General features: G+C 50.1%; 2 protein-coding genes across 6 annotated transcripts; both read left to right on the top strand.

Annotated features, from left to right (window-relative positions):
* The first annotated feature begins 59,575 nt into the window (after positions 1 to 59,575).
* Positions 59,576 to 65,038, top strand: Arsi (arylsulfatase family member I). The gene is made up of 2 exons (XM_041641460.1): positions 59,576 to 59,886; positions 63,554 to 65,038. The coding sequence occupies exons 1-2, from the start codon at positions 59,576 to 59,578 to the stop codon at positions 64,956 to 64,958; spliced, it is 1,716 nt and encodes a 571-aa protein (XP_041497394.1). The 3' UTR covers positions 64,959 to 65,038.
* Positions 65,039 to 72,542: 7,504 nt separating this feature from the next.
* Camk2a (calcium/calmodulin dependent protein kinase II alpha) lies at positions 72,543 to 136,078 on the top strand. 5 transcript variants are annotated; one of them, XM_041641374.1, is made up of 19 exons: positions 72,559 to 72,880; positions 87,990 to 88,084; positions 94,911 to 94,970; positions 99,831 to 99,885; positions 100,663 to 100,728; positions 100,834 to 100,906; positions 103,766 to 103,868; positions 105,503 to 105,586; positions 105,689 to 105,783; positions 106,501 to 106,623; positions 106,953 to 107,036; positions 108,399 to 108,441; positions 111,968 to 112,008; positions 117,474 to 117,506; positions 118,454 to 118,502; positions 125,723 to 125,798; positions 128,303 to 128,397; positions 132,497 to 132,725; positions 132,974 to 136,078. In XM_041641374.1, the coding sequence occupies exons 1-19, from the start codon at positions 72,819 to 72,821 to the stop codon at positions 132,975 to 132,977; spliced, it is 1,470 nt and encodes a 489-aa protein (XP_041497308.1). In that variant the 5' UTR covers positions 72,559 to 72,818; the 3' UTR covers positions 132,978 to 136,078. The 5 variants fall into 5 exon arrangements, with proteins under 5 accessions (XP_041497306.1, XP_041497307.1, XP_041497310.1 ...); XM_041641372.1 differs by having other exon boundaries at positions 72,543 to 72,880; positions 105,503 to 105,783; XM_041641375.1 differs by lacking the exon at positions 117,474 to 117,506 and having other exon boundaries at positions 72,565 to 72,880.
* Positions 136,079 to 138,751: the final 2,673 nt, after the last annotated feature.

The raw sequence follows: 138,751 nt of genomic DNA, 5'->3' as shown, positions 1-138,751 counted from the left end.
ATCTTTTCTTTTTTCCTTTCTTTCTTTCTTTCTTTCTTTCCTTCCTTCTTCCTTCCTTTCTTTCTTTCTTTCTTTCCTTCCTCCTTCCTTTCTTTCTTTCTTTCTTTCTTTCTTTCTTTCTTTTTAGACAGGGCTTCTCTATAGCTTTTTGGAGCATGTCCTGGAACTCTTTCTGTTGACCACGCTGGCCTTGAACTCACAGAGATCCTCCTGCCTCTGCTTTCCGAGTGCTGGGATTAAAGGCATGTGCCACTGCCTCTTGGCATACCTGTGACATCTTTATTCATCTTCGAATTACCTGATCACTGGCTCCAGCTTCCAGTTTACTAATTCATTTCACATAGTGTTTAGACCCATGAAGCCGGCATCAGCTGTCATTAGTGTGTTGAATCACTAAGTAAATCCTTACCTGACCCCCATATGCTAGGCTAGGAGCCAGCTATGCTGGGGATATGTAAAGAGAAACAAAACAAGGAGTTGACCTCAAAGATCACCCAGTCGGAAGATACAGTGAATCACAGACAATTACAGTTCCTATGTCTGGTGCATCTTGTGGAGAGAAGGCTGAGCCCATGGAAGCTTGGAGGAGGGGCACCTAACTCCAAAGAGACTATGAGTTTAGACTCAAACTTTTGTTGTTGTGGGTTTTGTTGTTGTTTTGTTTTTTTGAAACAGGGTTTCTCTCCAGCTTTAGAGCATGTCCTGGAACTTGCTCTATAGACAGGCTGGCTTTGAACTCACAGAAATCCACCGGCCTCTCTGCCTGCCTAGTGCTGGGATTAAAGGAGAGTGCCACCACTACCCAGCGACAGCAGAAACTTTTGCACACTGAGGAGAGGATAAACTAGAGTTACTGCCTGAATCAGAATGTGGGAATCCACCTTTGGTGTTTGGTAAGGGAACCCCAAGCAGAGCTCTGTACTGCGAGGGTCCAGAACACCAGAGGATGGAGAAGCAGGCTTATAGTGCCATTCTCCCCGCAGAGTTCTGACATACTCCAAGGAGAATATAAAACCAGGTGTGGTGCCCATGCCTTTAATCCTAGTGCTCGGGAGGCAGAGACAGGCGGATCTCTGTGTGTTTGAGGCCAGCCTGGTCTACAAAGTGAGTTCCAGAATGTCTCCAAAGCTACAGAGAAACCCTGTCTTGAAAAACCAAAAACCAAACCAAAACAAAACAAAACAAAAAACTCTCCAAAACAAAAAAACGAAAACATAAACAAAAAACAGGTGCTAGTAGGTGAACCATGCCTTTAATCTTAGCATTCGGGAGGCAGATCTCTGAGTTTGAGGCCAGCCTGGTCTACACAGCCAGTTCCAGGACAGCCAGGGTTACATGGAGATTCCTTGTCTCAAACAAATAAACAAAGAGCCCCAATGTGGGCTACTGTATTTGATGAGGGGACATTGACAAGGAGAGAATAGGAGTGTCTTGGGCACAGTTGAGACAGCCGTTTTTAATTTTATGGACGGGCTGGACATCTGCTGATAGATTTTACTCTAGGAATGTTGTATGTGTAGACATCCATTTCTACCCAAATTTAGGACCCACATAAGCATGTAGGATGATTAATCTTCAGTGGTGACTGGATTTTAGAATCGCCTAAGAGATACTCCCATGGGCGTGTCTGGTAAGGCATGTCTGGGTAGGGCAGCCAGCCTGGAAGCCTAACAAAGGCCTGCCTGCATTTTCTTTCTCTGCTTCCTGGCCTGCTGACTTGTAGCTGAAGTTCCTGCTGCCTTACCATTTCCTGCCGCGATGGGCGGAGTCCTGTGAACTGTGAGCCAGACTAAAGCTTTCCGATTTAAGTTGCTTCTTGCCAGAGATTTGGTCATAGGAACAAGAAAAGCGACAAAGGTGCATTCTAGGGAGAAACACAGAGGACCAGGTGACCCGAGTGAATGCTGTGCGTGAGGAAGCAGACTAATCTATTCAGACACTGAGCAAATGTTTATTGAAAACCTGCTATTGGAGACCAAATGGTCTGTACTCCTGCAGAGCTTGCAAGGCGAGCGAGGCAGACACATGCTAAACAAGTAGCCATAACATACACTGAAGAGCAGGATAGCCTTTTCTTGGGGAAATGGTATAGTATTTGAAAGCCACACTGAAGTCACCCTATCTAGGTTTAAATTTTGGCTTCTTAATTAAGTGATCTTTGCCAGTTCTATAACTTCTCTGTACCACCAAGAAGTGGAGACAATTACCCTATCTGTCTCATGAGGGGGGATAGAGTTCTAAGGAGAAATGTTTAGAAAGCCCCTTAATGATAGAATGGAGTACCTCAGCAATTACTGTAAAATAACAAGAAGGAGAGACACCTCTCTTCTTAGGGGAGGTAGAAAGATTCCCAGAGAAAGTGATTGTCATGAATATTTCAGTGCTGGTGTGTGGGTTCATGCGGGTCTGAGAAATGAAGACTCAGAGACACTTTGAATGAACGTATGAACGTAGCCTCTGCGGCTGCAGGGGGCTCAGTCTCGGTGAACTGAAGCACCTTGCCTTCACCTCCCAGCATCTTTATTTTTGCTCATATTTACACTTTAGCTAGAAGATTTCCGTATCTCAAAACAAACTGATAGAAGTTTCCGACAATACAATACTAGGTGTAAATACCTGATTTGTGAGGTACCACAGTTTTCCAGGTTTCCCCTGAACCAAGTTTTGCATAGACTTTGTATTCATGGGAATCTCCCAGTCAAGATTCACATAGGACAACAAAAGTAACTCAAAAGAAGGCCTAGGGGCTGTGTGAAAACTCCGGAGCCAGGCCAGGTATAACCTAGCTGGGTTTCATGACTAGTGAGGGTTACTTGCTATCCTTTTGGCACCAGGCCATTGGGATATTCTGCAACAGATACCCTTTTTTTTCTATACAAAATTTAATTTTTTCAAAGGTTATGCAGCCTCACAATATATACAGCTTTTTTTTCTCTCTATCTGACTTATAATCTTACATAAGTAGGCCAAAACAAGTAAGGCAAGACCATGAGCAAGAGCAACACCTACTACAATAAGAATTCTATTAAAATTATTCATAGGGTTGAATGAAGCTATGGTATCTGCAAGACTTTCCATAATATCCATTTCCATCATATCAGGTAACTTTTTTAAAGAGAAAGAAGGCAAGAAAGAAGGTGGTACCAGAGGTGGTTTTGAGGCGTGTCCACAGGTTGGAGCTGTTCAAAAGACAAGCCTGCTGAAGCTGAAGAAACAAGCCACAGGGTGGGCTCCTGGGAGGGAGCTGAGCGAGGAGTTTCAGCGTTGTTTGGTGGGGAGTGCTCTAAGATGCCAGAGGAGATGGACCTGAATCCCGCTTGGTGAGAGGACCATCATGGAAGATTGACTCAGGAGTGCTGCATGCAGAGCAGGGAGGACGGTGGAGCTGCTTGGCTCTTGGGAAGTTTCGTGTGGAGTGGAGAAAAGAAGTGTGTGTGTGTGTGTGTGTGTGTGTGTGATTTGAGGAGGTGTGTTTTGAGTCGGGAGAGACCTAAGTTGGTTTAAAAACTGATGCAGACTCGGGAGAGAGCTGTGGGGTGCATTTTTAGGTGGAAAAGCTGGGGAAGGAACTGGGAAGTGATGTTCAAGGGCAGGTGGGAGGGAGGGATGGGGTGTGGGTGGAGGGCTGGTCTGAGAGAGGGGGAGGGAGGACGTCAATAGAGCCCCAAAGCCGGAGCCTGGATAGAATGGGCGCACACATGTGGATGTAGGTTTGGCAGTGGGATGCTATGGGAGCTTTCATCTTGAACTTCTATTTTTCTCTTCAAAGTGGGAGGCGAGGTCTGCTGAGAGTGAAGAAGAGGGGGTGAGGAGTTGGAAGGAGGGAGAACAACCATTCAGAGCGTCAAGAAACTTGCCCACAAGATCCTTGCTAGCCTGCTGGATCTGATGACCCAATAGGGCCCGAGAGTGGCCAGTGTGCTGTGTCCTAGCCTGTCTTGCTGAATGATGTCTGTGGCCAGGGCTCACCTGCCCAGATGCAGGCAAGGAAAGCACTCAGAGAGTTTTTCCAGGGCCGGGGTTTTGACAAATGGCCAGGAGACAAAAGCACGTGGGAGGGTCTAAGGTGTTCCCAAAAGACCATAGTGCCCTACCCCTAGAGCCCAGGAACTAAGCCAACAGGGGAAGGATGTGAAGGGATTCAGCCTTAAGTTTGGAGAACTAGAGACCAGGATCTAAGAAAGCTGGCAGTGGATGAATGACAAGCCTGGGATTCTGCTTGCTTGCTTAGCTGGTTGTGTGATGGGCATGAAGAACGAACAGATAAGATCCAAAGACCTGTACTATTTCTTACTACCCTCTCATCCCATGTTTCTCCTCCTCCAGGATATTCTCACCCCAAATGATAAAGAAAAGGTGATGAGCAGTTCCCCTATGTATGATGTGAATATCATTGGTTAATAAAGGGACTGCTGGGCCTATAGCAGAGCTGTAGGAGAACAGAGCTGGGGGAGGGGACTAAACTGAATGCTGGGAGAAAGAAGGGCGGAGTCAAGGAGAAGCTATGTAGCCCTGCTGGACACGGACACACCAGAACTTTACCCAGTAAGCCACAGTCTCGTGGCAATACACAGATTACTAGAAATGTTTTTTTTTTTTTTTTTTTTTCGAGATAGGGTTTCTCTGTGGCTTTGGAGCCTGTCCTGGAACTAGCTCTTGTAGACCAGGCTGGTCTCGAACTCACAGAGATCCGCCTGCCTCTGCCTCCCGAGTGCTGGGATTAAAGGCGTGCGCCACCATCGCCCGGCTAGAAATGGTTTAAATTAAGATATAAGAGTTATCCAATAAGAAGCTAGAGCTATGGGGCCAAGCAGTGGTTTAAATAATATAGTTTCTGTGTTATTATTTTGGGTCTGAGCTACTGAGCTGGCAGGAACCAACAAGCGGCCTCCCTCCAACAAAACACCGTTGAAAGGGCCTTGTGATGTTGTGTGGCTGTGCACAGTAGGCTCTGGTCAGTAGTGGTGAGAGCCTTGAGAAGAGGTCAGGATGCCTTCCACCAGCAGGAGTGTGAGCAGAGAAGGAGCTGGGCGTGTATCCCCAACTGACCCTGGAAGGAATGGAGAGCTAGTATTAAATTAAAAAACCAAACCTACCCTAAACCAGAGTGCTCTAATACCTCAATCTGGCGGCAGGTTGTTTTGTTTTGTCCCTAATAAAATTCATCGTCAGATGCCTCTTTGGTGGACAATTTCTTTATTTCCTGGGTTTTCTAAATCATATCCTTCAGTGAATCGCCTGAGGACCCATGCACAAAATTAAGACCCATAATATATACCATGGCAACAGTTAAGGCGGAAGCAAACAGCGACGCACATTAGAAACATTAGCCTTGGAGCATTTCTCTACCAGTTAGGAAACGTTGACTTTGTTCATGGAAGAAGCTAGAAGCTTCCAGAGCACTCAACTTTATATCCTTGGGCAAAGCAGCCTGCCTTAGTCACTTCAGGTTCTAGGCAGGTCAGGAAAAGAAGGGAAAAACCAGGCTGGTGGGATGGCTCAGTGGGTAAGAGAACTCCCTGCTCTTACAAAGGACCAGTGTTTGGGTCATAGCACCTACATCAGGTGGCTCATAACTGCCTGTCAATTCAGCTCCAGGGAATCCAATAGCCTCTTCTGGCCTCCTTGGGCACCTCTGCTTATGGGCACATACCCACATACATAATACGTCATTTAAAATAATAGTAATCATTTCATTTATAATTAATCAATTTGAGACAAGGTCTCACTGTGCAGCACTGGCTATCCTGGAACTCACTATGCATACCAGGCTGACCTCAAGCTCACAGTGATCTGCCTGACTCTGCATCCAAGTGCTGGGATTAAAGGAGTGCACCCCTCTGCTCAGCATAACACTACGTTTTAAGATGAAAGTTCGTTCAGCAGGTGGGTCTTTCTACATTTTTCCTAGCAGAAATGGTTCTGCTGCTCAGGGGATAGGTAGCAGGACCAGGGACCACTGAAAAGCTTTTATGAGCCAGTTCTGCCATATGGCCTTGGGCCAGTGTCTCCTGTCCTCTCTGCTCCGGGAGCCGCCCGTCTGGGAAGGTTGCTTCTGTCATTACGCCCACTCAAAAGATAGCCCCGTTTCTCTCCGCCTCAAGTCGCTTTGGCTGTAGTTTTCCAAGTTCCTTCTCTCACAGGGCGATTTCTGTTTGTTGTTCTTCAACCAAAAGTTTTTGAAGGTCATTAAGTTGTTACTAAAGTAGCAGGTTAAGCAACTCCAAGATGTAATAGACAGTTAACTCCTCTCTCAACACCCCCACCCTCGGGAGCTGCCTTCCAGCTATAGCCCTTCCAGCCCAGCACACCTCTGCCCTGTTCCCACAAACAGCCTCCCTCTGGCTTGAGTACTGTTCTTTCTCACCTACTCCCTCCTTTCCTTTCTTTATTCCTTAGGGTGTTCGCAGTATACACAGAACCCTGTGACCCTGTCTTTTGCTTACCAGTAACATGTTAGCTCCATTTCTCCTGACACTGAGGTCTGCCTAGGCTCAGCAGTGGACTCAAAGTGGGCTTATTTTTGTGACGCAGATGCACTGAGCCGGAGTTAGCCCTCCAGGCCGATAAGCATGCATCAGTTCAGCACCGCAGAAAACATCTGAGCTAGTTACTGGCCCTGCTAGTGGATGAGGAAAGAGATGCTTTGAGAGGTGGAGGCCTGGGCCACCGCTGCTGGTATATGGCAGGATTTGGGCAGCTACCAGCTGCCATGGCCTCTTAACCTGACTCAGGCTGGACCATAGGCATAGATGACGGAAGTAGGACATAAGCCATATGATTAGCCTAAAAACCAAGTGCAAGAAATACATACTTATGGACTGGTCTTTCTTTCTTTCTTTCTTTCTTTCTTTCTTCTTTCTTCTTTCTTTCTTTCTTTTTCTTTTTTTTTTTTCTGAGACAAGGTATCTCCATGTAGCTCTGGCTGTCCTGGAACTCATTCTGTATACCAGGCTGGCCTTGAACTTATAGTGATCCACCTGCCTCTGCCTCCCGAATGCTGAGATTAAAAACATGCACCACCACTGCCAGGCTTGGACTGAAGTTTTAATTCTACAAGATGTAATCAGTGGGCAACAGGCAGATACACATTCTATTTTAACAGGTAGAGCCAATTTAATTGCCCAAAGCAAGTTCTCCTCAGCATAATTTCTTGCTTTTTTTCCTTTTTCTTTTGGTGTGTGTGTGTGTGTGTGTGTGTGTGTGTGGTTTTTCTTTTGAAGATCATCAGAAAGGGTCCATGGAGAGCACCTAAGCTAGCTCCATCCTTTCATGGCTAAGGAACCTAGGGGCAGGAAGTGAGTGGGTAAGGTCCTTTGCAGGTAAGGAGCAGAAGCAAACCAGTTGGCCTATCCCCCGGGGCTGCTGTCCTCTGTTTTTTATTCTTGGTGCTTTTCCTCCTCTTCCATTCCCTCCTCCACATAAGTGACCTCACAGCGTATCTTTGCTTATCAGACTTCCCTAGTGGACCCATTGACCACAGGCTCAGGACCCAGCTGCTGTTTCTTTTTAGAGATAGGGTCTCATGTAGCCCAAACTTGATGCATAGCCAGGGATAATCTTGGGCTTCTGATTTTCCTGCCTCTACCTCCTAAGTGCTAGGATTAGAGACACGTGCTAATTTAGTGTTTGTGTGTGTGTGTGTGTGTGTTGAAAGAGAGAGAGAGAGAGAGAGAGAGAGAAAGAAAGAGAGCCTCATATGCGTGTCAGAGGATAACTACTTTCTCATTGATACTCTTCCTCCACCATGTAGGTTCTGGTACTAAATTCAGGGTCCTCAAGCTTGGCAGTAAATGCCCTTACCTGCTGAGCTATCTTGTCAGCCCCAAATCCCAGCTGCTGCTGCTGTTGCTGTTGCTGCTGCTTCTTCTCTTCCTTCCCCTCTCCTCCTTCCTTCCCTCTGCTACCTCCTCCCCTTTTTCATCTTCCCTCCTCCCCCTTCTCTTCCTCCTCCTTCTGATTTTCGGTTATGTGCTTGTGTGTGTGTGTGTGTGTGTGTATGTGTGGTCTGTTTGTTCACATGGGTGCAATGCCCAAGAAGGCCAGAAGAGGGAGTCAGATCCTCTAGACCTGGAGTTACAGGCAGTTGGAGCTGATGATGTGGGTGCAGGGAGCTAAACTCAGGGCATCTGTAAGAGCAATACATGCTCTTAACCACCGAGTCTCTCCAGCTGGGTCCCAGCTTCTTAACAGTCACTCTCTGTGTTCCTGCCTGAGCCAGAACCCAAATCCTGAGAACATGGGAAGGTGTTGTTCTCAGAACATCTCACTCCCTTCACCCCATTTGGGTAGAATTGCCATTTTCCTTTCTGAAGCTGCACTGTTTCTTCTTTCTGCTTCGAAGCCAAATGTAAATGTCACTTCTTCCACAGTGTTTTCTCTGAGGCCCCAAGCTTCCCACCGTGGCCAGTCATCTCTGCTTGGTCTGGAGAGGAGGCCCCTACCTCCGGGCTCTCCTTTCCAGACACGTGCTACCAAAGGACTAGCCAGGAGGGGGCAGTACACAACCAAAGAAAGGTCTTTGAAAGGTCAAGGTCACTAGGGTCTGCCTAGTCAACTGTCTGCTGGGGAGGGCGGTGGGCACACGGGGTTCTGCCCCAAGGCCAAGACCTCTGGTGAGCTGGGTCTCCTCCCTTGGATCTTGATTTGTTTGCGTCTCTGTGCAGTGGCTGGGTTGGGCTAGTTCAGTGTTTCAGTGTAACTTCAGGAGAGAAATAGATGGACATATTTAAATGGAAGTCATTATGTATTTATTTTAATGCGTATTAGACAAAAAAGAACCAGCACATCAAACCTGTTATTTTGCAGATATTATTGCTTAGGAAAGTGCTAAATAGACATTCAAGTAAAAAAAAAATCCAGTGATTCAATGTAAAAGAAAGTACCAATTAAATAATAGTGCACACAGAAAGCCAGCAGTGAATGGCTGTGATCATCATGGGTCTACCTTCAGCTTCTCGATGCTGTGATCCTCTGCAGGGACTGATCTGCAGGGATGTCTGTCTTTGGTGGGGGTGGAACGGGGGAAGGAGTTGCCTGAGGAGCTAGGGATGGTGTAGAAGGGCAGGAGCTTAGCAGCTGTACCTGCTGTGTCCCCCCCCCCAGACCCTCCTCCACCTGTGTGTGGAGGGGTGAATGCTCGCTCCCCTCCGCCTCCTTTCTCGGCTTCCCTGCGGTTACCAGGGAGTGGGAGGCTCAAAGGGGCTGCATTCTGGAAGCTCATCTGCTCCCTCATTCTCACTCAGCACCCTGCTTGGCATAAGCTATTCAGGGCGATGATTAGCAGAGCTGCGGAGAAGCACTGAGGCTGAGGGAAGGGAAGAGGTAGACAGTGTTTTCCTGAATGCATGCACACCCAACCTGGAACGACTGTCCAATGATTCCCAAGCTTGGCTGTTGGGTGGAATCTCCAAGCTACCCAGTGGAGATGCAGTTTCAAAGTCCCACCGTGGCGGTTCTGATCCCGGGTCCCCTGCATCTGCATTTTTAGCAGCTCCCTAGGCAATTTGGAGGCTTCTGGGTTTGGAACCACTACGATCATCAGCATATCTCCTTCGTGCACGAGAGGAGGATCAGAGAGGTTGTGCCACTGATCGAACTCAGCAAGTCAGGAGCAGTTACCCAGACACAGGGCTATCCACTGGCACATGGAGTTTATTTCCATTTTCCTGGCATCTGGCCTGGTCAGGGACTTTCTCAGCCGCCTGCTGAAGAGGCCAGAGGGGTAGTGAGAAATGGTGATGGGGAAAGGTGTTTGTGGGGGTGCCAGCAGAGGTGGTAACTAAGAGGTATAGCTTTTTCATAGTGGCTGCCAGGCTACCAAAGGCAAGAGTCAGTGTATCAGTGTGTGTATACCACTCAGGACTGGGTTTCACTTGGGATTTTTACAGTGCAGAATTCAGACTAATAAGTAGGTGGCAAATTCTAGGAGGAACTAACTCTCTCCCTTCCTTTCTCACTCTTTTGTTTGTTTGTTTGTTTGTTTGAGACAGGGTCTCACTATGTAGCTCTGGTAGTCCTGGAACTCACTGTGTAGACCAGGCTGGCCTGATCCACCCGCCTCTGCCTCCTGAGTGCTGGGATAAAAGGTGTGAGCCACCACTGTCAGCGCTAGGGAACTTTCTAACAATGATCAGCAGCCCAGAAGACAGTTAAGCCAGGACAACTGACCTGCTCCCTACCACATATTAAATCATGAGATGTTTGACATATTTTGAACCAAACAATAGTAACAAGGAGGCCGCTGATGGATCCCCATGGCCCAGACTATGAAGAAAGATGTTAAAGGTAACGAGGACCTTCTTGCTGATTTCCTTCTCTGTTGCCCAGAGAGGAGCACGGACTCCTTTCTCTGAGGGTGAGGAACCATTCCTATGGGTGGACTCACACTTCTGTGGCTCATGGGTGTGTTCATGAAACAGAGACAGCGTTGCTTTCAGATTCTTTTCTGCTTCTTTGTACACGACATAATGCATAATGAGCCTTCTCATTTTCACCCCATGTTATGTTTGGAATTCATCTGTGATGATGCACAGAGCTCCAGCAAATAATTTATTCCCAGTATCCAGTTGATTGTGTGCGAGCCACAGTTTATTAATCCATCCTCTTGTGGGTGAGCATTGAAGCCGTTTTTAATTCCCCACAAAAAGAACCACCCCATTGTGACTACTCCCTACGTATGTCCTGCATGGGCCCGGAGAGGACTCACGTGAATGTCTTGGGTTCATCCATGTGGCCCAGCTGCTTCTGCTGGCGTGTGACAGGTTTCAAACTGTTTGGCACCCTGATGAGTCAAGTGATTGTGCTTCTTGCGGGTTTTATTTTTTTGAAGCAGGGTTTCAGGCTGGCCTTTGAAATCCCTACTTGCTCCTCCAAAGTGCTGAGATGACAGATGTGGCTCTCATTCACTCACTCATTCATTCATTCATTCATTCAAGTTTTTGTTGTTGTTTGAGACAGAATTTCTCGATGTAACAACACTGGCTGTCCTAGAACTCACTCCATAGACCAAGTTGGCCTCAAACTCATAGAGATCCACCCTCCTCTGCCTTTCAAGTGCTGGGATTAAAGTACCTGTTTGTCTGTCTTTCTTATCAGTCGTTTTGACTAGTAGGAGATCTTATCTTGGGTTCTGTTGCCAGGGTATTCTGCCAGTTTGTGTCTTGACTTTTCTCTTTTTCTTTCCTTTTAAAAATAAAGACAGCCGGGCGGTGGTGGCGCATGCCTTTAATCCCAGCACTCGGGAGGCAGAGGCAGGTGGATCTCTGTGAGTTCAAGGCCAGCCTGATCTACAGTGGGCATTTCAGGATAACCATGGCTGTGTCTCACAATAAATAAATAAGGAGAGAAAAAAAGAGGGGGGGGCGGAGAGAAGGAGAAGGGGGAGGGGGAGAGAGAGAGAGAGAAGGGAAAATGAAGTCTTATGTATTCCAGTCTGGTCTTGAACTTCTAATTATAAGACTGTATCCACCTGTATCCACACACCTCTTTCTTTCTTTCTTTCTTTCTTCCTTCCTTCCTTCTTTCTTTCCTTTCTTTTTTCCCTTTTTCTTTTGGTTTTTCAAGACACAGTTTCTCTGTGCAGCCCTGGCTGTTCTAAAACTTGCTTTGTAGGCCAGACTGTCCTCAAACTCAGAGATCCTGTCTGCCTCTCCCTCCTGAGTGCTGGAATTAAAGGGGTGTGCCTCCAATGCCCAGATACTGCTTGTTTTTGTACACAAAGCATTAGTGTCTTCATATATATATATATATTATATGGGTGTTTTGTCTGCATGTATATCTGTACACCACATATATACCTGGTACCTCAGAGGCCAGAAGAGGGTGTCAGATCTCCTGGAACTGGAGTTATAGATTGTTGTGAATTGCTATGTGACTTCTGGGAATTGAACCTAGGTCCTCTGCGAGAGCAGCCAGTGTTCTTAACTACTGAACCATCTCTTCAGCCCCACGAATGTCCTCTGTTGTGGTGTGAGACATTGTGATCCTCACGAAGTTGGGGCCATCTGACCGTGTGGTATAGTCAGGAGTGAAGCTGAGTTACAGGCAAGTGAGCTTGGGTGAGCTGCTTTTCCTCTGGGCTTTAGCTTCCTGACTAATGAACCAGGGACAGGAACAGCCCCCAGCTCCCAAGGATGCTAAGAGGCTGTAAAGGGGAGGTCGAGGGAGCACTGACACCTCCACAGAAAGCAGGGTTCACACAAAGCCTTGAGAGGGGTTGCTGCCTGAGAGACACCCATGGCAACATCGTCATCTTGATTTGCCCTGATGGGTTCAAGGGTCTCTTCTGAACTCAACTTAGGAGACACAGACCCATTTGGACAGGCAATGGTGACCTCTCTGGAAAGCAAGATAGGAGGAAGGTGCGTTCATGACCTCTACATAACCCACTTGCTCAAGCTCCTTAGTCACCTGTGGTGGCATGCTTGAGAGAGTATCAGGTGGCTCCAAGGAAAATATCTGGGGAAAGAAAAGGGCACATATCTGGTCACTTCCATCCTATCCATGCTAGCCCTCACACACCCTTGTCACTTCTGAGCACAGCACACACTGTATTGGGGCAGGAACAAGCTGGGGATAGGGTAGACAGAAGGCTCTAGGGTCAGCAGCCTTGTGGACAGTGTTGCAGAACCTATGGTCAATAGGTTTCCTGGACCCAAATTAGACTGCTGCCACCACCTCTGGGTGGTCAGCCTACTCAAAGGGAGGAGAATGCCGTACTTGATTACCGTTAGCGAGGAAAGTTGTTTCGAGTGGGATCTATGCACAAACTCATCACAGAGATGAGTGACCTCCTGTCTCTCACGTCGTCCCCTAGCCTCCCAGCAGGAAAGCCAGGCTGCCAGAGACTGTAAATCTGAGCTACATAGCATCTGTGGGGTGTGTTATAGATTCACAGTAAACCTTGCTTATTTTTACCCTCTTGTCTTTTCTCTTCTGAATTTAGTAACTGGAATACAATAGGCATCCGAAAATGAAGCACGGATGAGTGGGATGGGTGGTGGATGGGACCCCTGATGTCCCTTCAGGTTTAAGCTCTTATACCCGGCATTTCTAGACTCATCCCTGCCCTCCAGAGTATCTTTCTCTCTCAGCATATCACTAGAGATGGATAAATCTAGGCCTTCTTGACCCTGGCGTGGTGCCATAATGGGGAAACTAAAAGAACCAGGCAGCTGAACAGCCTAATTGTCATTTCCACCAGCGATGGTTACCAGGGAAACTTGAAAACTGTTAGATTGAGGAGGGGCCTCTGGGCAATGTGAAGCTGCAAGACAGAATCTCAGAATGGGGAGGGGGAGCTTCCCACAATTAAAGCTTCAAGACTTTAATTTTTAAATTTCCTTCAGTGATAATCTGAAACAATTAGGTATTATTTTTGGATCATTTTGACAATCTACCTTATATATAAAACATCTCTTGGTCATGTGATGTGGAAATCATGTTGCTGTTTGTATTACAATCATATTAGCACCAGAGTCTGCAATGGATAGATTTCCCCTCCCACAGTAAACTGAGATTTTGATGCTAATCAAATTGAGCAACTTTGTGTGCATGTGAGACTGTGTGAGTGTGTGCATGTGTGTGTACGTGTGTGTGTATATGAGTGTATGTATGAGTATATGTGTTTGAGTGTATGTGTGTATGTGAGTATATATGAGTTTGTGTGTGCGTGTGCATGTGTGTGTGTAGAGTGTATGTGCATATGTGTATGCACCTCTGCTAATGTGTGCAGGAGTCAGAGATTATCATTCTTTACCTTACTTTTTTGAGGGAGTGTCTCTCCCTGAACCTGGGGCTGCCTCTTTGTTTTGTTTTTGTCCCAGATAGGTTTGTAGGCAGGAAGCTCCACTGAGACAGAACATGCCAGGTTTGTTCCCTGGGTGCTGGAGTCCAAGCTCAGGATGACTTATAACACACCACAGGGCTACCTCTCTAGCCACGTTCTTATTTTTTTCTAATTTTATTTATTTATTATTTTATATGCATTGGTGTTTTGCAATGAGTGCCAGGTCTCCTAGAACTGAATTATAGACAGTTGTGAGCTGTCATATGGGTGCTGGGAACTGAACCCAGGTCCTCTGGCAGAGCAGCCAGTGCTCTTAACCACTGAGCCATCTCTCCAGTCCCATTCTTCTTTCTTTTACTGGATACATAACAATGTACAGTTATGCATACTAGTGGGTGTTATGTTACATTGAATAGGTATTCAGATTTGGGTTCAAGATCTTTAAGATTTCTGAACATACTCTGAAAGAATTCTTCAAAGAGAGTTTTTCAAAGGCTCCTGTACATTATTCAAGTTGAGAAATCTCAGAGAGGACAAGAGGCCCCCATGTGAGGGCAGGGGCCTCCATTATAGTTGCTGGGTGGCATATACCTTTCACCCCAGCCCTTGGGAGGCAGAGGTAGGCAGATTTCTGTGAGTTTTAGGATAGCCTGGTCCACATAGTGAGACCCTGTGTGGTGTTTTGAATAAGAATGGCCCCTGTAGGCTCATATATTTGAATGCATAGTAACCAGGGAATGGAAGTGTTTGAAAGGATTAGAAGGCTAGGGCGGTGGTGGCACACGCCTTTAATCCCAGCACTCGGTAGGCAGAGGCAGGCGGATCTCTGTGAGTTCGAGGCCAGCCTGGTCTACAAGAGCTTAATAAATAAATAAATTAAAAAAAAAAGAGCTAGTTCAAGGACAGGAACCAAAAGCTACAGAGAAACCTTGTCTCAAAAAAATCCAAAAAAAAAAAAAAAAGGATTAGAAGGATTAGGAGATGTGGGCTTGTTGGAGGAAGTTTGTCATTTGTGGATGGGCTTTGAGGTTTTTAAAACCCATGCCAGGCCCAGGCTTTCTCTCTGCCTGTGGATCAGGATGTAGCTTTCAGCTACTTCTCCAGCACCGTGAGTGCTGCTATGCTCCACATCATATTAACTGGCAAACCTCTGAAACTGCAAGCAAGTCCCCAAATAGATGTTTTCTTTTATAAGAGTTGCCTTGGTCATGGTGTCTCTTCACCACAATAGAACAGTGACTTAGACACCCTGTTTCAGCAAAACAAAACAACACAAACAAACAAGAACAAAAACTAGCCAAACAAAAATCCCCAGGGCTCCAGTTGCCTTCAGTCTAGGATACCATGAGTGTAAAATGGGACTGTGTGTGTGAAAGTTCTCTTTATCTGCACGGTCAGCTCCATTTTCCAAATGCGGATAAGGAGCCTTGAGGAGGGGAACTGATGTCTCCACCGCCAGCACCCAGGCTTCTTGTCCTCCGTTGCCAGGGGCAGTGGGTCACTAGCAGTAATGCTGGATTCTATTTCTGGAAAATTAAGAATAACAACCCAGGAAGAGCCTGTCAGCATTTGGGCAAACATATTACATTTTTATTTGTTAAAGAGATTAAATTAGCAAAACCAAACAAATAAATGAGCACCCTGCATTCCCCACGGCCATACCTCTCTTCTTGAGCAAAAATAAATTCGTTCTCAGGTGAAGGGTCAAGGAAGAGGCACACAGTGTCAAGACACCCAAGTCCTTCAGGGCTGAGTACCTGGGCTACATTTTGATATGTGGAAATGCCACTTTATTGCCGCGTACAGTCACTTGGAATGTGGCTTCATGGCGGGGTCACCTAGGGTATGGTGAGGGCTCCAGAAAGCAGGGGCCGTGTCTGGTCACTGCCAATTCTCACAAACTCATCTCTGGCTTTGCAAATACATCTGAACAAAGAACAAAAGGGCAAATTAATGAAGTCACACTCTTTGCATTTAAATATTTAGAATAGTGAAGACATTCAAGAGTCCAAGGCAGGAGAGTTTGAGGCCAGCGACATCTATATAGTAAGTCCTAGATTATCCTGGATAATAATAGCACGACCCTGTTACAAAACAACAAACAGATCGGAGGGATATCTCAAAGAAGGTGCATTTCTCACATCCAGGTTTATGTCAGGGAACAAGGGAACTCCAAAGTGATTCCTGGTCCAGATTTCAGGGATCAGGGAGTGGCCACCTGGAAGCCACAGATGGCCTCAAGAGACCGGTGGCCTGATTTGTTAGATCTTCCATAGGTCAGACTCTGTGCTACTTGCTGGGGGGTACCAAGCAAAAACAGTCCTGATCCCCAAGAACTCACAGTAGTGGAGGACTTAGGCTCTAGAGTCACCAGATCCAGTGCCAGCTCCAAACAACATGTGACCTTGGGTGTGTCCTGTCTTCTCTTTGAAGTAACACCAGGAGTAGTTAACTGCTAACCCAAGTGAGAAACAAGATATAACCCTAAGGCACAAAGCACCAGCCCAGAGAGCCCGGGACTGGGCCCCCTGAAAGATAGACTGCACACTTCCATCTGCCCTGAATCCCCAAAGGGGCACACGTAAGCTGGCTACAGGAAACAGCTGGGGCCCATGCCTCCCATCGGAAGAAGCCAGGTTATTTATAATGGTTTAGCTATTGCGGTTGTTGGAGTTGCTCCCGTGAAAAACACTGAGGCTATGACTAACCTTGTGCACTCCTCTTGTGCATGTGAGTCAGGGTTCCTCCAGGGTGAACACAATAATAAACAGCAGGAAGTAAGGGATCCAGGGAACCAGGTAATAGCTATAGCCTGTGTGTGTGGACTTGCACACCTGTGCACACATGCTTTCTGTGGTCATGTTAATCTTATAGAGAATCAAGGGGACCTTGGGAGGATCCCCAGAGAAGCAGGTGAATGAAGGAGACTGAAGGTAACAGTTCTTTGGCAAGTGACAAAGAAGGATTTTGAAGTAGACACTTTAATGTTATTAAAATCATGAGCACTAACGAGACGGGATGCATGGATATTATCTGGGAATGGAGTTACTATGTGTTAGGAAAAGACCACCAATCTACAAGATAATAGTGGATTGTTTTCCAAGTTACTTGCTCCTTTCCATATTCCTCCCAGCTCTGGATAAGCATCTGCTGAGCTACAAACCCTGCCAGCACTTGGTATTATCTGGTTCCCCACTTTCTTGCCAACCCAGTGGGTGTAAAATGATATTTCATAATTATCTTAATCTTCACCTCCCTGAATCTTAATAGGATTGAACATCTTGAGCCAGACTTGCTAGCACAGGCTCCTGGAACCCTAACATTTGGAAGGTGGAGGCAGGAAGAGTAACAGTTCAAGGCCAGCTTGTGCTACGTTAAGGGGGAGACAAGAAGTCTGGAGAGATGGATGACTCAGTGGTTCAGAGCAATCGCTGCTCTTGCAGAGGACCCAGGTTTGGTTCCCAGCACCCACACTGCAGCTCACAGTCATCTATATTGTAATTTCAGTTCGAGGGGATCTGACAACCTCTTCTGCATTCCAAGGGCATTGCATGTATGCATGCACATACATATATGTTGGGTACTGCACATAGGTTGTACACATACCTGCCAGCAAAGCACTTGTCTTAGTTCGTTTTTTTTTTTTTTTAAATTGCTTTGAAGAGGCATCATGACCACAACAACTCTTATAGAGAAACATTTTATTGTGTGTGGGGGGCTCACTTACAGTTTCAGAGGTTTAGTCCATTATCATTATGACAGGGGCACGTGGTGGCATGCAGACAGCTATGGTGCTGCAGCTGAGAATGCTACATCTTGCTCAGAGGCAACAGGAAGTCAACTGACTGTCACACTTAAAGAAGCTTGAGTGAAAGATCTCAAAGCCCTGCCTCCACACTTCCCCTGACAAGGCCACACCTCCTGATAGGGCCACTCCTTCTGGGGGCCATTTGCTTTCAAACCACCACAGCTCTCCTGTACATACAATAAAAATAAAATACTGAAAAAGTTCAAGTCAGATGGGCAGTGGTGGCGCACATCTTTAATCCCAGCACTCGGAAGGCAGAGGGAGCTGAATCGCCAAGTCTGAGGCCAGCCTGGTCTACAGAGTGAGTTCCAGGACAGCCAGGGTTACACAGAGAAAGCTTGTCACAAAACAGAACAACCCAAATCTACAGAAGCTCAAGTCTCTCGCTCTGCAGAATAGTCTGCTGCGTGCTGTAGACCTGTAGTGCCACAGAACAAGAGGTGAGGAGCAAAGAAACAAGGTTTTAGTCACAGCAGAGTCAGACCTCACTCTGGCCTTACTCAAGCAGGTATCTTTTTAAAGCTTCAGTCTACCATTGAGGATCTAAGTTGAGTGCAGTGTTAATCCGTTCATTGGAGGGTGTCTAAGGCATCGTCTGAAATAACGGGAGTCAAGAATAAAGACATTTATTTTTTTTAAAGACATTTTTATCTGGGTATGAAGACTCACACCTGTAAACCAGGGTTCAGGAGGCTGTGGCAAGAGGATTGTCATGTATTTGAGGTCAGCCTTGGCAACACAGTGGGACCCAGGATACCCAAGGCTACAGAGTGGGACCCTGTCTCAAGTAAATAAAAAAAAATAAGTTAAACAAATGAATGGGGCTGAAGAGATGGTTTAGTGGGTAAAGGGCCTGCTGGGCAACCATGAAATCTAAGTTAGTATCCTAGGTATTCATGTAAAAGCTAGGCATTGTGGTGTAGACTTATAACCCCAACACTGAGGACAGGGCAGAGATAGATCCTCGGAGCTCGCTGGTCAGCCATTGTAACCAAAACAGTGAACTCTAGATTCAGTGACAGACCCTGCTTCAAAGAATAAGGTGGAGAGTAATGGATAAAGAGAACAGATGTCAGCCGGGCGGTGGTGGTGCATGCCTTTAATCCCAGCACTCGGGAGGCAGAGGCAGGCAGATCTCTGTGAGTTCGAGACCAGCCTGGTCTACAAGAGCTAGTTCCAGGACAGGCTCCAAAACCACAGAGAAACCCTGTCTCGAAAAACCAAAAAAAAAAAAAAAAAAGAGAATAGATGTCAATTTTTGGCTTCTACATGTACACTCAAGTGAGTACACATACACGCATATGCGCACAGCATATATATATATATATATATATATATATATATATATATATATATATCACATACACATAAACGAATAAAAAGATAGGTAGGACCAGTGAACTAGATGGCTTATTGGGTGAAGGCACTTGCCACCATGTCTAATGACTTGAATTGAGGACCCACGTGGTAGATGAATAGAATTGATTCCTGTAAGCTGTCCTCTGGCAGGCAAGCTATGACATGAGTGTGCCTTCCCCCTACATACAAACCATAAATAAATGTAAAAAATAAATAAACAGGGAACTGAGAGATGGTTCATCAACTATCAGTACCTGTTATGCTTACAGAAGACCAGGGTTTGGTTATCCTAGCACCTACAAGGTGGCTCACAACCATCTGAAACTCTAGTTCTAGGGGATCTGATTTCTTTTGACCTCTGAGGGCATCATTTCCTCACATGGTACGCATGCATACGTGCAAGCAGACACACTTAGGACATATAAAACAAATCTTTAAAAAATTAAACAAACAAAGACCATTAAAGAAGGCTCTGGTGAGTAGGAACAGCCAGCTGACATCCTGGAGACAGAGAGCATCAGTTCCTAGCTAGGGTGGATGCTTTCTTCCTTCATCATCTCCCATCAGGTACCTCTCCATTCATTAGCTTCTTACTGATGTCTGTATGCCTCAGGCCACCCCAGTAGTTACTAGAAATCCAAATTCATGCCCTTTCAGCTCTCAGGGGAAGATGAGGGGTACTCTAGTTTGGGGCTTTCCCTAGAAGGCCTGTCACTGAGACTGCTGGACCAGCAAGCGACCATGGGCTGGGCTGTCCTGGTCCAACCATAGTGCCTAATGCTGAGGTTCTCAGTTCTTCTCCCTGGACCTCTAGCGTCACATTCTGCTCCTGCTCCAAGGTAAAAGGTCAGCCTGCAGAGGATTTCCCTAAGCGCTATGAGGCATTTGCTACATGATAGCGGTTGAGTAGAATCTTGGGGCAGGTGCTTGTCAGGTCTGGGAGTGTCAGGCACTGGGCCAGGTGTTTTACAAACAGGATCCATTGGCTTCCTGTAGTAGCTGTGAAACCGGAGCTGACCGCTACTCACAGGTAAGGAAATTAAGGCTTTGTGAGCTTAGGTCTGTCATCCAAGATCCCTTAACAGGCAAGTGGCAGATCCTTCTTCAAATCCAGGCAACATGTCTATAGAGCCATGTTTGTTGTCAGCTGCAGGAACACTCCTGGTGATGGTTGAGTCATGGGGTCTGGGAAAAAAGAAAGAAGCAGTCTGACTTCTTTTTCCTTTTCTTTTCTTTCCCCTCTCTCCTTCCCTCCCCCTTCCTTCCTTCCTTCCTTCCTTCTTTCCTTCCTTCCTTTCTTTCTTTTTTTCTTTCTTTTCTTTCTTTGAGACAGGGTCCTTACTTTGTAGTCACGAATGCTTAGAACTCCCCATGTAGACCAGGCTGGCGTTGAACCTGCTTCTACCTTGTACAAGTTAGAATTGAAGGTATGTGTCACCACACCTAGCCAGTCCCACCCCTTGATTCAGATCAGTGCCAATTTGTGTCCTGACAGCTGTTGGAGGGTTAGAATGAAGTGAAAGAATCTCTACCCTTCGGGAAGGAACTTTAGAGGGTAATTCACTGTGGTTTAGTAGGTGATGCATGCCAAGATGGGGCTAGTGAGACTAGGCTTTCTAGAATGTTCTTCGAGAGAAGTCTTAGGGTACCTGGAGACAAGGCAAGGAGCATAAAGCAGAGGCAGCAGTGAGGCAGCACACAAGCCACAGTCACAGGGGATGGAGAGGTCAGAACACAGGCAATGGGACCAGACCTGAGTAGCGTCAGTTACCCAAGTCTTCACATTTAGGTTTCTGGGTGAGTGAGGCAAAAGGGCGTTGTCAAGAAAATAAATGCCAAGAGCTTAGTGGGGTCGTGCACACTTTTAATCCCATCACTTGAGAGACAGAGGTAAGCAATTTCTCTGAGTTCCTGGCCAGCCTGGTCTGCATAGTGAATTCCGGATCAACTAGAACTACCATAGTGGGGACACTGGCCGAAACTGGATGGGAGAAGAGATGGGGCAGGTGTGTGAAAGCAGGGGTTGGTCCTGATGAGCTTGTCTTTGGTCTCTCTGGAATTGGGGGTGTTGCTAAGCCCTGACCTTCTCAACTTCCCTGGAAGGAAGGCATATCTTGCTGCTGCAGCCCCTCCGCCCCAAAATATCCTGGGCAGGATGGAGCAGGATCTGTTTTGTCAACGCAGCTTGCAATAACGACTCTCATCCAGAGAAGCAAGCAGCTGCTTGACTATTAATAGGCAGGGGCCTGAGCTGACGCCTGCTGGGAGGGCTTCCTGCAGCTCTACAAAGGTGAATCTCTCCTTCTGCCTGGCTGAGTCTTACTCCCTGTGGTGGGACAACTGGCCTGATGCTTACTTCACAGAAGGCCAGTAGTCACCTCGGGTTTTTCACAGGACAGCTACATGACTTTGCCCAGCTGGAGTGTTGCTTTCTCCCTGAGCTAAGCGTAGCTGAAAAGGGAAGGGAGCATCTCCCCAGTCCTGGCCAGAGACACAGGCGCTCCTGACCGGAATGGGGATGCCTGGTTGGGGTTACCACAGCTGTGCTGAGTGACAGGTCAGGCATTGCCCTCGCTGGAGATCAGAACTGTTGCAAGGTCTAGGAATGGGATGGCTGGACTTGGTGTACCACGCCTTTAATCCCAGCTCTCAGGGGGCAGAGGCAGGTGGATCTCTGAGTTTGAGGCCAGTCTGGTCTATATAGTGAGTTCCAGGACAGCCAGAACTACATTAAGAGTCCCTGTCTAAAAAACAAACAAACAAAAATAAAAAACAACAAAACAAAACAGAAAAACAACAACAAAACGAGTTGAGGCAGGGATTATTGCGGAAACAGGACAGTCTATCATCGGTAAGACAGAGAAATGGGGCAATCTTGTTCCAGGATAGGGCTGTAGAGAGCCTCTTAGATCAGACCTGAGAGTAAGGTCTAGGGAGGTCCACCGTCTCCTCTTGCCACTGCCATCAGAACAATTGGCCTCCCTGGTCAATCTGATGTCCCCTCTGAAGGAGCCTGTGGAGAGAGGGAGCAAGTTAATGGAAACCCACTGGGTGCCCTGAGCCACATCCAGGCCAACTCCTACTGTGCTGAGAACCCATGGCTCCTGCCCAGGCAGTTTTCAAGATTACAGGCTGGCATTGTTACCTGCTTTCTCAGGTGGTGGCTTTGGATGGTGACCACTTCAAAGAAGCCCCATTTAAAGCAGGGCCTCCCTCAAGTTTCCTAAGGGCCTTGTCCTGGCTAATGAGATCATTTAGAGCCTCCTCGTTAAGTGGGTTTAAATAGAGTTTGCCTGTAAGGCTCGTGGTTGGGCCTTGGCTCTGGCTGCTCTGTAGTTAATGTGTGCTGTGTGCTTTTGTACTACGTGGGCACTCAGAAGGCTGGAGAGCACAGGCTCTGGCTCACACTTCCCAAGGTTCCAGCCCCCAGGTACCCCAGGGTGTGCCTTCACAACTGTTACCTAACTATGCCTCTGTGCCTCAGTTTTCAAACCTGTAAAAGCAGGGTCATTACTGCTGAATCGTGCTGGAGAGCCCGTCCACATCTTCCCGATGTGGTCAGAAAAGTGCTGGAGTGTCCTAGAACACCGCTGTGGTGGCCTGCTCTAGAAGGCTCATAACCACATTTCTGACACCCGTCTCTCAGCGTATGAACTCATCCTCTTGACTACCTTTTTATTTTCCGTTTCCCCAGACAGGGTTTCCCTGGGTAGCCTCTGGCTGTCCTGGAACTCGCTCTGTAGACCAGGCTGGCCTCAGACTCAGAGATCCGCCTACCTCTGCCTCCGTAGTGCTGGAATTAAAGATGTGCGCCACCATGCCCAGCTATGTCCACTTGACTTTCACATGTGCGCCTTACCTGTCTCGGAATGCCTCACCCTGGGCTCTCACCCCTCCTAACCTCTCTTCTCCTTCGGGTCTCAGACACATCCTTCTTGGCGAGCCCTTGCTATGCTTCATTTCAGGTCTGGTCTGTCAGAACAGTAGAACAACGTGACAGTGCCTAGCACACACATGGCAATGCTGGGCCAACTTGTCAGCGTTCTAGGCTAGACTGTAAATCGCATGAGGCCAGGGATTATGTCAGCTTCTCGCTGCATCCCTAATGTTGCTTGGCAAAGTTTCTTTGTAAATCCGGTGGCTGGCTTGCAGTGAATTTAAGGTGGAGGCTGCCTCTGTGTCTCCTTCCGTGTGCTTCTCCTTACAGTCATTCTTTACCACCTCTCTGTCCTTGACACAGAATCCTGTTCTCTCAAACGCTGTCCTAAGGGCAGGGCAGAGGAGACCCCGCTCCAGATGCTCTGAGCTTACCCATGGGGCCTTTCCCTAGGAGAAGATGTAGATTTACAGCTGTCCACATTTGTGAAATATTCTGCAGGTTTCCAGGCCCTGAATGCTTCATGTGTCTCGATGTTGGACTGATGGTGTTAAGTGGGCCTGGTAGGCAGACACATAGGGAGGTCTAGAGGTAACACAGAGCTCCATGATGGGGGGGGGGGTCTTGATGATGTGCAGGCTTCCTGGCCAGCAGGAGTTGAGCCAGACCATTTCCTAGTAGATATATAGGGAAAGGGAAGGAGGAATGAGAGGCAGTGTGGGAAAGTCAACCTGGAAACAGGGCGATTGGGAGAGGATCACCACCATGGAGGCCAGCAGTTCAGGATCAAGGCTGTAAGCAGCATGAACAATCTGCCTACTCTGTGCTACTTGGGGAGGGCCTGGTGGCTCAGAGGGGCCACCTGGGATAAATACATGCCTCTTTCCTGGGAGTGATGGATATATACTCTTCATGTCTGTATCCTCTGGATTGAAGAATGAATCCTAAAGTCTTTCAGCAGTCAGTCCTCAGTGGAGGGTTCCATCCCCTGGGTGCTTTGCAACTGAACGATGCTTTGCTACCGCTAATAAAAATAGATATCATTTGTGGGGCAATTCCATGTACCCGGCACCGTGGTAAACACTTCACATCCATCATTTCAAAGACTGTCAAATCCATGGGAGCAGGAACGGGGCCTGTTCTGTCTCGCTGTTACATCCCTAGGGCCTAACAGAAGGCTGACACCGTAGATACCTAATGCATATTTATTGCCTAAACAAACAATCCTGCCTATTATCCATGTTTTATAGACTAGGAGCTGAGTCTAAGACAGCGAAGTGACTTAGGTTACTAAGCCATTGGGATGGGAAGGCAGGATTTAGACCCAGGCCGGATTCCAAAGCCTATGAATGTAGTTACGTTCCGCTCTGTCTCCATCCTTGCTATTTGGGCTGGTAAGCGGCATTATTGACATCACCTGGGACACACAGGCTCTCCGATCTATTGAATCTGCGTCTACACAGCAAAAAGGTGACTCAGATATACATTAAAGTGTGAGAAGCACTGACTCCTGGGCTATTCCACCTCCACAGGCTCCCAGGGAGTCTGTCCTGGGCAGTCAGGCAGCCTCCATGCCTCAATCAAACTGCACTTGATAGTTGAGGCCTTTGGCCTTTGCCACAGACTGCTGAGTGGAATTGGAGGGCTGGTAGCTTTGACTTCAACCTTTAAAATGATTACACTTAAAGATCAATAGTGTATTTCTCCTTCCTTCCTTCCTTCCTTCCTTCCTTCCTTCCTTCCTTCTTTTTCTTGAGTTTCTCTGTGTAGCCCTCCCTGGCTGTCCTAGAACTCACTTTGTAGACCAGGCTGGCCTCGAACTTAGAGATCCTCCTGCCTCTGCCTCCCAAATGCTGGAATTAAAGGTGTCCACCACCATCGCCCAGTTTATTTTCACCTTTTCAATCATGCATGTCTATCAGGCTTCTGCCACCCACAGGCACACAGTCCTAGGAACTGAAGCAGGGTTTTCTAGCTGGTGGTCTTGTCTCTGAACAGGACCACCTTAGTATGAGATCCTGTGGGGGAGATGTTTTGATTCTCCCTTCTTCTGCATCCAATTACCGAAGGTGTGGGGTTTCAGTCTACACTCTGTTTATTACAGATTATTTAATCCAGTGATTATATTCAGAAACAATTCCCCCGATGACTTAAGAGGCTTTGCCTGTTTGTGTTTTTACAGCTTATGGGTTTTAGTCTTTCAAAACATTGTAAAAACTGCTTATCCAGCAGAAGAAGTCGAGAAAGCGGTTTATTTCACCCAAGTTCCCTTCGGCTTCCTCTGTCCCTGATCAGCTCCCCAGGCTGTTGACCTCATTGTGTCACCGTGGCCACCGCATCTCTAGTCTCTTGCTGGAGAATTCAAGTCCCAGTCTGCTCCAGCTGTGTTGGAGTTCTGCGTATGAGTTTACCTAAGCCAGCTGCCAGCTCCCTTCAGCACACGGAGGTTGTGCATCAGACATGGTCCATTTTGTGTGGAGGGAAGTCAGAAATTTGTGTAGACGCTCATGAGGTCTCTGCTAGCCTCAGTTGCTTCTGCCTCAGAGCTTCCACGGTCGCCCTATCTCTCTTGCCGGATCTGAGTTTACTTGGATTTATGTTGACCGCCAGACAGTGGCCTGTGTTCAAGTCAGGGAGACAACCAGTGGTGCTCACGGCAGACATTCTGCTGTTTGGAGTGTGAGGTCCTTTTACAAATAGCATGGCAAAGAGCTTCTTCGTGCCAACAGACTCCGACGTCACTGTCATTTTGCAGACAGAGCTTGATGCCTGCGCTCTTTTCTAGACCTCTGAAGATGCTCAGGCCCTGCCTGTTTATTCTACGGATCTGCAACTCACGGGTCGGACAAGATCATAAGATAGTAGAAAAGACCCCAGACAACAAGAGAAGATGCGTCCTTGGAGATGGTTGAGTCTCTGCTCTCCCTCTCTGTTTCCTAGGTTTACAGAAGAGACGTGACTGGCCCAAGGAGCTCAAGTCAGCGCTGGAACTGTGCAGCAAGGCTCTGATTCCACGCCTGCCTGCCACAATCCCTCTGTAGCCTCGGCTTTACAGACATTTCGAGAAGTGTTTGCAAAGCCAGAGATCTGGCAGGGCAAACAGCTGAGAAGAAGCAAGGAGGCTTTGGATCTGAAACTTGCTTTATTTACCAAAATAAAATCATAAAACTCTGTCCTCTCTCCTATGGTTATGTTTCTCTGTCTCTGTCTTCTCCCCAGCTCAGTTTTCAACCACGTTGATGTTACAGTTTGAGCCTGAAAAGACAGAGGACTTTTATTCTTGGAGCAGAAGGCTAAAGAGCATTGATTTGATTGCATTTGACCACAATCTCAAACAGTAATATGGGAATTTCTCACCTCGCCGCATGAATTCATTTGCTTACTAAGATATGTTTGTTTTTATAGTATATGTATGGATGTTTTATCTACATGTATGTTTTGTATCACATGCATGGAAGCCAGAAGAGGGCATAGGATCCCCTTGGAACTGAATTACAGGCAGGTGTTGGCCACCATATGGGTGCTAGGAATTGAACCTGGGTCCTCTGGACGAGCCTTCAGTGTTTTTAGCCCCGAGCCAGCCCTCCAGCACACTGGCAGTAATTCAGTGAGCCATGTTTCTGTGTGGGCACTGAGCTGGTCTGAGGAGTGACAGTATGCATAGGGATGAGTCTGTTCTCTGGCTATGCACAGTCTATGAGGCGAAGGCTTCACCTGCCCCAGGTGGTAGAGCCACCTGCCTCTACTCTCCCAGAGGCAAATCTGGCAGGGTCTTCACTGAACCAAAGCAGCCAGCTTGGCGCCCCTCTATATGATCACCTTAGCAGTGGTGGGCATGAGCGCACTCGCGGTTCCCAGTGCCAGCACGGAGAGGAATTTAGAAGTCATGCTATTCAATCGATTTATTCCGTGTGTGCACATATGAAGTATGTAAATGTTTCAAGGCCCAAAGACGCCAAGGGAATGATGCAAAGTATTCAGTGTATCAGGCGCCCAAGTAGGACCTTCATCTGTGTCTCATGATGCCCTTGAGAACTGCATCAGAAAGGGGAGGGGTGGGCAGAATGAAAGATTGGAGGATGGGCGCAGGGGGCAAGGCAGCCCTGGTTTCTATGGCAACAAAGAGAGGCTACCTTGGTGGTGGCTGAGGTTACTGTCATGGAGAGGTCGTGAAGCCAGGTCCTAAAACTGAGCTATGGCCATGCCTGATGCCTGGTCTGATTTCTTGTAGAGAAATGAAAAAGAAATATGGTTGACGAATTTATGGAGTGCTTGTGTGTCTCTCTCAGCCGTCACCAGGCATCCTGCCTTCTGTGGGAAAATGGTTGTACATCCTGCCCTTCCTTACAGAATCACCAGGTTAAATGGTGACTGCTGTTGTAGCAATCACACAGATGCCATCTGAGAAACATGCTAAATAGAGCTAGGCACCAGACTTAGCTCTTGTTGGGGTCACAGCACACAGCACACACCACACAGCACAGTGTATGTCCTTGAAGAGACCTTAAGGAGACTGGGCCACACAGGATTCACTTGCCTGAGGTCATGTAAAGAGCCAGGGCTAGGTGGGATTAGAACCTGGGTCATCCTGCCTAGAAAGCGGGGTCTGTTCTGATACCATCCTCACTCTGGCTCAGCAGCCAGCTCCATAAGGCCATACACACAGTCTGGAATCTCTAACCTTATACGGAGTAAGCGTGTGCTGTTTCCATAACATTCCATATTTGGCTTGGGGGATCAAGGGTCAGCACTCCAGAGCTCTTTCCTCACAGGCAAAAGTGTCAACCACAGGCCCAGTTGTCTCCTAACTTTGTGCTAACACAGGTGCATTCTTCTTGCTGAGTCCCCGGATGTCTTTAGGGCCACTGCAGTCTCAAGAGTCTTGGCCTTGAAGGTTTTTAGCTTCCTAATGCAGAAGGAGATGAGCAAGGAGAACCCCGAGTTAACCCCAAATCAACAGACGGGTTTTGCCATTGTGCAAAGAAGAAGAGGAACCAGCTGCACTCTTAGGAGGATGTTTGAGAGTTCAAGTTCCTTTGCCTAGACAGCTGAGAGGCACTTTTTCCCTGGTGGAGGGATACACTGTGTGGTGAACACAAACTTGAGCATGTTGGAATGGCACTGAGAAACACGAAATCACTTCTTGAGAGAGATGAAAAGTTTAACTCTGTTTTCAGGTCTTTTTTAAAATAATGTTTCCATTTGACTGAATGTGTACAGACATACACACATATATGCACATATATACATACTTTTTTTTAAAAGAGCAAGCCTTGGGCTTGGAGTCTTTGGCAAGCCACAATATCTAGTTAGAATTTAATGGCATTGTTTTATTGTATTTATTTTTACCTTTACCTCTATTTATGGTAGGTGAGACTGGTTTTCCATTTGCAACACTGACATAAAGTTTCCATTTTAAAGACATTTACTTAAGTTAAAAAGCGTCTATTTAAAGAAAAACCCTAAACGAATAATAATACAGGTGCCATGCAAACATACCTACAAGGTACAGAAATGAGCAGAATTTGGGAAACACGGATACAGGCAATAATGGAACAAAAAAGTCATATAGTCTCTGAATCAAAGACCATTGAGTTTTAGAAGCCCAGGATTCTAGAACCCCAGGACACAAAATCTTAGCACCATAAACCCCAAAATAAACCAAATAATATGTGAGATACTATAAAACAGTCTCACACAAAATGCTGGCATGTGGGGGAGAGAACCTTGACGCCATCTGTCAATTCAATGCCCACATCTTGAAGTGGGGAAACTGAGGCCCTAAGAGGCTAAGAATAGAATGAATTAGCACACAGAAAAGGGCCTGTCAAACAAGCCACGTTCTTCCAATACTAGATAATTTGTAAAGCTTCCCCACCCCCCAAATCACAGTTAGAATTGTGACTGAAATGAAACTCCTTGACCTCTATCCTGTCCTTGTAAATTCCTCAGGCTCCCTGAGTGTGACAGTTTTTGAAGCTCTTGTGTCCTTGGCCTGGCCTCTACTAGGACAGGTGCCAATCTGAGGAGGGTTAGCCTGCTGAGTTCCCACCAGAAGTGGCTGCAGAGGGAGGAGAGGCCTTGCCTGGGGGTCCTCAGAGAGTAAACGAGTTTAGTTCACTGGGTTCTTTTGCAGAACCAATGTATGCCAGGAAGTTTCCAGGGGAATCCAGTCTGCGACTTGAACTCGACTTTTTTGGGACCTCAGATTCTCCTGTGCAATTGGTGGACACATAAACAAGTCTTTTTTCTGCCCCGTGGAGCTGCAAGCTGGCTTCCAGGGTCTCTTCTATAAAGGGGGGCGGGGCTTCATTTCACTGGACTCCTGGTCTATGTCAGGACCATGAGGAGGGCAAAGGTTTGAGAACCATCGTTGTAAAGAAAGGAAAACACATCACATCTTGTTGGCAAAGCATCATCTAGCTCCTTCAGGAGTGAATTTCACTTCTCCACAGACCTGGAACATAAGGCTATTCTTGGTCAGCAACACAGGGCCCAGAAAACTGGGTCTTCAGGGTAGGCACCCGGCTGGGCCGTGTGGCTGTTCTGTTTTGGTACTTCTATGTATTCAACTTTTAGAACTGCTGGTCTATCCAGAGGCACAAACAGGGCCCCCTGTGGGGCTCAGGCCTCATGACACTGTAGGGTCAAAGGCAGGCTGGGCCAACAGTTGCCATGGCGCTCACTCTCTGTAGGCTCTTTCTCCCAGTGACCATACTTGGCCCTCATTGAGATCTACAGGAGGCCCAAGGCCCAGGTGTTGCCCCTTCTCACGGTCTGCGTCTTGTCTGCCAGGCCCAAGTTTTCACACTCACTTCTGCCGTGTGTGCACCCTCTCTCTCCCCCACTAGCCATTTCATGTGGCTCTGGGAAGGGAAATACTGCGGGCAGTTGCTTCTCCGTAGCTGCCGAGCTGAGGCTACAGCAGGCCTCTCTCCCTGAGGTTGCCCGCAGCCTGTCTCCACAGCTTCCAAGGGCCCCGGCTGTCTGCAGTGTGGATTCCTGCACAGGTTCCAGGTGGCCTGCCGACATGCTGACCTTTCCCTGCCCACCAGCCCCCAGACAGGCGCCTGGGGAGGAGGGAAGAAAGGACCACTTCTCCTCTACCAGGCCTCTGAAGCATCTCAACCATTCTCTCCGCATTAATCATGGAAAAGACAGCACTCCCTAGCCAGGGAGGGAAAAAGCACCCTTTTCATCTTCCCCGCTACACAGTCCCAAAATACAAGCTCAGCCCCCATCATCTCTGAGCTTACTAGTTATCCCACCATCTCAGACCCTGACAGTCTCTGGTCTTTTGCCTTGTGGGACTAAGGACTAAGTTGATGCCACTTTTCTGAGAAAACGGTCCATGGCCCATCTTGCTCCTTGTACTTCTTGGAGGCCAGTTAATGACTCCCTGGCACAGCACCCAACTTCCCACCCACCCTACCTGGCATCACCCTGGACGAGACTAGAACTGTTAAGTATTTCCTCATTAAAGCCCTGGCAGCTGGACGCAGGCCTGCCAGCCAACACCAATAGTTCCCACCGCCCAGGAATGTTTGGACAGATTTCTGCTGTTACGAGTTATGAAGTTGAAAGATTTTTAGGCAAGGGGACCGTGTTGGTGTTAGGGAACCCATTTCTCCGGGGGCTCGAGTCTGCCTTAAGATCCTGGCAGCAGGAAGTGGAAGGGAAAGGCCCAGAAAGAGAAGCTGGAGGCCAACCAAGAAGCAAAACTAATCAAGTTCAGCCCAGCTGCTTGCTGGGCTGTGTTAGGGGTTGAGCTGCGCGAGGGAGGGGATACTGAGCGGGCAGTCGAGGCCCAGGTGAGAAAACACGAACTTCACAAACAGTAACACCAAATTCGGAGAACCCTTTCAAGTCAAAGGAGCCACTATTTGGTCTCCGTTGTTTTCTGTTTTCCAAGCCGTCAAGCTCAGAGCAAGATCAAGGGCTCCGGAGCAGGCTTGGGGGAACGGAGATTTCGTCTAAATGATGCAAAATGTGACATCTGTGCTTCAGTATGCAGAGGGCCCCTAAGTCGCAGTCGAGTTTAGAGGCATCTGTGTCCAGCAGTACTGAAATTATCAGTCTCTGTGCATATCGATAGGCAAACGGAGGCCCATTCGTTCATTCACTCACGTTCTCGTTCATCAAACAGATGAGCTGTGTGTGAAGTAAGGACCTTCTGGGGAGTCAATGAGGCTCCATTGCACAGCGCTGATGACTACGGGGGGCTGGGGAGTAAGCATGGCAGTAAGTAAAGAGGACCAAGCTGAAGGCAATGGGTTCTGGGCAGGCACTGGCACGGGCTGGTGGGCAGAGATTGTGGCTGCAGAAAGTGTGACGTTTCAGTTGTGACATCTCACAACTCAAGCAGGCAGCCAGTAGAGGGTCCGGGGAAGAAAGTTCTCCGTAAAGTCTCAGCCAGGGCAAAGATCCCACAGGGAGCAAGCTTGCGGACCAGGCAGGGAGACTGGATGGCAGATGGAGTATGAACAAGATGCAGAGACAGGAGCAGGTGAGGCCAGCAGGTAAATCATATCTGGCCGTGGGGATCTATTCTGGGTCAGCTGGGAGCAAGGGAGAGTGTGATGCTGATGTAAGAGGTCCTGAGAGGACCAGATAGGGTTCACTAGAGCATCTCTTCCCACTATACTGAACTGCATCTTTCCTGTCTGTGTGCTTTCACCCCATTTCTGTTATTTGTCAAAATAAAGGAAAGGATGGGGGTGAATAGAGCTACCTACCTCCTTGGCTGTGGAATTAACAGGGTTATAGATTAATTGCAGTGTACAACAGGACTTTACGAGGCTTCACGCCCAGAGAGGGAAGGGCCTGCCCAAGGTCACAGAACACATACTTTCAAGGAGGAACAGGGACCAGTCTCATTTCTCCTCCAGGCTCTTGTCATCTGGCTGGTTCATAATAATAATAATCTGATTGCTTATCACACATGGTGACCTTAACCAAAGCCTGCCTGGAACCCGGAGCAGGGTGAGCAGGAGTACAGAGTAGAGGAGATGATGAACAAAGAACCAAATGGTGTTGATATGGAAGCCAGGAGAATGGCCAGGAGTCCCGGAAGTTGTTCACTATCACACAGGTATCAATGGGTACCTACTTTTATTTTAGAGAAATCTGGACTTGGCTGGGCATAGTGGCCTACGCTGAGGCCTAAGCTGAGGCAGGGAGATTGTTATGAGTTAGAAGACCATCCCGGGCCACAGAGTAAGACTGTCTCGGGGGGGGGGGGGGGTTATCTATATTCAGAACTGTTCTATAGAGAAGTTGAAAACAACCCAACTATGTCTCACCCTCCCAAACTTAGTCATTGATGAGTGTTTGGTGTAGCTTAGTTCTGACAGACCAAAAGTGAGCACAGCGAAGCTTCCACTAAAGCCATTGTTTTAGGTTTGCTTTCTCTCTAAGGAGAAACAGACTCAGACAAAGGAGGAATTGGCCTTGCAGGCTAGCAGCAGGTCTAAGTCCTAAGTAAGTGAAGGAGCAGTTGCACGAGACGCCATGCTTAGAAAGGTTTAAATTTCTTTATAATTTGTGAACAAGAGTGTGCTTTCCTTTTGCACCAACTCTGCGAATTAGGTAACTGGCCTTCCCAGTAGCATGTATGAGGACCCCTATACTGCGAGCTCTTGCATGTGACTTTATCTCTCTGTGCCTCAGTTTCTTGGGCTGTCAGGTGGGATAACTAGAGCATGCTCCTTGCAGGACAAGCAGATGAGATGGGCTTCTCAGGAGCCCTCAGATAAGCATGGGTCCTCTTGGGTCATTGCATCATTTTTTCACCTGCTTGACTTGCTCCTCTCTGACAAGCTCTCCTTCATGCTGGCTAGAAGAGCCCCCAGTGCCAACTTCCCTGTGTACTTTCTCCTGCACCCTAGCACATCTACAAGGCCCTGGTTTCACTTTAGCTTGTGATATGAAGGTTTACTTCTTCCTTCTGTACTGTGACTTCAGTGAGATTTCATAGGCCAGACACTTTTCAAAAAAGGTTTGGCTTTTTTTTTTTTTTTCAAGAGCCAAGAGACTGAGATCGGAATGATCTTTGGGTATAGACATTTTTTAAAAGTTCTTGCAGCAGTGGATGAAGGACCTGCTTCACAATCATGAGTCCCTGAGCTCAGGTCTTTAGCGTTCACAAAGTTGAGTACATCAGTGTGTTGCTGTATGTGAGACACTGGGGAGAGACAAGAGGACCCGTGGGCCTTCCTGACCTGCCAGTATAGCTGAATCAAGGTTTTCCCAGGCCAAGGAGAAACCATGTTTCTTCAAAAAGGTGGGGAATGATTGAGGAAGGAACTCAATGTCAACCTCTGGTCTCAATACTCATGTGCACCCACCCCTACATGCACACAGAGCTATTACAGCTGGACAAGGAGGTGCATGTCTGTCACCCCAGCGCTTGGAAGGCAGATCAGGAGCTCAAAGCTGGCTTGGACTGTATAGCGACTTTGAGGCCAGCTTGGGATACATGAGACCCTACCACAAATATACAGCAATCGCCACCCCTAAACTCAAAATGCTTCTGTTAACTAGGAAGTGATACAGGCTGATAATCTCAACCATTCAGGAGGCCGGGGCAGGAGGATCATCTCCTGTTGTCTGGGTTTGAGTGGCTGGTGCATGCACCACCTAAAGAAACCTTACTCAGCTCCCTGCCCTGGTAGGATTCCCCCCCCCCCCACCCCAGCAACTGTGATTTTCAGGTTATTTTTTTTTAATTTTAATTTTTTTATTTCACCTTGAAAGAAGCATCCACAGGTTCCAAAAACTTATTAATCCTCACAAAACTTCTATGTTCCAACCAACATGTGGCCTGCTTCTCGATGTTTGTAATGCTGCCCTGTCCCTCTCGGAGAACTTCAAAGGCTGTTTCTTTGCTGAAATAAACACGGGATGGATGGAGGAGAGAGCAGTGGGGGCCTGTGGAATGGAAACGAAAATCACGGTTTTCTCCTAAGAGGATCCAGGCCCAGTTGCCGTACAGATGGCTTCTGATCTGAAGCACAAACATTTCAAAGGTTGAGGATAACGACTGGGGTTATATATGGGCGGTGTTGACTGCTCCCTGCACCCCCATGTATTCCAGGGCTGGCGTCTGGATGGCCTTGTGTACAGGTATGTGTTAGTGGGTAGGAAAGACTATGTCTATATGCCTGAGCTGGGCTTAGGGACTGGCTAGGTCCAACCTCCGCTTCCTCACAAAGTAGTTGTGTAGCTCAGGCTCTCTCCCATGCCTCAGTCTCCTTGCCTGTAAATTGGGAGAATAGTTTTGGTGAGGATTAAACCAGTTAACACAGGCTCAGCTGCTCAGAACAGCCGCCGACACATGCGGAAGCCATACAGGTAGCGGCTGCAGTAGTCACTTATAAAAACACACGGACAGCCCCTCACCCCCGTCAAATTCCCTTCCTCAAGGTCTCATCAAACTAGACAAGTTCTACATTCTGGGCCTTCCATTTGGGGAAGCAGATTCACTGGAAAGAAAGGAGGCCCTTGGTCCAGGCAAGGCCCTCAGGGGAGAAGAGCAGATGGGCTTCGTGTGGCCTTCTCCTCAGGACAGAAGATGTGAGTGAAGAGTTACAGCATCTTGGGATTTCTGGTGCTGTGATAAAACACCACGGTCAAATACATCTTGGGGAGAAGAGTGTTTATTTCATTTTTCACTTCCAGGTAACAGTCTGTCACCGGGGGAGATCAGGGTAGGAACTGTAGCAGACAGGAACTGACGCAGAGGCTGTGGAGGAGTGCTGTTTACTGGCTGGCACAGCCTGCTCTCTGATGGCACCCTGGGCCACCAGCCCGGGAGGGGCACCGTCCACAGTGGACTGGGTCCTTCCACGGCGATTAGCTATCAAGAAAATGCACCACAGGCTTGCTACGGGTTAATCTGGCAGGGACATTTTTTCTCAACTGAGATTCCCTTCTTTCATGTGACTCGAGTTTGTGTCAAGTTGACATGAAACTAGCCAGCACTCACAGAAAACTCCACACCTCCCTCCTCCAGTGTGGAGCTCCTGAGTAGTCTCTAATTAGATAAGTATCCCAGGCCTTCATGCATAAAATGGGAAAAAAGGAAGAGTCTTCGGGAAGAATCTGATTTGTACTAAGTAAGAGCTTCCTGAAAATGGCCCCCTTAGACATCCTGCAACACCTCCTGGCAGGGTTATGCCAGAAGCTCAAGCTGAAGGAGAAGGTGGGTGAGGGGAGAGAGAGTGACCAGGGTCAGGAGGGGGTAACTCTGGGTTGTTGAGGGGAAGCTTCAGAGTCTGGGAATAGGGCAGAGCAGAGGTTAGGAGGGACTCCAGAGCAGAGTACATGGTTGGGAGGAAAAGGGAAGGACTCCCCAGGGAAGGGCCAGGCAGCCAGGAATCAGCAGCAAGGCAGGGAAGGGACAACTCCCAGAACAAATCTGTGCAGACATGCGCATTACGCAGACACGAGGTGGTCCTGCTTCCGTTGTTGTGGTCCACTGGCAACCAGCAACGGAGCATTTTGGTGGAAACAGGCAGAGAAGACCAGGTTGAGGAGGCTCAGCCCTACTCCAGAACTGCCCTGGACCTCACCAAAACGACTCAGGACCCTGTGTGGCGCTTTCCAGCTCCTCCCTGCCCTACTTATCTCCTGATCTTCATTTGCTGGCTGCTGACTGCAGAGCAGAGCTGGCTCACTATGTGAGCTGCCTGTTAACTCTGGTCTTCCTCAGGAGATGTAACATCTGGGGAAGAAGCCTGAGGCGTCAGGATCACGTGCACAGCCCCTGGGCACAGCACCGTGCCTCAGTAGAACCTGCTGCAACAACGACTGTACAGATAGATACAAGAAAAAAACAAAACAAAAAAACAAAAAAACAGCCCGCGCCTCAGTGGCGACAGTGAAAGTGAGGGGAAAATAGATGTTTTGGTGACTGCTGGCTCAATTAGTGCATGTTGACACAGTTTCCCTACTCCCTTCTAAAATACGTCAAACACGAAAGCATGGAATCCAAGCATAGTGGTACATGTGTGTAATCTGTGAACTCAGGAGGTAGAGGCAGGAAGATCAGGAGTTCAAGATCTTCCTGGGTGTATAGCAAGTTTGAGGTCAATCTGGACTATATGAGACTCTGTCTCCAAAACAAAAATGAATATAAATAAGCAAGATTTAAAAGGCACACACCAAAACCCAAACCAAACAAAACAGACCAAGTACTTGATCAGTGCCTGTCCTACCTTAGGCCCAGGGGCTGCATCCTGAACAAGGCAGAAACGGCATCTGACTTTATGGGTTTGCATTCTACTGAGGGAGCCTGGAAAAAAGTAAACTATAAATGAATATTTATCATGGCTACTCAGGGGAAAGAAAGCACCAGGGTTGTCTATCTACAAATGGTGTCAGGTGGGTGGAAAGGGATGGCCTTGCTGGGTGCCGAGGACCTGAGTAGGCTGGGAAACACATCCTCTGGACTCTGAGAGCCAAGTTCTTGCTAGAGAACCCAGTGTGTACTTGGGTCAGTTGGGAACCTTGACTAGCGTAGGTCAAGGGTTACCTCGACATGTTCTGAAGGAGCTGGCTGTGGAGAAGTAAGTTGGAAGGACGTGCATCCCAGCCAGGCTCTGCCTTCTATCAGAAGCCCAGAGTCTGGGAAGGGAGGAAATTGCCCAGCTTGTTAAAAGGCAGAGCAGGAGACAGACCCAGGGTCCTGGCACTTGTCCAACTCCCGTCACGAACCCTGTCTAGTCAAAAGTCAAAAACATCCTAAAAGGCAGCCCCTCAGAGAGATTGTGCAGACTAGAGGCCCCTTGCAAGGTAAAGGACAAAACCAAAAGTGGTGGCAGGACAGGTACTGAATATCAGTGATTCAGGGGTGCCAACGACTAACGCACACAGGAGGACCAGGAATGAGGAATGGGAAGTGAGATAGTAGCCTTGAGGTACTACTGCTGTCTGACTCCCTGAGGACATCACTTGCTTTCCTACCAAATCAAGATTGATGAAGACTTAATCAAGCTTGCCATGTGTCAGCCACATAATGAATTAACGTGCTGCTTTGAAGTTTCATCTTTGCAGGAGAGGGAGACAGCTCAGTGGCTAAAATGCTCGCCAAGTAACCGTCAATACCTGAGCTCAGGTCTTCAGCGCCCACCTCAAAGCCATGTGCCCTGTGCATCTGTGACCCCAGTGCTGCTGGTGGGGGCTGGGAGGGGGAGGATGGACAGGTGAACCCCTGGAGTGTTGGCCATCCAACTTAGCTGAACTGATGAACTGCAGGTCCAATGAGACACCCTGTCTCAAAAACAAGGTGGAGCGTGGTTGAGGAAGAGACCTGATATCCACTCAGGCCTCCACACACATTGCACGTACTTTCACGAACAGATGTGCACACGCTCACACACACACACACACACACACACACACACACACACACACGTCAAAGAATAAATCATCCTTGCAACAACCACATGGAGTGGCAACCACTGTGCCACTTCACAGAGGAGGAAACTTAGATTTGGGGCACTAAACAACCTGATTACGGGAGGGGAGAAGAAGAGGCGAGTTTATAGAGAAATTCAGGCCCACCTGGGAGGGCAGAGCGTACAGTCTGCGTGAGTTTAAGTTGTATACCTGTGCAGAGCCAGACCGCATGGGCAGTGGCTAAGCCCATCTCACTCAGAAGCATGAGAAGCATGAGGGATGGGCGGTTGGTCTGCAGGCAAGAGTACCTAACTGGGTCTGGCCTTCCACTGCAAAGCCCCTTCGTGGTCCCTGGCTCACATAGGTCTCCCAGGAATATAGCTGTTACTGTTAAAGTGTGTGTGTGTGCATCCACTCTCTCTCTCTCTCTCTCTCTCTCTCTCTCTCTCTCTCTCTTCTTATTTCATCAGTAGAAAGAGTAAGGCTTAAGAGAAGGAAAGTCCCTATGATCATGGTGGAAGCTGAAGGCTAAGTCCTGGTGGCCTCGTGCCTGGGATGCAGCTTCTCCCCATTTCTGAAGCTTCCATGGAGAAAGTCTGAAGTCAGTGGCCTATGTCTTCTGACTCCTGGTGCTATGGGTTACATTTAGTGTCCCATTGCCAGAATTTCTCCCTGGGGAGATGTAAACATCTACCCCCTTTTCAAAAGTTCCCGACAGGGGCTGGAGTAATGGCTCAGCGGTTAAGAGCACTAACTGCTCTTCCAGAAGACCAGGTTCAATTCCCAGCATCCACATGACAGCTAACGACTGTCTGTAACTCCAAGATCTCACACCCTCACACATACGTGCAGACAAAATACCAATGCAAATAAAATTAAAAAAATAAATTAAAAAAAGATCCCAACAAAAAAAAAAACACGTAAGATTCTACCAAGTTCTCGCTGGGGAACTAAGGAGTTTATTGGGTTTACTCACATGAGTGGGAATTACTTCCCAGAGTATGGGGAACCCCAAAACAGCTGCACTGGAGAGTCTTGACCCAGGATAGACGATAGCTTCCCCATAGCTGGAGTTCCCCAGCCTATATACTTTTAAACCTCCAGATGCCCTATGCATACTTAGGACAGAATTGCATGCAAATGACTAGGAGAAATGGATGAATCTCAGGTGAGGGTACTTCTCTGAGGAAGTGACAGGCCCATCGGTGAGGTTCTCTTGCAAGTACGCACAGCTCCATAGCTGGTCTGACAAAGATGGCGGCTGCTTTGCTTAGAGGACTGCATCCCGTCCGTCTCTCTCCCAAGCATCTCTCATAGCGCCAATTCTAGCAGTGTCTGTAATCCTAAGATTATCTGGAAATGATGGAGTCTGGCCTATGAAATGAAAACACTATTTTATTGGATTGGTGGCTGCAGGGGCTAATCTACCGTAACTAGTGTGACTATGATCTTTACAGAGGAGTAAAGCTGTGATACTAGGTCATGGTCCCACGGGAAGGACAGGGCACAACAGCAGAGGCAGACGGAGGAGAGGCAAAGCCAAGGCCTGGATTCCTCGTTCCTTATTGAGTCCCACTGTGTGCAAGCCTGCAAGCCCCCCCCCCCCCCAGCATGCCCAGTGGGAGGCAGGAGATTAGTGAAGACCATCGATGATAGGTGCGCTGTTGCCCAGAGAGGAAGCAGAAAGCGCTGCTATTGGGGAGGAGAGAGCCATGGAAGGCCTCATGGAAATATGAACAGAGCCCCCAAAGATGGGCAGGGCTTTGCTATGCAAAGATAACGCAGGCAGTTAAATCGATAATATCTCACTGCGAGTTCCTATGTGCCATTTGCTGTAGCCTTGTCATAGCTCCGTGTGCAATAGAATTACACTTCTGCTTCCCTTCTATAGCTGAGGAAACAAGCCCAGAGAGGTTAAGGACTGGCCCCAGAGATCAGGGCTGGCAAGGCTCTCATCCAACACAGGAAATCTTCTCATTATAACCCTGGGTCGGGCAGAGAGGGAAGTGCGTGTGGTTCCTGGCAGGTGGGAGTGAGTGTAGAAGCAGAACCCTAGGGGAGGAGTTATCAAGGGCAATTGGGGGAGGTGGGTAGTTTTCCAAGGCAGTGGGTTTGGGGGAAGGAGACAAAGGAGAAGCCAGCATTCTCCAAGGAGCCGGAAGGCTCTGCTGCAGTCTTGGCTTGGCGGGTGTTTCGTGTTCTAGCACAGTACGGTAATTAAGGCTGTGGGTTGTACTGGGGGGGGGGGAGCTGTATCTTCAGTGTGATTCTGGATGGCATGCTGCATTCAGCAGAAGAGCTTCCATTATGCTGCAGTAAATAAACATCTGAACTTCTTAATGGCCCTAGCATCCAGGCTTATGCCTCTCTGGGGTTACATAACCAGCGCAGCTCAGCTGAGGGCTTTTTCTCCTCTGCATTGGCCTCACTGGGACCCGGTGCCCTGGAAGGAGAGTGCGGGACAATCTCACACTATGAATTACACGTTCTAACCCAGAATCAATGTGCAGTTGAGGAAGGGCTGGACTTCATCATGTGACCTCACCAGTCACGAAAAAAAGCCAGAGATGGTGTCTTTCCAGGAGCCACGGAGGCAAAGAACCGGAAGAGTCCATTGAATAACACTAATGACGCCCATGTGGTCCAGCTACAGTAACAAAGAAGCATACAGTAAAACCTCACCTTACCCCGGCTGATTTGGGGGAGGACTTATTCATTGCCCCTGGACCACCAACACCCCTCTCCTACCCAAGCATGTGTGGATGCAAATGGGGGCTGGAGCTCCACAGGGGACAGTTGCTTTGTGCTTTGAGACAGGGTCTCTCACTGGCCTGGAGGTCACCCTGTGAAGCTAAACCGGCTGTCTGTCTTTCCCCAGTGCTGGGATCACAATCAGATGGAACAAAGCAAACCATCTCCCCACATCCCCTTTGCCTCTTTCTCCACAGTGGTGAAAGAGCAGCTTGCAGCTCAGTTCTCAGGACAGCAGCAGTTGCTAGCCAGTAGTTCCTGGCATAATTAGGTTCTTGTTTTTACTGTCAAACTCCATCTGATAAGGAACTGTGTTTGCAATAATAATAAGTAACTTCTTTTGACCAAGGGGTTGTAACGTAGCCAGGCACAGGGGCAGGTGGATCTCTGAGTTGGAGGCCAGCATGGTCTACAGAGTGAATTCCAGGATAACCAAGGTTACACAGAAAAACCCTGTCTTGAAAACCCCAAAACAAACAAAGAAATAAATAAAAATAAAATGGGCTTTAGTTAGAAGGCCTGGGCTTAAATCCTGAACTCTGACCTTGGGCATAAAATTGAAATTCTTGAATCATCAGTTTTCTATTTGTAAAAATGGCAGTCACCGGAGTAACCGTACCACAGGGTGGTTGGGAAATGCTGCCTGACCTTTTAGCAGATGGCTTGACCCATTAAATTCTCAGGTGGGAGGACCCACCCTTCCCTGGCCTCAGTTTCTCAGTTCCTAGGCAGGGTTCATAGACACAGTAGATTCAGACCCTCAAAGATTGAGACAATTAGACTCCATAGGTAGAAAGGGGGTCCCAGAGAACCTGGGAATTCCTCCCTCCCTTGCCCTGTGCCTCCCTGCAGGTGCTGTGCTTGGCTCTGGCTCGCAGCTGTGTTTGCTCTGTCGAGCAAAAGCCTTAATCATAAACAGGATAAAGGGGGTCACCCACCCCCTTAGCTCCTGAAAGCCTTGTCCTAGAGGTCTAAGCAAGAAAAGGCTCCTTGTGTCTGGGTGGGGTGAGCTATGCATTCCTTAGGTCCATCTGCTTGACAGATTGGTTCCTGGCACGCAGCTCAGGGTCCTTATGAAACAGCAAGGCACAGGGCAGCCTTGGCATGGTCTCTGTTTCTCTAACGCCTTGCTGGGGCTGTGAGGGCTGGGGGACACAGCTGCCTGTACAGGATGCTTAGTCCTGCTTATGGTGTTTAGGAGCTTGCTCTGGCAGCTCTGGCACCTCAAACTACAGAGTTACATTTAGGAAGAAGCATCAAGCGCCTTGCCCTCTTTGACCTTATTCCTATATCATCCTCCCCTCCCACGAGCCTCTGAGCCTCTAGGGCAGTGGTTCTCAACCTTCCTAATGCTGAGACCCTTTAATATAGTCCTTCAAGTTGTGGTGACCCCAAACTGTACATTTATTTTCGTTGCCACTTCATAACTGTAATTTTGCTACTGGTATAAATCGTAATGTAAATATCTGATATTCGACCCCCAAAGGGGTCAAGACCCAGAGGTTGAGAACTGCTCCTCTAGCGGGCTGGTCTACACCCAGCCTCCTCCTGTTTGTCTTCCTGCCTTGCCACTGTTCCATCTGAAACGCTGCTGCCTCTTCCCAAGGCTGGCTACTGTATGTCCACCTTCCCATCTCAGCAGAGCTGCCACCGCCTAGCCTCCTAGTTGTTCCATGTACAGCGGCCGACACAGCATTTTCCACCCTCTCTGACATTTCTTCTTATGATCTCTTGATCTGTCCTCCATTTCCTCCTCTGACAAAGTCCACTCTGATGGTTCAGACCATGTCTGTGGGTGTCTGTTAACATCAGCAATTGTTGAATCCTTGGTTTCTGGAAAGCTCTGTGCTTGTTGGCACGCACTTAATAAACACACATTAAATGAAGGAGCAAATGACCGAACTAAGAGAGCACAAGAAGAGACCCCGGGCAGCGTGTTCTATTATCTTAATCATAACCACCAATCCCCCAACACTTTCTCAGGGCCCTGTGCTGTGCGCAGGGCATATAAAGCTTCCAACTAGCTCTGTGATTCTGAGGAGGTGACCCTGGCCACACTCAGCAAGAGGCAGAGTTGAGGCTGCAAGTCCACCAACCACTTTGTGGCAGCTTGCGCTTTTATTCCCTGCCCCTGACACCCAGAGGTAGGAAACAATTTGTCTAAAGAGGGGTAGTAGGGTACTAGGGAGGCTTTTTACTACCTCACACTGTCCTCTCCAGTCCGTACAGTGGCTAGAAACGTTTGCTTTGTACGCCCTCGCAGAGAGCATGCGAGGTTAACAACAACTGTGCAGACAGTAAAGGTTACTGGGGTCTCTGAGTCATGGAATCCTTAAGACCTTGTAGGTCAGCCCCCAGGCCTTCAGGCCACGACCTGAATCTGCTCATCAGGCTAGGACTTTCATCCCAGCTGGCTGGAGGACACCCCAGGCTTACCAAGACTTACAGGAAGAGCCTGTGGCTGAGCTGTCGGGCTCCAGGCTACCAGGAATGCTGCTGACTCACAGAACAGGACCTCTGTGACTCAGAGGCTGCATAGGCTCAGCCCCCTGGAAGGGGCGTGTGAGGGTCTCAGTCCAGTACTAGACATGCCCAAGGGACTGTACACATAGGCAGTACAGTATTGCTAGCTCAGAGACAGCAGGCACCTTGTCCTCCAGGCCTTCATTTCTCTGTGCACAGAGCACATGCATATTCACAAGGTGAGCCCTGGAGTGCTGGTATCCCTGATGAAGGTAATAGAATTGGTGAGAGACAGGCAAGGCAGGGCCACAAAAACCAGAATCAAGTCTGGACTTTATAGGTGCCACATCTCTGAGCTGACAGCTGCAGATTCTAGCTCCATACCCGACAGCCATTCACCGTGAGACCTTGTGTCTGAGTGGAGCGAGCTATGCACTCCTCGGGTCCGCCTGCTTGACAGATTGGCTCCTAGAGTGTAGCTGGGGGTCCTTATGTAACAGTGAGACAGACACAGGGCAGCCTTGGCGTGGAGCTGTGAGGGCTGGGGGGACACAGTAGCCTGGGCAAGACTGTGATATGATGTCCTCTTTAGCGCACCTACTCCTCACCCCCTTCCTGCATCTATGAAGGCCAGCTCCTAGTGGACAGAATGTCCTGTCACCACTTGGACTCTTAGCACACTGTTCTCTGCCGAGCAGGCCCTGGCCCCCATCCCTGTCTCTGGAGTTCTTCAAGGGCCTGTGCAATGCCACACAGCACTTTTCAAGCCTTTCTGAAGCTTCCGTTCAGCATTCCTCTCCCACAGATATTAAAATGATGGCAAGCATCTACAGCTGATGACATAAGAAACGTCTGAAATACATTGTAAAAAAAAAATCAGGAGACAGAATAAAATGCATTTCTCTCCATATATACCTCTCTATAAGTAGAAACGCACAGGGAACAAAGTCTAGTGGGGTATGTATATATACACGCATGTTAATTATGATAATCTCTGAGTCATGAAAATCATGTTGATCTTTACTTTTTTGAGGTTTTAAAATTTGTGTGCAACAGGAACATTGCTTCTATAAACAAATAATTGAGCTTCTCTTTACTGAAGAATTCTACCTGTCCTTCTCTGACACTGAGATCTGAGCCGGTCTGGTTGCCCCTGAATTTAGTCATATTAAGTCCCTCCTTCTCACTTCACGGCCCTGACTAAACACCAGAGGTCACTGACTTGAAGGACAGATATGTTTTAGCTCAGAGTTTCAAAGGTCTCAGTCCACCATCACCTGACTCTATTGCTCCTGGGCCTCAGTGAGGCAGTCCATCCTGGCAGAGCAGAGCCACCCACTTCCTGGTGGCCAGGAGGAAGGGAGAAAGATGGGTCAGAGAATAAGCCATGTTCTTCAAAGGCAGGTCCCTCAGAGACCCACTTCCTCCCACCAGGCCACACCGCCTCATAGGCCATTCAACATGAACTCAAGGTGCTTTCATGATCCAGACACCCTTCAGTCGCACCCTCAGCTGGAGATCAGGGCTTTATCAAGAACATTTTATACACAAACCATAACGCTAAGTAGGCATCATTATCCAGAGAAGGAAGGAGCTGTGCTCTGAAATGCCTGAGTTAACACTCTTCCTGATGGGATTTTTACAGTTTGGGGGCTGGCAAGATAGCTCAATGGGTAAAGATGATTGTTGCTGCCAAGTCTGACAACCTTAGTTTTAACCCCAGGACCTACAAGGTGGAATGAGAGAACCAAACTCCCGAGACCTCCACATACGCACCACGGCATTTTTACACCTGAACATGAGTACATAATAACTTTTTTTTTTTTTTTGAGACAGGGATTCTCTGTGGAACTTTGGAGCCTGTCCTGAAACTCGCTGGTCTCAAACTCAAAGAGATCCAGCTGCCTCTGCCTCCTAAGTGCTGGGATTAAAGGCGTGCACCACCACTGAGCGGCCACAGTAAAATTTTTAAATGAGTGAATAAATGTTTTAAAAGCTAAAAGCAGAGTTATACATCTTTGGTGCCCAGTAAGGTAGCACCAGTTCTTACAAGTGCATCAGCACCATTTATGAGTGAAATGATCTAAATCTAAATAGCCACAGGTAACCAGACCTACCACGCTGATGGAGGACTGCTAAGCTACCTATACTCTGATAGTTCATGGAGCCATCTTATTTATAGAGCTCATGTTTCAGTCTCTTTGGGCATGTGATTCCCCTGAGCCATCTACTTTCAATGAGACCTGCCATCTCATCTCTAAATCCCACCCCTAGGCTGTGTTCATTGATCAGGATGGACACTTGACTCAAATTTGGCCAATCAGAGTTCCTCTCTGGGGAATTTAAATTTTTTACGTGGCAAAATTGATAGAATCTAAAACTCGACATTCTAAGGCAAATAATTCAAGAGCATTTAGTGTGTTTATAACACATAGCTTTCACATTGACCTAATTCCAAAACCTTTCTGCCATCTCAGAGAGACACCTTGCCTAGCCCTGCTTCCTCCAGCCCTGGGCAATCCCTGATCCACACTCTAGTTCTATGGATTTACAGATCCTGTGTCGTTCACACATTATGTGAACTTTTGTTGTGGTTTCTCTTACTCAGTGTAGTATTTTGGACATTTATCTGTTTTGTAGGTGCAACAAGACTATATCTCTTTTTATAGCCAAGTAATATTTCATTGTATGTATTTACTAATTTGTATATTCACCCACAGAAAGGACATTTGTGCTCTTTTCACCTTTGGGTTATTATAAATAGCTCTGCTATGAATATTCATATAAATGTATCTATTTAAGTCTCTGTTTTCAATTATTTTGGGTGTTTACCCAGGAAGGGTGTTTCAGGGTCTTATGCTTACCTTTGGTAAGTACCTATGCTCACTGTCAATCTGTTAAGCACAGTGGCTGCCCTATTTTACGTACTCACCGGCAGTGGGGCATTTGAACTTGGGCTTTCCTGGCACTCTTGAGGGCAATTTACATGCAAGAGTGGAAATTATTCCCAGAGCTGGAAAGGCAAAAGGTGAGCAAGTCCCAGGCACCCCCGAAGCTTGGCTTTGTCCTGTGTCTTGGTTACTCTGTTGGAGAATCCCCCTGTTTGTCTGCCTGCTGGCCGGGTTATTTCTCAGAGTCCTGATGGACTCCCTCCTGGTGTTATGAGGTCTTGATGACTCAGGCTGTGCTTGACGGGGTTCTAGGGAGACCCCAGCACACTGTTGGCTGTGGCGTCTCCGTGAAGACCCCCACAGCTGTATCCTTTTCGGTTCTTCTTACGCCTCCTCAAGCCTGTAGACAGGACCCCAGGCAGAACCTAGAAGCCAACTTGAGCCCTGGCAGTTCATATGACTAGAAGGAAGGCGGGCGGAAGAGACTTGCGGTTAAGGTGGGTGGGAGATGCCTGGGGTTCCCCTGAGGACAAGGTGGAACAAGGAAATCAGAGGGAGGCCAGAGGCCAGGCGGAGGTGTAGGGGGGTGTGTTGGGTGGAAAGGAAAACCCAGCAGGAATGCCAATGTTTAGATGGCCTTTTCTGAGGTAATTGAGACAGCTTGGCTGTGGCCAAACACGGTTCTGAGGAGAAGAAACTCCAGTTTCGTTTTCTGGGTGAAGGGAAGGAATGGAAGGTGATGGAGAAAAGCAGTTTTGGAGGTCAAGACCAGGCCACTCTGCCACTTAATTCTCCGTTCTTACCTCTGACCTTCAGCCCCATCCTCTCCTCTTCCAGAAGAGAGCACAGTTGTTTCTCTTAATAGGACTTGGGAAGCACAGAGCCTCAGGAAAAGGGTCCTCAGAATGTGTGAAGGGGCGTCCTGGCTATAGGGAATGGGGGAAGGGCTTAGAGGGCAGAAGAAGCAGCCAGTGTCTGGAGAAAGAGGAGGAGGAGAAGGTTGGGCCTGCCTTTGATAGGAAGTGATTTCAGAATTATCATCTGTAAAGAAAATAGAAAAATAATCTGCTGTTCCCCCTTGCATGGTGAATTGAAATTCTCGCTAGTATTTTTAAACCGTGTGTGTGTGTGTGTGTGTGTGTGTGTGTGTGTGTGTGTGTATGTGTGGACAACTTACTGGATTTGGTTCTCTCTTTCTACCATGTGGGCCCAGGCAACTGAACTCAGGAGTCAGGCTTGACAACATGTACCTTTATCTCCTTTACCCACATACACAGCACACCCTACAAGCTATCTCGCAGGTCCTCTTTTTTAACTTTGTGAACCTGAATGCAGAAAAATGGGCTCCACGTGGGGCCATGCTACGCGGCCTCTCTCGTTTACCCTAGTTCCCTAGGACCACCTTAACCTAGCACCTCCAGGAGGGTGCTTTCCACGACAGAAGCCTGCTGTCTCACGGTGCTGCTGACAGGGTCAGAGGTGAAGACAACATTGCAGGGTTGAAGCCCTCTCAGGCTGGCCTCTCCACTGGCTGTTGGCAGTTTGCTGGCAGTCTTCCTGTGTTCCTTGGCTTGCAAAGTCCTCATTCCATCGTCACATGGCGGTCTCCCTCTGCCTATCTGCTTCTGTGCTTCGGTTTCCTGTTTTTAGAAGGACGTCAGTTGTAGCAGACCAAGGATCCATCCTGAAGGCCTTTTTAAAACCTGGTTACCTCTGAAAACCCCTTGTTTCCTAATAAAGTCACATTTTCAAGGGCTTCAGGTCCAATGTTTCTATCTCTGTGTAGTCCTGTCTGTCCTGGAACTCGCTCTGTAGACCAAGCTGGCCTTGAACTCACAGAGATCCACCTGCCTCTGCCTCCCGAGTTAAAGGCGTGTGCCACCACTGCCTAGGATATTTAAAAAAGTAATTTATTAATAATTTACTTTTATTTAATGTTCATTGGTATTTTGCCTGCATGCCGGTCTGTGTGAGGGTGTCGATTCCCTGGAACTGGAGTTACAGACAGGTATGAACTGCCGTGTGGGTGCTGGGAATTGAACCCAGATGCTCTAGAGGAGTAGTCAATACTATTAACTGCTGAGCCATCTCTTTTATAAGGGAATATAATTTAACCTATAGTATCATATTTATTGTAAAACGCTGTCCTCCAAGCGGAATGGCAGCTATTTTTGTAAGATCAGCTGTATCTGCTTGCAAAGTATCACAGACACTATCACAAACAAAACAAACAAATAAACAATTACCACAGTTGGGTCTTGTTGACTTTGGACAATGCCATTCCCTCATAGGAGGTGGTCATTCGATCCTCAACTGAATATCCAGCCACTCCTTCCTTGCAGTTTTGCCCTAATTGTGCATGGTCTTGGGGTCTCAAGGAGGGTCTGGAGTATATAGGCTAGGGGAGACTAGGGGAAGGGGACTTTATCTGTGTAGCCATTAGGAAGCCATCACCCATGCTGGGAAGAGACTGTCCAGGGCATCTGTTTTAGGGTCACTGTAACCCCTTACCCATGCTCTATAACTCAGACTAATAGACTCATTGATTACCTAGGGTGAACTTTGGTGGAATCAAACTTTGATTTGTCTTTGGGACATTCTGACGAGGTTGTGAGCATTGCATAGTCCTCCTCTGGGAGAAAATTCTCGAAATCCCATCAGGAAAGAAAAACCCAATTATGGCACATTTGTAACTGTATCCATTCTATTAGAGAGACTCCTTCTGATGGGAAATAGTTGCCACTTTGTCTAAGTAGTATCTCTGAGCACTGAGCCTTCTGCTTCCAATTTTACAGGCCCGATAACTGAAAGAATTTTCCACAGCCTAGTGTCTGTCTCCTCTGATTTCATTTCTCTTCTGTTAACGTGATGGGGCAAGACAGGGCAAAGATTCCCCCATCTTGGATTCTTGCTGAGGCTTTCTATGTTTAGTGAGACTCAAATCTCCTTGATGGAGAATTCCACGGAAAACTACCCAATTCTGTTCTAGGACCTGAAAAGGCCAGAATGTCCTAGCACATTTATCTTAGCTTCTGTTACAACTGCTCGCTTCAAACTGCCTGCGCTGTGAAGCCCCTGCTCCAGCTGCTGAGTGAGATGCCTGGCTGAGGTCTCTGCCTCTGGACACTAGGGGACACACCTAGGTCCCTGAACACTTACATGTGTTCCCATCCAGCTGGCATAAAGACTTTCAGTTGGCTATACACTGTCTGAATGGTCATCTCTGATGGGTTTGGGTCCTGTTTCTGGGATCTTGGTAGGATCTCCAAATGTTGTGGGTAGACACCAGAGATGACCAGATGATGATCATCTTCTTCTTCTTCCTCTTCTTCTTCTTCTTCTTCTTCTTCTTCTTCTTCTTCTTCTTCTTCTTTCTTCTTCCTCTTCCCCTTCCTCCTCCTCCTCTTCCCCCTCCTCCTCCTTCTTCTTCACAGAGTTTCTCTATGTAACAGTCCTGGCTGTACTGGAACTTACTCTGTAGACCAGGCTGGCCTCAAACTCAGAGGTCCGCCTGCCTCTGCCTCCCGAGAGCTAGGATTAAAGGCATGCACCACCACCCAGTGAAAATCTTTATTCTAACAGGCTGAGACCACACTTAAGTGTTTGGGTATACAAAGGGGTTTGGAGGAGGCAGATGGCTAGAATAAAAACTTTCAGTTGGTTCTACACTATGTCTGAGTGGTCATCTCTGGAGAGTTCCCTATAACATCACTTCTATTACTAGGCATTGAAGGACACACTGGCATCACCATCTAAGCTCAGATCCTGCACCTTTGTGTTGCTGTACAATGTAAGTCATTTTACTGGGCGTCAAGAGTCCCGAGAGGGCTGGAGAGCTGGCTCAGTGGTTAAGAGCACTGGCTTCTCTTCCAGATGATCCAGGTTCAATTCCCATCACCCACATGGCAGCTTACAACTGTCCCTAACTCCAGTTCCAGGGGATCTGACACCTTCTCATAAACATATATGCAAGCAAAACACCAATGCACATGGAATAGAAATAAAGCTAAAAAAGCAAAACAAAAGTTAAAAAGTCCCAAGAGAGAAGAATCAAGCCTTAAGCATACATGGGTGCATTAGTCAAGGTCCTAAAGGAACAGGACTATTTATATATGGGATTTATTATTCAACTATGTCTTCTGACAAAGGCCAAGGGTCATTTGTTCAGCCCATAAGACTGGATATCACAGCAGTACCAGTCTGGGGCTGGAGTCCCGGAGAATCCCTAGAGAGCTGCTAGTTTGCAGTCCATGTTGGCATTCTGAAGAATTGGGGTTCCAACACCAGCAAAGGAATGCCTCAGCTTTAAGGTCTGTCTGGACTGCTTATCCAGACCCTCCCCCAAAATAAGAAGCAAAAAGAGGACTGGGATGAAACTCAGTAAAAGAACACCACCCCCCAGGCCCTGGGTTCAGTTCCCAATGCCACCAAAATGAGTAAATCAATCACTTATAACACTTTTAAATGAAAACCCAGAACTGAGCCCCTTTTTGGCAATTTTTGAGTCTTTTCCCCCCCTCTTTCTATCATTCCTGAATTAGTCACTGGGGCCTGGGACAATGATTCTCTGTTGGTCCAAGCCTGTTCCTAGAGTTGACCCACCAGCGGAGACTGGAGTAGCTTACCAAGGAAACTCTCTAGAGTTGACCCCCCAGCGGAGATTGGAGTAGCTTACCAAGGAAACTCTCTAGAGTTGACCCACCAGCGGAGATTGGAGTAGCTTACCAAGGAAACTCTCTAGAGTTGACCCACCAGCGGAGATTGGAGTAGCTTACCAAGGAAACTCTCTAGAGTTGACCCACCAGCGGAGATTGGAGTAGCTTACCAAGGAAACTCTCTATTCTGTTGCCAGGGAAAAGGAAATGTTTGTGACAAACAACAAGTCTAACAAAACTCTGAAGGACTGGGAAAACCTTCCAAGCCTAGGTCTCCTTGCATGTTGCTGATGCTTGGTGACACTAACTATAAGTTCAGTCAGCTCATGCTTCCCTCTAGGAGCAACTGTGAGGTCCTAGGGAGATCAAAAGCCATGGTATTAGCTTATACCGAGGTACTGCCAGGCAGGCCCTGCGTGAGGCAACGCCTTTCTATCTTTATTTTCACTTGCAGATAAAAGGCAGCCTGGGAGAGGTTACAAGGCTCGAACCCTGTCACAGGGCCAGGAAGGGTGGAGCTGGCATTGAAAGCAGTGCCCTCAAGCATGAAGCTATATATAAACTGTAAATAATTTTACAGGCATAAGGGATTATTAGTAACGGCCTGGGCTGTTAATAATAGTAATTTTTTTAAAACCCTGAAAGGGAAATTCAAATAAATTCAAACAAATGTTTGTTTAGCACCTACTATGGGCTCCCCAGGGGCTCTGAAGGAGACACGTAACTAACTGGGAAACAGGTTCACTCTAATCTGTAGAACCATAAACAGGCCCCACGGGGTGTGGAAAAGGAAGGCCAGGAGGGCTTAGAAGGCACTCTTGGAAGAAATGTGTGTGTGTGTGTGTGTGTGTGTGTGTGTGTGTGTGAGAGAGAGAGAGAGAGAGGTTCCTTAGACTGGTCTAAAGAGTTCTTAGATAAGGGTTCAGTTCAGTCTTTCTATGCAAAACAACTTTCACACCAGCAGGAGCTTCAAAAGTGATTGACTAAGTAGAGAGCAGCAGTTACCATGGGAACAGAGGCATGCTCTGTCATTTGTGAGCATCCCTGGCTTCTAGCTGTCTAGCCGAGGCCAGGAGGCAGCAGGGGAGGTGGGGTGGGGGTGGGGTGGGGTGGAGAGGGAGGCTGGGCTGCGGTGTCCCTTAGAAGAAAAGAAGATTGCTGCCCTGGGGCTGTGAGTCTCTAACGGGAAGGCGGGGCTGACACCTGGGCCTGGGAAGATTAGCAAGTGAAAGCCTCTGTCTCCTTACAAACCTCCTGAAGGAACCCTAGCAGGCCTGGGAACTCAGGGAGGGACTGAGAAGGACAGGCTCAAGAGTGGATTCCAGGTAAGCAATTGCTCACCGTGAATGTTAGCGTGCAGGGTAGCTTTCCCGGGCCTGTATCAGTCAGTCCCAGGCCTAGTCAATCCTCCAATGTCTCAGAGGGGTATTGGTTTGTCATCCTTCACATGCAGAGGGGACACTGTAAGTGAAACCTCAGTTGACAGGCCTGGCGACAGGAGGCACCGTGAGAGTCTTACAAAGCGGCCCTGGGGATGAGGGAGGCCTAGGGTCAAATGTGAGCTTTGACACTGTTAGCTGTTTGAGTTGGGATGAACCGCCTACCTTTTTTGTGTTTCTTGGTTTGCTTTTCTGGGGGATACAGGTGATAATAATTTTGCCTAGTTCCTAGAACTGTGTGAGGACCAAGAGAGGTGGCTGGTTTATGAAGAGCCATGCAGACATTCAGTTCCTGGCACATTCAACAAATGTTAGCTATTAAATTACCATTGCTTGTGTGTGTGTGTGTGTGTGTGTGTGTGTGTGTGTGTGAGCGTGTATGCACATGTATGCATGTCTGTGTGAGTGCTTAAAATCTGTGTTGGTATGCTTGCAAGTACATGGGTGTACTTGTACATGTGCGTACCCGTGCATGTGGCGGTCAGAAGACAGCCTCAGGTCTGTTCTCAGGCACCCTTCTTTATGAATGTATGTTTGTACGTCCTTTTGACAGGCTCTCTCACTGGCCTGGAACTTACCAAGTAGACTGCCTGGCCAAGAAGCCCCAGGAACCCACATTTCTGCTTCTCCAGTGCTGGGATTCTAAGCATGTGCTGCTATGGGTGGCTTTTTTGTTTTGTTTTTTTTTTTATATAAATAGGTTCTGGAGATCAAGCTCAGGTTCCAGTGCTCGCAAGGCAAGCGCTGTACTGACTGAGCTTTCTCCCCAGCTGGTACTATTGCTTCTGGATGTCAACTGGGTATGAATTCAGAGTCCTCTGCCCCTTGTAAGACCTCCTTGTAGCTTGTGCTAACAGCCTGCTTCAAGTAAGGTCGGTGACAACGATGAAAACAGAGATGACATCTTCCATGTGCCCAAGAACTGTTCTGTAGGGGGAACGTGGTTTGTACTGAATGCCAGCCTTCAGCATTTAATTATAGGCAGTTCAACCCATTGAAAATTTGGGGGGAGGAAAACAATGGGACCTTGGCAATGCAATACCTTAGTATTCTGTGTGTGTGTGTGTACACACGTATGCTCATGCATACAGGTCTTTGTTTATGGAGGTCAGTGGTCAATATGAGATTTTGGGGGTGGGTTCTGAGACAGTTTCTCCATGAAACAGCCCTGGCTGTTATGGAACTCACTTTGTAGACCAGGCTGGCCTCGAACTCACTGAGATCTACCTGTCTCTGCCTCCCAAGTGCTGGGATTAAGGGCATGTGCCATTACTCTGGCTCAACATCAGATATTTTGCTCAACTACTTTCTACCCTATTTTTTGAGACAGGGTCTCTCCCCAAGGACCTGGAGATCCTCCCGTCTCTGCCTTGCTAGCACTGAGACCACAGGTATGCGCTAACATGACAGTTTTCATTTTTTGAAACTATTATTTTTATTTTTTAAAGTGAGTTACCATCTAGTGATAACTTAGGTTCTCATGCTTTATAGACTGAGTCATTTTCCCAGCCTGGTATTCTTTTTCACTTTTCTGAAATTGTGAAGCTTTTGGGCTGGGGGGCTGGGACAGGTTGGGAACTGGGGGACCAGAAGACAGCCTGTCAACCTCTTTTTTTTTCTGGGGGAGCCTTTGATTTGTCTTGATAACCCCAGTCTCTGTTTCCCAGGGATTTTACCTTTTTATGAGAGAGAGAGAGAAAGAGAGAGAGGGAATGTGTGTATGTGCACAAGAAAACTTTGGCTGACCATCGAGGATGGTGGCTTCCAGACATCAAAGTGGGCAGAGCCCCGGATGGATGGGCTGGAGGCAGGCCTGAGTCCCTTTAGGCTTTCCTTCCGAGGCTGGCAGAGGCCCCGGCGGGAACTTCTAAGAGTCCAGAGAACAAGTCCTTTCATGTGGCCTCCCTTTGAGCTGGCCTCTGGGTGGGGTCGGGGTCGGTGGGTGGAGGGTGGGGTGCGTTTGGAGAGGTGAGGCCACAGTCAGGTTGGGAAAACAGATTGGGCAGTGGCTGCGAGCACAGGGCGCCCATTGTGCAGCGAGCCCTAGCTTTCAATAACTGGCTCTGAAGAATGTTTCATTGAATACCGGAGAAAGGAGCCATTGAAATGCCTGGGGCTGGGCTCCACGAAGGGTTAAAGACAGGGGCTAAGTAGCTGGGGCTTTTGCTGTTCCTGACTTAGATAGGTGCTCCATACATGGATCCTGACCATTAAGATAGGACTCAGGGAGACCACTCCGAGGGCAGGAAGCAAGGGTCAAGAGAACGTGAATTCCCCCAGAAATGCTAACGGGTATCTTCTTATAGGGGACGAAGCCCCTTTCTTCCATGAGCCACCTTGTCCAAGTAATATTTAGTAAGCATCTGGCCCCCAAGATGCCCTGTGGGGTTGCCTTCTGGGGACAGTGGCGTGCACACGTACACGCGCACACGCACGCACGCACGCACACGCACGCACGCACAAGGACTTTTCTGAGAGGCACTTACCAGGTACTCCGCCACTCTCTCCATGACACAGCCAACATGGCTTAAACCATCCGTTGTCTTTCTAGTGTTCATTAACTATTGCAATTACCATCGTCCTCCTAGAGAGTGTGGACAGTGTAGTAAGAACAGCAGTCACTAAAGCAGGTGACCCTCTTTGGAGGGTCTTTCTCCAGAAGGAGTTGCTGGTTAGGAGGTCATGGCTGGGCTGACAGAGGGCACCAGAATTGGGGTGCAGTAGCCTTAAACTCAGGACATTATGCATTGTTCCCAGCTCTGGAGGAGTGTATAACCAGAGGTGTGTGGACAGTTTTGAGCTGTGGTCACCTGTATGGAGGCTAAGAAAGAACAGGAAGAAGGTAGATGACCCGGATGGATGCACAATGCTGGCTTGCTGTGAATAACCGCATTTGCCACAATGGTGCAGCTTCTTGGTGGCCACAGAACCCTTGGAGGACTTTACTGTCCCCAGAGCCCCAGTCTGCCGGGAGGATGCCTCACAACTGAAAGGGAGCTTTGACTTACATATTAAACTTACAGTATTAAACATTCTGGATTAAATTCCGTAAAAGAACAGACCAGGGGCCTGGGAGATGTCTTACTTGGTAAAAGTCCTTGCCATACAAGCACGAGGATCTGAACTGGATCTCCAGGACCCGTGTTAAAAAAGCTGGGCATGGTGGTGCTCTCGTGATCTGCTAGGAGGCAGAGCCAGCAGGATCCTTGAGAATCACTAGTCAGCAAGCCTAACCGCTTCAAAGAACAAGGTGGATAGTGTCCTGAGGACACACGCCACACACACGCACACAATGAGGCATTTCAAATCCCCGCGCCATCAGTTCCTCTGTGCCAGGTGGTGACTGGGTGAGGTCCCCGGGTCCCTGGGTCTCTTTGCTATAGCACCATGGGCTCCAAAATTTCCAGACTTTTGGAACTCACCTGTCTGATTTTGTTTATTCTTGTATTTCTCTCTAATGCATTTCTGGGTGCTTATGTTGCTATAAAATAGGCAGTCACCTCCAGCCACTTTTACATATGTCCTCTGAGCTGCATATGATACTCAAGGACGGGGAATAAAATGATGTCCTTGCAAGAATTGTGTACAAAGTAAGAGGCAGGGGCTTAGAGCAAGGAAGGCTTGAGGGGTTCCCTTCCCAAGTAAGGGATTGGACTCTGTGATATTTCTGCTGTAAGTCATGTAAGTCTCTGATTAGTCCAGCCTTTCAAATGCCCTTCGGTGAGCCAATGTCAGCATGCATAATTAGTGGACGGTGCCTTTGGCAAGGACCATAACCAGAAAGCTATATCTAGCTGTGTATAAACCAAGATCATTTTGGCTCAAAGGTGGCTAAATATACCTATCTATCTATCTATCTATCTATCTATCTATCTATCTATCTATTCACATGCATGCATGCTGTGTATGAGCATGTGTACATACAATGACAGTCACAAAATAGACTCATCTTGTCTTTTACTTTATTACCTCTGCACCCTAAGAAGATGCCTTGGAGACAAAGGACTAGGATAATGACACTATTGAGCTGGAAAGTCCTTTCAAAGCCCACTCATAGGGCTTTCCATTTTGATTCAGGAATCTCACTTCTAGCCAGGTGGGCATCTTACTCCTCTCTTGCTTAGATCCGGGAATGGGGAACTCACTTTTTTTTTTTTTCTGAGTCTAACTTCATGGGTGGAAATGAAATCTCTGACAGCTAGGAAGTAACAGAGCGACACCCCTGCCATGTCTGATCTGCATTTCGTGGGAAGATGTTAAGTTTCTTGCAGTGTTTTGATGTGGATGTCTTGTAGGGGGTAAGGGATAAGAACATGGGAATTATGTGAATGGGAGGCCGCTATTACCTGAGTGAGGTGGGCATCCATGAAGGCAGCCATAGGAAGTAGCTAGGTCTGGAGGCATCAGAAGGTGCCAAGTCTGTCTGGGCGGTGGTGGCGCACGCCTTTAATGCCAGTACTTGGGAGGCAGAAACAGATGGATCTCTGAGTTCGAGGCCAGCCTGCTCTACGAAGTGAGTTCTAGGACAGCCAGAGCTGTTGCACAGAGAAACCCTTTCTCTCAGACAAGAACAAAAAACCAGCAACAGCAACAAAAAAGAATGTGCAAAGTCTGAATTAAAGATACCTTAATATACTGTGGTGTGTGTGTGTGTGTGTGGAGAGAGAGAGAGAGAGAGAGAGAGAGAGAGGAGAGAACTGATGGACTTCGTCCCAGGAAAGAGGGCAAGTACCCTGGGAAAGACACAAAAGATAACCAGCTCATCTTGAAAGCCACATGACCTGGATCTGCATTATACTCTGTGTTTATTTCCACCCTGTGGTCTCTGAGCGTTTGGAAAAGTCTGCTCGAAATGTTCCAGCCTGGCAGCTTAGTAATGGTAGTCAATGGTATTTATTTCCCCAGAGCTTTGGTGGGGAACGATGACTTCTGAGACACACTCTAGGTTTTAGGGATTACCAAAAGACTCCTAAAAGAAATATGAATATTGAGAAGCAAGAATTGGGCCCTGGCGGTGATCTGCCAGCCTCTCTTCACTGGCCACTCACCCCATTGCTGGTGTCCTTTTGTTAAGCAAGCTGCCAGCGTGCTGAAGAAAGTCATCCCTTAAGTTGGCCTGGAATCTGTCTCCGCGTGACTTTAGCCACAAGAGTCAGTTCTCTAGAGTAGGGAGCAGAACTAACTGTTAACCAGCCACAGCCACTGAATGCTGACTCTGAGCAGGACACATCACGGAACGTGGTAGAGTGTCTCATTGGTGTGAGTATCCCATTTCACAGATGGAGACACTGATAGGCAGGAACAGCAGATAACTTGTCGAGGCTAGACTTCAAATAAGTGGCAGGATTTGAACTTAAACAGTCTGATGTTAGGGCCACGGCCTTGTCCCCTAAAATACGGTCTTATATGACAGCTCCATGGAGATATGCAATCTATGATCCTATCCTTTTAGGCCATTTTGTGGGGACAGAATAAAACTTCAGCCTGTTCGCCCTGCCGTCTCTCTTTATGTGTGAGCAGGGGGAAGGCCGCCTTGGCCAGTGGTCTGGGGACAAATGTAGAGACTGCTAAGCCCTGGTCTCTGTGACCTCTAATGACCTGCCTGTCTCACCTTGTCACCCAGGACAACCTCCCTGAAGCCTCCGGAAACACCATTTTAGCAACCCTCCCCTCAGGAGGCTGTACTTTTCCTGTCTGTCTTCAACATTTCTTTTGCCAGAACAACAGGCTGCTTTCCCTTCTGATAAATCTGGTCACCCTAAATATGGGGCTTGGAGCACACAGGAGCGCTGGCCCCACGCAGCCCTCATTTCCAAATGCAGATTCACATTGGGCTGCTATTTTGGAGGTCTGGTTTCCTTCCACACACAGTGGTTTTCAGTAAGAGAGGAGGAATCTTGGCAGGGAAAAGGTGCTAGGCGGGAAGACGTACCTGGGAGTCTTTGTCCCTAAGATCCCGGCCCTCTAGATGATCACATAAAGGTCACACAACAGAGGGAGATTTGGCATTGTACATCCCCTTTGTTGGCCAGTGGGGTCCATGTCAAACAGCTGAAGTCCTAGGAACAAAGAAGCAGCCTAAACACCAGCAAGAGGATGGCTCAGCAGGTAAAGGCCCTTGTCACCTAGCCACAAGCCCAATGACCTCAGTTTGACTCCCACAAGCTGTCTTCTGCTCTCCACGCAAGGGTCATGGCAATCTCCGACCCATCCATATACATACTCATAGAGAACTAACGAAATAAACAAATACAAATGAAAAATGGAAACTTATGCCGAGCCACATTAGGGTCCCGGTTCCCCCAAAAGTACATTACCACTGTTGTGTCCAAAATGACAGTCTGTGGCTGTCAGGGAAATAGAAGGATTGCTGGAGGAGACAAAAGCGTTCTCTCAGCGTTCCTTAGAAACCTGTGAAATGGGTTTTTGTCTGCCAGGAAGGGCCACTTCCTTCTCTCCCCTGCCTGTGATGAACGGAACGGGGCATCTGGTTCTCTACTGGCATATGCCTCCGGTAATATCAAAACCCTTGTTAACTTTCAGGCTCCTTCGGTCCCTATGAGCATATCAAAGCCACTGGGCTCTTCTGGCCCACAAGCCCCATTCTGGCTCTTCTTACCTCCCTGATTCCTCCTCCACTATGAGAGCTCCCAGGCTGTTCCAGTCCTGCCCCCCCTCCACCCTCTCCCATCCCAGCAGGTTTCTTTTATAACAAGTAAGGCTTGCTTCTTTTTGCCCCTGAGATGGCCCTGGCAGTCACCTTCTGCTGGCTTCAGTGCCCCCACCCCCAACCCTGTAGCCATGGAAGCTTTGGACTCCACCAAAGGGCTCTGGCTCTTCTTTTTCTACAACCTGAGAGAGAGGCACGCAGGGGTTTCATATTTACAATAAGCCTTTCTTCGCTTTGTCTGTGAAGTGGTCCAGTTCACTGCACCCAGCGGCTTACAAGCCAAAGTTACACACGGGCACATGGTGCTCAGCTGGGTTCGCTGTGGCCTAGACAGGACTTAAATCAGTTGCACTTAGCAATTGGAACAACTGTCCCTATCTCACCAGAACACTTGGCTTGACTCTGCCAGCTTACCTTCTCAGAGGGGAGTTGGCCTAGGTGATCCTCATTCACGCAACAGACAGGGTTGAGCTCCTACTGTGCACGGAGGGAACTTCTGGGTAGAAGATGCATACAACGCCTCTGCCATCTAGACCAGGGCGTGCACCCTACCAAGCACCCTACGACTAACTGGAAAGTGGTGTGAGGAAGGTGAAAAGTGGAGGGAAGGGAAGCTGGCAGAACCTGAAGGGAGCCGCCACTCAAGCGGTACCTTGTTAGCTCCTGGTCACCTCAGGACCTCGGTCTCTCCATCTCTAGAAATGACCTAGTTGGCTTGGAAAATAAACCCTTCTAGGGGTGGCATTCTTATGCTAAGACTCCATGATCAAGGAATGTCTGGCCGGAATTGTTCCACTGAATTCCAAGCAATCCCCCTCCCTTCTCTGGGTAGTCCTGGCCAGGAGCAGGCCTTGGAGCTGGCTGCCAGCCGCACGGAGCCTGGGCTCTCTGCCCGGGGGCGGGACCCTTTTCGGCGTCCCACCCCTTCACCTGGGGCTCAGCTAGGCAGATGTTACAACTTTTTTGCCCTCTCTTATGCTGTGTCCCTTCCCAGACCCGCCCAGCCCGTGTCTCCCTCCCCTTCCCTTGTGGGGTCCTGCCCACCTCTCTGTGGGGAGCATTGCTTTGCGGGGACTCCGGGCGGGGTCAGAAGCTAAGCTGGGGGAAATTGGGGGTCGGGGAGGGAGGAGAAAGGGAAAGCAGAAGTGAGAGAAATTAAGAGGCGGGAGGGATCGAGGTAAAAAGGCAGCGAAGAGTCCCGGGATGGTGGAGAGCACTTTTGGGAAGCCGCCACTCCACGACTCGGGCTGGCCGGGCTGAGCTGGTGGAGAGGGAGCGAGGGCTGCGGGAGGCGGCTCGGCGCGAGCTTGACCTTCCCGGGACGCCCAGCTGTTCCACCGCGGACCCCAGAAGAGACCCCCGGGGGCTCTCACTGCAGTCAGGAGGGCGGACGAACAGGCGGGTGGGCAGTGCGCCCCTGGCGCGGGAGGCTCTGAGGCCCTGGGAGCCCCGCGTGCCTAGCTAGGCGTCACGATGCATGCCCTCTCTGGATTCTCCCTGGTCAGCCTGCTCAGCTTGGGCTACCTGTCCTGGGATTGGGCCAAGCCCGGCCTCGTGGCCGATGGGCCTGCGGAAGCCAGCGATCAACCTTCGGCAGCTCCACCGCAGCCTCCTCACATCATCTTCATCCTCACCGATGACCAAGGGTACCACGACGTGGGCTACCACGGCTCAGATATCGAGACCCCAACGCTGGACCGGCTGGCAGCTGAGGGTGTCAAGCTGGAGAACTATTACATCCAACCCATATGTACACCTTCTCGGAGCCAGCTCCTCACTGGCAGGTAGGCACGACTCAGACTCTCCGTACTGGGTGCCCAAATCCCCGACTAACCTGGCTGGTAGGTTGCAGACCCAGCGGAACAGCCCTGTGAACGTGTTATAGGCTAGCTTTGCGAGTGACATCCGTTATCGATAAGTCCCTTGCCTTCTTTGGGCCTTAGTTTCTCAACCCTCATATTCAATGCTTCTGATGGTGTTCGAGACCTACTCTGTAGAGTTCTAGGATAACTCATGTTCCACACGTGTGTTCCTTTCTTTATCAGAGGACTCTTTTACACTTATTTTGAATATTTAGTGTATTGACAGATGGGGAGTCAGTTAAAATGGAGTGAAGGGCAGTTTCTATCTTGAAAGGGTGAAAGGTAAATGAATTATGTGTAACTTTCCTATCTCTCAATAAATGACAGCCTCTGTCTTTGATCCTGGAAAGATTCTGGTCCCTTGTCATGGATGGCTCCGTTGGGAGAAGATGAAGGAATCATGAGATGCAGAGCCCTTAGCCTGAGGCTGTTTGATTGCTTCACTTTTCCAATTCTCCAAGTTTTTTAATAGAGACTCCTCCCCAGTGCTGAATCCTCTTACAATGAGCTGTTCCCTGATGGGACTGGAGATTACAAGAGCAAAAGAGCTGGGCAACAGGAGGGAGTTGTGGAAGGCAAACTCCCTTCACTTGGGAGAAAATCCTTGGACTGGGCTGAAGCTAATTCTCCATGGAAGGAATTAGCTTCATGGAAGGAAGCTTTGGGATCTACTGAGATCCCAGGACCAGAGCCCATCTCTCCCTGTTTCCTGGGTGGGACAATGAGTCGTGGAATCAGAGAGAGAGAGAGAGAGAGAGAGAGAGAGAGAGAGAGAGAGAGAGAGAGAGAAAGGCCAACTTAGTGTCTCTGCCCTTCAGGCTCTTACGAAAGAGAGGGTTGCGAGGTCAGATGCTGGGCTGGCGTCACAGAGCTGGAAATCAGCTGGCGGTGCTTTCCCTCTTTCCATCTGTGTCCCGAGTTTAGATCCAGGGACTGTGAAGAAGAGCAGGAAGAGGGAGAGGGGTAGGCGGTTTTGTTGCAGGTGTGGCTTGGTAGTGGGGTAGACCCTGGCACGGGACAATGACTAACCCCCTAAAGAGGGAGGATAATCTGCCATTGTGCTTCCCTCCCTGGAGCAACAGGACTTTGGGAAGCATCTGAATGGGAAGCCAGGCTCTTATTGGTGAAGTGAACAGAGCATCACAGGGCCAGCTGGTGTCTGCTCTTGTCTTGCAGATGCTTACTCCGTGGCTTCTGTAGCCAGTCCTGTTCGGTGGACCTGGAGAGACCCAAAGTTTCTCATGTTACTCCCTGACAAATGAACTTTGGCAAGGCTTAGCTGGCCCACCCACATTACAAACCAGTGCTTCAGGCACCCCGCCCTTATGCAGAAACGCTCAGCTGGGAGTCTGGGCCCCAGGACGCTTTTCCCGTCAAATCCAATCATTTCTCAGTTTGCCTGAGGCCTGAAGAAACTGTATCACACAGAGATTTTGAGCATGAGTTGGGTAGGCCTGATTTAAAACAGTTCTAGTTGCCAGTTGTCTGATTTTGGGTCACATATTGCACTGGTGTGTGTGGGGGATTCAGTTTCATTAATTGTAGGTTGGGGATTGTGATAATGTCCCATGTATATTTCACAAAAGAGGTGTAGGTTGGTGAGATGGCCCAGCAGGTACAAGTGCTTGCTGTGTAAGCCTGGTGACCTGAGTTTGATTCCTGGAGCCCACTGTGGAAGAAAGCTGACTCTGGAAAGTTGTCCTCTGACCTGACGAGTGCATGCCTTGGCATGAGTAGACCCCAACTCATGAACACACACACACACACAGTGAGGGGAGAATTAAATGAGTGTGTGGCACGCAAAGTCTTAAGAATGGTTTTAAGGAAAGACTGGTGTCAAATACCAAGTACTCAGGCTAACTCAGCTGCGTAGGGGTAAGGAAAGGTGTGGGAATTCTAACCGCCTTGTGACATTCCAGTTGGTTTATTGACTTGCAGCTTTTAAGACACCTTAAAGCAGATCACCCAGATCTCTAGCCACAGCAGCAGAAGATACAATGTAAACGAATAAGGGAAACCCAGGATTCTGCTACAAATTTACTGTGTCATCTGCCTGGGTGGCAAGCCTTGGACTCTCAGTAGGCACGTCTCATAATGCCTGAGAGTACCGTGCCTCTTAGGGATTTCCCATTCCAGCCAGCTCACTTACACGAGTAAACATCAACTGGTCCCACATGTGAGGAGCTGGGCAGGCGACTTTGCTTGAAAACACTGTTGCTCAGACCTTTTGGACTCATGTTCAAGTCTCAGCGCTGTCCCTGACTGCTGAGTGACCTTGAACAAAAAGCCCTTCCTTCCTCTGACTTTTGTTGTTGCTTTAAAAAAAAAAGATTTATTTATTTATTATGTATACAACATTCTGCCTCGATGTATGCCCGCTCGCCAGAGAAGGGCGCCAGATCTCAGTACAGATGGTTGTGAGCCACCATGTGGTTGCTGGGAATTGAACCCAGGACCTCTGGAAGAGCAGCCAGTGCTCTTAACCTCTGAGCCATCTCTCCAGCCCCTGTTATTGCTTTTTTAAATTATTTTTATTTTATGTGCATTGGTGTTCTGCCTGCATTGCATGTATATCTGTGTGAGTTACAGACAGTTGTGAGCTGCCATGTGGGTGCTGGGAATTGACTTTAGAAGAGCAGCCAGTGCTCTTAACTACTGAGCCATCTCTCTGGGCCCTGTTGTTACTTTTTTCTTTTTCTTTCTATTTTTTTTTTTTTTAGAAGATGAAAAACCTAGAAAAGGACTTAGTTCACTCTGGCTCCCATACCATCCGAATTCATTCATTCACGTGCTCAGCCAGCCAGCCATTCCTCAAGTAACTGAGTGAGCTTTACATATCACTGAGGTGCTAGGAATAGAAAGACAACCCTATTCTACATCATTGGGCCCAAAAGCATATACAGCTATAGTCCCAGGGCTGAGCAGAGAGCGAAGATGTGCACCAAATCCCTGGTGTGGGGGAGGAGGAGGACCCAGAAACAAAGTACTCGCTCTTTGAGTGAGTTGTAAGAAACTACTGAGGGAATAATACTGCCATGGGTTTTCAAGGAGTAGGGGTTTGCCTTGGAGAGCAGGACTTGGTGTATCCAGGCTCTGCTCTAAGTTTATAGCTTAGAGCTCAGGAATGGGGTCTGGAGCCTCTGCTGGGATACCCAGCCTACACTTCATAATAGTCATGTCAATCATCGAGCTTCAGTTTCTTTATTTGGGAGGTAGGAATAAAAATGTGTACTTCTTAGTTTGCAGTGAGGATTTGGTGAGCAGGATCCAAAGGGAGCGCAATGCTGAAACACATGGGCAAGAACCTGGTATTAGCTCCTAACTGTTGTCATTAGCGAGCCCGGCTCAACTCTCGAGGTGCTAACTTTTGGCTGTGTGGTCCTGGGTGGCAGCCTAACTGTTCTGAGCTGCAGTTAGTCCATCCCATCAATAACCTGGCATAGCTACTTCCACTTGTATGAGGATTTGACAGTATCTGATACCTTTGTTACTGTTCTTGCTGGGGCACCAGACCAAGAACCATCTCAGGGTTGGGAGCAGTGGTCTACATCTCACTTGTATTTCCCATGTATCCATTCTCTACCACCAGGTACCAGATCCACACAGGATTGCAACACTCCATCATCCGCCCACGGCAGCCCAACTGCCTGCCCCTGGACCAGGTAACACTGCCCCAGAAGCTGCAGGAAGCAGGATATTCCACCCACATGGTGGGCAAGTGGCATCTGGGCTTCTACAGGAAGGAGTGTTTGCCAACCCGCAGGGGCTTTGACACCTTCTTGGGCTCCCTCACAGGCAATGTGGACTACTACACCTATGACAACTGTGACGGCCCAGGGGTCTGTGGCTTCGACCTGCATGAAGGCGAGAGCGTGGCTTGGGGCCTCAGCGGCCAGTACTCCACCCTGCTCTACGCTCAGCGTGCCAGCCACATCCTTGCGAGCCACAGCCCTCAGAAACCCCTGTTCCTCTACGTGGCCTTCCAGGCAGTACACACACCCCTACAGTCACCTCGAGAGTACCTGTACCGCTATCGCACGATGGGCAATGTAGCGCGGCGCAAGTACGCGGCCATGGTGACCTGCATGGACGAGGCTGTTCGCAACATCACCTGGGCCCTCAAGCGCTATGGTTTCTATAACAACAGCGTCATTATCTTCTCCAGTGACAACGGTGGCCAGACTTTCTCAGGAGGTAGCAACTGGCCCCTTCGAGGACGCAAGGGTACTTACTGGGAAGGCGGTGTGAGGGGCCTGGGTTTCGTCCACAGCCCCCTGCTCAAGAAAAAGAGACGGACGAGTCGGGCCCTGGTGCATATCACAGACTGGTACCCAACACTGGTGGGTCTGGCGGGTGGTACTACCTCGGCAGCTGACGGACTGGATGGTTACGATGTGTGGCCAGCCATCAGTGAGGGCCGGGCCTCACCACGTACAGAGATCCTACACAACATCGACCCCCTCTACAACCATGCCCAGCATGGCTCCTTGGAAGGTGGATTTGGCATCTGGAATACAGCTGTGCAGGCTGCTATCCGGGTGGGAGAGTGGAAGCTCCTCACTGGAGACCCAGGCTATGGTGACTGGATCCCACCACAGACACTGGCCTCCTTCCCTGGCAGCTGGTGGAACCTAGAGCGGATGGCCAGCATCCGCCAGGCTGTGTGGCTCTTTAACATCAGTGCTGACCCTTATGAGCGAGAGGACCTGGCTGGCCAGCGCCCTGACATCGTCCGCACCCTGCTGGCTCGCCTTGCTGATTATAACCGGACTGCCATCCCTGTGCGTTACCCAGCTGCGAACCCTCGGGCCCACCCTGACTTTAATGGGGGTGCTTGGGGACCATGGGCCACGGATGAGGAAGAAGAGGAGGAGGAGGAGGAAGGCAGGGCTCGAAGTTTCTCCCGGGGTCGCCGCAAGAAGAAATGCAAGATTTGCAAGCTTCGATCTTTTTTCCGGAAACTCAATACCAGGCTGATGTCCCACCGGATCTGATGGCTGGGGGTAGCAGGGAATCTCAGCTCCTCCTAAGATACTGTCCCGTTGCTGCTTCTCAGGGAGAAGGTCAAGTCTCCTCTGCAGGCATGTGGAGGGAGGGCACAGAAAGGGCTAAATCATGTGGGGCTTGGGGGAGGGCACCAACCCGGCTGGGATGCCTGGGTCCCAGTCCTGCCTCTCTCCTGATGTGTTTGTTCTGTGACCTAAGGTTACCTATAGCAGCCTTCTGCCTCAGTCTCCTCACCTCTAAGATGAGCTCTGGTAACTTTATGGCTCCAGTGTATACATGTGACTGGGCTCATGGCAGAGTTCCTTGCTGATCTTGCCCCCTTCCGAATGACGTGAGTCCGTGACTTCTTTCCAGGTCTCTGTGGTGCTCTTGGACATCGGCTGGAGAATAGCCAGCTGCTCTGTTACATTATATTCTTTTTTTTTTTTTTTTGGATTTTTCGAGACATCGTTTCTCTGTGGCTTTGGAGCCTGTCCTGGAACTAGCACTGTAGACCAGGCTGGTCTCGAACTCACAGAGAGAGATCCGCCTGCCTCTGCCTCCTGAGTGCTGGGATTAAAGGCATGCGCCACCACCGCCCGGCCCCAGCTGCTCTGTTAAAGGACCCGATGAGGATGGAGAATTTAGGGTATGAGAATCTTTACATTCCCAGAGCCCCCAGATGTGGGAGCTAGTGGAACACCCTTTTTTTGTCCCCAGCGTCCAGGAGGACCCGGCTGGGTCCTGAGGAAACAGCTGTGAAAAGAGTCTTTGAACCAATCATCTCCTTTGGCCTTGGGCACGGTCCTTTACTCCAGGGCCTTGATTTCCCTACTTGCAAAGGGGTAGGGAGATGCTAGTCCTGGCTCGGCCTACCTCACAGTGCTGGAGAAAACTGACCACGCTAATGGTTGTGGAAGAGCCTGTGAACTTGATTAAAGTGCCTTTTCCCACAGGCAAGAGATGCTGGTCTCTGTGTGTGCGCGCATATGTGTCCTGGGGGCCTCGTGTGAGCTCTCTGTTAGCAAAGGGAACGGGAAGAAAGGTGGGAAGGGAGTCCTGCCATGGGTTCACTGTGTGGCTGCAGGCAAACCCATGACCCTCTCTGGGCCTCAGTGTTTCTCTGCGTACAGCGGATGATCCAGAAGTCTTTGCTTCTGGTTGTTCTGGGCACCACTGTGCACATTTGCATCTGGGGGACCCAGGCTCAGTAGTGGTGAGGAGGGGGTGGTGTTTGTAAAGCCTGCTTGCTGCATAACAGCGCTCCATCCGCACACTGCGTTCTGCATATCTCCCTTCAGGTTCCAGTCGGCGCAGTGTGTGTAGGCGAAGGCCCTGCTGTGAATTTTGAAAATAGTTATTTTTGTCACTGGCAAAGGAGGCCTGTTAGGACTCGTCAGCTTGTGGATGAGCGGGATGGGTGGGGTGGGGTGGGTGCAGTGCCGTGGGGGTTTGGGTGGCTGGTTGCAGGACTGCATCACCCCGGCAGCGACTGAATTCTGCATGAGAGCCTGGCCTGGGCTGCAGGGAGGAGGTGACCATTGCATTCTAGGTGCCTCCTTCCAGCCCTGTACTTTTTTGCCTTCCTCAAGCGTTATTTTTAATGACGTGTAGATGTGTGTGTTTGTGTGTGGGTATGTGCGTGTGAGCAAAGTGCCTACAGAGGCTAGAGGCCTCAGATTCTCCTAGAGACGGAGTTGCGGAAGGTGGGAATTGTCCGACACAGGTACTGGAAGCGACTTCCGCCCCCAGAAAAGCAACGTGTGCCCTTCACTGCTGAGCCATCTTTCCAGCCCAGCCCTGTTCTTTTTGCCTTTTCTCATCTCTCCCCACCTGTTTGTTTTCCCTTCCTTGGTAATGTTAATGCCCAGATGGTAGACAGGGCCCGGGACTGGCAGAGGTCTCTGGGCTCCTATGGCTATGGCATTTTTGCCTGCTCAGGAGCTCTGAAGAAGATGCTTACTAAGGTGGTGTCCTAGCCTAGTGTGTCCAAGAAGGGCTATTCATAGTCTGCCCACTGCCCAGGACATTTCAGGCCTGCTGTTCTAGCTATGCCTGCTGGCTTGTCACACTGGCACCCAGCCTAGGCGTCGCTGTAAATCCAGGATTTAGGAAACTATACGGATGCTTCTTTGAGGACTACTCAAGGGTATCTGACAGGGATTTCCAATGTCCAGCCCCATCGTCTATTTCCCTTCTGCGGACCCCTTTGAGGCCACAATAGCAGGACCATACATGGCTCCTAAGCTCTGTTCCCTGTAGACAACCTGGCCCCAAAACATAAGGAATAATTGGTGCTCAGACTGGTGTCGATTTCTGAAGTCTTGAAGAGCAGGCTTGACTCAAGCCCTCCTCTGCTCAGCCTTATGCTCAATGTAGAACTCAACAAACTCTGGGTTCTCCTCAACCCAGATGCTGCATAGCCCAGGAGCCACTCGAGCTTCAGTCTGCAACCCGGTCCCCAGGAACTAGCGCCTGAGAGGCTCGGCATAGCAGTCAGTGTGCCCGCTACTTGTTCTCAATATGGTCCAGGCCCCCTCAGTGAGCACACCTGAATCTGTACTATGTCAGTTCCCAGTTGACTACTGTCTTAGACTTACTATTGCTGTGGTGAACACCATGACCAAAAGCCAAACGGGGGCTTTTGAAAAAGAGTGTATTTTTCACTCACAGTTTCTTATAATAGTTCTTCATCATTAATTCAAGCAGCAATTTAAGCAGGGCAGCAACCTGGGGGCCAAAGCTGATGCAGAGGCCATTGGAGAGGGGTGCTGCTTACTGGCTTGCTCCTTGTGGCTTATTTGACCTGTTTTCTTATAGAACCCATGACTGCCAACCCAGGAATGATGGCACTACCCACAATGGCCTAAGCCCTCCCCCATCAATCACTAATGAGAAAATGCCCTACAGCCTGGTCTCATGGAGGTGTTTTCTCAATTGAGGTTCCCTCCTTTCAAATAACTTTAGTTTGTGTCAAGTTGACTTAAAACTAGCTAACACAGCACCTCTAGGTTTTTGTTTGTGTCACCCAAGCCCCCCTGAAGAGGACAGAGTGGAGAGGCACCCAGAGGCAGTCCCTAGGTCAGGTCTCTTCTGGGGCCTCTGTTTCCTCCTGGGCTGGATTAGATGGAGCAGACCCATTAGCTGGAGGAGGGAGGTTTAGGTGGAAGCCTGTATTAGCTGCATCCTAGTTATGGAGTCCTTGCCTCTAGCAACCAGCTCCTCAGAAGCCAGGAAGAGACTCACACCTACCTGCTGGGGCCAGGGCGGTATCTCCTCTTCTTCTAGGCCCTTCTGACTTCTCTGGAGCACAGGCTAGAATCTTGACAAATGCCAGGAAGGGGCAGCGCTCAGGGAACCTGAAACCAGGCTATTGCCCTGACTGCCGTTAACTTGTGCACCCATGAGAAGGCTGCCTCTATTGTCTGTACCTTGGTTCCCAGCTCTAAGGGACATGTGGACCCTAACGGTCTACTCAGCTCTATATGGGACCTAATCACGCAAGCCCGGAGTGGTGTGGTCACACAGACCTGGATTTGATTCCTGGGTGTGCAGTAAGTAGTTTCATGGCTCTGCAGGATGGGACCGCTCTACCTGGATTTACCACTTCGCTGCAAGCTCCAAACAGTGTCATGGAAAAATGCTTAGGACAGGGCCTGGCTCTGATGTAGGAGTAACTGCTTCGTGTCTTTGGGGTCCAAGAATGAGTGTTTTGTCCCTGACCTTTCCAGGGGAAATGAGACCTCTGGGAAAGCTCTGTTTCCAGCTGTCCTGGCATAGGAATGGAACCTCCAGCTGTGGGCTGTGCATCGCTATTCACCTCACGGGGCATGGGACACCTCAGGGAACCCGGCTGCCTCCTTCCCCTTCTCTCTCAGGCCTGGCATTACTGCCCTAACTCGGTCGCTCTCTACCAGACCCTCACAGCATCCCTTCTCTCCTGGCCCACTTTCTACTGAGCCTGCCCCCCACTTTTTGCTGCCCTTAGTGGGACAGGCCCCATGGGGATCCTTCAGATGGCACGCTTTCTGTGGTGCGTGCTCAGGCCCTGCAAGACCCCGTGACATTTAGCATATGCATGAGAAACACACGGAGGAGCTGTCACAGTGTCATCAGGGCTGTAAACCTCCCTCCCATCATTCCCCCGTCTCCTGGAACTCAGCCCAGCCTCCTCTGTCCCTCCCATTGACACAAGGCACTGTCTGTGTACACGGCCAATCTCTCTATGGCATTGTCGTGCTGGCTCAGCAAACTTCAGGGTTCCCACACCTGGCCACCAGCCCACGGCACACAGGCCTGTGCTTGAGTACTGCACACGTGTTGAAGATGGGGTGCACGTGCTAGACTGTTATGCCTACTGTGGCCCTGGGGAGTGAGAAGTCTGGCAGAACCAGTCCCCCCACCCCGATGCCATCATCAGCTTAGTCTCATTGCCACGCAGGCATGGCTGACTCCCTGATGCCCGTTGCCACTAGGCACAAATGCCAGCTTTGTGGGCACAGAGAGGAGGAGAATGAGTGGTCGCGCCTCCTCAGCAGAGAGGCAGTTGCGCTCGGTATGCAGGTGTCCAGCAAAGCCAGCGCCTGCAGCCCTGACCTAGTCTCTAGAAGGCCCCAAGAGGTAGGTACACATGCAGGTGTAAGACAGACCTCCATGGCCAGCTTCTCCTGTTCAGCTAGTTTGCCACCATCAGGTGGGCCTAAGGTCCTGGGACCTGCCTCTCCCCTAGCTCTGCATGCATAGGAGAGAAAGGTATCAGTGAGAGAGAAGAGGTAGGGAAGGGAGGGTGCTAGGACGGAAGACATGAGGGAGAAAGGGAGGAAAGGGAGCCCGAAGTCGAAGAACAAAGAGACATGGTGACCACAGTGGTGTTAGGACCCGTGGTCCCTGTCAGAGGCAGGCAGGTATCAGGCTGGCCATGCTTCACATGCTCCCTGAGTCCCTGGGGTTTTTCTAAACGCTCTGCTGGCCTCTGACCCAACCTCTGCATTTCATCTGTGGGGAGTGACAGGAGCAATGAGCAGGCCAGCACTGGTCCGAGAGGATGGCCACCTCTGTTCACAGGGATGCATTTCCATGGTTACAGCCTTAGCAATTCCCTTTAGTGTTTTACTGGGTTTAAAGCAGCTGCCATGCCCTTGGGCCCTGATAAGTGAGGGTCCCAGTGGCCTCAGTTTTTTTTTTAGTTCTTGATGCTTGTTTTGCAGGCATTACTGCAAATAAGGCCAGCACCAGGCAATGTCTAACACGAGCTAACCCCCAGCGATGTTTTGGTGAACAGTGTCCCAAAGTGCTTCCATGGTTGAGTGAGGATTTCAAGGAGAAAGGATTTCTAGTTCCTTCTGTAACAGCCGCTGTGCTCACCTCATTTGAACCACAAAATAGCCTTACAGGTGAGGGACATTGTTTACCCAGTTTTGCACTTGAAGAAATTCAGGGAACCTTAAAAATCACAGCAGTGGCTGGGTGGTCCCAGTGGTTCTCCCGAGAACAGGCTAGAGCAGCCCTTGGGTCAAGACTCCTTTGGGGAGGGGGTCAATCAACCCTTACACAGGAATTGTCTAAGACCATTGGAAACCACAGCGATTTACATTACAGTTCCTAACAGTAGCGAAATTACAGTTAGGAAGTAGCAATGAAAATAATTTTATGGTTGGGGGTCAGCACAGCACGAGGAACTGTATTAAAGGGTTGCAGCCTTAGGAAGGCTGAGACCCACTGGGCTAGAGGATCGGAGGCAGAAGGATGGCAATACAGCTCCACCCCACCTCTGCCTTTGTCCCGTGCCTCTAGCCCTGGCCACGGTGTTCCGTGCCTGCTTGCTACCCACCAGCTGTGCGGCCCTGCGAGCACAGGCCTCTCTGCTCTGCCTCCGAATTGCCACGTTGGCGGCAGAAGCGGGAAGCGTATTGTGAGCAGAAACAAAACGGAGTGGTTTTTCCTTTTCTGAAGGTGGTAATGGTGCAATTAGTGGATAAGCCATTACCCCCTCCTCCCTGGCTTGCCTCCCTCCTTCCTCTCCACCTCCCCTTTTTTTTCTCTTTCCTGAAAAAAGTGGCTGAATTGAAGAGCTCTCCCTCAATCTTCCACTGACTCTCAGGAAGAGGGATAGCCCCCCCCCCCCATGTCTCCAAGGTCCTCTACCCTCAGTTGGGTCAGGCACTTGTTGGTGTTGGAGAATAATTAAACGTACCACTATATCTACAAGTGAGGCAAGTAATACAGTAGTTTATGGATTCTGAGGGGCAAGTTGGAAACGGAGAGAATTTGCATTTCTCTGCCCTTGTGCCCTTGTTCACTGGGGACAATGCTGACCTGAGACCCCTGCACAGCCACCTGTGAGAGAGACCGAGGCACCTTTTCTTTTTCTGGATGGAGGGGTGGGGTGTTAAAGATCCAGCTGCATTATGGGAGTAGCCATGGACTCACTTTAAAACTTCCATTTTTGCTTTCTACAAACTGAAACCCATTCAGGTTTGTCTACTTCCCAGAGCCCAGTTAGAGCCTAGGCCGTTCCATCTTTAGGGGGGTCTTCTGCAAGGATGACTTCCTATTTTCTAGAAAATGATATGGGGGTTCAGAGAGCTTCCTCAGAGACTTGCGTGCCAGGGTCACACAGCTAGTAAGTGGCAGAGCTGGGACTTGAACTCAGATCCCTGGTCTTAACCGCCGTGCCTTGGGGTGTGATTTGGGGCTGCAGGTGTGAAGAGGTGAGGCCATCGGGGAAGATGACTAGAGTGTGGGAAAGAAGGCACCAGGGCAGGATACACCCATGCCGCTGACCCAGCCCTAGGTGAGCCAGGCCACGCTCGCCTCCTTCCAGTCACCTCTCTCCAATCCTACCTTGACGGGAAGCACAAGCAGAAACTGGGACAGTAGCCCCAGGAGACCAAGTCTGCACGGTCCCTCTAGGGGTATGGGTGGGGAGAGCTGGCAGAAGAGGTATTGGGAGGGTGACAGCTAGGGGTGAGAAAGCAGCCAGAACCATTCCCTCAGAGTCCTGGGTCTGCTCCCTACTTCTCCCCCAAGCTCGAGTGACAGTGTGATACACACAGTGGCTAAAAAGCAGGGAGGGCAGGCACAAAATAGGGACAGAGGCAGAGGCTAAGTCAACCAGACCAGTTCTCAGAGGGAGCAGAGAAACTGCAGAGACTACAAGGGGGAAGGGAAGGAGAGAGAGATGAATTAGCCATCATTCCCCTGTAAACCTTAGAACCCAGCTGTTTCCAGGGCAACGGGGCAATACCTGTCTCTCTAGAGGAGATGAAGTTGCCAGGGTAACTACATCCTGTCTTTCTCAAGGACCATCCCAGAATGTGGCACCCACTAGCCGTTACCATAGCAACTGCCTCTTTGCCCCACTTAATCCCATCCCGTCTGTTAGAAGGGCCCTATAGTTGGAGGTGGGGGAGGTAGGAAGAGAGAAGATCACTTGTGAACTAAGTTTGTTCTCTTTCCCTTCTCCATCCCCCTCAGCACATCACCCTGGGAAAACAGGGTTCACTTACTCCTGGGTCCTCACAGTCCTGCAGTATGGTGTATACGGGGGGGGGGGGGGGGGGCCGGGCAACCCAGGAGCAGGTTTTGAAGTGGAAGGCAGGCAGGTGTTGGGGAGGCAGTTACCGGGGCAACGGGAACAGGGCGTTTCGGAGGTGGTTGCCATGGGGACCTGGATGCTGACGAAGGCTCGCGAGGCTGTGAGCAGCCACAGTGCCCTGCTCAGAAGCCCCAAGCTCGTCAGTCAAGCCGCTTCTCCATTTGCACTCAGGAGCACGGGCAGGCGAGTGGCCCCTAGTTCTGGGAGCAGAGCAGCAGCGTCCCAGTCCTAGTTCCCAGCCTGAAGCCTCACTTGCCTGCCCAGTGCCAGTATGGCCACCATCACCTGCACCCGATTCACAGAAGAGTACCAGCTCTTTGAGGAACTAGGAAAGTGAGTCACACCTCAGGGAGTCTTGGAGGGCATGGGGGATCAGCCTCTCGGGCAGGGGGCGTGTGCCTATGTGGCTAGAGTTCTCCCGTGCTTGCAGAGGAAGGTGTGCTGCATGATTTGGGGGCACCGTGTGTGCACAGGGTGTCCAGTCAGGCGTTGACACATTTATGTGTCCATCCAGCCTGGGTGTGTGTGTGTGTGTGTGTGTGTGTGCCAAAAGGCTAACAGATTGATGGTATATGCAACTACGTATGTAAGAGCACATGACCTGGGTACACAAAGATTCTTAGAAACTTGGCATTTTAAAGGGATTTTCCCACTTGGCGGTGTCCAAGCTGCGATCTTTTCTGTTGTTGAACTTAGATACCTGCATCAGCAGAGAGTTCATCAGCTCCCACCTGGAGACCCTGACTGTAGACACGGTGCCAAGTGGCACATCCCCTTTCCCTTTCCCAGTCCCCTACCAGGAGCAAGGGCTTTGGTATGGAAGGGGTTAACGTGAAAGCAATTGAGGTGTTGGGAGGAGGGGAGGAACAAGTGGCAAGCTGGGGGGGGGGGATGCCACTGTGGCAGCGCTGTGTACAGAAAACAGTAGGCAAAGTTACCCCTCCTGTCGTCCCTCTGATGTTGAGAGAAGGGTAGGAAGCAGAAAAGAGCAAGGTTTCCGAGGGTAGATCAGCAGGCTACAGATATAAGGGAAGGTTTCTAGATGTTCCCAGATGGGCTTGTGGGGGTCCTGGGAATGGACGGATCAGGAGTTGGGGAGCAGTTTGGCAGAGTGCCCTATGGACACAGAAGTCTCCCTACCAGCCCTGTTTGGGTCCTGCTGTAGCAGCAGGAACATGAGACGAGGGGCCCGGTGAACAGATGTGTGCCAGTGTGAGATCTGGAGGTACATGTACCAGTGAACATCTTTGGGGAGAGGCTATATATGACTTCCATGGGAAGCAGATGGAGTTGTATAAGAACTGACAGTGGGTGCAGTGTGTGAACTGAAAAGACACACAAATACTGGTGCAAGTAAACCACGAAGAGACGTGCAAGTGTGTTGCTTGTGTGGAAAGTCTAAAAAATGTCAGTGTGCCCTGCAAGAGTGCATGTGCATAATTATGCAAGGGATGCTCTCAATTAGGTTGCAGCAGAGGTACAGACATGCATCTGCGTGCAGATGTGCGGCAGGACAAAACTGTGTGCCTATCAGTGAACATGAGTGTGCATGAGATGTGTGCATGAGTGTGCATGAGATGAGAAGTGTGGACAGAATGTTCTTGAGTGTGCATGTATCTTGAGGAATATATACAGAAAGTGTGTGTGTGTGTGTGTGTGTGTGTGTGTGTGTGCGTGCGCACACATGTGCCTGTGTGAGGCCTGGGCTCGTGTGGGTGTGTGGGTGCTATGGGCATGTGTGAGCTTATGCTAGTGTCTGCATATGTGTGGGAGGCAGAGCTACGGCTGTGGATAAGCATAGCCTCTGAAGACACACACACACGCACACACTCACTCAACTATCTAGAGACCTACACATACCCTAGCTCCCTTGTGCAAATGTGTGTTCTTGCTTGTCTCCAGACTTCCTGCTGTTCTGTGTGTCTTTGTGTTGGAGATGGGGGCAGGAATATACTTTTTAAGGCTGCTCTGGAGGACTGTCTCTTAACTTTATCTGGGACCCCTTTCCAGAGCGTGTCTGGTGTTTACCTGGAACTCAGGGCTTCCTGAATAGATGGGAGCTACCTTTCCGGAGTCCCTGAAGCTGGTTCTGTCAGGACTGCGTCACAGAACACAGTGAAATGGAGTTGCGTTGTGATTCCTCCAGGGAACAGAGCCACACCAAAGTGCTCTTTTGCCCTGAGAAGAGATGGGGGATCATTAGCACTGGGCTCATTCGCCTGACTTGGCTTTCTCAGCCCCTCTGCCTGCCTGGATGTGAACAGATTCTAGGGTAGGGGCAGAATTTTAAGGGATAAGGAACAGTGGTATGGCCATGGCAGGAAAACCAAGGGTGGCAGGGATGTCCAGGCCTTGTCCAATCATTTTTAGACATCTTCCTTCCAGAACTATTGGTGCTCTTCACCTTTTTTAGGTCATTTATTCCTCCAGGAATCCAATGGAAGTCTAAATAGACACTCCCCAGAAAAAACGCACAAACCTTCACAATGTTGCATGCAGTGTCGGAGCTTGTGGGCCCTCAGGGGACCGTGCAGAAACCTGAGCTTGAGGGTGCTTGTACGAAGGAGAAGGGGCTGTGGTGGGTCTGTTTTGTGGCTTGGGTATCTCTGTGACCAGGGCCAGAGCACCCTGTGGAGGATGAGTTGGATGGCTTTTGCTCTGCACCTTAGCCTTAGTCTGAACTAACGCAGGGGTGTTCAGGGAGGGGCTGCCCCATATGACCCTCAGCCCTGTGACGTTGGGTGGACTGCCATTCCTTCTGGCCTGTACATTGTGAGGATTAGATTGATGGTGTGTGGAGACACAGTCTCAAGCCTGACACACGATGGGCCTCTGGGGGGCGTTGTTGCAGGGGTGGATGTTACCCTTAAGAACTGGGCAGGCCTAAAGGAGGAACAGAGCCTGCTCCATGTTTATCTTTTGTGTAGAGGGGCTCTTGTTTAGGAAGATGTTGCTCAAGGTCTCCTTGGGCTTTTCTTATGGGGCAGAAACGATGAAGAAGTCTGCTTGAAGAGTTCACCGTTCGGTTGATGATCCTGCATCTTCTAGCTAGGATACTGGGTGGCTACCCAGATTCTGAGCCTCCACCCAGAACTCTGCCCACATAACTATCCAGTCACCTTGCTCAGCTGGGCCTGAAAGAGACTTTGGTTGACCTCTGTCAGGGCTCCGGGTTGCCACAGCCTTGAAGAGGGCTAGCACATCTCGAAGACTTACTGGCATTCTGCCCAGCGAAGACTGGCTTGTCACCAGCTGCCTTTGAGGAGGAGCCTAGGGTGCAAGCAGAGATTTCCTCTCCTGCCTGGATGTAGGCCTGAGTCGGGGTTTCTGAAAGTTCTTTATGCTATCAGACTGATGATCCCCTCCATGCCTTGTCACTGAAGCATATGCATTCAGATAAGCTAAGACGTTGATTCTGGGTCCCCTAACGGGTTAGGGTGGGGGGGGCTGTTTCTAGGGACCCAGAGATGGGCTCACTCCCCTCTCCCACCCTGGGATGAAAGAAAGGGAAGTACTTGCTTTGAGTAGACTGAGGTGCTAGCTGCAGGGCCAGGGTGGGCCAGGGTAGCCCTCAGTATTCCCTTCCATTCCCTCAGCCTTCTCTGATGTCCAGAGCTGATAGAAAAGCAGGAAGGGTGCTAGTGGTGGTGGTAGTGGTGGGAGGTGGGGTGGAGAGGGACAAGGGAAATTCTAATGAGCTCAGGCAGGACCGTGGTAGGAAGCTTCTAGCCATTGCCTCCATCTGCCCAACCTGTACAGGTTAGCGAAGCAGAGCCTTGCTCCGCAGGCCTACGATTGCTGCTCTGGACAGGAGAAGCCCCAGGAGGAGATTTTACTTAAGAGAGAGAGAGAGAGAAAGAGAGAGAGAGAGAGAGAGAGAGAGAGAGAGAGAGGAGGGAGGAGAGAGCAGCATTCAGCCCACTCTTTTCTCTCTAGAAACAGGGATCTGAAGTTGACTCAGGCGGTGCAGGGTAGGGGAGGCTGGTGGGAGTGTGGGTGGCCACAAGGTTGACAGGGACTTGGGGGCTGGTCCCTGAGCCCAAACTCCTTCCTCCATAGCTTTTCATCCTGTACCACACTGGGGCGGGCTGATCCGTGGGTGGTGGCCTGGCTTCAAGGCAGCTCCCCTTACCGGGCTTTCTAGGTGCTGGATCCTCAAGGCCTCTTTGGGACGCAAGTTCCAATGCTCTGTAGCACGTGTGCGGCCATTCGTCCTTTCCCTGCAGCGCTGGAAGGAGAGTGGACGGTGTCATGTGAGAGGACACTAAGGCACCAGGGCCGCACTTAGAGTCAGGGTTATTCTACTCCTGAGTCCTCCCACCAGCAGCACTGGGGCTCCTGGTGCCTTTCCATCCATTAGCTTGTGCCTGAAGGAAGTGGGCAGAACCTACACATCCATTTTACAGATGAGCAGACTTGAGCTAAAGGAGGTGGCAGGAGAGCTCAAGGGCCTGGTCCCTGGAGGTTTCTGAGCAAGGCCCCATCTGGGGCTGTATCTGTGAAGAGCTTTCCTCTTGCCCATGAGCCGGGGAAAGGGGCAGTGGTCTTGGTGGTGGTGAGGGGGGTAAGGATGAGCTGGTGTTCATTTTCTGGCCACGATTCAGCCCGGAGTTTACTGGGGTACCTGAGGTGACTCACTCGTTCTTTGTGTGCTTCCGCTTTACTGTCAATAAAATGGGGGTCCTCTCTCCAGAGATGTCTGCAGTGCTGCCCTCTGTGACCTCCCTCGGTGGTGGAAATTGGCGGATCCTGTGCTCCCATCATGGGCGGGCTGTGGAGACTGTCCATGCATATACAGATGGAGACACCTCATGGAGGGTGGTGTTTGGTCCCAGGCTACAGGAGGCTACAGTGAGAGGGACCGGAGGCCAAAGGATGGGAAATGGGGAGGCAGGGCCTGGATGGCAGGGAGAGGCACAAGGACAGGGGAAGGGACAGCCTTTCCTGGCTTCTCTGCAACATCAGAGCAGCAAGCAGGCACATGTTCTGGTGCATGCCGCAGCCCTCCACCCCCACACAGGCGCCCCCACACAGGCTGAGACACACTGACACTCTCCAAGCCTCCTCCCTCCCTCCTGCCTCCCTCTAAAGCACGGTGACACTGCTGTCAGCAGCCCCTGCAGCCTGAAGCCGCAGCCCTCTGTGTGGTGTGAGGGCAACCCTCTGGGCTGATGTGCACATGCATGCGTGCACACACACATGCACACGCACGCACACACTGGCACAGAACATATAGTATGAATTCACCTTTAGTGCAGGGACAGCAAGACAACACCACGTGGGCTTCTGGACTCTGCCTTACTACTTACCTCTCCGTTTCTCTGGTCTCTATTTCTTCCTCTCCTACTTCCTTGTCTCTGGGCAAACCCTCTGCCCCTGCTCACAGTGTCCCTGCCCACTGCCCAAGCCCTGTCCTCTTCTGATCGTTTCCAAGAACTAGTAGGAGGAGCCCACATCAGGCAAGCCAAGCTTCACCCACCCTGCTGAGCAGCAGATCCTTGGTGTCCACGCTGCCCATAGTATCCGGCGGTGCTATAAGACCTCTGGGACTACCAAGCCATAGAATGTTGAGGGTCTTTGTACCTTGGGGTCATAGAAGGGAGAAATTTTTCTGTAATCCTTCTGGCCTTTTCCACACACGTTTTTTTGCCCCACCAACTTGAATTATTCTTGTCGTGTGTCACACACAGGACTCATGTGGCCTCTGCCCTCATAGAGTGTGCAATCTGGTACAAAGCGGAAGTTAAATCTCTCCTGGAATTGATTATTTAGATGCAGCTGGGTGCCGGCTGTGGTGACACATGCCTGTAATCCCAGCACTTGGAAGACAGAGGCAGGTGGATCTCTATGAGTTGCAGCCCAACTTGACCTATATAATGGATTTCAGATCAGCCAAGGCTACATAGTGACACCTTGTCTCAGAATACCCAACAACAACCTAACAAAAAAAAGGGATGGTTACCCCAACCTTCAGTCCTCAAAATACAGTTGAATAAGGACTAGAAGCACAAATAGGGAATTTGAGACTTGAGATTCTGCTAGTAAGGGGCAGGGCTATTGGAGAGGATGCCCAGAGAAGGTGGCACTGGGATCTGGAGGCTAAATAGGAACTCTCCAGAAGGAAGAGGGCGTGAGTGAGTTCCCAACCACAGTGCAGATCAGGCAAAGTCTCTGAGGTGGGACAGTGACATGCATCTTCCTGGTGGTGGGGGAAACCTGGGGTTCCACTCTTTTCTGGTCTGCACAGCTCATTCCCAAACTCCTAGATGCTAGGTCCTAGGAGGAGCAGTAAAAACCTGTGTCCGTAGAAGGGGAGACTGGCAGGGTGGTGGAGATTGGGAAGCCATATGAATCACTGAGAAGTGGGAGAACTTGGTAACAAGAAACAGAGCCCTCTTTAGGACTTGGCCTCTCTTCCTGGCTATCAGGGAATAAGGGGTCCCAGAGGATAGAGTGTCTGAACGTGCAGAGAGAAACAGGCAGATTTAATCTTAACAGCAGAGAGAACTTCTAAGGATCATAACTGCTCCTGGTGCCAGCATCCTCTGGAGATGATAGCACTAAGGCAGGAAGGCAAGCTCCTGTCACAGCCCTTGGCCTCCCTGGTACCCTCCTAACCAGTGCCCCTGCCCTCACTTGGTAACAGGCTTGTAAGAATGGTCTGAGGGACAGCAAGGGGCTGGGATACTCTCCATTCTGTTGAGAGTAACACAGGGCCCAGGGATACTGCTCTATGGATAGAAAACTATGGCTCAGAAGGTAGTGTCTCACAGAACTGGGCCTTCCAGCTTCTACTTCCACCAGGACATAACTCTGCCCCGAGCCTCTTTGACATCAGAGCAAGTCTCTGGGGGTGTGCACCATGGCAGGGGCAGGCCAAGTCAGAAGAGGTGGTGAACAAGAATGCCTCTTTGCCTTTCTCCTGCCTTATTCAACTCTGGTTTGGCCACTAGGCTATATATGTGTACACACACACACACACACACACACACACACACAAACACACACACAAACACAGTATATATATATCCCCATTTTCCCTTTTTGTAACCCATTCAAGAAAAGGCACGTGCAACTAAAATAGGGAATATGTTGGAACTTCTGTTGATTCAATGTTCCCTTCAACAACCAGAATCTTTCGGTTCTGAGGCCTTCTGTGTCCTCCAAGAGACTTCTGCTGGGTTGGTGTTGGAGCTGGGGGGAGGGTGCAGGACAGTTCGTCCCCACAGCATCTTCTGGAGTCTGGGAGTGGGCGGTGCACCGCCGGGGACAGGAGGAGCGAGGCGAGGTTTCGGTAGCAGGTCTTGGGATGTTCTGGTTGTATTATGCTGTGGCGGGCGACCATCTGCTCACAGAGGTGCTGTGGAGACAGGGAGAGAGGGCACCCGAAGCCGAGGGCATCCTGGGCCATATCTCTTCTCATTAGTTTGCCGTCTGGAACTGGCATAGCTCAGTTCTGCTTGCTGATCATTAAGAAAGGATGGCATTGTCAATAAACAAACAAACAAACAAAAAATGAAAAGAAAAAGAGGGTTTGGGCATAATTTCATCCACCGTTAGCTTCCCTGGCAGGAAGGATCTGCTTAAGGCTGCCCAGGCCTGAGACCTGTGGAAACACCACCTCATGGAAGATTTCCTCTTTGCTTCCAAATGGCCTCTGCCGGCCACAGTTTTTTAATGATCTTGAGAACTGGAAGATGTTTGTATAAGTTACGGCCACCCTTCCTGCACACTGCTCTCTTTTTCTTTTTCTTTTTTTTTTTTGATTTTTCGAGACAGGGTTTCTCCGTAGTTTTTGGTTCCTGTCCTGGAACTAGCTCTTGTAGACCAGGCTGGCCTCGAACTCACAGAGATCCGCCTGCCTCTGCCTCCTGAGTGCTGGGATTAAAGGCGTGCGCCACCACCGCCCGGCACTGCTCTCTTTTTCTAAAGAGACTTTTGCCTATTTCTCACAGACTTAAAGCACAGCTGTGGACCTAAAGCCAGCGCTCTCCCCTACCCCAACCATGTAGGGTATTGAAGAGCAGTGGATGGAATCAGAAAGCCTGGTCCAAGTTTTCTTGACTCCGTTTCCTTACCTATTGACCTTTCTAATAATAAGATACACTGGACATGCCAGTTCCGCACCTAGCCACATAGGTCCCACACTGTGTCATCTAACAGGTGACACCACGCTGGTGGCCAACCGTAACTCTTTGCCAACCTATAGATATTTTAACTGTACCTGCTCTGAGCGCCACATCCCGGGCAGTCAGATTAGCTTGCCTCAGCTAAGTTACTGAGAACAATAGGACTAGGTTTGAATCCTATCCCAGACAGTAGGTCCATCTGTACTGTATCAGGGTCCTTCTGAGATGACCTCAGATTGACCCAGAGAGGTGGTAGTTTTGCAGATCTTGACAGAGGGAGGTTTGGAGGAGGGACTGGTCGGAAGACACCTGCCATGTAGCTAGCATTTGAGCAGGAGAATGAAGAGCTCCAAGGATGGTACTAAGATTCTAAAGGCAGGAGGAGTCCATGCTTATAGATCTCAGGGTAATGGTTAGAATGGATCCAACCCTTTGCGGGAGTCACGGGCTCCTTTGTGAAGCTAAAGAAGAATGCAGTCTTTGCCCAGAGCATCCCATACACAGAATCGTTTTAATGACATTGTAAATGGGCTCATCAAAGCCTAGAGCCTTCCTGGCGGTCCAGCTAATAGCCAGGCAGGACCGGAGGAGGAAATGGCAAGCGGACAGAAGCAGAGAGAATAAGGAGTGGCGGTTGATTGGGAATGGGCAGGAAGAAGTACTGTGGGTGCGGATGAACCACTGAGTCAGGTGTTCAGGGTACCCAGGACCCATAGGGTGGAGCAGGCGAGGCAGATTAGGCCCATAGGGGTGCTGCCAGGGCTGGGGGAAGGGGAGGCACTGGGTGGGCGAGCCTGGCATAAGCATTTCTTCCATGGAGCTTTGGGGGCGGTGACCAGATTGCGGTGGGTTCCCGGAGTGTGGGAGGTGGGAAGACAAGGCAGCGGATGTCGGACATTTGTTCTGGAAGTTTGGCAGCATGAAGGAAGGGGGAATCAGGCAACCAGGCTGCTGAGTTGAGAGGACGGCGGTTGCTTTACTTTATGGGGGGTGGGGGGAGGGGTATTTGTGAAAGCTGCCAATGAAGGGAAGTCCCGAGGACTCTGAGGATGCCAGACAAGTAGACTCCAAGGGTGCAGAGTGCAGGGCAAATCCGTGAGAAGGCTGCACCCAGAAAGCCCCCTCCCCCAGAAATGGTCCTCTCTGCTGAGACCCCAAAGAACTCCGTAAGAAGGGAAAGTGACCTGTCTTGGGTTTTCCAGGAGGAAGTTAGTGTTAGGATCCGTCATAGCCCTCTTTCACATAGGGAAACAGGCCCGCCAGGATAAGTCAGCTTGTAATCAAGCTGGGCAAGGATTCGGGACTTCTCATTTCCCTTGGCGCTGCCCCGCCCCCCGGCTGCCATGGCAACCCTTCGAGGGGGTTCTAGGCCAGAGATGATTGCACGCACCTGTGGCTGGCAGTCAGCCACACCCAGGACACCAGGACACCAGGACATCAGCTCGGCTAGTCAGCCAGAAAACAATTTCCCTGTGCGAGCCGCTCTTTACAGCCCGTTAGCACGTTCCCACATTTTCGGCAGTCAAGTAGACCCGCTTTGCTGGGTCTTGGTGCCGAGAACGCAGGGTGCTGGATGAGGCCTCACTCCTGATGAACACACTCAGGGGGGCCTCCTTAGCCCTGGGGAGAGGCCCCTTCCCCCTTTGTCAGGGCCCCCCTCCTTTTCCCCCAACTCAGGAGACAGGGTCCATTTTGTTTCCGATGAGGCTGTTTTCATCCTCTTGATGTAATGAAGCCCATACAAGGCATCCTTTCTTGAGCATTTACTATACTCCAGGGACTCCTGCTGAACACATTGTCTGCCTCATTATCGCATTGAATCCTTGAAGCAACTGCTCAGGGTGGGGACTCTATTGCCTGCATTTTATGGGGGAGGAGGCAGACAGACCAAGATGACATCACCGGCTAGCAAGGGGCTGAACGGTGATGGTGGTTTGAACTCGGGTTGACTGCTCTTGCTTAGAACTGCATTTGCCTGCATGATAGGCAGGAGCCCTTGACTAGGATACAGTACCGAGGTCAGACAGGTCTCTGTGCCATTGAGCCGCAATCTTCCCCTAGCCTTGCGTTGTCAATGAAGAAACTGAAGCCCGTGGGGCCCACCCCATCCAAGTTCTGAAAGTTCCTCTCTCTGATGCCTGGTGTCTTTGTCTCTCACACACACCTCTCCCTGACTTTATCTCTCGGTTAGATGGATAAATTGAGAGTGAAACACCTGTGCTGCATCATACCTAGGACCTCGTGGTATCACAGACCCAGCTAGAGCCGGGTGATTGTTAGCACCTGTCTCCTTGTGCCTGGGAACAATGTTCCACTTCCCCCCCCCTTTGCACTCAGAGACACTGTCTACCCCTGCCCCTGCACCCAGAACAGTCCTGTTCTTGGGCTAACAGCCCCCTCCCCCGATCAGGAACCCAGGAACACTTCCACAGGTATTCTCAAGACCTTCCCTCCTCCCCACTCCCGCATCACTTCTTCCTCCTCCGGGGCCACTTCTTCCCCCTACTGTCTCCATCTTGGCCTCTTTGATGCTCCTGCTCTGCCTGTCTTTCTGCTGCTAGGCCTTGGCCTGCCTGCCCACCTGCTGGCCTCCGCTCAGCTCAGAGCCCTCCTCCATTTGCCAAGGCTTCCGGGGCTGCGGTCACTTCTCATGCAAGATGAGAACGAACAAACACGCTTTTTTCTAAACAAAAGATGAAAGAAGCAGAAGTGAGAGCCGCCGGCTGGCTGCCTCGCTCTCAATTTGGCTCCCTGACTCTTGTCTACCCTGTTTGTCTGATTCCCCCCCCCCACACACACACACACTCTGCGCATGACAGGAAGGGAGCCTTCCTCTGTGTAGATGGAACCCCATCTGTGTCTTATGATCTGTGGTTAAGTGCTCTGAAATGACCACCTCGCCCAGTCTCTGGGAGCACTCAGAGTGATGCTGCCACTGCCCTCTTTAGGGGAGAAAGAGAATCAGAGGCTAAGTTCCAAGTCACACGGTCAGTAGGGGGCAGCCTGGATGGGACCTCTGTGAGCTATAGTCCCAGCTCTTGAAGGCTCCGCACCCCTCTCTGCCTTTAGAGGAGCCAGGAGGAAAGGCTGGAGAACCCTATGTTCCCTTTACTGCTGCGCATTCCTTCTCACTTGGAGCTGCAGTTTCTGGTTCTGTGTGTGAAGTGGGGTTCATAATTCTGATTTCTTCAGGTTGTTGTGGTATCAAGAGGAGTCTAGCAGTACCTGGACTTGAGAGCATCTTTATCCTGGAGCCAGGAGCTGGGCCCTGACTTGGGGAGTGTACCAGAGGAAGGCTATGCATCTCTGCCCAGGGGCGGCATGCTAAGGATGTCCTCTGTGGGGCTCAGCATCCCTGCGTAGCCATTTCCTGGTTCACAGAAAAGCTGTGCTGTTCTTATTCAATAGATCTCACTCCTGGGCCCCTGCTCCTTGGGTTCCGCGAAGCTTCCTGCACCCAGCCTGTTCCATGGCCCTGTCAACCTGATTCCAGGGGGAGAATATGAACTAGGATAGGAGACAACTGCCTGCAGAGGAGAGAGTTAAAATCCCCCCCCCTCTCATTTTAATGTTGCAATTGATTACATCCTCCTGACTCACCCTAATGGAGGTCTAGCTGTGAACCCACTGTGGGCCAGTTACTGGTGAGCAAGGCAAGGCCCTACCATCTCTAGGCAGCTCAGAAGCCTTTCCAGAAGAGGTCACCGAGACACTTCCCTTTAAGACTTCATAGGAGTCAAGGTCTACAGCTGGGCAGGAACCTTGTAATGGCTCTCAGGTTCATTCCCCTGCCTAGGTGAGATGGAAGCCTCTGAAATACCTGTTGTCTCCTCATCCTCAGATGCCCATTTCTGTCCCCAATGCTCCTGACTTCCTGCCTCATTTCTGTTCCTTTCTCTGTTGTTTAAAATCCCTGCCTCATCTTGCAAGTTCTGTTTATGGAGGTGCTAGTTAGTGGTACTGACACTGGGTACCAAGTGCTGCATGTTAGATTCCCGGTGCTGTGTTGGGTACTAAGTACTAAGTGCTAGACATAGGAACTCGTTAGTTGGGTAGGAAAGACGAGAGAGTGGGTAAGCAGCTCCCACAAGGGCCAGGTCAGGGGCGGAGTGGGATCAGTAGGCTGATAGAATAGAGTGCACATTTAGTCTTCTTACCTGCTTTTTGGTGCAGGGCTCCTAAAACTCTTGCAGTTTCCTGAGTAACAGGAGTGACTGGAGTATTTGTTGCTGTCTTTGACCCCAGTTCCCGACACAAACCTCTTAATTCCCCCTGGGATTTCCAGATGCTGGAAACATCTTTGGCTCTTATGGGGTGACTCGTGGTGGGTTTCAGTATGGAGGTGGCCAGCAGAAAAACCAAGCTCTGATTGGACGCTTGGAATCTTCAGCCTCATTCTCCGTTCTCTGGGGAGATGAGACTGGAAATCAAATTAGTGACTGGCCACAGTAACGTGGCAAAGTCGCCACAAAGACCCTACGTGCAGGGGTAAGGACACCGAGTGGCGGCAGTGGCATATCTCAGCTCCGGGGGTGGGGGTGGGGTGGCGCTAAGCTCCAATCTCCCAGGCTCTGGCCTCTGTTCCTCTCCCCAGCTGCTCATCTGTATTCTTCACCATGTCTTAGATTGTATAACAAACGCGCAAACGTGCTTTCCTGAGTTCTTGAAGCTATCATAGAAAATCCTTTAATTTGAGAACAGCAGTAAGAACTTCCAGTTGTTAGCAAAGTTGTACAGGAGCACGGGCAACCCGGGGAACCATTTCCTACAGTTGGCACCTGAAGTGAGGGCATAGTGTTGTGGAATGGAGCCCTGAACCTGCAACTCTGCCCCAACTCTAGATGACAGCAATAAATGACTTGCAAAACTTTCCACGGGCAAAAAAAAAAAGACTTTCCACGGGGGTATAGGCAGCAGGAGGACAGGTTAGCATAAAAGAAGCCACCTTTATTTGGTGGCCAGTATGTGGGGGATGGCTAACAGCAGGTAAGCTTTTCCTATGTGGGGGCTTCATGTAGTACAGTGGAGGCCCTGTAGTAGAGGCAGTGTCTCAAGGAGGTGCCTGGGGTGTCTCTGCTTTCTTATTGGTGATGAGCAGGTAGACTGTGATGTCCCAGGGAAGAACCATTACTGTGTGATGCCTTTGGTATACACGTGATCCTGGCCATTCCTTTCTTCCTTGTCCTTTTCTGCCCACTTACTTCTTGCTGCCCTGTGTTGAGGCAGCTAGAGTGTGCTCATCTGGGATCTATGCCAGGCTGCAGGCTTCCTCGGGGTCCACTTGCCATCGCCCCTGCTTCACATGTTAACGACAAGAAGAGAGACTATGACCCGGCTTTCCAGATAACAGGGTTCACAGGAATCATCTAAGCACCCTGTGGCTTGGGCATGCCCATCATTTTAGGTGTAGGGGTGGAAGTTTGGAGGCTATCAGGAACTGAGCATGGCCAAAAGGAAGCTGGGCGAGTACTCAGTGCCGGCATTAAAAATCCAGAAGCGCAAATGTGTGAGGCCCAGGTACAGCTCTGCTTGTGAGTGCAGTGTGAACTCGAGCAATCTACATGGAGCTGCACCCTGGAGCTCAGCACCTTGATCCGTGCTCCACACAGGAGGCCTCTGGATTGTGGTTTTTGCACTGTGTCTAGATGATTTGTCCAAATGACAGCACACTCGCATCTGAGAAGTCATCCCAGGCTCTTTCTTCTGGTCACTGGTGTGAGGACAGTGATGATGGTGACACTTTTCTGTGGTCTTGTGAGGGGTTGACAAGATGGCCTTTATTATGCACAAAAATGGTAGCTCAAGCTCAAATCCAGCCCTCAAACTAGTTTTCTTTGGCTCTGTGCTCAAACTCTTTTGAAATAAAGCAGCCAAACACTGCTACATATGTCCTTAGTCCCAGCACTGGGGGCACAGGAGTGACTTGGGAGACATTCCACGGGTGTACAGACAGCAGGAGGACTGGTTAGTCCTCCTTTATTTGGTGGCCAGTACTGTGGGGGGATGGCTAATACCAGGTAAGCTTTTTCTACACGGGGGCTTCATGGCACCCTGAGAATCTGATGGGCAGCCAGCTTAGCTAAAACATCCAGTCCCCAGTTCATGAGAGACAGTATCTCAAGGCAATAAGGCAAGGAGCAGCAGAAGACTTCTGACATCCTGGTCCGGCTCCACAGGGCTTGCACGAGCACACACATCACAACATACATGTGCGCACACCACACACATGTACAAAACTGAATCTGTGTCAAATTGGCATTCCCTCTTACCAGCAAATACAAAAAAGCTTGGTAACACACCACATTGACAAAGGCAGAGAAAATTGGTTTCCATATATATATATGTATGTGTGTGTACATTATATATATATCACTAATACAAAAAATCTCTAATATAGTATATATATATTATATTAGAGATTTATATATGCTATATTAGAGATTATATATATACTATATTAGAGATTATATATATATAAAATGTATATACTATATTAGAAATTTTTTTATATATCTATGACAAAATTGCCTGACAAGCAGCTTCAGAGAGAAAGATTTAATTTGGCTCACAGTTTCAGGGGGTTTTACTGTTTTGTGCCTAGGCAGACACGGCAAAGTGTCTTAGTTTGTGGAAGTAGCACACACAATAGTCTGTTCACATCACAACAGATCAAGAAGCAGAGAACATGTTAGCATACACTTCTGATCCCAGCACTGGGGAGGCAAAGGCGGGTGGATTTGAGTTCTCGACCAGCCAGGGCTACACGGTCAGACCCTGTCTCAAAGGGAAAACTAAGTTAACAGCAGAAAGGAGAAAACAGAACAGTATACCTACCTGGTGCTGTGTGTGAGGCGAGGTCTGCAAGGAAGGACTCCAGGCCCCAGCAATGGAGGCCATGGTAAAGAGGACAGTTTGCGGGCTGGGGCCTTGGAGTGGAGGCAGGATGTTTCCAGGTCTACATATTTACCTCCTTTGAACCTGGAGCTGTGTGATGTGTTACTTGTTCTAAGAACAAAGCTCTAAAGATTCTCCGAGACCCAGATTCTGTGGTTCTCACTCCAGGCTTCTAACGTTTTATAACTTGGTGACCTAACTTTTATAGACCCGGAGGGCTCATCTTGCATGAGACCAAGGATCTGGGCCCCTCTCTGGATCTTCCTGACCAGTGCTGCTGTAAGCCAGGCCCTGCAGCTCTCGTGACATAGATGACTCTGATGAAGGGGTCTCGCTTCTTTCACAGTTCAGCTGTAGGAGCTCTTGGTAGCCTGTGGACACAGGTCTCAGGCTGTGCCATACTGTTCTCTGTCTTCCAGGGGAGCTTTCTCCGTGGTGCGCAGGTGTGTGAAGGTGCTGGCTGGCCAGGAGTATGCTGCCAAGATCATCAACACCAAGAAGCTCTCAGCCCGAGGTGGGTTCCGGGCTGCCTGCCCACTGCCTGTTTTCCACTCTGCTATCGCTCTCGCCCTGGACCCGAACCCCGAGCTTGACTTCTGGGAGATGCTGCTGGCAGGCTAGGAAGCTCTTCCTTCTGAGAGTGTGATGAGAATAGATCCTTCCTCAGGAAATCCAGGCTAGGGGTTTCAGTGTCTCTCACATAGGTCAAGCCCTCCATGGTATTCCCTCTCCTTTCCCCTCTACCATGTCCTCCATGGCTTGCCACCCAACCTCTGTAACTCTGTTTAGCCTGGCTCCTTCTATGGGCAGCCCCTTTGCTCTTCCCAGGTCTCTACTCAGGGTCACATCCTCGGAGCAGTATTCTTGCCTTCTGCTCAGTCTGCATTTTTCTCTTTCCACTGTTTTTGATTTCCACGTAGCTGTTCCCCGGGCTCACTTCACTATGTGCCCCACTTTGGCTCCTTGTTTAATCCCTGGTTGAGTGAACAGGACTCACCCACTGCTCTGGGCTCAGCACCCAGGACAGCACCCTCGCCAGGCCTCTGTGCTACCTGAGAACTGTCCGTGGCTCTGCTCCCAGGGCACTGGCTTTTGATTTTTTTTTTTTTTTTTTTTTTTTTTTTTTTGGTTTTTCGAGGCACTGGCTTTTGAATAGGTGCTCTGAGGTGCGGCCTGCTTTTGAAAAGAACATCCAGCTAATTGTAGCTTCAGAGGCTTTAGGAACATTGTCTCCCAAACCTTAGAATGACCCTGGCCAGCAGCAGCACCATACCCTGAGAGATGGCCCGTGTTTCAATCTAAAATAGTTAAAGTTACATCTTTAAGGTGTCCAGGGGCACTGGAGTTTGGGAACTCTGCCCAGAAGAGTTCTGGTCATTCCTGTGTGCTTAGGACAGTAGTTGGTGACCAAGTCAGTGTATTGATAAGCCAACCCCCCCGCCCTCCCCCACAATAGATGCCTTGAAGGCCTGTGTAAGGAGAATTCTGTTGGGTGAGATGGGTGCAGAATCTTGGGAGAGAGGCACAGTGTGTCTAAGAGTTTAGTAGGCTGAAGCTTTGTCTGGATGAGGGCCCAGCAGGTGCATGGCTTATGAAGGTCCTAGGGATGCTGTACCACGGTGATCACGCTGCTCTCTGCAGGCCTCCCAGCAAGCCCTGGACTGGGCTGTGGTTGCTGCCTTTTGTCTCCAGCTCTGTCGTCTGGCCCACAACACTCTATTTACTTACTTCTTTGCATCCGGCGAGGAGGAGAGGCTCTGAGGGTCCCCATCTGGCATGACTAGTGTGAAAAGGCCAGGTCTGCAGAAAGTCTGGGGTTGGAGTCAGAGGCAAGGAAGCAGATGGGCAGGAAGTCCGAACAGAGTGCTGCTTCCTGTTGGCAGCCTGGCACAGCCTTCAGCTGTTACGTGCCTAGTTGTGCCCCAGTTCCCGAGACCCTGGGGATAGGGCTGGAGCAGTGGTTCTCAACCTTCCTGACGCCGATACCCTTTAATGCAGTTCCTCGTGTTGTGGTGACACCGCCCCCCCCCCACAGTTATTTTCTTTTTTTTCTTTTTCTTTTTTTTTTTTTGTGGTTTTTCGAGACAGGGTTTCTCTGTGGTTTTGGAGCCTGTCCTGGAACTAGCTCTTGTAGACCAGGCTGGTCTCGAACTCACAGAGATCCGCCTGCCTCTGCCTCTCGAGTGCTGGGATTAAAGGCGTGCGCCACCACCGCCCGGCTACCCCCACAGTTATTTTCATTGCTACTTTATAACTGTAATTTTGCTACTGTTATGAATCACAATGTAAATGTCTGTGTTTTCTGATGGTCTTAGGCAATCCCCATGAAGGGGTCATTCGACCCCCCCAAAGGGATCATGACCCGTGGGTTGAGAACCCTGGGCTATAGTTAAGGCAGGTCAAGTTTTCCCCTCCAGAAGAGCATCAGGAAGGAAGATGACAGGGGAGCATCATGCTGGCTGCGGCTGCAGTTCTATCTTCTCAGGGGACACAGAGACATAGAGGCCATCACTCCTGTTTGGGAAGGTGACTAAGCATTCTTGGACAGTAGAGGCTCTCACTGTTAGTGTCCGGCAGCTACTACCTAGGCCTTCTCTCTCTGACTCTCTGTTGAGACCGTGACCTCCTGGGAGGAAAGGAAGCCTGCCTAAGAGGCTAGGAGCAGGGGTGTGTAAGGGAACTTTCTACAGGCTGTCTGCTGCCACCGAACCCTCTCCCCAGCAGGGAGGAGAGCAGAGACTCCTTTAGCAGGTCTCTTTGTGTCACTCGCCTCCACAGGGGGCATTAAAGCTGTCACATTTGGCGCTATTCTCTAAACCTCCCCTGCTGGCTCTTTGGGATGGCTTCCCGCAGCTCCCGGCAGGAGCCGGACCCACCCGGGGCTTCTATCCACCCCTCCCAGCAAGCCCTGGCTTCCCCTAGCACACCCCACATGGCCTCTTCTAGCAAGTAGCTCCCAACTCCGGGAGGTATTTTTATATGTATTTTAAAATTAGTTCTTAAGAACAAAACCTTCACATTCCAAGTGTCATTCAAAGAAACCACAAGCAAATAAAATGAAACGTAGAGATTTTGCCTGTTTACATCCCTGCTGGTCCTGAATTCCAGTCTTGGAAACAAAATGAGCTTCCCCCTGGAGATGAATTGTCTCAGTGAGGCTTTTGGACCGCAAAAGTCCTGGCATAGTAAATGACAGCCATGTGCTCTGGGCTAGACCCTCCCAGGTGCTCGATGGACCTCTTAGGGACTCTGGGCATAAAGGTGGGGTTGGTGCAGTGCTCAGGGGCGGTCTTCTAAGACTCTAGGCTCAGACTCCTGGCGCAGGCTCATGTGCCATGAGGTTCAGTAAGATGCCTGTTACAATGCTTTTGGGAGGCTCTGAGGTTCATGAGTCTGTCTTCCCCATACTCTCCTGACACCTCTGGTCTTCGGATTATTTCTCTCATATCCCAGGATGGGCGGGGAGGGGCCTTTTTTGCTCCCAGTGCCCTCCCCCATTCATCATTCCCTCTTGCTACAAACCTGTGCTCACCTGTTTGCAGGAGCCCTCCTGTGTGCTTGCGAGGCTCTGGTCCTGCCTGGCCCGACTGGGACTGTCTGGATCCTGGCACTAGGCTGTCTCCAATTTGGCCTCAATACCCTGAGGTTGACCCAACCAAAGCGGGATGAAGGTCCCCAAGGTGTCATCGTGGGTCTAGGGGCTATGTTCTCAGGTACCAGGCAGGGTGTGTGGAGACTCTAAGCTTCCTTGGATGTCTCATCGCTGTGGGCTGGGACTGAGTCATACACCGATTATCAATGCAGTTATTCGCAGGAACTGACAGGCAGCTCTGCTGCTTGCCTGTGCTAGGGGTTTAGACAAGCCTCTCGGAAACGCCATGCTAGGCCCCTAGAACCTGGCAGTAACCAGTGGGCAAGGTTGTGTTTCCACTAGGCCCATTTTCCTGGGAATGAGATATGAAACACACCTATACACTAGGTAGAGGGAGAACTGAGGTGTGTTACCAAGAGAATCAGAGAGGAATGGGGCACACACCTTTGAGTTCAAGCCCAGCCTGGTCTATACAGTGAGTTCTAGAACAGCTAGGGCTAAAGCATAGAGAGACAGTCTAAAAGAAAGAAAGGTCAGACCTGGTGAAGGAGAGTGAAGGGCAGACGGACCATTGCAGAGAGCTGGGAAAGCTCTCGGAGGAAGTGACTTCGTCCTGGCATCTGTCTGAGGAGGAGGAAAGCAGTAGAAGAAGGCCCAGGGGAGGAACACTCTAGGAAGGGGACACAGCAAGCCAAACACCCTAAGATAAGAAGCATGGTATAGCCAGACGGTAGTGGCACACGTTTTTAATCCCCGCACTTGGAAGGCAGAGACAGACAGATCCCTGTGAGTTTGAGGCCAGCTTGGTCTTCAGAGGGAGTTCCTACAGAGAGAAACCATGTCTTGAAAAACAAACAAACAAAACAGAAATATACGCCAGGCCAGAAAAAAAGTCAGTGTAACTGGACTTTGTGGCTCAGATGATATAGCCTAGAGTTGGATCATAACACGTTGGGAAGCTGTTAGTCTGTTGGATACCCAGGAGGAGCAGCGGTTTATTTATATACCGCCCCCCCAAAGGCCTTAACCACCAGAGTCAAATACCTAGGATGAGGAGTTGCTCAGTCTAGAAGCGAGGTCCTCAGAGCTCTAAGTTCTGAAAGGGACTGGCTGCCTTGATCAGTGACATTGAAGAGGGGACTACTCCTTTATCACCAGGTCTGCCTTTCTCTTCCTATACACAACAGAGCAAGAACAATCAAGAGAACATGCATCTCGGTGCATTAGCAAATGAAAACTTTATCAACAGGGCTAGAAAATCCTGAACAACATTCTGTTCCCATGCAGCAGATGGGTATGGCTAAACAGGGAAAGGCAGCATGCAGGGCAGCTGTGCCATGCCTGCGGCTGGCGACAGAGTCTTAAAACCAAGGATTTGGCAGTTCCAGCAAGGAGGTCTGGTAATCAGACAGGGATGACCGGTTTGTGACCAGTGTTTGGTCCCACCCCCTGTCTAGTATGTCAGGGGGACATGTCACGTCATTTAGACTTGCACCCTATCGCTCTGAATGTGTTGTCTGGACCAGAAGATCCCATTCCTTTTGATAGGCTGGGCCTTGCCTCTGCAGATCTCTAGTTCTGCTGTGGATGAAGGTGAACTATGGGGGGGGGGGGGGAACAGGGGCTGGTTGGAGTCCTCTCCTCTGCTAGGAATCTGCACACCACTTCTGAGCGTGCTGAAGGAGACTGGGAGGGAGGGGGGAAGAAGACGGGTCTGTGGAGCTGATCTAGCCTTGCACCCCATCCCGACTCCCTGTAGCCTGCAGCAGGTTGTCAGCTGGGGAGCTGAGCCTATCAAATCAGAATTGGACTTAATTGCATTGCTGATGGGAAAGCCGCATTTCAACATTGATCGTGGCTTCTGCAGTCCGCAGAGGGCAGCCAGCAATTGATCTAGAGGAGCGAGCAGGGGAAAGAAGGGCTTTCTCTGTCCTCGCCACACCTGCTCTGGAGGGGCCATCCTGTGGTGAGGTTTTAGTCCTGGGTCAGCCTTGAACTGTAGCTTAAGTGTCCTTCTATGTGTTCCAACCTCCTCATTGGGGCACAGGCAGGCCAAAGGGAGAGTCCTGAGTCAGGTTACAGAGAACAGTACAACACAGGGTTTAAAGTCCAGCTCCAATCACACCGCCTGGACTGGGTCCTTAGCTTCTTCTTCCTCTGTGAAGTCAGAACAGTGACAGTATCCCCTAAGGAGTGCTTGAAAGGTAAGCAAATGCTTAGCCCTGTGCCTGGCATCAAGTAAATTCAGGTTCAGAGTCTCCAACTAGAAAATGCAAACTTTGAGGATGGATGTAATACGGAAAGTGGAACATTCCACACTAGGAAAAACTGGGTTTTATGCACAACACCATGAAAAAATCATATAAAATTGCCTTTAGGTGCCGACTTTGGCAGCACATGTACTGAAGTCAAATTACCCCTAGGATGCATGTATATTTCACATACATGTACTCTGTGCTTAGTTTATAGTCTCTTTTCCAAGACAACTCATTTTGTATATGCAGATAGTCCAAAAACCCCAAATCTCAAACACTTTTGGTCCCTGTTTCTAAGCATTTTGGACAAAGGGTGCTCAACCTCCATTCCACATTTGCTAGCAATTTCTCTTTAAATGTTTTGTTTCTTTAACGCAAGCATTAACTAACGAATTGTGGACAGACAGCACAAAGGGAACTGAAGACTACACAATGGCCACGGCAGCCCCAAGACTGCCCCTGGCTTGGGCCACGTGTCCTTATCTGTGAAATGGGGGTGGTGGTGCCACAGACCACCATGGCAGGCACTGACCAGGTGGTAGCTATGATTGTTCCCAGCAGCCTGAGGCTGAAACCACACAGTCTGTTGAGTTTATACAAGCTCTTACAGGTGGCTGGGGGACAGGGAGTTTTGGACAGAGGTCCTGGCAGGTAGGTGTGCAGCTCTGGGCCAGCCCCAAGGGAGGGACACAGCAAATTCTACCTTGTAAGTCTTTGGAGATGCCTGTCACGGCTTCCAGTGTTCTATGAAATGGAGGGGGCTACTGGGGTACAGCTCTTCTGAAAAAAAAATTACATTAGGAAGCTTGCCTCATCCATCCCTCCGTCCATTTGTCCATCATTCATGCATGTACCCATCTATCCGTCCATCCATCCATCCATCCATCCATCCATTTGTGATTTCTTGAATAATTAGCATGTACCAGGCCTTCAAGCAGATACAGGTGGTACAACAAAGACCCTGCCCAAGGATGTAGGTTCTATGAGACATAAACATTGCCTGGCTCTCTGTAGCCTAGAGGAGGGTCCCTACAGGCTTAAAGTCAGGGTAAGCTTCTAGAAACCAATGACATCAAGGAACAGTAGGATTGAGTCATAGCTGGTGATAAGGTTTGCCTGCCCAGGGAACTGGTGGTTCCCAGAGGGGACCCAGGAAAGGCAAACTCTGCAGTGCTTGGAGTTAGGGTTTGAGGGCAGGCCTAGGATGTTACAGGGAGTTGTACCCGGGCTCCAGACCTCAGGGTGTTTGGGCTCTATCGTACAAGAAGGGGTTGGAGAAGGCTGTGCTTGAAGAGCCCTGGATACTGAGGCCTGGACCGGGAGAGGGACTCATCTAGGTCCCCACCACCTACTTGCCTTTTCTGGGAACTCAGAAGCCCTGGAATGTAGTGTGCATTTTCCAGTCCCCGGGGCCACCCTTTCAGAGGAAAGGATGGTAGAAGCAGGGTGGGAGTCTAACATTTCTGGGATTCATGTGGGAATCTGTATTTCAGATCACCAGAAGCTGGAGCGTGAGGCCCGCATCTGCCGTTTGTTGAAGCACCCCAATATCGGTGAGCCCCGGGAGTGTGAGGGGGTCCTGGTACAATGTGGGGTAGCGGGGAGCAGCCACTTTCTTCTCTGGGGACGGAGGCTGTGGAGGAAGATGCGAAAGGGGGCGTCTTGTTCAGGACCAGCTTGCTTTGGGGGAAGGTGAAGAAAAAGGACCCTTCCTCCCTCCCACGCTGCCAGCAGCCTCCTTCGGAAAAGCTGTCTCAGGAAAGCTCTTGAAGCTGAAAAAGAAAGATGAAAATAGGACAGGGGGAAGCTTGGCCTTGACCAGCAAGGCCCACGCCCCGACCCACCACATGCAGTGTTAGCTTGGATCTATGGCCCTGTCCAGCTTCTGAGTCCTGCCCCTGTCTCTCTCTTGCCCTTTCAGGAGCTTGGCCCCTGCCCCAGAGTTAGACCAAGGTCAGTCTTCTGGAGACACTTGGTCCATGGTGGCAGGACCACAGGGAAGGTCCTAAAACACACTTCATTGTCTTATGTTTCACTACCTATCCCCTCCAATGCATGCATGGATGCATTGGGTCTGCCGATCCCTCCAGTCAGGGAAGAGCAGGGCTGTCAGGTCCTGTTCTATTGGCACAGCTGTGAGACCTTTGTGGGAAAGCTGCTTCCAGAGCCACTTCCCTCATCTTCACTGGCGCATGGCCTTGTCTTGTCACCTGGGGGTCCTGTGTTATGGCAGCTTCTGCTTTTATAGGCCTGAGATGGGCTCTCAAAGGGGAAGCTAAGCTGCTGGTTCCCGGGGCTTGTTTCCAGGTGAGCTGCCTCTGAGTTCTCTGAGGGAGCTCCAGTTCCTATAGCTCTGCCTTCTCTCATGGAGGGGAAGCAGATTCCTGCACAGAGCAGGAAGAGTTAACTTTCCCCAGGGAGATTCCTCCACCTGCTATTTCAAGCAGAGGCCCCTCCCCTCCCCTGCATAGCAGCCAGAGGCAGCCAGTAGCAGAGAAGAGGCCAAAGGCCACAGCTGGAGGAGGGCCCTAGCTGGACCCTGCTCTGCTTACCTGGGTCCTCCACCGCTCACTGCTGATGGAAGGTTCCAGGGAGCTCTGATAGAAACCCATGTCCTCAAGGAGGCTGTCAGGTTGGGAAGAGGAGAGTGACATACGTGTGTGTGTTATCTGTGTGTGTTTGTGGTATCTCTGTGTTTGTGCATGTGTCTTTGTCTCTGTATGTGTGTCTGTATCTCTGTGTGTGCATATTTCTGTATGTGTCTCTCTTTGTGCATGTGTATCATCTCTCTTTGTGTTTGTTTCTATATGTGTGTCTCGGTGGTGTGTCTCTATATGTGTGTGGTGTCTGCATGTGTGTAATGTCTACATGTGGTTGCTCTCTCTGTGTGTGTGATGTCTATATGAGGTTTCTCTGTGTGTGTGATGTGCACACACGTTATCTATATGTCTCTGTATGTGTGTGTGTCTATGTGTGGTATCTCTGTACATGTATGGTGTCTGTATGTGGTATCTGTGTGTGTGTGATGTGCACACACATGTATCTAGATATTTCTGTATGTGTGTGTGTCTATGTGTGGTATTTCTGTGCATGTGTGGTGTGTGTATGGGATATATGTGATGTGTGTGATACACACACACATACACATACACACACACACACACGTATCCAGATGGGTTTGTGCATGCAGCTGCTCTGTCTGAACTCAGTGCTCCTGTCTATGTCTCTCTCCCTCCCACTCCAGGCTGTAACAGGAGTACATGGGCCGTGGGGTAACAAGCTGTGGCTCAAACACTGCTTTGTTACTATTTAGCCAACCCTAGACACCTTGCCTTACCATTCTGAAATTCAGACTTTTCTGGAAATTCAGAATTACCCTGCCTTGCTAGGTGTGGTAATTCAAGAGAGCATAGTGCAATGCCAGGGTGAACGTGCTTTACACTGCTCAGGACCCCGAGCCCCATCTGCCCATTTTGCAGCACGATCTCCCCAGGAGACAAGTTTCACCTGTGACCCCACACAGCCCTTGCTCTGCACCATTGGCACAGGTAGACACCCTGACATGCTGAGGTGCAAGAGCCCAGAGAGGAGTTGCCACCTTTCCACTGTCTCCATGGAGGTGTTTACTCCTCGTTCACACAATGTCAAGTTCGCTGGAGGCTCTAACACATGCTCAGACCTCTTCTAGGCATTGTGGCTGTCAGGAGAAATGAGGGCGGGAATACACTTGAGTAAACATGGCTATTTGTGGGGAGCAGAGTCGAGCATGATGCCAGAAGAATCTCAGAGGAACAGAAGCCATGGACTACTGCTGAAGAAGCTGGAAAGGCCCCTATCTTGCCCAATAACTCATCTCAAGCTGATGCCATCTTGCCAGAGAAATCTAACAGGGTATAGATATGGTGCAGGAGCCCAGAGGGCATCGTGCCTGGAGAAATCTCACAAGATCTTATTCTGCTTGGCAAGTCCAGGCAAGGCAGATGGGCTGTTATCTGCTTGTGTCCACTGTCCTGTCCAAAGGCGTGGGAGTGGGGATCTCAGTACAGGCTGATCCAGCTGTGTCTGCAGACATTTTACCCCTCCATTCCTGCCTGGGTGAGGGTGGTACCATCACCACTTATGATAGACAGACCTCAGAAGTTCATGCCCATGCCAGAGTATGGGAAACCTTGAGGGGCTATTTGCAACCTGAGAGTTCAGTGAATAGTTTGGGATGGGAAGATATTCACGAACCATGCTCTACCTGCTGATAGCCCATCCAGCTATGATCTCCACAATGGAAACGTCCATCAAATGAGTGGAGGTTAGTATCCCCACGATCCAGTCACTCCCCATAGCACTATTCACTGGAGAGCAAGCCTTTAACACTCGAGTCTTGGGAGACACTTCATATCCAAAGCCTTTACAGCTTACAGGCGTCTAAGAATGCTTTCACTGGCGAGATGGCTCAGCAATTAAGAGCCCTTAACTGCTCCTGCAGAGGGACAGACCCAAGTTCCCAACACCCTCATCAGGTGGCTCACAACCACCTGAAACTCCAGTTTCAGGGGACCTGAGGCATTTTGGCCTCTGCTGGCACCTGCACACTTATGTGCACACACACACACACACACACACACAGAGAGAGAGAGAGAGAGAGAGAGAGAGAGAGAGAGAGAGAACTCTAAAAGAGAAAGTATACTTCACACTTGGGTTAACATTCCAGGCACATGACATGCTTGTAATCCCAGCATTTAGGAGGCAGGAGGATTGTGAATTTGAGCTATGTCTCTCTAAAGACAAACAAGCAACAAACATCAACAACAGCCACAGACAAGGTCTAGGGATGCTGCTTAGGGGTAACATCCCTACATCCCTTTGCTCCGTTTAATCCCCAGCGCTATCAAAAGGGAAAAGCTCTACCATTTTCATTTAAGATTGTGTAAAACACCTCCCCCTCCATCACCTATCTCTGATGGCCATCTCCCGACCCCTGGAGCATCCATTCAGGAACTGCCTCTCAGTCCACTGAATTTATATATGAGTCTGAAGGCTATGGACCACTCAAGGGCTCCACACTGAGTTGTACTCAAGGCCGCTGTCACACACCCAGTGATGCTAGCTGTGGCTTCCAGTGAGAAGGGAGCTTACAACCCTGTTGTCCACTTCTTCATCTTCCCAGACAGACGTGTATCAGACCTGAGCTCAAACATCTTTTTTAGAAAGAACGCCACACAAATGGATGGAACTAGAAAACACCATTTTGAGTGAGGTAACCCAGACCCAGAAAGACAATTATCACATGTACTCACTCACAAAGCAAAGAAAACCAGCCTACAAATCATAATCCCAGAGAACCTAGAAAACAACGAGGACCCTAAGAGAGACATACACGGATCTAATCTACATGGGAAGTAGAAAAAGACAAATCTCCTGAGTAAATTGGGAGCATGGGGACCTTGGGAGAGAGTTGAAGGGGAGGGAAGAGGAAGGGAGGGGAGCAGAGAAAAATGTAGAGCTCAATAAAAATCAATAAAATAAAAAAGGGAAAAAATAAAAAAGAAAGAACGCCACAGCTTTACATTTTGCCTTTTCACCAAACGACATAATTTGGAGAAGATTCCAAACCAGCGGGTGAACTTCCGAATCATTTCAACAGCTGTGTGGCTTCTATTGTGTAGGAGGATCCTAATTGTCTCAGTTAGCACGCCCACCCTGACTGTCAATGACACAGAGAAGGATGGGCAACCCTAGGCTTGTGAGAACTGGTCCTTGGCTAACAGGCCATAGCTTCCAGAGCCAGTCCTAGGCTGCAGGCCCTTCTTTTAAAAGCTGAGCAATTTAGGGAGCTCTGGGCTCCTGGGAGCTTTGCCTCTCTGTTCCCGGTAAATGAGGTGTGAAGAGATGGCAAATTTGCAGGCTTCAGAGTGCAGAAACCAACTGCTGTCCCTCTCACTCCAGCCCCAGGGAACACTATTGTCTTAGACTGCAGAGCAGGGATGTCAGTCGGGGGCCAGCACTGAGTGGGCACGGCTGTGCACCTCATGGGACTCCTGTAACGACCTAGCACAGTCTAAATAAGGAAAAAAGAGGTTCAGAGAGGCATAGTAACTTGCCCAGGTACTGTCACACAGCCAGTTTGTGGCAGAGACTGGCACCACCGGCTCTTGTAGCACTCTGGTTTGCCCAGCAATGGATGTGAGGGCTGGAACAGGGAGAGGGACCAAGCTGACACACAGAGGTCTTCAGTCTTTACGCCTAGTCCCCTTTCAGTAATGTTGGGGGTCTTGGTGTGGTCAGCCCATTCCCCTTGCTTTTGTTAAAGTCTGTGCTCAGGGACTGAGGTTGAGGTGGTGGTTCCAGGAATCCAATAGGGACAGAGGGGTGGTGAGCAGTGAACCCCGTGTAACCAGTTGCTTTGGCCCTGTCTACAGTCCGGCTCCATGACAGCATCTCTGAGGAGGGACATCACTACCTTATCTTCGATCTGTGAGTCTTATCCACACTCCCCCCGTCATGCCATGGGAGAAGGGTGTCTAGGCAGGGACGGCCCTGATGGACTCGGTCTGAGGACTCAGTCCGAATGCTCTTAGAGTTCCCCTAAATGTCGCCGGCCACTGCCCAAGCTGTGCAAGCTGGTCTTTCTGTTTAAAACACCAGACACATTCGACCAGCATCATCAGTTTATTTTTGCTTCTCTATTTGTGGCCAGTGATGCTGCCTTGCCGCTCATGGTAGTGATATCAAGTTCCATTTTGAAATCTGGTTTGTCAAAGCAGGAACAAAATGACAGGCGTCAGTTGTTCTTGGGTGGGCGGTGGCAATCGGTGAGGATGCTGGCCTGGTCTGTAAAAAAGTGGTGTTGGGGGGCAGGCATGTTGGGGACAGGAGCACACGAGAAATCTCCATAGCTTCCACGTGATTAAAAAAACAAAAATGGTTTTAAAATAAACAGAAAAGCAAGCTAAGCAAAGCCAAATGGACCATGGGCTTCCAGAAGCCTCATGGACCCAATGATTGCTTCTGCGCTATTGTCCCCAATGGTCTGGACCCAGTGTGAGGAGGAAGAGGCATCAGGAAATTTGGCTATGTCAGAAAACAGGAAGGGGGTGGCAGCAGGGACATTCATGATCCAGTTCTTCCTTTGAGGGCTGGGATTCTAAGGTCCCTGGCCCTGCCCTTCTCAGATGATTTCCAGAAGGTTCCTCCAGGCCAGGTGGCACCTGGAGTCTCAGTGGAAGGGTGACTCCGTGCCTGTCTCCCCAGGGTCACTGGTGGGGAGCTGTTTGAAGACATCGTGGCCCGGGAGTATTACAGCGAGGCCGATGCCAGGTGAGTACCAGGTGCAGCCTAGCAGAGGCGCCTGGAGGGAGGGGGAGGGTGCCCTTGCCTGCAGCCAGCTTCCCAGGGGGCCTGACCCCTCCCCTTTCTCTCCAGTCACTGCATCCAGCAGATCCTGGAGGCTGTGCTGCATTGTCACCAGATGGGAGTAGTGCACCGAGACTTGAAGGTGAGTAACCCTGGAGAGGCCCAGCCCCTTGGCTCTGCTCTCCCAGCCTACCCCCATAAAGAGCACCACCCAAATCCGTTCCAACTGGGGCCTGGGGAGGGAACTCAGTCATTCAGCCAGGTCTTCTGCTCTGTATTCCCCCTGAATTCCTTTAATTTCTCCACCTTGTGGTGGGTGACTGTTTTCCCAGCTGTCAAAGCTGTCCGGTCAGGAAACTGAGTTCAGGGAGGTAGGACTACTAGGCCTAGGCCTCACGCTGCTTGTGCCAGGCAGTTGAAGGGTATCAGACTGAGGCGGCCACGTGGGTTGGAAAGGGAGCAGAACTCAGCCTCCTGCCTTGTAACTACTTGACTTTTTTTTTAAGTTTCTTTATTTTATGTATATGCATCACATGTGTGTGTGTGTGCCTATGTGCACCCCATGCATGCCTGGTGGCTGTGGAGACCAGAAGAGGGCATCAGACCCCCTAGAACTGGAGTTTCAGACAGTTTCAAAACTCCATGTGGGCACTAGGACACAAACCCTGGTCCTCTGGAAGAGCAAACAGCCCGTGTTCTTAATCATTGAGCCATCTTTCTAACCCATTAGCTGGACTATCTTCCAGGTGACTCAGCTTCCCTACAGAGGGGTTGTCATGGCAACCTCTGCCCATTGATGAGGTTGTTAACGGAAACCACAACATCCCTGGAATACAGGCATCCTGTTTCTCTTGCTCCTGGGTCTCTGTCAGGCAGAGGAGAAGAAATCAGGGCTTGGAGACCCTCTGTACCCCCTTTCTGCCCACCTGAAGGAAAGGGATAGCATTAAGAAGTCTAGCATTATCAGTCATGGGCTACGTGACCTTACCCAGTATGTATGGACCTCACGGAGCTCCTTCATCAGCCTTGTGACATCAGCAGTCAGTAACTCACAGAACCCTCATTTTACAAGCGAGGAAACAAACGGAGAGTCCGGGGGGGGTTGTCAAGGGCCTGCATTTCAGTGGAGTCTGAGCAAGGACAAGGACCCCTGGCTTTGCTTTCAGCCCAGAGCCTGGGCCCCTCCCCCACAGCGTAGGTCTAGAAAGCTATTTAATCCAATTCAGCTTCTGCGGTAGCCACTCTGGGACAAGCATGCCAGGTGTCCAGGAATCTTGGACATCAGCAACTTTGCGGACGTCCTCTGGGGTAGCACTGGCAGGAACACTCACTGTGGACACTGCCTGCAGCCCCAGTTTGAAATACAAAAGAACTTGGGAGCCCCAGAGTTATTGAGGAATTCTCAGGCTTCCCAGAGTTGCAACCCCCATTCCCACCAGGATTGACTCCAGGCCCTTTTGAGCCTGGATAACCTCCCTAGTCAGCCAGTCCCCATCCTTGCTCAGGGCACAGTGCTCTGAAAAAGTTCCCTACCTTTCTCGTACTATCTTAGGCTCTACTTGAGGTCTTACCTGTGCTCCAGGTGAGTTCCCTCTACCTTGGTGACAAAAAGGTAGGCCCAGGGACAAGGTCTCAGTCCGAGGGAAGGGTGGCTTTCCCCAAGGGTCTGTTCTCGTTATGGTAACAGACTATGCTGGGGAAGAGGAAGCCGGAAGCCGGAGAGCTGAGAAGCGACCCAGATTTAGGCCACTCTGGAATCACTAATTAGTGGTACATTCATCAAATCAGGGCAGAACACTACTGAGACACAGGACATGTTGGGAACACAGCCCCTGCGGATAAAGGAGGCCTCACCAAGTCAGGGGCAAGGGTCTTATTTCTTTGTGTCGTGCTAGTTTTGGACCGCGAAAGGTCGGGAGGGGGTCCTGGAAGTCCGGCTGGGAAAGAGCAAGAGCCAGAGCAGACACCAGCTGTCTCTACAGAGGGCTTCAGCCCCGCCCCCAGCAGGAAGTTTGAGCACCAGGGCCTGGCGCCCATCAAGCAGAACCCGAAGCACTGCTGTTTACACACCTAGACACCGTGCTACAAGGCAGGCATCTGTCCCTTTTCTCTGAAAGGAAGCCAACCATCAGAGCAGGGAAATCATTTGGCCAGGTTCCATCACAGCCCTGGCAGTGCTGGAATTGGAAGCTGAGACAAAATGTGGAACTCCATAGTCTCAGTTCCCCTTTGTCCAGAGTCTCAAGATGGTAGCAAGATTTGGGCACCTAGGCCAGAGGCAGCAGCCTTGATGCCCCAGAGGTCAGCTGTGGGCATCCCCCATGTCCCACATCCAAGCCCCATTGTCTGTAAGATGGAGTCAGCCTTTGCCGTGACACCCGTCACGTACTCCTTCAGGGCTCCACTTTCTCCATCTTACGGACGTGATAATATGCACATAAGGAGCTAGCACAGACTAGAGAGAGCCCTTTGGAGGGCTGACATGAGTCTGAGAACAGGACAGGTATTTGGGAGAAGAGCAAGCCATGTAGGGAGCACAGGCAACACAAAGGCCCTGAGCTGGGGACTAGGGAACTGTTTAGAGGGGTGGAAGCAGTCACCATGGGAAGCAAAGACTAATGCCTGTCCTGAGGTCCCTGGGGCCACTGGTGAGAGGTTGATAGTGGACCACAGCACTGAGCTGGTGCTAAAAGATGCAGCTGTTTTCTTAAGGAGGCTGGGCTGTGTCACCCTGGTCCATCTCAGCTCTCCCCAGCCCCAGCTCTCAACCCTGGGGAGGCTGTGGGAGAAAGAATCTTTCTGTTGCAAAAGCTGAGGGTCTTGCCATAGTTGCACGCTTGGGCACAGGAACTCAAGATCCTGGATCCGGAGGTGCGGGAGGGGATGAGACCCTGAACCATTCAGCCACTCATTGGGTATGCCCAGGCTATGGGTGAGGTTCTGAACCTACTGACTATCTCTTGGTCCCTCCTTCCCTCTTTCCCTTCCTGGCACCGGGAAGCCTGAGAACCTGTTGCTGGCCTCGAAGCTCAAGGGTGCTGCAGTGAAGCTGGCGGACTTTGGCCTGGCCATAGAGGTTGAGGGGGAGCAGCAGGCATGGTTTGGTGAGTGGGGTGTGGAGTGGCGGGGAAGGGAGGGGCATACTCCGGGCAACATGTGTGCTCCTGGGAACCCTCTGTTCAAGATGAGACGGCTAGAGATGGCTGTTTGGCTGTCTAGGGTTGCTCCTAGTCAGCCTCTGGGCTAGTGGGCAGTGCCTACTTCTTTCCCTCAGGACTAGGTTTAGGCAAAGGGCCATCACTGACCAGTGGTACGTCTTGTTTGTGAGGGCATGAACTTCAGGGTTGGCAGGAACTCTGTAGGGTTCCCCTGGGTGTTACAGAGAATGGACAAGCTAAGCGGCTTGGGAAAGGTCAGAACTGGATAGGCATAGAAGCCCTGGCGCTTGAGTGCAGATAATCCAGCATGTGTCAGGACTGGAAATAATGGGGCATGTTTCCTCCTTTGGGGTACTTCTTAGTAAGCAATAGTGACCAGTGGTTAAGACCCAGAATGCTTAAACTGGGTGTGACGGCAATGGCCTCTAACCCCAGCACCTGGAACTAGAAGCAGAAAAACAGGGGGTCAAGGCTAGCCTGGGCTACATATGTAAGACCCTGCCTTAAAACTAAACAAAAACAAGTAAGAGCCAGAGTTCTGGGTTCAAATCCTGACTCTGCTACTTACAAGGTGTGTGGTTTTAATCAAGTCTTGTTTTCTTCATCTCTTAGAAGAGGATAGTAGCATGTCCCTCAGGGATCCCAAGACGGTAACTAATAGCAGGCATGTGAAGTGACCAGCCCAATGCTTAGCACACATCTGCAGCAACTAGTAACTACTCCTGAGGTGACTAGTTAAGATATCTAGTTAAGATATCTCGGTGTTCATTATTCCAACAGTCTTCTCAGTATTGAGAGGTATTAAAGGTAAGATCATCTAATCCTTTATCTGACAGAATAGGAAACTAAGGTCTAGAAAGTAAATACACACACACACACACATATATATATATACACATCACACACACAACATACATACACGCACATATGCACACACCATATACAATACACATAGACACACCAACACAATACATGTACACATGCTCACACACACGCACACACACACCACACACAATACACACACATGCACACATATACACAGCACACACATACATACATATAGGCACAGCACACACACATACATACATGCACACACATACACACATATACCACACAATGCATGTACACACACGCTCACGTACACACAGCTCACACACACACAGAGCTTAGCCAGAGTTAGGACCAAATTTCTGTTATCTCATGAGCATCCCTTGAGCAGGGTGTGGGGTATGGGCAATGGATCAGCTCTTAAAGGCCACCAACAAGTGGTAGGTAATGGCTACAGGGAAGGTTGGGGCCTATAGTAAAAGGAGCTATGTGATTGATTGTTGTCTACTGAGGCTCTGGATGGCAAGTAGAAGGCAGGTGTGGTATATACCTGTCTGGTCCAGACTGGAGTACAGGCCTCATCAGCTTACCAAGACCCCTGGGTTTGCACAGTACGACCCCAGCTTTGGGGCGGGGCTGTGTTCTCCAGCTCCAGGGCTATCCTCGTCCCCTCTCCTGCAGGGTCTTGCTCCAGGCTACTCACGTGCCAACCTCTGTGTGTGTGTCTGCCTGTCTGTGTGTCTGGGGAGCAGGGTTCGCAGGGACACCTGGATACCTCTCCCCAGAAGTGCTGCGGAAGGACCCGTACGGGAAGCCCGTGGACCTGTGGGCCTGCGGTGAGTCCATCCAAAGGCCTGATTGTCACCTGGACCCAGAGGTCCCTCTCCACTTCCCCTCACTCTCCTGTCTCACCACCCCTGTCCTGCTCCTCTCCCCAGGGGTCATCCTGTACATCTTGCTGGTTGGGTACCCCCCATTCTGGGACGAGGACCAGCACCGCCTGTACCAGCAGATCAAGGCTGGCGCCTATGATGTGAGTGTTGCTCCCCTCTCCCGCTGATGCTCCCCTTCTGGTGAGAACCAGTGGCCTAAGAGGCCAGTGCTCTCACCACTGCAGGGTGGGTAGCCCCAAGACTGACCAGCAGAGTCAGGTTATGATCACATGGTAACTAATGGTTAGGGTCTAAAAATAACGGAATTTATTCTATGGAGCACTAGAAGAAGGTAGAGGCAAGGAACAGGCCCCAAGCATATTTATTTATAATTAATTAATTTAAAAAAGATAATGTCTCATGAGATCAGGGTGGTCTGAGAGTCACGATGTAATCGAGGCTTTCTGATTCTCCTCTCCCCACTTCCCAAGTGCTGAGATAGTCATGTGTCCCACCACACCCGAGTCTGAGACATGCCTTTTTTTTTCTTCCATATATTAAAATAACTCAGCACTTCTGTCTCGTTATTCTGAATATTTTACATGTATTATCACATGAAACCATCACTCCAATCTATGACATAGTCATAATCTATTACCCTTCAGTATACACAGAGAGAGGTTGAGGAGGAAGAGGCTTAGTGACTGGGACCCAGGTGTAGCCATCTGTGTCTGGCACCCAAGTTTCTAAGTACCTTGTGGATGCCTGAGAGGTTGGGCATGAGAACCCCTGCCTGCTCCCCTGCCAGTCAGGGGCTGGAAGATCGCAGGGGTGGCCTGGGGCAGGCTAGGCAAACCTGGCCCCTCTGCCCCTTCCAGTTCCCATCGCCAGAATGGGACACCGTCACCCCCGAAGCCAAGGATCTCATCAATAAGATGCTGACCATCAACCCGTCCAAACGCATCACAGCCGCTGAGGCTCTCAAGCACCCCTGGATCTCGGTGAGCCTTTTTCAGCCCAGCCCACTCAGGAGGTCTGGTCCCTCAGGTCTTCTCCTTTACCCCCAGAGCTCCAAGGTGGAGCTGAGGGGGCCTTATCCAAGGATCTCTGGCTCCCAGTGGGTCTCAGGGACAATATTGAATTGAGGGATATTCTGGGTTGGTTGACATCATACTGGGGGCTGGCACTGGCACTGGCCCACCGGTGCCACCATCCTAACCATCCCACGCCCTGTGGCAAGATGAAGGATGATCCTCTTTAAGATGTTGTCATTTCTGCTCAAATGCCATTGGGTCCATCTGCCCTCACACGGTTCTTACCCTTTCTCCAGCACCGCTCCACTGTGGCCTCCTGCATGCACAGACAGGAGACCGTGGACTGCCTGAAGAAGTTCAATGCCAGAAGGAAACTGAAGGTAACTGCTCCCTATCCGTGACATCCCTGAACTCACTACTTCTTTCCTTCATCAGTTTCCCATGTGCTTGCTGGACAATCTTGCACGCTGGTCACCAAGGGTTTGGGGGAGTGAGCAGCAGATCTGACCCCATCCCACCCTGTCTGCACTCTGGTTGAGAGGACAGACAAACAAGACACTGCTGGGGCGTGGTGAGGGTGAGTACTGTGCCTGATGGGGTGGGAAACACAGCAGGGCAGTGGCATTCCCCGGTCTGAAGGATTCCGGGGAGGATTTCAGGAGGCCTTCCTGGAGGCAGGGGCCTTTGAGTTGACTCTTGGGGACAAATGGGTGTAAAGTGGCTAGGGGGAGATGATCCAGATGGAGCGACGGTTTTTACAGATGTCTGCAAGAGGGAGCACTACTCTCTAGGGGACCACAGATGGTTTAAGAGAGGTTGTTTTTGTGTGCGTGGGAGGGGGGCAACATGTGACCAGACATGATACCACACTTGTGTGTGTGAGAGAGAAAACCCCAGATGGAGGAAGAATGGATGAGTCTATTAGAGATAGGTTGGGGGGCCTGTGAAAGCCACTGTGGAATCAAAGTGGGTCCTGAGCTGAGCCTTCTCAGCAGGTCTTGTACTCAGTAGGCTAAGAAGGCTTCTCTAGGATAGCTAGCTGTCAGTGTGTCCGACAGGGACAGCAAGGACAGATGTGGAGGCCTTGACTCACTGGCAACTCCCTTACCTACTGCTCCCAGACCTGGAATGGAAGCCCACAGTGTCATGACCAGCATGATGTCGGGGAAACTGAGTCATTCTCACCCCACTGGCAACTGTCCCCAGAGAAGGAAGCTTCCCAGTGCAGGAATCAGGAATTCTCAACCCGAGGGGCTGTTGGATTCGGAGATGGTCTGAGTCAGGTCTTAAAGAGACACCACGAGGACCAGTCGGGCCCTGGTTTCCAGCCACTCACCAACAGAAATGGCTTCTCCAAGTTGATATCCTCCTGGCTATAGTCCAGGGGCTGTGGAGGGAAGAACTGATTCTAGAGCCAGATTCTCCAAGCCTAGCAGCACAAGAAACTTCCAGAGTCTTTAGGAGCCCTGTTCGAGTGTTCTTGTGTCCACTAGTTTTGTCTAGACTGTGGGACCTATTAATGTCTGCTCCTATCTCAAGAACTGGGCCTGCCAAAGCTGCTCCTCCAGGGAGAGCAGATGGGCTCTGGGCTGGAGGGTGGGGAGGGGTCACATGGAGGGGCAGGGGCTTTGGTTTGTCTCTGAAGGCCACACTGCCTGTTCTTCCCCCAATGTAACTTCTGTTCCTGCCTATGTTCCTCCCCTCACCTGTGCCTCTTCTTGGGCCCATCTTATCTGTTGCAGGGAGCCATCCTCACCACTATGCTGGCCACCAGGAACTTCTCCGGTAGGTGGTGGGGCTAGAGTCCCCGGTACATCCTGCACTGGCCTGCTGGATGCCATTACACTGTTGGGTAGCCGGGTGTCCCAGAGACAGGGCTGTAGAAGATACCGCGGTCCAGGCTTTGTTAACCCATCACAATCGGCATGGAGGAAGGAAAGGAGAGATTAAAAGTCAGCAAACGGAAGCCTGGTTAGAGCTTCAGTCTGGTTTTCCAGCCCACAGCAGTGCTGGGGTTCTCAGGCCGGGCCACTAGAGGAGTGGACAGTTACTGCGGTCTAGTCCAGCAGGAAGGAGTGAGACTTTAGGAGACGCTGATGTTAGAGCCGTATACAACAGGCATTTGGCTTCAGTTCAAGTTGAACACAACACGGCAGTGGGTGACACCCTTTCCCTTTTATTCCCAGATGGGGTGACAAAAATTTAAGTGTGCTCTGTCTCCTAGCAGGTCTCAGAACTCAAGAGAGGCTGACCCTGTCTTCAGCATAGGTCTGACCAACTCAGGGCGGATGCTCTTATCCATGCTGGGTTACCAGCAACCCAGGGCGGGAGACTCCCAGGCAGGGAGTGGCCAAGTCCTGGGCGTGTAGCTTCAAACAGGAGGAAAAGGGATTATTGTCAGAGCTTAACGACTCCTGTTGGCACACGGGTCAGGGGCGGGCCAGCACCGCTTCAGGCCTCTCCCTGGGGAGTCCTGGGTGCTGACTCAGATACTGGCAGTGGAAGTGGCAGAGCTCGCTGGAGGGGCCCTGGCACCGAGGCTGGGCCAGCACAGACAGCTGCACACACAGACAGGCCAACTGCAGCCAGGGGTCACTTCTGAGTAGGGCGCAGGCCTGGGTCCCCTAGGAGGGTTTGCCTGTGTGATGACCCAGGAGAAGACCCAGCTTTAGAAGTGGGCTTCGACCACGCTGAACTCTCTTCACTCATGGACTTGGCCGTTCCTCTCGCTGAACACTGGAAGCTGAGCTGCACAGACAGGGGTTGTTTTGTTTGAGGGTGGCAGAGGAATTCTGGAGAGATGGCTCAGCAGGTAGGAGCATTTACTGCTCTTGCATAGGACCCAGGCTTGGCTCCCAGAACCTACATGGAAGCCCACAACTGCCTGTAACTCCAGTTATAGGGGAATCTAATACTCTCTTCTGGCATTCATGGGGGTCCTGTATACATGTGGTACACAGAAATTCACACAAACACACACAAATAGTTAAATAAAATTTTGAAGAAGAATTTTTGGACCTGACTTTGGTTTCCAATACAAAAATGAACAGGAGAGAGAAAGAGGAAAGAAAAGAAAAAAGTTTGGGGAAATATATTTCTAATTATTAAGAACCAAAGATTTGGGGGCTTGGGAAGATGGCTTCATGGATGAAGTGCTTGCTGGGCAATCATGAGGAACTGAGTTCAGATCCCCAGCACCCATGGAAAGCTAAATGTGTCAGTGCCTGTCTGTAATCCCGACGCTGGCAGAGATGAGGTTAGCTGGCCAACTAGTCCCAGATTGATAAGCTACCCTGTCTCAAAACACAAGGGGAACTGGTGGTTTAAAAAGGTTCCCCTTTTAATCCTAGCACTCAGGAGGCAGAGAAGCAGATGGATCTCTGTGAGTTTGAGGTCAGCTTGGTCTAGTCTACATAGCAAGTCCTAGACAGAGCTATGTACTGAGACCCTGTCCAAAAAAAAAAAAAAAAAAGGAAGAACATGACCAAGGGAGGTATCCAACATTAGCGTCTAGCATCCATATGTGCACACAGACAGACACACATCAGCTTTTTCACACACACACACACAATGAAGAGATTATGGAGGGGGGGGGAGAGAGAGAGAGAGAGAGAGAGAGAGAGAGAAATTTCTGTGATCTTTCAAAAATTTGGAACCTGGGTATGTAGCTTAGATTGTAAATCATTTACCTACCATGCATGAAGCTTTGAGTTCTTGTTGTTTGTTTGTTTGTTTGGTTTTGTTTTTCCAAAACATGGTTTCTCTGTGTAGACCAGACTGGGCTTGAACTCATAGAGATATACTGGTCTATGTCTCCCCAGTGCTGGGATTAAAGGCGTGTGCCATCATGGTCAGACTGAAGCCTTGAGTTCTTCTCCAGCACCAAATAACAATCAAGGGCAGCCCAGTCTACAGAACGAGTTCCAGAATAGCCAGGACCGCACAGAGAAACCTTGTCTGGAAAAACAAAACAAAACAAACAAACAAAATCAGCATCACATGTGTGTGGTGGCACATGGCTGTAATCCAAGGTTCAGGAGATGGAGGCATGAAGAAGGTCACACAGTAAATAAAGGCCAGTCTGGGTCTATTCTGTAAAGAAAATAAAATCAAGGTCTGGCTACACTGGATACAAACCTGTCCAACACTGGGCTGGAGCGGAGTGTCTCCAAGGTGAACACTGTTCCCTGCTGTGCATTCTGATCCCACTTGCATAGTCTGGTGAGACAGATGCCATTCCTTTCAGGGTTGGCACACAGAAACGACCTCCACCCCTTAGGAGTTTCGAGAGGTCACAGGGGGAGTTATGGAGGGACTGAGCGCTGGGGCATCTGTGAGTTCATCCCTCAACGCCCTCACCCCCATCCCTAGTTCACCTTCTTGGGGCTCCCTGGAGAAGGACTAGTCATAAATGTCATAGAGGGCCAACTATATATATCCTGAATGCTGTGCTAAGCACTTCACAAAAACGTGTGTCATTTAAGGCATTTTTGAAAGGTCTGAAGTGACCGAATACCAGTCAGGGCAGGACTGGGCATTCATGTTACCTTCTGGCTCATGCCCACTGCAGTCAGGAAATAAAGTGGGGGAGGGGAATGCATGGTCCAAGCCTCTGTGAGAGCATGGCTACCACCAGGACTCAGCCAGCCCGAGAGTGAGATTCCAGAGGTTGAACTTAGGCCCTGTGCTGCTGAGAAGAAAGGCAGAGAATGAACATTCTGACAGGGGTGGGCCCCAGCAGGGGACGTCTGCTTCTTGTCACCAGCAAAATGCAGTCTGCAGCTGTCCAGAGTGAGTAGGCAGGGCTGACACATGACCTCAGCAGCAGCATGGGACTAAAATTAGAGAGGGCCGGGGCAGGTGGGGGCCAAAGCAGGGAGCTTCCAGCCCTGAATCAGGCTGCAGGCCTCTCTGAGTTGGCCACCAACAGCCCTGGTGACCGGAATCCAGAGGGAATCCCCAGGCTCACACAGCAGCCCGACAGTCCCGAGACGCATTGGACACCTCTCCAAGCCCCAAAGTCATAGGGCTATCCCCGAGATCACTGAGAACTGGGGATCACAGGCCCGCTCTGTTGGACTGTGGAAGAGGGAGTGGAAGGTGGAAGACAAGAGGAAGGAGGAGGAAGTCTCTCCTTGGTGGCCAAGCCAGCTCTGTTCCCAGACAGCCGACCCTCCCTCTGCTACTCTTGGCCAGCCCAGCCGGCCAGCCGGCCCGCCGCTCTGCTGCATGCAAATGCTGCTCTTCCTCACCCTGTGGGCCCTGGTGCCATGCTTGGTGTTACTTACGCTCTACTTTCTCTCCTCCACAGGAGGGAAGAGCGGAGGAAACAAGAAGAACGATGGTGTGAAGGTAAGTCCCCCCGGAGCCTGCAGGCCTGTCTCTGGCAGAGACCTGCTGTCAGGCCTTGGGCAAGTCCTAGCTTCACTAACGGTGACATGAAGGGCCAGGGCCAAGCTCTCCCCAGATCACCTAGTTTGTGCTCTGGTGTCTGCCTCTTACCGTGTTTGCTGGGAGCAGACTGGGAATGGCAGGTAGCCTGGGTTGCGTGGAGCTCAGTAAAGGGGGCAGATCTTGAGGAGGCTTCTGGGGCTCTACGGGACTGGACAACTGTGACAGGAGGGTCCAAAAGGGACAGAAATGGTCACTAAGGTGACCTCATCCTGCCCAAGGGTGAGGGACTGGTTGGGCTCTGAACTGCGTACACTAACATAGCCTGTAACCCATGGAGAATGGGCAGCTATTTCTCCAGGCTTTGGGATCCAGAAGGCCCTCGTCTCTACCCGTGCCTGTCCCCTGTCCCCACCCCTGGTGCCCAACCTACCTCTCTCCTTACCTAACTGGCCCCTCTTTCCTCTTTCTTCTCATTTCTCGCTCTGCTATCGGGGGGCCTAGCCCCTCTGCTCTCTGCAGCCCCTCTCCTCCGCTATCTGATTGCCTCACGGGGTCTCATCTCTGGAGACTGCCTTATTGTGAACTCTGCACCCACTTTCCCAGGACATTAGATGGTGTGAGGTCCTGAATGGCCACCCAGGCCATTCAGCGTGTGCTGGCGGCTGCACCGCTTTGATTAGAATGGCTACGGACTGCCTGGGACTGCATGGGGGAGACTCTGGGCTGGGTGTCCAGCCAGAATTGGGCTTCCCCTTTGCCCATCGCTTTTTCCACCCGAGGTTCTCTTAGGTGCCTCAGGTGGTATGCGGACTTGGTGATAATTTCTAAGATTTCAGCTCTGAAAACATACCGAAGAGCAGCCTTTCTCCCAAATCTAACCATTCTCCCTTCTCATCTTGTGTGTTTGAGGGCTGTGGCCACATTCTGTGGAATGATGCTTGGTCAGCGACAGACTTTATATGCATTGGCGTTCCTCACAGACCACAGTGGAGCCATGGACTTGCTATTGCCTAGCAGTTTTACTGTACTCTTCCCCCACTCTTTCCCCCCTTTCCTTTTTTTGAGGTAGGATCTCACCCATGCAGCCCGAGCCAGATTCAAGCACTCCATCTTTTTGGCCTAGCCTCCACAGGGCTGGAATTACAGGTGTGCACTGCCATGCCAGGCCCTTGCCATACTTAGACCTGCCTAGATTGGCTTAGGTGCACGGTACTTGCCATGTATTACAGATGTGAACTGGATTTGGTACAGTAACGTGCTGTGTGGATTTGGAGCCTAGAGATATCGTATGCCCTAAGGTCACTGTATGCTGCCTGCATAGTGACATGATTTCTCATGATACATTTCTCAGAATATATCCCTACCATTAAGAAACACATGACTATATATAGTTATTTGGTTATTAGAAAAAAAATCAATGCTTTTCAAAATGAATTCTTTGGACCCAAATATTCTGGGGAGATTCCTCTGGCAGCAGATGGAGTTGAGGGGGACTAGAAAGGGGAAGACACAGTTTTTGAGGTCCTGGGATCCCTGCAGTCTCAACAACTTCATGTCAAAGTTATCACGGTGGGTCAAAAAATAGGGTGGGTTACTGACAGCTGGGGCTTGGCTGGTTCAAGTCCTGGGCTGTGCTTCCTTTCCTCCCTCCCACTTGGCTGACTGTGAGGATAAGCGGGGCTAACACACATTCAAAGCGTGAACAGTGCTCGTATGCATAAGAAGCCACTGAAACAGAAATACCTTCCCTGTTTTGTGGGGTCAGACTTCATTTTCTCTTGAAAACAGAGTATGCTCAAGAAAACCCTTGGACATCTCAGACAAAAAGTTAACACACGCTTGTCATAGAATTAACACACATGTTGCAGTTGGCCCTGGCCTGCCGTCTGAGTGTCCTTGAGCCAACTTTTGCTCCCAACCTGAGACGGGCGCTAGAGGGACATACTACATGGGGCTGCAGGCCTAAAGTGGCTGGGGACCCTCTCCACACACAATGTCTAGATGCTGAGTTGAGGTGCCCTGGTCTGCCTGGGTCTTGGACTGGCCCTGGCAGATTGCTGAGGAGCCACTGGGTTTGGGGTCAGGAGAGGCTCGTGTTGGGCCAGGGTCAGGACTGAATCTCCAGCTCCAGCTGCTCTTGGACAGAGGCAGCAGGTAGGACTAGCCAAGGCTAGAAACTTACAGCACGATGCTCTGCTTGCCACCAGGGTGCTTTCCAGCGAGCACAACTGGCAAAAAATGTCTCTGCTTCCTTCAGGGTAAGACACACCCTAAGTGACTTCTTAGGGTGGCCCAGATGTGGACGAAGAGAAACTCAAATGTTGTCCCTGGCCCAATCACTTCTTTATAGCTCAACCTCCTTCCTTTCCTAGAAATGAAAGAGGAGGAGTAATTTGGGTCTGGCCTGTAACTTGGGGAGTGACTGGGGGTGCCCTGCTCCTCCATGAAGTGGGGAGGGCAGCAGGCTTGGGGAAGTGACAGTTCCATTCTCTCAGATCCTCAAGTCTAAAAGCCACGGGGCTGAATGCGGGCCTCGCTGTTCCCTCTTCCCAGGGGTTGGTCCTGGTTCTGCCATCTCTACCAGGAGAGTAGAGAGCAGTTTCCAAAGGTTGGTGAGATGGCCTCACCAGAGCGACCCCTGGGATTTGCGTCATGTAGACTCACACGCAGCTTGAGGGGGAGGGGAATCTGTGCTCTTTCTACAGTTGTGTGCTGAGAGATGAACGGTTCCATGTGGAGCTTAATGGAGAGGCTATGTGGCCTGTTCTGTCACCGAGGGAAGGGCTGCTCAGCCCGAGTGACAGGAACTTCTTGAGCCTTTACAATCTCTTCAGGGCTGAGACTGACTAGACGGCTGTTCTGGATCCCTTGCTGATCTTGGAACCAGCTTCCATTTGTGGTTCTAAGAGAGGCGATTCTACCTTTGCTGACAGAGCCCCTTTCCATGCAACTCACAAGTGCTGGTCAAGCAGGATGATGGTCACCCTCATTTGTCATTCTAGGAGACAGAATCCCTGTCCTCAAGGAGCAGTGTCTAGCCCTGGCCTCCTTTAGGCCTCGGTTTCTGTAGGAGGCGTCCACTGCTCCCTCCCCTCACTGCACTCACTGCCCTGTTGGTGTCCCATCCGTGCTGTTGTTGACCTCTTCCCATGTCCCATCCTGTCACTGTACGTCCGAATCTGATGCAGTCTCTGCTCTGTGTTTCCTCTTCATGTTCCACCTGGAACCTTCTGGCCCATGTGGGTCTCCTTGGGTTTCTGCTGACAGCTGAGCTGTATGGGCCTGTCCCCCTTCCCCACACAGTTTGGCCAAGCTGCAGTCATGGAGGGAGGCCAGCATAGAGGAGAGCAGAGCAGAGCAGAGGAGAGGAGAGGAGAGCAGGGAGAAGAGAGCAGGGGAGAGGAGAGGAGAGCAGGGAGAGGAGAGGAGAGCAGAGCAGAGGAGAGCAGAGCAGAGGAGAGCAGAGCAGAGGAGAGGAGAGCAGAGGAGAGGAGAGCAGGGAGAGCAGAGGAGAGCAGAGGAGAGGAGAGCAGGGGAGAGGAGAGCAGAGCAGAGGAGAGCAGAGCAGAGGATAGGAGAGCAGAGGAGAGGAGAGCAGAGGAGAGCAGGGGAGAGGAGAGCAGAGCAGAGGAGAGGAGAGCAGAGGAGAGGAGAGCAGGGAGAGCAGAGGAGAGCAGAGGAGAGGAGAGCAGGGGAGAGGAGAGCAGAGCAGAGGAGAGGAGAGCAGAGCAGAGGATAGGAGAGCAGAGGAGAGGAGAGCAGAGCAGAGGATAGGAGAGCAGAGGAGAGGAGAGCAGAGCAGAGGAGAGGAGAGCAGAGCAGAGCAGAGAAGAGGAGAGCAGGGAGAAGAGAGGAGAGCAGAGGAGAGCAGAGTAGAGGAGAGGAGAGCAGGGAGAAGAGAGGAAAGTAGAGGAGAGCAGAGCAGAGGAGAGCAGAGGAGAGGAGAGCAGAGCAGAGGATAGGAGAGCATAGGAGAGGAGAGCAGAGCAGAGGAGAGGAGAGCAGAGCAGAGGAGAGCAGAGCAGAAGAGAGGAGAGCAGAGGAGAGCAGAGCAGAAGAGAGGAGAGCAGAGGAGAGCAGAGCAGAAGAGAGGAGAGCAGAGGAGAGGAGAGCAGAGCAGAGCAGAGGAGAGCAGAGCAGAGGAGGAGCAGTTGCAGAGTTTTACAATGAAGCCACACTCCCCAGCCACCAAGGAAGGTGGGCATTTGTGCCTCTTGAATACACGAGATAGAAATGTCCAGCAAGGAGGCTCTGGTTAAAAGGCACACATTTAGGCCCTGGCATGCAGATGCCTACTGGACTATAAAAGCAGGAAGCCCCAAATCTAACCTGAGTCTCTTATAGCATATCCAGTGCTTATTATAGATCAGGCTGACCCTGGAAAGGTCTTAAGTCTCGCCTTTACTTTCTTCTTGGGATCTTAGGCAACGGGCTCCTAACTCTCAGAAGGGAGGTTATCTAAGGTAGCACGAGCCTTTAAGAGGAGCCAGTCTGGGGTCCTGGACAGATGCAACCTTGTCCCCCCGCCCAGCACCTCTGTTTCCCCTAGCATAGCTATTGACTTCTGAGAGAGCCCTCTCAGGGTCCCCATGCTTCTTCTCTGGATGTAAGTGCCACTCAGGACCTGTATCACTCTATAAGCAAGTCTTCAAATGCCTGGCTATGAGAACTGAGTGAAGGAGAAGCAGCCCACATTGTCCCCACCTCCTTCCTGGACCCCAGAGCTAACACAGGGTTGGTATAGTCCACAAAGATTAGATCAGGCCAACCGGCAGATCCACTAGAGGCAGGATCCAGACTTCCGGTCATGCCTCAGTTCCTCTATCAGCATAAAGGAGCCAAAGAACACACTTATGAGAAGTTATGAACAGAAAGGTGCCCCCAGGGTCACCTGACAATATTCTTGAAAGTGGGCATGACCAGTCCCACGAAGACTTAATCAAAGTCCTTAGAAGGGACCTGCTTCTGTGCAGGGCTCAGTGACAGAGAGCTTGCTGGTATAATAAGACTTGGGTTTCAGAAGGAACAAAAACAAGGCAAGTTTCCCCAGTGGCAGGTTGCCTGGAGTTAAGTATGCTTAAATAGAAATGCATAGAGAATTTGGGGCTCATGTCCAGTTCTGAGCACCCTGCTGTCCCCTAAAACAAACAGACAGTCAGCATCTAAGAGCCAAGACTAACTTCCCTGTCAGACGAAGGCATAGTAGACAGCCCTAGTTGAAGGCAGACTTGGCCTTGAACTTGGATGATGTTAGATTGGTAGAGACAGGTACAGGCGTTTGAGGACCCAGAATTTGCCAGGCCACATGTTGCTGATCGGAAAGGACCACAGAGGACGGCCCTGAGGCCATCCTGCTTCCTAACCTCCCTGCTGTTTTCATGCGGTGTCTTTTCCTGTCCCATCTCTTCTCCTTGTTTTTCCAGAAAAGAAAGTCCAGTTCCAGCGTTCAGTTAATGGTGAGTGTCCGCCGTCTCCCAAACACCGGTAAATGCTGGGCCTCAGACCCTCGCTCCCTCGCTCCTGCCTCCCTCCTGCAGGCTGCACAGGAATCCGGGGCGGGGAGAGAGTGCTCAGGGCATGTGTGGTATGTGTGCATTGTGTGACAATATGTGTGTGTTGTGTGTGTGTGTTGTTTGCGTGTTTCTGTTGACACCTCCAATCCCATGGCCCAGACCAGCAGGCCATCAGCAGATCCAAGGCCTTCCTCCAGTCCAAAGGTGGATTTGAACCAAGTCCAGCCCTTGGCTTCTTGCTTCCCCCACCCCTCTGCTCAAGGGCTCATCTCAAGGCTTGGTTTGTGCAATTTGCTGCTAGGGCGAGGCTCGGTTTGGCCAAAGCAGCAGGCATCATGGAGGCTCCTTGAGCTTGTGCAGGCCACTCCAGCAGAAGAACCACAGCCCTGCCTCTGTCAAGAGTGCCAGGGGTGACATGGTGGCCCATGCCCCTCTTCTTCTGGTTCTATGGCTGTCTCAGTTGCGCGGTTTTTCTCCCCTCTGAAAAGCCCACCCTCTCTCCCACTGGGCCTGCCTCTCTCTTTCTTCTTTTTCCTGCCAGTGTGTGTATTCCTCCCTCATTCTGTGGCTCCCATGGTGTCTCTCTGCTCTTCTGTATCCCGTCTTTGCCCCCTGAGCAGAAAGGACCCAGGAAGCCCCTCTCAGCCCTCCTGAGAGGCCAGGGATCTCCTTGCAGGTTACCGCTTCATACGGGCCCTGCCCCAGCCACCTGCTTAGCTGGGTCCCCTCAGATTGAAGGGTCTGGCAGGGTTTGTATTAAGCATCTGGACCGCATAGCCTGGGAAGCCACAGAGCTCAGCAAATCACCAGGCAGCCAGGTCACCAACCCAACCCAACCCCTACTGGCCGCTAGGCCCTCCTCACCGCTTCCCTCTTCTTCTCTTTGACAGGAATCTTCCGAGAGCACCAATACCACCATCGAGGATGAAGACACCAAAGGTAGGGAGGCCTGGCCTGCTGAGCAGACCCTCACCACTGTTCCACTGCCACAGCCTGGATTTGACTTCCGATAACCAGGACATATTGTGGGTGTGACTTCCCCAGACAGTGCCCAGCACTGGGGGTACTTAGCTTATGGATTTATCTCACCACCTATCAGAGGAAAAAAAATAACATTTAAGCCATAGATACACAGGGGTGTCATAAATTTTCCTTTAGAAATAAATTATTTTAGTTTTTTTAAACTGACTTCACTTTTAAAATATGGAGCAATAAGAATAAAGGAACAGAGAATAAAAATCCAGAAGGTTTAGTCAACTGGGGCAAGTGAAGTCAAAACCAAAGACCAGCAAACTAAAGATGCAGGGGTTTTGCAGCTCTGGGCCTGTTGTTTTCAGAAGCGCCCCGATCGCCCCAGATCAGCAGCTGGGGTGGTATATCTGTAGTCTCAGTGCCTGAGCGGCCAGCAGAGAAAGCATGAGCTGGGGCCAGCATGCTGAAACCTGGGCTCGTAGCAAAACCTATCAGATGAAAAAGGGAGCAAAGAGCCCCACATGAGCGGGAGTCTTGAGAAAAGAAATAGCAAGAGCCGTCTTTGGTTCATTGACACTTGCTAAACCTATACATGGACCGATATGTGGGTGTGTCCGACCTGCAGCCTGCAGGGTACTTGTGGCCAAGGCTAACCTTGAACACAGCCCAACATAAATTCGCAAACTTACTTCAAACCTGACATCTTTTAAAAGATCCATGTATTTTAATCTTATGTGTATGAAGATTTTGCTCACATGGATCAGTGCACTAAGTGCATGTCTGGTGTCCTCGGAGGCCAGGAGAGGTCACTGCACTCTCGGAAAATGGAACTATGGTCGATTGTAAGCCGCTGCGTGGGTTCTGGGCACTGAACCTAGGTCTTCAGACAGTTCTCTTGGTTGCTGAGCCATTACTCCAGCCCCAAAACGTGACCTTTTTTTTTTTTAAGATTTATTTATTATGTGTACAGCATTCCTTCCATGTGTGCCCGCATGCCAGAAGGGGGCGCCAGGTCTCATCATAGATGGCTGTGAGCCACCATGTGGTTTCTGGGAACTGAACTCAGGACCTCTGGAAGAGCAGTCAGTGCTCTCAACCACTGAGCCATCTCTCCAGCCCCCAACGTGAACTTTTTTAAATTTGTATTGTTTTTTAAAAAAACTTTTATGACTGTACTGCATAGCTCTTGTTCAGAACACTGCAGAGATTAACATTACTTCACAGTGGGAAAAGAGAGAACCTAGAGCCGTGGTTCTCAACCTTTCTAACGCTGTGACCCTTTAATACAGTTCCCCATGCTGTGGTGATCCCCCAACCATAAAATTATTTCACTGCTACTTCATAACTATAGTTTTGCTGCTGTTATGAATCATGAGGTAAATATCTGATATGCAAGATATCTAATATATGACCCGTAAGAGGGTCAAGGCCCACAGGTTGAAAACTGTTGACCTGAGGTTTTCTGTAGCCTCACATTTACCCTTCCATGAGTCCTCTTCTCTAGGCAAGAATACAGGATAGAGAATTTGGGGAAACTGGCTCAAGGTGGGGTCGGGATCAGAACCCAGGCAGTCTGCACCTGGACCCTGGCGAGCAGACAGTGTACTGGAGGCCTCGGGAAAGTGTTCTGGGAAGGACATGTGTGCCGATTCTGCCTGGGAAACACAGATCCTTGACAGTTAGCAAAGCCCCACGGTTCCACCTGCACCGGCACCCTTACATTTCCCAGGCCAGGGAAACGAGAGCCCTCAGCATCTGCATGCTGGGGAAGGGGCCAGAGATGCCCTTCTGGGAAGGGGTTGCTGAAATATAAAAAAAGATTACTGGTCTGGAGGAATCTCAACGGTACTAGTTGAGACATTTTTTTTTGGGGGGGGGTTAGATATTTTACTGTAAAATAATATATAGTAGGGCAAGAGTTATGGCTTGGTGATAGCATTTGCCTAACATGTAGGAGTCCTGGGTTTGATCCCTAACTGGAAAAAAAAAAGATTGTGTTTATATGACAAGCATTTTATAATGTCATAATGGGATGTGGGGTGCAATGAAGGCTTGCAGGCAGTTTCCACACAGGATGACCTCCTTCCGATCCTGCAGGCACCTGGAAGAAAGTCTGTCTGCTGATGTCCTTCCTGGCCATTCCCAAATTGATGGGGGATGCAGCCTAGTGCTGGTAAATTGGTGCTCTTTCGTGGATCTATGGACAGCCTCACCAATACATTCTCTTAGAGAACTGCAGGCTAGCATCCTCTTAGTCGGCTGCGTGAGTCTGTCCTTAGCACATGCCCAGCCCTACCTCAGGTCACAGGTCTCTGGTGGACTGAGTTGCTTCTTAGATGTTTACCATATGGGAGACTCTCGGCCCCAGAGTGAAGAGATGGCTTCTGAGATTCTGAGGTGACTCGATTCTATTCCTGGCCTCAGGGCAGATAGAGAGCATGGAGGTGATTTCGTTCCTTAATCCATCGGCTGAGTGACCTTTGACAACTTACTCAAACTCTCTGAGTCTCAGTGTCCTTTAGCACCATCTTCTGGTATTCCTGTACAGGTGAAATGGCAGCTGTGTATACAGTCCCCATGCAGCATTTGACATGTGGTGGTTATTGGAAGACATCTTCATTTCTTTTTCTTTTTTTCCAAACTGGAGTTCATGGTTGAGTGACAGTAAGCCCCATGACATTTTCTTGGAGTGTCAATTTGATTCAAAGACTATTTTAAGACAAATATTTATATGTTAAACAGACAGACTATTTGGAATAGAATACAAAATGTGTATGCACTGGTGATGAAAAATAGGGGCTGTCAGTGATATATTCCACCTGGATGGTGGTTCTGGGCTGTGCCGCGAGGCCTCGCTTTTGCCAACAACCTCCTCCGCTTTCAGGGATCCGGGGAACAATTTGTCTCGGATTTTAATTTACTTCTTTCCCTTTATACAGAGAAAGGGAAGGCCCACGTGGGTTATGGTGTTAGCAGTTCTTCCTGTTGCTGTGGCGAGTAGTCTGTCAAAAGCAATTTAAGGAAGGGTTTATATTGGCTCATAGTTTGAGGGTACCGACCATTGTGGTAGGCAGCCATGGCCGTGGGAGCATAAGGCAGCTGGAGATGCTTTATTTGCAGTCGGGAAACAGAGGTAGATACCCATGCTTGGCTCACCTTTTCCTCTCGGTCATCCAGTCATGGGAAGATGCCGCCCGCATTCAGGGTGAACCTGCCCTCTTCAGGCAACCCTTTGTGGAAATGTCTTCAGGGACACACTCAAGGGTGTGCTTCTGTGGTAATTCTAAATCCTGTCTGTTCATTTGACGATCAAGATTAGCCATCATGGTTACTAGCTGACGATTTGGGGACCTTGTTCCCTGCCCCAGCCTTTCCTCCTCGTGCACAAAAGGCCCAGTGACACAGTGTTTTGAAAAACGTGCCCCTGTAAGAGCAGAGCAAAGCCCTTAAACCCAGCCTACAGCCGCCAGCCCCGCTGGCACAGAGGGAGCTCCCAGAGTGGGATGCTGTTTTCTGGAGTTAGCCTGTAAAGTCTTCTTACCAAGTGAGAATAGTAGTCAGTCTGGTAAACTCTGACCCAGGGTTACAGTTAATTGGAAATGCTGTTTGTCAGAACGACATCCCTGGAGGGAAGAAGGGACAAGAACAGTTCAGAGCTTTAGAAGAGCCCCTGATCTATGAGCCGTACCAGACTCTACTAGGCTTTACCCCATGCCCTTGCCTCTGCGTGCAACCCATCCTCTCTCCAGGTTAAAGAGCATCTGCCAGAAGCTGGGTAGAGATTAGGAAGTACTAGTTAGGAATGCAGGCCCCAACACACATCAGTGTGTTGTGTGAGCTTAAGAGAGTTTCTTTGTTTTTGTTTCATTTTGTTTTTTGAGATAGAGTTTCTCTGTGTAGCCTTGACTGTCCTGGAACTCGCTCTGTAGACCAAGCTGGCCTGAAACTCACAGAGATTCACTTGCCTCTGCCTCCTGAGTACTGGGATTAAAGGTGTGTGCCACCACCACCTGACCAAGAGGTTTTCTTAATATCTCTGGGGCCTCAGTTTTCTTGTCTGTAGAGGAATATTATAGAACATCTGGGTGAGGAGACTAGCCAACATCTAGAAAGCGGCTTGCAAAGCAGTCGGGGTTGCTGGAGTCCCGGGAAGGGCCCCCGTCAGAGTGCCCTTCAGGTCCACAGGCACCAGCCTCCAGTCCGGTCTTCTGCCCCAGAGAACAAAGCTAGAGCTGGTAGCTTTGACTTTTAGAAAGCTTGGTGTCCTGGTGCCTGAAGGCATAGCCAAGACAGGCCCACCTAGCACCGAATGCATAGAGGTGCAATGTTCAGTTTGTCTCCAGACCTGATAATGTACCATCTGAGAGTGCGTGTCACACCAAGACATGTTCAGACAGTTTCGGGAGCTTGGAGGACAGATGCAAACTTGCGGTGGATCTGGAAACCACATTCCTGAGAAGAGAAACCTGGCCAGGGAAGGACAGAGACTAGGGAACGGGTGTTTACTTGGGGGCAGAGTTCCTATACATAGGAGTTTTCAGAGGCCGACTTCAGCCTGGAAGTCTGAACCCAAATCCATGAGGTACACATAGTCATCAGACTGGTGGCTACTGCAGCCTCTAACTCCAGCAGGATTGTGTCCCATGACTCAAACTTCCAGGAAGCTCACAGCCCATTGGGAGCCTCAAGGTAGGGCTTGGCCAAGCTTCTGTTCCCTAGTGTGCAGATGAAGGTTGGCAGCTGTCTCTCAGTGAGTGCCAGGCCTTGCTCTCTAAATGCTTGGGTACAGACACTATCACTCAAGTGATGCATTGATCTTGGGTGCTCGGAGCACAGGTGCTCCCGGGTAGGGTTGCATGTGATGACTCTTTCTATCGAGCCTCAGAATAACCCTAAAATGTGGGTACTATGATATCTCCATTATTCTTATGGAGAAACTCATCCAAGGTTGCAGCTATGAGGCAACAGAACCGCAGTCCAAGCCTAGAGAGTTTGACCCCAAAGCCCATCTTTCACAACCTGTCAGGAGCATGTGGGTTTGTTTTGCATCCTCCCCTCTGATCCCGTGGTGGTGGTGGGGTGCAGTCCCTGCTGGCAAAGCCCGCTTGTCCCATGACCTGTCTCTGCTTTTACAAAGGTTGGAATGGCTGACCAGGAGCCCAGGTTCTGAAACCCCTATACACAGATGTACAGATAACCTGGGCAATTCCAGAGACAGGGCAGACTCTGGTTTGGAGCCATCTGCTCATTTATTCATTCATTCACTCTACATATGTGTGCTGGACACAACTTCTGCCCTGGTGGCTCCCTGAAAAGAGGAGAAAAACCCTCATGACAGATGACACTCAGGATCTGTTAGATGTTCCCAGCCCGGGAGTTTCTAACCAGAGTCAGAGCAAGCTGGCTGAGGGCAACGTGGTGGCTGTATTGCTGGAACACTGTTTCCTCTGCCAAGAACACACTGCATGCCAAAGGCTACGCCGGGTGTAGATGTGGGCAGAGTTCAGTTGTGGCATGGGTATGAAGCTCTGAAACTCCGCAGGCTAAGTCCCTGATGACGACAGTGCCCACTCACCCATGTGCTTAGTCCGTACGGTAGCCCGTAAGGTCATGCTAGCTTCAGATTTCAAGGAAGCCCGAGCCCCACCTCCTTTAGCTGGCACCGAATGTAGAGCTAGGTAGTGAGTGCCAAGCAGCCGTGTGGGGTTAGTGTTATGAGAACATGGGGTGCGATCATGTGGGCTGAAGTCCTAGGGTCCTGTAGAAAAGGTTCTGGGCTGTCAGCCAGACTGTACCCTATGTTCCATGTCCTTGGGCAAGTTGTTGACCCTCACTGGGCCTCGGTTTCCTCGGTAGCCCAGAAAGGAGTTTGGATTTCTGGCCTGCAGTAGTTCCCAAGCCTGGATGCCCTAAGAGTCTATCTCCCCTGGGTCTGAGATGAGCGCCTGAGGCAGCATAGGCAGCTGACAAGAAAAAGGGCGAGTCAGAGATTCACTCAGACTTGGTTCTGAGGTTGGGAGGTGCTGAGAGCTGCTGGGCCCACTTTTTGGACAGTGTGACTTCCGTCCTACCATGGAGTGGCCAGGTTTGGGGGAGAACAGCATCTGAAGGGAGGAGGGAAAGAGGGCCTGCCCTAGACTAAGGCAGTGTCTGTTCAGCTCCACTGGGAACCAGGACACTGCCGATTCCTTGTTTATTGAGGGTCAGTCACCTCCTTGTGGCCTACCTGCCAGGGGTCTGGGAGGAACAGTCAAGCTGAAGTGTGGGCTGCAGGCAAAGGCTATGCTTACCATGAACACTTGCTATGGGTAGGGCTTGGAGACACTGCTTCATGCTCACCTCATCGTCCCACCCTCAGACCAGCTCTGGGAGGAGGACACTTTTGTCTCCATCTGACCAGCCAGTCAGTCTTGTGGTCCTCAGCCGCCACAGAGCGTAAGGCTCCGAGGTGGTTTTAGGATGAAGATCTGTCTGGAATTGAGACCTGAGTTCTTGGCGCTGCCGTCTAACTCTGAGTGAATCTTATTCCATGGGTGGGAATGCTGAGGGCCAGGCCATTGCCTGTCTAACAAGGGGACTGGCATTTAACACTCCACCAGAAAAGTAGCTTTTTGGTGTTCTGCATCAGACGGGGGAAAGTGGTTGATTCTAGAAGCTTCTAGACAACTCTGCCTGAATCTTATAGTCACTCAAATTGAGCAAAAACTACCCAGACAGTAAGAGATGTGTTACTTCCAAGACTTTCCTTTGTGTCCCCATGTTTGCCTGTGGGGGAGCCCTGGTTTGTAACAATTGACAAGCAACATGTAACACTGTTTGGATTCACACAGCAAATCAAGATGGCTATTTTGTAGTCAAAACCTAGCTTCAAACAAGACCTGAACAAGTCTGAACGTCCCCCACTGTGGTGTTTGGAGGTCAAGGTTGCCAGCTGAGGCAATGCCTCTGTCTTTTGTAGCTCAGGGAACTACATTTCCCCCACACACTGCTTTGAGCCTCAATCTCTTGTGGGAAATGGAGCTAACCACCTCTCTCTCCCAGGGACAGCAAAAGGATGGGTGAGCTCGTCTGTGTACAGTGTCAGGTCGCTACAGAGCCCACCTGGCACGTGTTGGGGACTCGGAAGCTGGTGCTCGGTCCTTCATGACTATCACTGTTGTTATTTGTGTGCCCCCTCTACCTTACAGTGCGCAAGCAGGAAATTATAAAAGTGACAGAACAGCTGATTGAAGCCATAAGCAATGGAGATTTTGAGTCCTACACGTGAGTCAGCCAGGCTCTTTCTGCATGTTCTGCCTGGATCGGGTTCAGGGGTGCTAACCAGGGGTGACTGAGCTTACTCACTCTCTGCATGTGCTGTGAATAAGAATGCAGTCCCCCTCAGCCGGGTGCTCATGACACTACACGTTCCTCTTCCTGCCAGCCTCATCCAGGGAGGCGCTCCAGTAAAACTGCTTTGTTCCCCGCACCCAAAAAAAAGAAGGGCGATCTGTGCCTTAGTATGGGAAGGAGGGAATGGAGGCAGGCCCTTCTCCAGCCTGCCCAGTGGGTCTGAGTCCTTTTCCTGGATCTCCAGAGGTCTTCAGCTGAGCAGGAACAGGCAGGGACCCAAAGGGTGTGCACCATTCGTGAGCAAGAGTGAGCCAAGTGAACCCTAAACCCTTTGGGCATAAGGCACAGTCTTAAACTGAACATTCTCTGTTCACACACCCGCTCCAGCCCTTAGCCAGGTGACTGTATGCATAAACTGGGATTCAGCACCCCCTAGTGGTCATTGCCCATTTGCTTCTCTCTCTGCCTGACCCAGAGAAATTGGAAGGTTCTGGGTGTCTAGGCGTTGGCATTTTGACCAAGGCTGATGGGGCCTGGACCTGGCAATCCAATACCTGCTTTTTGGTGTGCGAAAACTTCCAGCCAAGACAGAGTGACCCTTGCCTGTGGGGTTAATGTGAGGTGGTGTTAATGTGAGCATGGCTGGTGTGATCTCAGGCCACCTGAAGCTGCATTTTAACCGTGGGAACTGAATTTAGTCATTGGAAAGTCCCTGGCTCTCTCTGGAGGGGCAAGGTACTCAAGAGGCATCTGTGAAAGCCCAGGGGCCTCACATACTATACGTAGGCTTGCACACGCACCTGTATGTGCACAAGCTATAAGTCTATGTTCAAGGAATGTGCACAGGGGTGTGTGCCAGAGTATAGCAGGATGCTACAGCAAGGCATGGAAGCAGACTCTGTCGCCAGTCTTTCTGGGTAGCCCTAAAGAAGTTAAGTCAGGGCACACCAGGTTGGTGACTCTGAAAAACCACAGCCAGGGAATAAAGAGCTAGTGAGGTGACCTTTCTGGGGGGGTCCCTCTAGAATGTTACAGGCGATGATGGCATTTTCATCCTGCGCAAGACTCTGAAACTTACCATGGCCTTGGAGCCTCCCTGACACGCTCCTGAACTAGCCCCTTCATCTCCCTGAGCCTCAGTTTCTACATTTGTTTTTTAAAGATTTATTTATTTATTATGTACACAGTGTTCGGCCTCCATGTATGCCTGCATGCCAGAAGAGGGCACCAGATCTCATTACAGATGGTTGTGAGCCACCATGTGGTTGCTGGGAATTGAACTCAGGACCTCTGGAAGAGCAGTCGGTGCTCTTAACCTCTGAGCCATCTCTCCAGCCCCCAGTTTCTACATTTGTATGATGCACTTAGAGCAGAGAGCCTTCAAGTCCTTGACGGATGCAGAGAGTCCAGACGACCAAGTTCTGCAGCAGGGGTAGACTTGAGGGAACCTCAAAGGCTTTGTTCATCGCAGGCAAGGCCTGGCCTGATGTCCTCTTCTGAGATTTCCAGTTCTCCTGTGGACCAGAAGCTTAGCTTGAGTGGGGGCATTTCCTGTCCCTGGTTTCTTTGCTATGGTCATAGGGGTCTATGTTGTACTTGAAAAGACCCTCCAGGTATGTAAATGACTCCCCTGCCTAGCAGTCACTCAGGAAGACTGACACCTGGAAGGGCCAATCAGCTGAAAACACACAGCTTCCTTATGCTGAGGGCCACCCCTGCCACATCCTCTGCTTCCTCTTTGACATCACTTTCTTAAAAATTTATTATTTTATGTATACGGGCATTTTGCCTGCATGAATGTCTATGTACCTGGTACCTATAGAGGCCAGAAGAAGGCCTGGAGTTTCAGATGGTTGTGAGCCACCATCGAACCCAGGCCCTCTGGAAGAACATGCAACGCTCTTAACTGCTGAGCCATCTCTCCAGCCTCATGGGCATCTCCTTCATTAAGGCTCCTTTCCCCCATTTACAGCCGAGGAAACAGTCAGGGTGTTCCAGACATAGGGTAATTTTGTCCAAATTGTTAAAATGCACATCCTCCATATACAACCTGTCTTGGGGAGCTGAGGTCACTTTATGCAAAGGGAAAGGCACCTCACTCCTACAACTCAAGAGAAAAGCCCCTTTGGGTCACTGCCGGGACTGGGGTACAGTGTGAAGAATAAGGACCAGGCTGTACAGCATGACCACCTCACCCCCCTGGCACTCTTTCTGGGGACCTTCTCACCAGTAAGTGGCAGAACCAGAACCTGAACTTGGGCTCCCTGGATGTAGCCAGCACCCTCCAGTTCTGCCCACACTCCACATTGTGTGAACTCCTCCTTTGCTGAGCCCTCAAGGAAGGCGTGTCCATTCCCATTCAGCTGCTGCCCTTCAGGGGGGCGATGAGAAGTGGTCTTCTCAGGCCCCTCTTTCCTCTGGTTTCCTTTCCCCAGGAAAATGTGTGATCCCGGAATGACAGCCTTTGAACCTGAGGCCCTGGGGAACCTGGTCGAGGGCCTGGACTTTCATCGATTCTATTTTGAAAACCGTGAGCAATCCCTTCTCTCTGGGGTGCCTGTTGTCTGCTCTCCTTCCATGTCCTGCTGACGGCACAGCAGGGTGACGGGCAGGGCCTCAGGGGCGGCTCAGGAGCCAGTGAAGAGGAAGAGTCCCTGTGGACAGGGGTTGGTACTTTCTTGGTTCCCTCCCCATTGATTGCCCACTGAGCTGGACTGCCAGCTGTCCTTCCTGTGGCTGAGGATGGGGTGAGGCCGGGGTGGGTCCCTAAAGACAAAGGACGTATACGATAAGCCTCCCTAGCCCCCTCCTGCCTTCTAGCCTGGGAGAGTTCGTGGCAGGTCTTTGTTCTTTCTGATAAGCAGGGACCCTTCACTAACTCACACGGCTAGCTACAGTCATCTGGAGGCTTGGGGCCACCCCAGCTGTCCAGCGGGTGACACAGCAGCTCCTGGGGTGTGACCCATATGACCTCATAGGTAGGGAGGACCAGGGATTTCACACTGCTGTGCCCTGCCTGTGTGTCCAGGTCTCTGTCCTGCGTGTCTGTCCTTCCTGGGCCTCTCCTCTGCAGGAGAGGTCTCAGAAGCTTGCAACGAGGGTGGGCAGGGTGCCGAGCCTGGGCCTGAGCCAATGAGCTTCCCGCTTGTTTGTGTCTTACCCAGGCCGGGGTCAGACAGGGACCAAGCCAAGGTTAGGATATGGAGGATGGATCTCAGGGGTAGTATAGTGATCTTAGCCCCAAATGACAGGTACAAACCACACACAGACTTTCTGGTATTTCTAGGCACCTGGAATTGCATTGACTCGAACGGCAAGAAAGCCCTTCCTGACTAATTCTCATGAATTCTCATGCACAGGAGGACTCAGCTCACACCTCTCTCACAGTTACCAGTTCCCTCTTTTTTCAAAGGGCAGCAAGGGTTCAGATGCCTTGCAGGCAAGAATGTGGGGCAGGAATGGTCTAACTATATTCTCCTCACCAGACTTTCTGCTCCCTGCATGCTCAGTGTGGCTGATCGTCCACTAATGAAGGTGCTGGTGCTGGGAAGTCTTATTTACAATATTCACATTAGGGCTGGAGAGATGGCTCAGAGGCTAGGAGTGTGTCCCGATTCTTGCAGAGGACCTGGGTTCAGGTCCCAGCACCCATTGCCCTGTCATAACTGCCTGGAGTTCTAGCTCCAGAAGATCCAGTGCCCTCTTCTGGCTTCTGCAGGCCATTGTGCTCCTTGTATATAACTCACCCCCCTCCCCCGCCCCTCCCTGCCCCCATCAAGCGCACAAACACATTAAAAATAAAATCTTAAAAATAAATACAGTAAACATATCATGAAGCTAACCAGGAAAATCATTTTATGAAATAAGGACAGATGGTGCTCACATATGGTTTAACAAACTCAGTGCACGTGGTTCTGCGGCCACTCAAGGTGAAGCCCAATTCTGTCATTCAGAAAGACATTTCCACTGCGGCCAAGAGAGCGGAAGCCACTCGCCCCAAAGAGTGCACAAAGCCAGCTGCAGATTTAGCTCTGTCTCAACCTGGCGCCTTTCTTCTGCTGATAGGGTCCATTCTGTCAGCAAAGCAGCAGGCCTCCCCACCTCCGAGTTTGCACCCCTCTGCTTGTATTTTAGCGAGTACTGAGGTTCCAAGTATTCCCTCCTTTAAAAAAAAGCAAAGGAAGAAGCTAAATTTACTTAAAGAATCAGACAGGATCCTCCACGCTGAATGATGGGAGACTGAATTCTAGTAAGAGAAGCTGGATCTTGGGCTCTCTCATCCTGTGCACAGTCCCCACATTTAAGGATTGCCTTGGCTGTCATTATACCTCTGTCCTCTGGGGGCGCTGTTTCCCAGCTGCGGTCCCCTAGTCTTCCCAGAGCTGGGCAGAGACCAGGCTAAGGTTCAACTGCGCAGGTGCAGGTGTGGGGACCACCACTAAGGAGTCCAAATGCAGAAAGAAGTCCATGTTTCTGGTCTGCTCATGCGGCAGATGCTACCTCAGCACTGACTCCTAGACCCTATGCTTAACCCTCTGGTTACCTCTAAGGAGGACTCACTGGGGTGTGACTCAGTACAGCCTCTCACCCCTGCAGAGCTTTCTCCCACTGCCTGCCCTTTCCTGACCAGCACCTGGCTCTATCTACCACCTTGTCGAGAAAAAGGGTAACCTGGAAAACACTAACCTGGTTAAGTAACACCGTGTCACGTTAGAGTCCCTGGGATCTCAGCCACAATCAACAGCGGCAAAGCTTGTCCCCCACCACTACCAATGCTAAGCTGTTTGTCCCTTCTGGAATGGACCTGGATTGTCCTAATCCAGGCACTGTGAGCTTGATTTCTTCATCCCCCCCCCCAGGAATTAACAACTTTGACCAAGTCAGATAATGGTTTTGGATTCATTTTCCATACATATTAATGGACACATTGCTTCCAGCCTCATATATGATATTCACACACATTCAGGGAAGTCTCATGCACTTTGGAAAAGAGAAACTTGGTGATCGTTAGCCTCTAAGGTGGTGGTTCTCAGCCTTCCTAATGCTGCGACCCTTTAATACAGTTCCCCATGTTGTGGTGACCCTCGGCCAAAAAATTATTTTTGTTGCTACTTCATAACTATAATTTTGCTACTTGTTATAAATCATCATGTAAATATCTGTGTTTTCTGATGGTCTTAGGCGACCCCTGTGAAAGGGTCAGCTGACGCAAAGGGGTCATGACCCACAGGTTTGAGAACCACTGTGCTAAGGTTATTCTAAAGCTTTACATTTTCTGTGTCTGAGAGCTTGTGAATCTGTTATTCTGCTTCTCTGAGACTTACTTATTGAAGGCTTGAGCACGCAATGATTATAGCACTAAAGGGAGGGACCATCAGGTGCTCTTTTCAGACTAAAAAAAAAGCCATTTTACATGTTTTAGGGGATATCAGTTTACACATTTTGTTGGGTAATGGAATTAGAGTAAGGGATGGAGAGGAAATTATGGTGTTACAGGGTCTCACACGGGGGCGTCTTGGGTGGCATTGGAGACTTCACATTTGAGGCTAGCTGTTGACACGGTTGTGACCACTATTTGCGCCCCACTAGGGGAGGATACAAGGGTTCTTATCGGAGTGAGAACCTGAAGGCCTCTGTCTGTCCCTGGGCCACTGTCTTTCTGTGCTTCTGTTTCGTATCTTGATAAACAACTTGAGAGTTTCTAGAACACTCTGGTGATGTTGAAACTGGAGGTGGGAACCGTTCCTAGGCACTCTGGTTAGTTGTCATGACAATGAGATCTTCCTGTGTCCCCCTAGCCCCCTGAAATTGAAGGTCGGAAGATTCTACAGTTCCTTTCCCCCTGTTTCTATAATTCAATAGATCACAATAGAGTTGATAAGCAGGGTGGGGCATGTCTAGATTACAGACATTTCATACGGTTTACAGACAGTGTTACATTTGAATAATAGAACAGCGGTGAAAAGTGAAGACTTTCCATATGAAAATCCAGACAGATTTCCAGACTCCCTTGAGGAGCAATAAGGTGTGATGCACATGGTACCCAGAGGAGATTTTATATATATATATATATATATATATATGCATATATATATATATGCAGGGTGCCCTCAAGATGGGACAAGGTGTTCTATCCACCACTGTCCCCCTTACTCTCTACTGTCTCCCTGACCCAGAGATAGAAGCTCAGTTGCTATCCATCATCTTATACCCAGCTCAGCCTCTACCATTTAAGTGCTGGCCTGGTCCCAGTATGAATCTGTGTTGAAGAAAAAAAAAAAACCTTACCTGGCTCAGTAAGTAATCCTGTCTGGGATTCATGCTTTCGTGTGTACAAGATGCTAATTCTAAAATCCCACTTCTCCCATGTTTGAGCAATTTGGCAAGTCTGAAGTTCATTGTACCCTATCTGGGAGGTGGTATCCTGTTACCTAGGTTACGTGGCAGTTCTGCCTTGACTCTCAGGTAGCTGATCCCTGTCCCAGAGATTCCCCTACTGTGCACGAGTCAGGCAAAGGTGTCTCCCTGGAAAGGGAAGTTGGAAGCTGAGAGCAGGATGAGGCAGGATGAAGAATGAGGCAGGAACCCCTGGGTTGCATCGCCTCAGCCCCTCCCGTCCCTGCCTCCAGTGTGGTCCCGGAACAGCAAACCCGTGCACACCACCATCCTGAACCCCCACATCCACCTGATGGGCGACGAGTCAGCGTGCATCGCCTACATCCGCATCACGCAGTACCTGGATGCGGGTGGCATCCCCCGCACAGCCCAGTCAGAGGAGACCCGTGTCTGGCACCGCAGGGATGGCAAATGGCAGATTGTCCACTTCCACAGATCGGGGGCACCCTCCGTCCTGCCCCAGTAAGAATCCTTTCTTCCTAAACCTCTAAGGGGATATTAAGGGTGTTGACCTGGGGTGGGGTGGGGTGGGGGCAGTGGGGCATGCCCAGGGGAGCAGCTGCTGCCTTCTATCTCTGAATATCTACAGAGAGGGTGAGAAGACTCCTGCAAGGAGATTCTGGGTCTACAGATGCGGAGGGAAGGTGGGTGGAAAACCTAGAAGGGAGAGGTGACCGTGTCTAAGGTGGTGGACTTACTGTGTCTTACAGTTGAAGGACCGGGCCGGGGTCCCTGCGTTGTCGCACCGCAGAGATCCACTCTTTGTCCGTGGAATGTGGCTGCTGGCTCTCTCTTGGATTTTGTTGGAATTCTCCCTGTCACAGCGCCCCCCCCCCCCCGCCATTGTCACTCTGTACTGGCATCATGAAAAAAGCCATGGCAACATCAAAGCTCTCACCCACACCCTCTTCTTGCCAGTGGGGACCTTCTTCAGGCTTCGGTACCCAGGATGCGGGCCCCAGGAACCCCCACTCCCCAACTACTGTTGTTGGCCTGGCCTAGCTTTGACTGTAGGTGAGGAAGCCCCAGCTGTGTTTACCAGGAAGCCAGGAAGAGGAGGGCAAGTGTGACACGGATCCCCCTCTTCGATCTCTCCTCTTCTGGGGTCCCCAGGGAAGCAGAGATGAGCCCCCTCAATCTCCAAGCCAACTGTTTCTGGGAGAGAGTAAGAGAGGAGCCACTGCCAGGAGCTCCTGCCTTCAACTGCCGCTCTCATCTGCTTCCCTCCTATGCTGGCCCTGTGCTCATCAGACCGTCCACTATGGGGAAGGGGGTGGGCTCTACCCTTCAGGCACCCCACTCGCTGCCTCAGTGCTTCTGCAAAGTTTGCCTCCAGTGTTAACCTGCCCAATCTGCCCTCCAACGTCCATGGAGAATTCCAGCCTCTTCCGTCTGAGAGGAGATCGGATGGTGTTTCAGGGGCAAAGCAAACAACACTTAGGTATCATCTTCTACTTGGACGCATGCCTTTTTACAGCCAAACTTCTGTGTATTTCGTAACTGGATTTTGCGTTAACGGATATGTATGTGTAACTAGACCTCAAGAAGAGTTGGATCGGGTCGGGAAGTGGGAAGAGGGGTGAGGGGAATTTTTCACTCCGTTCCAGGTTTTTTTTTGGGGGGGGCGGGGGTCCTTTCTGAGGTGGCCTCACCCCCCAGGGAGCACAGCTGCCTTCCATTCTGGTCCCCACGGTCAGCTGACAGGATTTCTTCCAGGGCCAGCATGACTAATATACAATGAGTAAGTCAGGGCCGGGGAGGCCACCAGGATGAGAAGCTCCAGATTTGACATCTCTGTGACTGGAGTCCTCACTACTGGACTTCCCAAGACTTCTTCCCCTAGATCTTTGTGCCACCTCCCTATCCCACCCCCCACTACCTCCTGAGCACGTATCCTCATTGCTTCTCTTAACTTGAACAAAACAGAGCACCAGAAACTTAGTTTCCTACTTCATGCTGAACTTGGGCTGGCAAGCGCTGTAGTGCGCTTGCCTGCCTGCCCTCCCCTACCGTACCCTCCCTCTTTTTTCTCTCTCCCTCCCTTTCTCTTTCTCTTCCTCTCTCTCCCTCTTCTTGGCTCTGATCTGGAATGCTGTGTCTCATCCACGGGGATCGCCTGTCTGCACTGTTTTCTTTGCATGACTTTATATGCAGTAAGTATGTTGAAAAAAAAAACAAAAAAAAGAAAACACTCAGCAAAAATCAAACGACATGTTTTGGACAAAATAATAATACTAATAACATTCGAGGTTGTATTCTCAGTGTCCAACTTGGGATTACGTTGCTGCCTCTCTGTGCTTTTGGTCTCTGTGTGGCTGTGTTTTGCCAGCATGAGACACTGTGCCCTCTGGAGGATCCTAGGGGAGGAAGAGCCATGTGCCCAGGGGTTTGGAGATGACACTGATTCTCTCGGCTTCTCTGAGGGTTGGTTGGAGCAAAAGTGGAAGGGATGTTTAATCCAGAACTTTCTGGTGTTCCCCCTTCCCCCGTGTAATGAGCTATGTGCTGGGCTCTTCTCTCAAGTCCTGCTGCCCAGGGACAAGTACAGGGCAGGAGAGTGGCTCTATTGTGTAAGCCACCCCATGGTAGTCCTCTACCCTTGGTGGAGACACTACTGCCTAGGCCCAAGGATGGGCCCTGGCCCTGCCCCAGAACCAGGCTTCCTTATAAGGCCCAGTGAACCCATTGTTCCTAGCCATCCTCAGGCAAAGGTAAAGGAGGGTGTGGCCTTTACCAGGGGATGCTGTAATTACCAATCAAGATCAAATCCCTTATTCAAGCCTCAGTTTCTCTATCAGTGTTCCTACCCAGAATGATGGAGGGTCAAACAAATAGTGACATGTCTACGCCACCCCACTTCTGAGAACCTGTTGGGTTTGTCACTGGCTGGCCTTCTTATGTGCCAAGCCTGGCCAGTCCCTATCCTTCTCCCTGCCTGCCCCTCATTTTCCTCTTTGGTGCCTGTCTGTTGCTTGCCAGCAATGGACTGCAGGGAAAAGAAGTGCTTGGGGACTTTGGTGTCTTTTATTCCAGGCTCTGATTAGACCTGCTTTGGGTGAGCCCTTGCCCCTCGTGGGGCCTCGGTTTCCCCAACCAGAAGACGCCTATGCCCTGCCTTCTGTTGGCTAACATGCCCCATGCCCACTGTGCCTCTCCACATGTGGAAGAATGGAGGCAGATCCCTACCCCAGTCTGAGATGGCCCGCTCTGCGGAGGCTGCTCCTGTGGGTGGGCAGCCAACTAGTATAGACCTTGGGACACTACAGTGACCCCCAAGGTGGCAGGAGAACTGGCAGAAAAAAACTGCCCAGAGCCCACTCTCACCAGACAAGCTCCATGATCCTCCCAAATACCCTCTAGATGAAAAAAGGAAGGAAGGAAGGAAGGAAGGAAGGAAGGAAGAAGAAAGGAAGGAAGGGAAGGAAGGAAGGAAGGAAAGGAAAGGAAAGGAAAGGAAAGGAAAGGAAAGGAAAGGAAAGGAAGGCCAAATCAAAACTCAGCCTCTCATCAGGTTTATAGGAAAAGCATCTCCAGCCTTATGCGCCATAGCTCAAATCCTGCCCCATGGCTTCCTGGCCCCCTTCAAAGGGCTCGGGGGAGTATGTTTGCTAGGCTCCCATGCTGGTTTCTTTGTTACTATCTGTTTGGGGTTTTGTTTCGGTTCTCTCTTTCTTTTTTAACTATGTGGCTGTGAACTTGAATGACCACTGCTCAAACTTTCTGCTACTGGGGGTGAGGGTGGGGGTGGGGGGAGGGGAGAAGAGGTGTCTGTTTTATTCTTGGTGTTTTCAGTGCAATAAATAGCTACAAATTTATGTGGCTCCATGTCTTCTTGAATTGGTCAAGGCACAGAACTCTAGGGGATGTTTTTGTTCCAATTCTCCCGTGTTGCCCTGGTCCGTCTTCAAGTAGGTCAGAATAACTCGGTTCATATGCTCAGTGCTGAGTCAATCGATATGCGATTGTCTGGACCACATGTTTGCACCCTTAGGACCAAGGATGGATTCTGCTTCCTTTCAGGCACTTTGGGGTACCCTTTACAAGAATTAGGGGTGAGTATGGATTGTCACAGCAGTCAAGAACTCAAGTCTCTCTGAGGGGCCTTCAAGTCAAGGTTCATCTTCTGTTAGGGCCTCAGCGTCCCTTGGACAATGAGAAGGGTTGTCTAGAAGAGGCCCTCCCTACCCGTTCTTTACCTTCTGCATGACCTTGAAGACAATCCCTAAGCTTCAGAGTCCCCAGTGAGCCATGCGATGATGAGCTAAGGGGAGGAAAGGTCTCCAGACTACACATGTAATCTAGCGAGACTGCTGTCTGGGAGGAGCCTTATGCCTGCCAGACAGCAGGGTGCCAGTGAGAGGCCCCATGGACTCCAGGGAAATTCTATGTGCCCACACCACTCACCTTCAGCCCAGCAGGGCTGGTGTGACAAGGTGGCGGTGTCTGTGTGCTGTCGTCATTCCCCCCTCCTCTGCTCACAGCGGACACCAGCAAACTCATCTAGTTTGCTTGAGACCGTCCCAGATGTTGACATAAGCTTCTTAGTCCTATAACTAGGACAATTGACGTGGCCTGGTGATACATAACTTTAATCCCAGCACTATGGAGGCAGAGGCAGGGGTATCTCTGAGTTTGAGGCCAGCCTGGTCTGTGGAGTAAGTTCCAGGACACTCAGAGCTACACAGAGAAACCCTGTCTCGAAAAACTCAAACCAAACCAAACAAGCAAGGACAGTCTCAGGAAAGCCAGATGAATCAGTCATCCTAAGCCACAACCCCAAAGGCCTGGATTTCACAGGGCCAAGGGGATTGTTTAATGGTGTCCTCTTAAACTGTGGTCCTTGTGCTGGTACCCCAAAGTCCCTGTATCAACTGCTTTCCAGGTCTGTCCGTATGAATGGTACGTGGGGGAGCCAAAGGGAGTGTCTAAGAGAAATGTGCCCCTTGCACACAGCTGAGGATCTTCACAGTGAGATTACAGATCAAGGCTCAGAAGAACGTGGGAGAGCACACAAATTCTCTTTAAACTGTGCATCCACAGGCCCCCCCCCCCCCCCCCCCCCCCCCCCCCCCCGGCACCGTGCAGAGGGCCTGAGAGCTTGCCTAGGGTGCAATTGCATATTCTCACCAGCAGGTGGCAGAACATGAGTGGGTTACAGGCGTGTGTCACGGGTATGTAGTCTGGGCAGGTCCTGCTGATCTCAAGGGAGCGTTTGAACTCTCTAAGTGTCCCAGCTCAGATTAGAACTGTGTTTTTTTGTTTGTTTGTTTTGTTTTTTTTTGTGTTTTTTTTTTTTTACCTCATACGAGCCTGCAATGCTACAGTTCTCAGTGTGTTTTCACACCACTTTCCCTAGTTATAACAGTTTTGGGGAGCAAGGAAGACAGCAAGACTCAGCTGCTTGGGAACCCTGAGCCCAAACGCACCCAACTTTTAGGTCCTCTAGGGATCCCCGTTCCTCTGTTCTGTGCCTTTCCAACTCTGGACATCAGCAAATAGTGAGTGGGGATCTGAGAAGCTCCCCCACTTTTGACACCTGATCCCCTTTTAGCCTCATCTTTACTGTCCACTCCTGTGGTTTCTACCTTCTTGGTTAGGTCCCAGCCTCCTACAATGCCCTCTCCCTACCCCATCAACAGACCTAAACAAGTGTCCATAAATCCATGTGCTCCTCAAAGGCAGGAGGGCAGCAAGTACCCACTCGGGACGCATGCAGGAGGCATTTCCCCTCTTGCCTGAAGCCGACCCCAGCAAGCATGTCGCTGGGATTAAAGACGCACAGACACGACACAAGCAGACGCGTCATCCCGTCAATCTGCAACAGCAATGGCCATCCCTTATTAGGTGCTGACCAAGTCCACACATCTCCCGTCTTTTTCACTTGGATGCTCTCAGTCATCAGCCCAGCCCCATGGCGGGCCACGTGTGAATAGGGCAACTGTGCAGCTGAAGGGTAAGAGAAGCTGCCCAATGAGGCTGGGGTATTGGTGGGGGTGAGTCGGATCCCGAGCCACACCAAACGCTGACTTTTCTGGGCTGTGCTGGGGCCAGGTTGGGGTCTCAAGAAGACTTGAAAATGAGCTATTTCCTGTCTTCCGGAATCCCTGACACTGTGTCGGGCCACAAGAGGCAAGTCTCAGGACAGGCTGGGGAGGGGGGAGCAGATCTGGGGCTGGGGGAAAGAGGAGAGGCTGACAGGAGACTCTGCGGGGACACTCACAGGAGGGACGGGAGAGAACTAGAGACAAGGCACCAGTGGACAGCCTGGAAGTGTGTGCGTGTGGGAAGCAGGCGTAGGAGGAAGTTGTGGGGAACCAGAAGTATGAGCGGGCCAAGGGAGCCCTGAACGGACTGCAGCATGGTTGGGCCTCCAGCAGTGGAAACGGGCTCCCCGGGCCTGGGGTGTAAATCCCTCAGAAAACACCCCCTACCTAGTGGGTTCTGGGGGTGTTTACTCAGGAAGAGGCAGAACAAATACAAACTCAGAG

This window comes from Microtus oregoni, unplaced genomic scaffold (genome assembly GCF_018167655.1).
Source record: "Microtus oregoni isolate MIOR12 unplaced genomic scaffold, Mior012 000069F_ref0000032, whole genome shotgun sequence".
Taxonomy (NCBI): Eukaryota; Metazoa; Chordata; class Mammalia; order Rodentia; family Cricetidae; genus Microtus; species Microtus oregoni.
This window is presented reverse-complemented; position numbering and strand designations above follow the sequence as displayed.

Excerpts from the sequence above, each read along its gene's own strand:
- Arsi (XM_041641460.1), top strand. The coding sequence starts at position 59,576 with ATGCATGCCCTCTCTGGATTCTCCCTGGTCAGCCTGCTCAGCTTGGGC. Across the intron at positions 59,887-63,553 it reads AGCCAGCTCCTCACTGGCAG|GTACCAGATCCACACAGGAT; the intron begins GTAGGCACGACT and ends CTCTACCACCAG.
- Camk2a (XM_041641372.1), top strand. The coding sequence starts at position 72,819 with ATGGCCACCATCACCTGCACCCGATTCACAGAAGAGTACCAGCTCTTT. Across the intron at positions 105,784-106,500 it reads TCAAGGCTGGCGCCTATGAT|TTCCCATCGCCAGAATGGGA; the intron begins GTGAGTGTTGCT and ends TGCCCCTTCCAG. Across the intron at positions 107,037-108,398 it reads ATGCCAGAAGGAAACTGAAG|GGAGCCATCCTCACCACTAT; the intron begins GTAACTGCTCCC and ends TATCTGTTGCAG.